At 38.1% G+C, this 105,699-nt stretch overlaps 1 protein-coding gene across 4 annotated transcripts; it reads right to left on the bottom strand.

Moving 5' to 3' along the window:
* Window positions 1–17,560: 17,560 nt before the first annotated feature.
* On the bottom strand, window positions 17,561–80,195 carry LOC111153935 (zinc finger and BTB domain containing 44). Of its 4 annotated transcripts, none has more exons than XM_022513263.1 (6): window positions 80,113–80,195; window positions 42,222–43,295; window positions 25,202–25,286; window positions 23,914–24,077; window positions 21,700–22,000; window positions 17,561–19,506 (listed from the first exon to the last, which is right to left on the bottom strand). In XM_022513263.1, the coding sequence occupies exons 2-6, from the start codon at window positions 43,237–43,239 to the stop codon at window positions 19,224–19,226; spliced, it is 1,851 nt and encodes a 616-aa protein (XP_022368971.1). In that variant the 5' UTR covers window positions 43,240–43,295; window positions 80,113–80,195; the 3' UTR covers window positions 17,561–19,223. The 4 variants fall into 4 exon arrangements, with proteins under 4 accessions (XP_022368971.1, XP_022368974.1, XP_022368973.1 ...); XM_022513266.1 differs by having other exon boundaries at window positions 21,917–22,000; XM_022513265.1 differs by lacking the exon at window positions 17,561–19,506 and adding an exon at window positions 21,014–21,116 and having other exon boundaries at window positions 21,917–22,000.
* Between the last annotated feature and the right edge of the window lie 25,504 nt (window positions 80,196–105,699).

Raw genomic sequence — 105,699 nt, 5'->3', positions numbered from 1 at the left:
CCACCCAGCTCGTGGCCAGCAGGGGCCTGGTCTGGCTCCCCTTGAGGATGAGCCCTTCTCAGCGGGTGGCAGAGACAGGACGTGAGAGGGAGCTGCCGTGGGATATCAGAAAAGCAGGAGTGAGCTGGTCCAGTCACTGGCTGAACGTCCAGGGGAGGCCTCGGTCTAGATTTATTATCTCTTCCCTGTCCCCCCCCCCAAGGAAAGCCCCTGAAGAAAGAGCAGCTTTGACTCTCAGAGGAGCGCCTGTCCATCACACTAACTGCTGTAGTGCTCAGATAGAGCCCCAGTGGTGACCTATTTTGATAAAAAAAATCCTCTCACTCTTAGGATTTCAACTGGTTTCGTTCTCCTTTTTCTCTTTCCCTCCTTTTTTTCTCGAAAGAGGTGTATACTCCCAAGTTCCATTGTCCCGGGTCTGTAGCTTGGAGACCGTGTATTTATTGTATCCCTTCACCTCCGATTGTTTCCTAAAAAGTCCCTATCCAGAGCTGTTTCCAGGCGTCGGCGGAGGCCATTCCATGGTCTGTCCGTTCCATCGTCGCAGGCTCTTCCAACAGGAGGAGGCATGTGTGTATTTTCCTGGGATGTAAACTAACTTTCCCTGCCCCTTGGCTCTCCGTGCCTCCCTTCCACTGCACGCGTCCCTCACCTTGGAGGTCATCACTGTTTCCCTGCCCACACCCTTGTGATCAAGAATAACTCCATCTCTGTGCCAGACCCCTCCTCTGGAACTTCATATGGACTTGCTTAACTCAAAAAGGAAATTCTTAGCCTGTGCTCTTTTTCCAGAGAGCTGCGAGAACACAGTGGGTGTGCGTGTGGTGGGGGTGGGGTACTGGGAGAGGAAGTCTGGGGGCAGAGGAGGACAAGGTCCAGTAGAGGAGGGTAGAGAAGTTCTCTTCGCACAGAGTATGTTCAGAGAACACTTTCCAGAACAAATGGCGTGAATTTCATAATATACTGTCCAAATGCCTATGAGGACTACAGAAATGTACAGAAACAGACTAGAAAAACTTGCTATCTTTGAAACTTCTGACTTGCAAAAAGTGGTAACAAGCTTACTTATATAAGCCAGCCAGAGGGAAGGGTGGAGAAAGACGTCATTCATTAATTCAACAAGTTTTCGCAGGGGACCACTCTGCCATTTGTGATGGGGAAAGGGCGATTGGTGTAGGAGCGGGGGCCACCTTGGGCTCCTCAGCCCTGGCCTAGGCAGACACTTGGGAAGCCCGTCTTGAAGCCTGTCCAGAGCCTGCGGGGAGTTCGCATTCCTAGCAGGCGTGAGGTCACAGGGTCTGGCTCCCTGCCTGGGCAGGGGAAATGTGTCTACGCCTGGGGCCTTTCCAGTGTGTGCCAGGACCTTCAGTTGCTCAGTGGGAATTATTTCCTGGGATAACCAGGGCCTGAGGGGCCTTCAGAACTGGGAGAATACCACCAGTCAGGGTCACAGTTGGAAAGAACCTTGAAGGTCATCTAGGACATAGGCACCAAGTTCCTCAGTCTGTTAGGCATCCAACTCTTGATTTTGGCTCAGGTCATGATGGGCTCCATGCTGAGCATGGAGCCCGCTGAAGATTCTCTTTCTCCCTCTGCCCCTCCCCCACTTGCTCTGGTGCTTGCTCTCTCTCAGTATAAATAAATAAGTTAAAAAAAAAAAAAAGTCATCTAGGCCAGTCTGCAACAGAGCAGAGACAGGAACTTGCTGTCCCTCCACCTGTCTTTGTGCACCTGTCCTGCCAAATGGTGTTACAAGCTATCTTGATGTCTGTTTCTTCCCCTCACCCTTCCCCTCACCCTTCCCCCCACCCCCCACTGGACCAGATGTGAGAGCTTGTCTGCTCCAACAATATATAAGAAGTGTCAGTAACGGGGCACCTGGGTGGCTCAGTGGTTAAAGCCTCTGCCTTCGGCTCAGGTCATGATCTCAGGGTCCTGGGATCGAGCCCCGCATCGGGCTCTCTGCTCAGCAGGGAGCCTGCTCTTCCCCCTCTTTCTCTGCCTGCCTCTCTGCCTGTTTGTGATCTCTGTCTCTATCAAATAAATAAATAAAATTTAAAAAAAAAGTGTCAGTAACAACCATCAGTGTGTGCTGGGTGTCCATACAGATGACTTCATGCACCCTCATCACCGTCTTCTGAAGTATATTTTCTCATTCCGCTCATTACACGAGGGGAAACTGAGGCCCGGAGGCGCACTGTATCCTGCTCAAGGTTCTTCAGTGTTGGAAGAGGAAGGATGCAAACTCGACTGCTGGCCTCCTAAGCCTGTGCTTAATTAATCCTGCACTGCCTTCTAGAAGCAAGGTACTCTCCACCCAAAGCTTTGCGATGCTGGGTCCAAGGACCCCCCTTGCCAGGTAATAAACTCACCGGCTTAGGAACCACATGGAAAAGGCTAAAAGGAACTTTCTCTAGCTGGACTCTGAAATGACTTTTTCAGCATTTCAAATCTTTCCCGTTCCCATTTCCCTTCAGCCCCTGGGCATTTCCCTTTCTCAGGGCCCAGACCATCTGCCTTTTCTTATTCTTCTGCCTGGGGCCAGTGTGGACTGGAGGGAGAAAACATTTTCTTGAGGCCTGGGCAGCAGAACTCAGTGTTCTGACCTGTGGCTCAGAAGGGTCCTCCTCTGCCCCTCATCTTGCTCCGCTAGGCCATGCATTTCTGCTGAATGCTGGTTGCCTTTGGGGGAAGCTTAAGGGCAGCAGAAGCCCAAAGTGATGGGACCTGAGGGAATATAGCAACCAGGGCTGTAAAGACAATTCCGTTTTGTTCTAGTTCAAAGGCTTTTGAGAAATAAAAAAAATAGTTGACAGTTTGGACTGTGGCACTGGGTATTTATTTTAGACAAAAAGCTTTTTAAATTTGGTTTAAAAATATTTTGTTGAGTTTAGCTTAAGGGCAAAGAGATTATTTTGAACCCAGGCTCTGGGGCTTATTTTGGTAAGAGCAGTAGGGGGCGCTCACACACCACGTTTCCTACGACGAGTCGCGGAAGAAGCTGGAGCAGAGGTCCTGAAGGAAGTTTTGGGCAGTTCACCTCTCCCCACAGCGTCCCTCCCGTCCAATTTATGACGAGTCTTGGCGAAGCGTAGATGTAGAACTCCTGCGTCCCCATGTGTGGAAACACCGGGTTTGGACACCGCCGTGAAGGCGCTTTCCAGTGGCTTCGCTGCCTTTTCTCCTCCTGACCCCTCACCCCCAGGTGTGAACACCCGCAGGCAGTGGCCCCCTGCCAGCTGTGTCCCCGCACACCGCGGGAGAACTCACTGTACTTGGCAGACGCTGGCAGGCACTTTTAAGTCCCACAAGTATTTCCCGAGGTCCTGAACTGGATGGCCTCTCTGTACGCGGTGCAAGCCTCATTTGTGTGACCTTGGACTGTGTGAAGTGTTGGAATCATGCAGGAGTCCTTGGCAGATTCCTAGGCCGGAGCAGGTTTATGGGAGGCCAGAGGAATTTGGGATCATGGTCACCGCTCGGGGAACTGAGCATTTTCTTTTCTCTCTTCTTGGAGCTCCAAGCAGCTCCCCAGATCACCTTTCCAGAGCACGGATTTCATCCCATTTTAATGTATCTGGAAACGTTTCACATCTCTAAAGTTTTTTTTTTTTTTTTCCTCCACGGTTGAATAATTTTAACCCCTTCAGGCTTCCCTCGATACTTTCTAGCTTTGCAGTTATGTTCACATCAGGGAAGATGATGAATAGTTCAGGATTAGGTGTTTCTTCATTATTGAAGGTGAAAATGACAGGGGTAGGAAGTGTGTTGAGGTTTGATAATACACTTTAAAAAAAATTAACTGCAACCTGACAGAATGCCATTAAAAAAAATTTTTTTTTTTTTTCATTTGACAGAGAGAACGCACACAAGCTTGGGAAGGGGCAGAGGAAGAGGGAGAAGCAGACTCCCCCGCAGAGCAGGAGCCTGATGTGGGGCTCCATCCCAGGACCCAGGGATCATGACCTGTGCCGAAGGCAGCCGCTTATCTGACTGAGCCACCCAGGTACCCTCAGAATGCCATTTTTATGGACCCATTTCCATGGTATGTACATTCATACCTCATTTATTCAATCAAAGTGTAATTACTGACTTCTTACTCTGTGCCAGTCCTGTTCTAGGCACCGGGTGTGCACATGATGATTCTGAGTACCTCAGGAGAAAGGCAGGGCTTAGGGAAGTGAAGTGACTTGCTCACATGCTGTACTCAGAATTTCCTGACTCTGCACACAGCACTGTCCCGTCTGTGCCCTTGTCTGTCACAGGAGGGAAGAGAAGAACCTTAGAAAGGTGGGAGCAGAACTGAATGTTCCGTAAAAACTTTATCAATGCCCAGCTACTCACAGATAAGTTTTTGGCTTTGGAAAGGTAAGCATATTTTATGTTACCACATGTTCCTGTCACCCTAGATTAACATTATCTGGGACTGAGTCTGAATTGGATTCAGCCTTGACCTCCCTAGATACTTTGCATTCTTCTTGGGACCAGTGATCTTCTCTGTTGTCCTTATTCATGGGACTGCATTATAACTTCTGGGAAGCAAGGATCAAATAGTCATGTCTAAACCGAGAACAACTTACTTAATATACTTAAAGATGGCCTGTTGTAATGGTGTGTGGGGAGAACCAGGGAGAAGGCCAGCCAGTGTCCCAAGGTTTAGGAACTCCGGCGCTGAGTGTTGTGCTGCTGGCTGGGGCGTCTGGTTCCCACTGGAGGCTGGGGTTGCTGGGCAGCACTGAGCTGCTGGGTTTTCTTTTGCTCCTGGCTCTGCTCATCCTCTCCACCCCCACTCCCAACCTACACTTCATGGTGGGAGAAGAGCTGGAAAATCCACTGATGCACATTAAGAGCTGGGATAAACCAGGGACTGTGAGTGAGAGAGTCCGGGTGGGAACGGATTCAGCTGGGGGAAAAGCCCATACCTGGTGTCTGCAAACAGAGGCAAGAAGGGGCTAGATTTTGTTTGGCTCTGGGATGGTGGTGTTGCTGACAGGTGGCCTGTGAGAAGGGGAATGTCAGGCTCAGTTGGGAGCACACTCGTCTTTATTGAACATGAGAGGGCTTTCTGCCCCAAATGCTCCAGCGGGGAGGCTCAGGCTCAAGGGAGCTGTCCTGGGGAGGGGGCATTGGAGGGGGCAGGACTGACGTTACAGAAGCATTCCAGTGACATAGAGAGGAGCTACAGTAGTACCCACTGACTGTAACAGAGGCCCCCCTTTCCTTTCACCCCTCCTTTCTAGTGAGTGCGTGTGTATGTTTGGGGGCACTTACAACGCGCAAGGCACAGTTGGAACTAACTTCCCCAGAGTGAACCTGGGCTGCTCTCTTTCTTCTGGGACTGCACGGGAATCCCTACTGTCACAGTACCTGGGAGGCTGTGATGCTGTGGGACTGAAGTTCTGGATAGAAACGATGCACAAATGTACCAGGTACTAGTGGGTGATCAGTGCTTAGATTTTCTAGGCATATGTACATTTCCCTGTGTCGACCTCATCCTTTTCACAATTCTTCCCTGCTGCAGCTCTTTGAAAGGCACCTAATAAAATCTTCCATGGCAGTGGTGCCTAGCTCTTCACCCGTCAGATAGTTCTTGAGGAAGCGAGTCTAAGAAAAGCCACTTGATGTTTGCAGGATGAAGGAAGAGCACATACTTGTGGAGGACATCTGCGCACACAGGAGTGTGTGTGTAGTTGGTCCTCCTACAGGAAAGGATGTGTCCGCCTATTTGACACAGAGGTCTTCTATTTTAATTAATTAATTAATTAATTAATTTGACAGAGATCATAAGTAGGCAGAGAGGCAGGCAGAGAGAGAGGGGGAAGCAAGCTCCCTGCCAAGCAGAGATCCCAATGTGGGGCTCGATCCCAGGACCCTGGGGTCATGACCCAAGCCGAAGGCAGAGGCTTTAAACCACTGAGCCATCCAGGCACCCCAGACACATAAGTCTTTTAAATGGCATCTTAAACTCACAAAGAATCCTCAAATTTGGATATAGAGAATGAGCTCAGCTATACCAAAAAAAAAAAAAAAAAAAAAAAAAAAGTAAGAAAAGAAAAGAAACGCTATAACCGCTGCTAGTGCCTGGCTTTAAGCTCAGTTCCTAACTCAGAGCAACCTGCTTCTTGGCTTGCTCTGAGTTTGCTCAGGAAGATGTATTTTATGTCTGGAAACGAATCTCCTTCATGCGGTTTCTGTTCCACATTTCAGTCTCTGTCATTGCCTCTTCTGCCTTGGCCTTGTCCCCCAGAGGCCTCAGAACAAACTACATGTGGGTGGGGACCCTGGCCTCCCTGCTGTCAGCATGCCAAGCTGGGACACACTCTCAGCGGCCTCGTACTTGCTCTCCCCTCCCCTCCTTAGGCCTTTGCTTACATGCCGTCGCACTTCCAATCGTCACCTGTCCACCGACACTCCACTTACCTGGTATATTGTTGGGCACCACCCACCCCTTCCCCAGTCCTTCCCCCACCAAGAACAGAAACTCCACGAGAGCATGATTGCTGTTATTCTGTTCGAGGCTGCAACTGCAGTGCCAAAAAGTGTTTGGTGTAGGAGACGTTCAGTATTTATCCACGGGAAGCAGGAAGAAGCACCAGAGGGAATGAGGATATGAGAAATGTCTCTGAACTTTCAACCCCACCGACCTGGTTCGGCAGAATCGCAGTGCTGCTACAATAACTATTATTATAGGACTATATTTGCAGGACTATTCCTAGAGGAGAGACGTCTCTCCTCAGTCTCGATCTGAGCTCAACTCTGGAACCTTGCTGAGAACTTTTCCTGATTGTTTTCCCTAGGACACAGAATTCCCACCTCAAAACTAAAGGGAGGTTGCCTAAGAATCTGATGAGGTCACGTAAGTAGTACAATAGGCCTTGGAGTACAGCAGACAACATCCCCTGTTCAAATGAGGCCTGGTCTTAAGATCACAGGCCCACTTCTCACCAAATCCCTTCCCCAACCCCTACACACACCCCTCCCTCCAGCTCCACTCCTGTTACCTTTCTTTGGGCTTCTCCCTAAACTCCTGAAGTAATTCCTAAGTGATTTCAGTTAAGTCTGCATGCTTTCCCTCTAATCTACTTTGATTGTTCTTAATCTTTTTGGAGCAAGCCTGAATAAGTCTCTCTGCCTGAAAATGTGCAATGTTTCTCTATTTCCTACCAAATTTGGTTCAACTTCTTAAGGCCTTCTCTGACTTGGGCCCAGTCTATATCATTTTCTTCCACTCTTTCCCCTCAGGGATCTTTTTCTTTTTTTTAAATTTTTTTTTTTAAAGATTTTTATTTATTTGACAGACAGAGATCACAAGTAGGCAGAGAAGCAGGCAGAGAGATAGGAGGAAGCAGGCTCCCTGCTGAGCAGAGAGTCCGATGCGGGGCTCGATCCCAGGACTCTGGGATCATGACCTGAGCCGAAGGCAGAGGCTTTAATCCACTGAGCCACCCAGGCGCCCCTTTTTAAAAAAATTTTTTTTAAAGAGCCCTCAGGGATCTTCTAATGCTTGGCAAATTAAGCTACTTTCATTCCCTGAACATTCTACCTCCCAGACTCAAATGTTAGTTCCTGGAGAGACCTCCTTCTCTTCTCACTTCTGCCTGTACCAGTCCTCGACCTCTTTTCAAGGGAGATCCAGCTTAACCGTTGCCTCCTTCCTGTTGCCTTCCCTGATCCCTCCAGCCAGGTCTCTTCCTCCTTCAAATTTGCAAAGCACATTATTTGGTGTTTCATTCAATGGCAATGTTATTTCTATTTTAGTTTTAGTTTTCTTGACTTTGTAAAGCCATTATCTCCTAAAGTCAGACTTTAGGAAGTCCCGATCTAGTGTGGGAAGCTCTGGGAAAGCTTCTTTAAGAAGTGGTATGTACAGATGGACCTGATGAGTAAACCAGACAAAGGGAGGAAAGTGACAGGCCAGTGTTTTAGAGAACAATTTGGGAAATTTTTTTTTTAAAGATTTTATTTATTTATTTGACAGAGATCACAAGTAGACAGAGAGGCAGGCAGAGAGAGAAGGGGGAAAGCAGGCTCCCTGTGAGCAGAGAGGCTGACGCGGGACTCGATCCCAGGACCCTGGGATCATGACCTGAGCCGAAAGCAGAGGCTTAACCCACTGAGCCACCCAGGCATCCCACAATTTAGGAAATTTTGATGAATGATGGCAGTTGTTCTCAGTTAATATTCATTCATAACCATATGCAGCCTTCTATTTCATACCTTCACTTAAAAATGAGTAAGATGGGGTGCCTGGCTGGCTCAGTCAGTAGAGCAAGCAACTCTTGATCTTGTGGTCATGAGTTTGAACCCCACATTGGACATAGAGATTACTTAAAAAATGAGAAAGGTTCTGATATACATGGTGAAGATGATATACATGATAAAAGTTATGCATGAGAGTTGAGTTTTTGAGTTCTACTATGTGTCAAGGAATACACAAATAAAGACAGTCCCTTAAGTCAAGAATTCAGTCAGGTTGAAGGAGACACATACTGAATAATGACAAGGCTTATAAAGTAATTGCTAATACACTTAAGTGTTGTTCTAAGCATTTTACATATAACTCATTTAATTCTCGTCCTATGTGATGAGGTAGATTTACAGGATAGTGTGATTGAGAAATGGTTTGGTGGAGCTAAACAAAATATGCTATGGGAACAGCCAGGAGGGTCCCTAACCCCAAACTGGAGATGGGTGGGAATGGGTGTTTGGACTGAGGGGTGGTTTCCAAGAGTAGGTGAAGCCTGACCTGTGTCTTGAAAATCTGATTGTAATCAGCCAGGCAAAGCAGGCTGGGGGTGGTGGAGGTGGGGTGGGGAATGGGGTAGGGGAAGAGAATCCAAGGGAGAGGGAGGCAGGCTTGAAGTAGGGCAGTGGCCTGATTAGAAAGATGACTATAGTAGTGATGCCCAAGATGGACTGGAGGCAGCCCACCTGCAGAGAGGGAAGAGCAGTTAGAAGGCTGTTTGTGTTATGAGACCAGAAACAACAAAGACTTGAACTAAGCTAGTGGCAGTAGGGATGGAAAACATTACCAGTACAGGTGGGAAAGAGAACTCCAATGGAGGTATTCACTAGGTAAGAGTACATAAAGAAAAAAATGGACCAGTCAACATCTTTAAAACAAGGTCATATGCAATTTTTTCACACTGTAAGAAAAGTTTACCTCTAATGCTCTTTTAAGAGTACTAGGTCCTGGCATTAAAGACATAAGAACACCCATCTGCAAAACTGAATTTTTATTTCCCACCAGCATTACCCTCCTCTCAAGTGTCTCCCAGATGCTAGTGCTCAAAAAGAATCACAATGCTAGAACTGGCAGGAGAACAGTTCTGGCTTCTCTTCCAATCGCTGTGTCTGGGAGAGCCCATACAGATATAGGCTCTAACAACTGAAGGCCTCTGAGGCTCCAGCCCTTTCTAGTGGCCTGGAAATTTGAGTGCATCTAATGCTTTTTCTATAATACGTAGGCAGGACACACACCACCTACGTGGACCATAGATTCGTTATTACTTTCCTTGCTTGTCTCAATGGGTTTCTGAACACCACTAAAGGAGCTGGCATTTTATTTTTAATAAATTCTACACCCAGTGTGGGACTCATACTCATAACCCTGAGGAGTCATATGCTCTATACATTGAACCAGCCAGGCTCCCAAAGTGCTAGCATTTTATAAGCTGTAAAACATACTGAAATTTTTTTACTAATCTTGTAAGGTAGACTCATTTGCATTCAATAAAAATTCTGTCCCTGCTCAAAAGTTATTATGAACACAAATCCTATCATGAACTATTGATGCTTGGATGGCCAAAGGGAGCATATCTGCTTTAGCCCCTAATTTAAAATGGTCTACAGAACAAGGACGTGGATGGAGCTAGAGTATTATGCTAAATGAAATTTCAGTCAGAGAAAGACAAATACCATGATTTAACTCATACACTGAATTTAAGAAATGAAACAGATGAACATGGTGTGGTGGTGGAAGAGAAGCAAACCTATAGAGAACACACTGAGGGCTGCTGGCAAGGACGTGGGCAGGGGTGGGTGGGTTAAATGGGTGAGGAGTGTTAAGGAGGGCACCTGTGATGAGCACTGAGTGTTTTATGTAAATGATGAACCACTAAATTCTACACCTGGAACTAATATTATACCACATGTTAACTAATTTAAAGAAAAACTTGAAAGAGGAAAAAAATGGTCTACAGGAATTTCATTTGATTTTTTTTTTTTTTTAATGTTCTAAAACAACTTTTCCAACAGAGGGTCTCTAGAAAGTAAGAATCATCAGAGGCAATTAATCTGAGGCTGGTCTTTTACTGGAGAGCGTGCTCAACTGTGCTGCTAAGCCTAACTGTTCAGGATCTCTGGTTAGAGAGACCCACTCATTCACTAAAGCAGCTCTCCAGCTGAAGGCAGTCAGCTGTGGGAAAAATTAGGCAAGAAGAGAAAGAAGGGTGTGGGATTTTGTGTGCAAGCCCTGCAAAATAATGCCGACTCTGCCCAGAGCCTCTGCGATATCCACTTACCAATCAAAGGTTAAGAAAACAACCAGCTTTCCCTTTGTCCCCAAGCGTGTTCAAACCTGAGTTCAAATCAGTTTGTTGATGAGGAATTTCTTTCTAGATTGAATATGCCTATCTTAGTTTTCCATCTGTATAAAAGTTTACCCATATAGAGGCACCTGGGTGGCTCAGTGGGTTAAGCCTCTGTCTTGGGCTGCCATGATCCCAGGGTCCTGGAATCGAGCCCCACATCGGGCTCTCTGCTCAGCAGGGAGCCTACTTCCCCCTCTCTTTCTGCCTGCTGCTCTACCTAGTCGTGATCTGTCAAATATATAAATAAATACAATTTTTAAAAAGATAAAAAATTTGTTAATTGGCTACGTTATCAGTAAGACTTCAGTCAACGGTAGACTGTTAGTAAAGTTTTTGGGGATTCAAAAGTTATAAACAGATTTTCAACTGTGTGGGGGTCGGCACCTCTAACCCCCCACATTGTTCAAGGGTCAACTGTAATTATTTTAATTTCTACATTCTACATTCATATATATCACCTGTGGCTGAGACTACTGAGAACCCAACCCAGGGGCTCCTGGGTGGCTCAGTTGGTTAAGAGCCTGAGTCTGGACTTCACCTCAGGTCATGATCTCAGGGTTGTGAGATGGAGCCCTGCACAGGGCTCCATGGTGGGTGGGTGTGGGGTCTGCTTAAAATTCTCTATCCTGGGGCGCCTGGGTGGCTCAGTGGGTTCAAAGCCTCTGCCTTCGGCTCAGGTCATGATCCCAGGGTCCTGGGATCGAGCCCCGAATCAGGCTCTCTGCTCAGCAGGGAGCCTGCTTCTCTTCCTACTTGTGATCTCTCTCTCTGTAAAATAAATAAATAAAATAAAATCTTAAAAAAAAAAAAAAAACCTGAGAGAAGACGATTTGTTTAAAAAAAAAAAATTCTCTATCCTTCTCTTAAAAAAAAACCCAAAAAACCAGGGTGTAATGAAAAGACAATACGTCTTAAAATTTACCACTCACCAAAGGAAAAGACAGTGCTTCTTAAAATTTACCCTCTTCCTCTCTAAACTTAATTCTGAAGTGCCTAGTAAGCTTGGGATCAATGAAACAATTTTTCTTTGCTGGTTACTCACTCTATATAGACCAATTATCATTAAAAGCCACATTTAGATGAATCTAAAGCTAGAAAGCCCTTCCTTTAGGCTCTCATAGGTTTACTACCTATGCAATGAGCTGTCTTCCCCCACCCCCAAGCCAAGTACTGGTTTTCTACTTTCTGGTTGTAAGGTATTACTGAAATGTTACTAACAGGTCTCTCAACAATAAAGTACAACTTCAGAAAAGATTCAGAGACACTTCTAAAGGTGCAACCCACCCTTTAGGAAGTGGCCTTGCACAAGAACCTGCTTCAACAGCTCTAAGATCTGAGGAGCTTCTCTAACTAGCTTCCTTTTTCTCTCTTTCAATCCACAGTGCTTGTGGAACCGGTGCACTTTCAGCTCTTTTCTTCCTTGCACGTGCCATCTAATGTTAAGACTCTCTGGTCTGTGTGCACTCAGTGGATGCTTATTTAAGTAATGCGTTATTCTGATGACTTTCTCATCCACTTCTCAACCAGCACCACCAGTTTCTTCCTTCCAGCCAACAATAAAAAACAACAGCAGGAAGTTTTACTCCATAAAGCATTAATAAGATATTTTAATGAGGAAAAAAAATCTTAGTATTATGTTTCTATTCAAAGACACTCAAAACTAGTTTTTCCCTGCCCATCCCTTCTAACTGCAACTTTGTGACCATGTAATAAAGGCCAGTTTAAAGATTTTTTTTAAAAAGTTTAAACCTTTTTTAAAAAGATTAAACAACCAGGCTAGCAAAAAGGTACTCAATACATACTTTCCTTATATCAAACAAGCTAATATTTCAGTACAATGTAACTATACAGAATATATACAATACACATATGTTCACAAAGCAAACACTATAGGCTCAGAACAGATTTGAAAAAACATGATATTCACATTGATTACAATAACTCTAAAAATGATTGTTAACGTTGAAACGGCACTTAGTTTACAAAAAAGTCACAAAAATATATATATATGTATATATATATATATATATGAAGTCACCAAGAACTATGGTTCCTATAAAATACTAATAGCCAGATACTAGTATATAAAATGTGAAGTTCTGACATTGTATACATTTTTAGGAAATAAAACAAAATCCAAAACCATTTTCATTATTGTTGAAAGTCAAACATGCCAAGTAACTTAGCTATGGCCACTGACACCAAGTAAAGCCATATTTAAATGAGATGACAAATGGATACAAAGCTGGTGAGCTGGGGACTGGCAGTTAAGGGAGTTGCACTGGTTCTAGGAGAGGGTAGAAGACATCAAAACACCCATCCATATACTTTTAATTCACATTTCTGCCCCAGCATTACCCTCCCCCAACGGTTTCATAAAATGCCAGTGACCAAAAAGAATCATAATGCTACAAGGTAAAAAAAAGCTTCCCCCAGACTTCTTGATGTTGGCCTATAGGAAAATATTAAGCATGCATCGGCTAAACAAAGCAGTCAGTCACCCATCTGGAAAACTGTGATGCGCAGTTTCCTCCCAGGCTGGTTGTACTAGAAAGTACTCCAGTTTTTAAATGGAGCCAGATTTGTATGTTAGCTCTGTAAAATATTGAGCTACTGTAGCAGCAAATATGAAATTACAGAAACAAAACCACAATTTTATTTAAAAATTCATTTCTGTGACATCAAAACAATTTTTTCCTTCGCATCTGTCTCCTGTAACCAGACATCAATTTCTTCTATCACTGAAGTATGGTCAATTTCAATTTCAATCTGACTTTCTCATTATGCTGCTGTGGAAAAAGACAAGTCCTAATCCTGGAAAATTTTAATTTACTCTTAAAAATGAGAATACAGGAATTTCAAAGTAAAAAAAAAAAGTCTGTTCTAAAAGTATCTCACAAATATATATATTTAAATATTAAAATAGGCTACCTAGGATTTTTATAAAATGGCTTTTGCAAAGATAGTAGAGGCACAAAGAAGCCATACACTATCTTCCAATTGGACATAAGGTGCCACAAGGGTGCCCTATGAAGAGGCAGGCAATCTCTATCTGATGCAACAGGAGGCACCAGTAACAACAGAAAAATCAAATATATTATTGGGACTTGGATCAAAACCAAATTTTGCTCTATTAAGGGCTGTTTTTTTTTCTTTTTATCTTGAAATATACGCATTAGAAGCCATCACTTTGTATAAGGAAGAAAATGAATACAGTTTATGATCTTACTCCTTCCAAATACCTGGTGGCATTCATTTCAGGCACCTGAAAGATGAAGAGCAGTGCAACTTTCAGTAATTTAATGTACTACTCTCAGTATGAGAGACCTTACATAGCATCTATCAACTTGAAAATTAAATTAATAACTGAAATAAAGCAAAGCTTTTAGAGAAAACACATTTATAATCTAATCATAGAAAAGGTTCTCTCTAGAAAACAGATGTTTCTAGGAACTGCATGAAAGGCTTCCCACCTCTAAATGAACACAGCTTCCACTTATGCCATTGGAAACATGTGTTAAAGGGAGTTGACCGGCTCCTCTTAAAGTAGGGAAGATTTATCCTTCCTTAGAAGGTGATATACTTTGGTAACCTGAACATACAATTACAGGATGATTTTTTAGCTTGTTTAACTGGATTATGAAATCTGGATATAGTTAGGCCAGCATTTGGAAAAACAAGGATAATGTAATAAAAGTCATGACACTAGCCCCTCAAACAATCAAGCAGCGATTTTGTCAATAAATCATCACAACTGAATCCAGGGCTTTAAGCTTACTTAGCAAAATCAGTCAATTTAAAATAGAAAGGCAATAATCAAAGAATTAGATTTTATAAACCAGGCACTTCAAACTGAAATTAAAATTTTCAAAGTTAAAAAAATTTTTTAAAAAAAGTTTCTGTTTTCAGTCAATGGTCTCAACTTTTAAATTCTTTGTAAACTATTATGTACACAGGAACCTTGGTATTGGTTGTAACTGGCATGGGGCCTGCACAGAGGAAGTTTGCTTAAAGTAGCATGAGCACTTTAAGGCAGTTTCGTATTTTGGATACCGCCAAACTGAGAGTCCATAACACTGCCTGACATCTCTGCAGAGACTACTTGTAAAGACCTGGAACTTCTTTTTTCTATCATAAAAATATAATCACTACAATGTAGTGGATATATCTAACTGTATTAGTTTAGTATGAGGTTAAAAAAAAAAAAGTACAACTAAGATGTCACTAAGAGTCTATATCCCATAATCTGATATAAGCTTAACTCCCCCATTAATAAATTTCAACATTTATAATCTAAGAATAAAATATCCACAAAATGTCTGTTCCTTATTTGAACCTGGAAATTCATTCAATTCCACTTCATTGTTTAAGCTTAACCATTATTGCTTTTGGCAAATTCAGCTTGCTGAGGATTTTCCACATAAAAACAGCCTATATCATCACCACATTCAGTCAAGCAAAATGACACTAAAAAAGTGGGTATATGCAAAATAAAAAATAAGTTTAAATTTTGACATTTTAGCTTAAAGCTAAAGGAGTATGCTTAGCTATAAATATTCCTCATAGATGTGTTTACTATAATAGAACTCTCCCCAATTTTGTTCCACTGCTTAAGAAAAATCTAGTTTCTATACACTCTTCTTCCAGTTACTTTAAAATCTGAATATATTATAAATAAAGTATCTTATGTCAATAACTTATAGTGAAAATCATATTTATTACCTTTTAACAACTTTGGGTTGCTTCCAAATGAAAACTTTACCAGTCACTCCCCTTGCCATTAATATTAATATCTAGAAAACTATTCTCCCTCACTTGGATGTATATTTCAGAGTTATAGCTTCACATTTTATAGATGAGTGAAAACAGGATAAGTGCCACATGAAAGCTTCTAATTCTCTTCAATTCAACAAACCTCAAACTCCTTTCTATTAAGATATTACAATTTCAGGACTGTCGATTCATCAAGCAGTAACAATGGTTTTCTCTATGTGGTACAGTACAGAGTTGCCATTACCTTATAATGTTTTTTTTTTTAGGGACTATAAAACTAAGAGACTAAAGATGATCTGAGAATCTTCAAAATAAAAGCCGCTAAACAAGATAATTGGCCTCTATCTAGTTTGAATACAAAAATAAAATAAAAGATCAAATAAAAGACTGAAAGAGTTAATACAGCTTCCAAAGGTTCCCAAGGAATCATTTATACAATGGGGAGAGTCTGGCTCAGTAGTTGGAAGGTAACAGAGCTACCAATGATACTGCATTCGATATGCTGACTAGTCCATTCCATTTGATAAAATATTTTAACAAACACGTTTTTCTGTTTGTTTTTAAAATCAAAGGGCATGTGTCATATCATGGAACCAAATTACTTAACCCAGAATGGTTGCTGAAAGGTTAAAATGTAAGACTGAATGAGGTTATTTAAACATTTTAGTACACTGTGTCTCACTGAAATCGAGAACTTTAAAAACTGGCAATGTAACTTAATGTGCAACTAATTATGTGAAACACAAATTAAGATGATTACTTGAAATTCCAAGTAAGAGAAATTCATTTAAGTGTATTTGTGGATGATAATCTCCATCTGTATCCATTTATAAAAACTTCAAATAAACCCCCCCAGTATTAATCCTTTTGTTTCTGAATTATTACAATCACTGTCATGCTAGACGCCTCCATTGTTAGAACACACCCTTAAAAATGGAAAGAACGACTAGGAGCTATAACATCCAGTATCACAGCGAGAATCTTTACTCATTTCTAAAGTGTATCTCATCTATTTGGTAGCATAAAAATGTAAAATAAATGCTTTTCTTGTATAAAATACTCGCTTTTAAAAAGGCAATTTATCCTGCATCCTAAAATTTAAGCCCTTTAAATATCACAAAGTTACCCTCTTGGGCCTTAACAAAGATAGCTACACTTAAGTATTCTAAACTGGAATTTTTTGTTTAGTTTCACTGGCAATTCCTAATGGATGGGATAATGTAACTGGCTTTCATCTCTTTGCAATGTTTTCCATATATTCTGGTAAAACTTGTATATTTGGGTATCCCTCTCTTTGATGAATTTTAAATAAACCTAAATAACACTATATACAATTATACCTTGTGGCTTAGTTTCCTAAAACAGATCCATAAGCTAAAAATCCTTAAGCTGTCTATCAAGAAAAATGTAGAGCCTCAATGAAAGAAAAAAAAGGTCTTTGTTTATATCACTTTATGTTAAATACTCGTTAGCTACCTGTATTGATAAGATTTGGGGAATAAACAAACCAAGTACACATTTTCATAGTATATTCAAATTTTTCATTAAACTTGAAAAGCTGTGCAATCTGTAATTACCAATGAAAATCTAAAGTTTCCATTTGGGAAAGAAGAGCCAGTAGTGGTAATCCTACATTTCTGAGAACACAGACCACTTTTGAGCTGCCAAAATTGTGGGCTCTTTTAATGTAGAGTTCTCAGAATAGGGGATGTGTTTTAACACTTTCAACCACACAAATCCCCGATTTTCTTTCTTTCTTTTTTTTTAAACCCTATTTCTTTCTGTTTTTTCTTCCTTCCTTCTTTTCACACCCTTAAAAAAAAAAAACAAAACTCTTAGAACTGAAGGCAACAATGATTCCTGGTCATAATTTTACCTAGTTTTTATTTTGCCAATATAAGATTTTAAAATTAACTCCAAGGCTTATCCATTGGTAGGCGTAACAATTTTCAAGAATATGTAGGACATTAAAAATAAAAATTCCTGACCTTTCTAGCTGAGACACAGCAGTACTGTTAGAAATTATCTCAGTCTGTTGCAAAAAAAGTAATTCAACCCTACTAGTAAAGAAGCATAAATGGTGGAAGCTCATCATAATTTGTGTATGTTGTTCTTCCTGAAGGTAATATACCTGCATTTGGGAGCAAAGGGGGAAAAATGTTCAAGATGGAGATAAGGAGTCAAAAACAAATTAAAGACAGCAGAATCAAGAAAAAGAGTGTTACCTGAAAAAAAAAATCTTCAATGCATTTACTTTCCCTTCTTTTACATTTGTGGGAGGAAAATCAATCACAGAATTAGCCAATTAAAAAAATGAAACAAGTAAAATCACTATAACTTAAAAATTAATTTTATTATTAAGGTCTAGCACCCGGACAAAATTCAGAACTGGTGTTTTGAATAAGAAACTGTATTTAGTTTCTTTTTCTAATTTAATCAGGTGTTCTTATAATTATTAAAGTTTGGGAATATACATAGAAAAAAGTTATTCAGAAGTTCATTGTCTATGGACTCATGAATATTTAGGATCAAGGTCAGTGATGTTTAGTGGCACTAGATGAAAAGTATACTCCAGTCTAGAATATCACATAAATTTCAACTATAAACAGGAAGTTTCATTTTTTTAGCAGCAAAAGAAGTGATATTAATTTAAGGTTTTTAGTTTTAGTCTTAACGATTCTTCCCCTCCTTGATTAATGAGTCATAGATCATTAATTTAAAGCCTCTTCTTATCTTTTACATTATTGCTTACATTGTGTAAAATCTACACTAACCCTTTTAATAAACTTGGCAATGTCTAAAAATATTTTGGAACAAAAAACAAAGTATCACTGACATAAGGAATTTTGTAAACAATCTTAATTGGGTTAAGAACGTAGCCTTAACAGAGAATTATTTTATTTTGTCCAAATCAGCACAAAAGAAACATCCCCAAGATTACATAAGCCTATATATAAAATATAGAGTATCTCCAATATTTTTCCTTTATATATCATGCCAGTATATGCAAGAGGAAGTACTGTTCATGGGGCAAGAGGAAAATGATTTAGGCAATGACCTAATTAGCCAGGCACTAACATTCAGAGACCAGGTAAACAACAATTTTAGTCAGAAAAGCAGTATTAAAAGAGTTCCTATAAAGCTGAGATTTATGTACTTCATTTCCCACTCCTGGTCATTTCATGCACAGCCTGACTACTCTCAATCATGGTTCTCCGACTTCATAGAAGAAAGATTATTTGGAGTGGTACTAAAAAAAAGTTCAGGGACTGCCTGTCCCAACACCAAATTTTTACTGTGAAAAATAATAGAAATGACAAAGCTTAAAAAAAAGAAAAAAAAAAGAGTACACTGGATTTCAGAAGCATTTACCCTAATAATTTTTAAGAAAGCTTACCGTAAATATTTCCAAAACCAACAGGCTTTACAAAATATTGTACAACATCCTGTGTATAAAGAGCAAATATCTACTCAGGCTACCTGTCAAATTATGTTCAATAATTTGTTTCTGGTGTACCCTTTCATCTCAGGAAGGTCAACAATCATCTGAATTCTTCTTTACCTCATGATCTCATTAGCCTACTTTTAATAATGGAAGAAGAAACTGATAGAGACCTTAAGTCTATTGGCTCTCCTTAAGTCTCATAGTTTCAATTATGTTTCAACATTGTGTTATTGTGCACTTACAGAAGCAATCTCTCAGTCATGAAAAATAAAACATCAGTTGCGGGGCTTACAAAGTAAAAAGGGAAATTCTTTCCCGAACTCTTTTATGTTTAAAAAATTAAATTTAATTTAAAAGTACAAGACCAAGCACAGGCACTTTCCAAAAACCAAAAATGAAGCCAAACCATGAAATTATTCAATGGTTATAGAAGACAGCTCTGATTTTGGGGGGTCATCTCTGGTTGCCTCAGTACAAACACTGGTCTTTGGCTGCTCTGGCATTTCTTCCTCTTTTTCTGCCAGCCCACCAAGAGACCCCAAGGGGAAAGTGCTTTCACAATTCTGGGTCGAGGAGACCTGCGAAATTACAGGCATTTGAACAGAGGAGTTGCTTTCAAAACTGTGTTCTCCAAGATCATACTGAACAAGGGTCTCTTCTTGCTCCTGGTTTAAGTAGTCCGGTACTAGGAAATCACTAGATAAGAGGCAAAGGATGAAAGAGGAAGTTAATTTTCAAACCAGTAATAAATTAGCCACAATAAAAAGACCTGATTTGTAAAACAAGATTGGGATTTTTCATTTCTCTAATTCTTGATTGATTATAATTCAGGATGTTCAATTTCTAAACTAAATATGAACCAAAAGTATCCATAAGAACCAACATACATCAATTCTCTCTACCACCAATAGATAAGATTATCACCTCCACTGTCATTTTAGACACCTAAACAGACTTTCTTGTTCTATGTAGAAGAGTTTCTGTATACAAATAAATGCAATTCACATGCTCACTTAAGCAAAGATCATTTGAATAACTTGTGCTTAACCTTTCTTGGATTATATACTAATTAAGAGGCATATAAACTTAGCTTTTTAAGTCCTTAAGCATAAATGGCATTATATTTGAAAATGTCATGAGACTGGTTATGTATTAGTCCTCAGGAAGTGTTAATATTGAAAATATTTAATATTCTATTAGTAGAATAATTAAATATTTAATTTTGAATATGGACAGTAAAATATACCAAAATTTTAACAATACTGGGTATTATCCCTAACTGGTTAGATCAGAAAATATTATAATTTCTTATATTTTATACTTTCCTACATTTACTAAATTTTCTACTATATGCATTTTTTGTAAAAGAATAAACATAAATCTTAGATGCTTTAATTAAATCTTTGTTAAGCTAAAAAAAAGTTCATTCTACTAGGAATGTCAATAACTAATACATTTAAGGTTATTTTATAATTTGATTGTCCAGTATTAATAAAAAATTAAAATCTGTTCATCTGCAAAACAATTTAAAATGTCCTATGTTGTATTTTCTAAAGTCTTCAGGTGTTAGATAGAGGAATGGACAGTAGAGGGCTCTGTATAGGGAAGATACAGGCAATAGGAGTGGTTAACTGAGACACTATTTTAGTTCTGAACAAACAATGTTTGATATGACATGTAGAATTTAGGTTTAGTGATAGGACAACCAGACATTCAGACATGATTAAATAACATGAACGTCGGGTTTGGTGAGAAAAACAGAATTTATGTAGCAATAATTTAGAATTTATTGAAAAACAAGATTTAAAAAATAAAGATTTATTTATTTATTTATTTATTTATTTATTTATTTATTTTTAAAGATTTTATTTATTTATTTGACAGAGAAAGAGATCACAAGTAGGCCGAGAGGCAGGCATAGAGAGAGAGGAGGGGAAGCAGGCTCCCTGCTGAGCAGAGAGCCTGATGCGGGGCTCGATCCCAGGACCCTGGGATCATGACCTGAGCCGAAGGCAGAGGCTTAACCCACTGAGCCACCCAGGTGCCCCCAAAAATAAAGATTTAAAATGTAAAGGTTTAGGAAGATTTCATTTGATAAAAAACAAAGGATTCCTACAGATGTGTATTTATGATAAAATATTAAAAAAAGGACAGAATTTTATATCTAGAGACCTTAGAAATCATCTTTAAAGCTTACATTTTATCTTTCTCTATGTTTCAAGCTTCTTCATTTGTAAAGTGACACGTTCAATCATAACAGCAGTTAGTGGTAGAGCCAGAACTAGAACCTGATTTCCTTGGATACTCTATAAATCAGAAAGGAATTCTATTACAATAAATTATTAATATTAAAAGCATGGAGCTCTAAATTGAAAAAGAAAATTTGATCTAAAGACTCATATCCATCATAGTTGCTATTGAAGTTTCTTTCTTTATTGGTAAATATATGTTCCTTTATATAGAATTTTAAAAAATGAGAAGTGGTCAAAAATTTTACGACATCCAAAGAGTCTGAAGTAATTCAGTATCACTAAGATCATCTGACATGGTAAATTTTCCAGTAAGGTCCATATTACTTTAACCCTTTGTTATTGAAAAAACAAAAACACAAAAAACAAAACAAAAAGACAAAGCAAGAGGTAGGTAAGCAGTCTACTTCTGTAGGGAAAACTTTCCAATACCAACTAGAAAAATATTTATAATTGTATAAACTTAGAAGATTCAGCAAAATTTTATCAGATCATGAGATCAGAGTATGGACAGTGGGAATTTAAAGGAATGTGACTGATTAGCTGGCAACCTGATAAAAAACACAGCAGGCTGCCCTAAAAGCAGGAAAAGAGAGTTTAGTCAGCAGTTTTCCTGGTTCGTTTTTGTTGTGCACCTCACCTGCTCTGGAAGTAGTTTGCTAGCTCTGACGCTTCATGGTTCAGACTCCTCAGGTGCACGATTAAATTTCCAGAGTTGGTGAACATGGCGCCACATGTTTTGCACTCGTAAATCCGAGGCTTGCGGATAATGTGCCGGGAAACCCTCATGTGGTGTTTATATTCCCCGAAGGAAGTGAAAGTGGCACTACATATCTGGCACCGGAAACAGCGTTTACCTTCATGCTTTAGGCGATGCATCTTTAGCGAGTAAGCCCTGGTGAACTTTTTCCCACAGCGGTCACACTGAAATGGTTTAATTCCTACAAAATCAAGCAGAACAAAATATTATCTAGAAACAAAATAAAATGAAAGGTCACAAACCTCACAAATTTCTGAATTATAATTTTGTAGCAATAGGTAATTTAAAAAGACAAAAATCAGCAAAAATGGATTCCAATTCAACATCTCAGAAAAGGTAAAGAACATCTGAAAAGTCATAGTGCTTGGAAGGAAGGGAGGAAGGAAGGAAAGAAAGAAAGAAAGAAAGAAAGAGAAATGCATTAGAGGGAGAGGTAAACTTGTTTATACTGAACTTGATTTTTGAATATTCTTCTAAATCATCTATTTTATAGATGATTTAATCACAGTATTTAAACAGAATTAAAATCTCCATAAAACATTGTTATTTCAATTTCATTAAAGTAGTATAGTTTATACTGAAAAGACGGAAAAAGGACCTACTTTTCATTCCCTACCTGGGAGAGAAATGAGAAGAAAAAAGGAAAATTCTAACATCTCTGAACATAATTAATAATGATGGTAGAACTATCACTTGGCAAATTGGGTTTCTGGGCCTTTAATGTAAACTGACAGAAAAAGATATAGAAACTAATATGTGAATTATAAAGTATATTAATTGTCTCTTCTGATTAACACAGTTTTGGCAAAAATTTTAAAAACCTTCAAAATACAATCTGTTGATTTAATAAAGTCATAGGGAATTGATGTTAGCTCAAGGACTATTAGACCTCGCCAGGGAACAGGAAAGTAAGATAAAAATACAGATGAAAACACAGTAGCAAAGATTTCTTACTCTATCAGAGGTCAGTGTTTTACCCACGAGAATTTTGTTGCCTTTATGTGATCACTGAACTAAATTTCAAATCTGTTTTATGCATCATTTATTAAAAATCTTTTGTACTAATAAATAATACAAAGCTGATTAATCAGGGTACAGAGAAATTTAGGAATGCAGAACTGAAATTAAGTTATTGTTATTAGATTAAAAAAAATACTTATTTGGAAATAATTCCAACCCTTAAAGAGAAGTTACAAGAATAGTACAAAGAACATCAATAAATACCTTTAAAAAAAAAAAAGATTTTATTTATTTATTTGACACAGAGAAAGAGATCACAAGTAACCAGAGACAGAGGCAGAGAGAGGAAGCAGGCTCCCTGCTGAGCAGAGAGCCCGTTCCGGGGCTCGATCGCAAGACTCTGAGATTATGACCTGAGCCAAAGGCAGAGGCTTAACGTTACCACTGAGCCACCCAGGTGCCCCACTAAATACCCTTTTAATTTCATTTGCTCTACCATCTGTATTTGTGCTTCTCTATTGTACATATACACACAACTAATATATCCCTTTTATTTATGTATTATACACACATAGCCCTTCAAGTTTTAATCTAAATACTTATGCCTATGGCAAATGTGCTAAGCAAATAGCTTTCTGATACTGTACCATTTAAGCAACAGAATAAGGCTTATCTGACTTCTCAGAGACATATATATATTTTTTATTAACATAGAATGTAGGGGCACCTGGGTGGCTCAGTGGGTTAAAGCCTCTGCCTTCGGCTCAGGTCATGATCTCAGGGTCCTAGGATCGAGCCCCACATTGGGCTCTCTGCTCAGCGGGGAGCCTGCTTCCTCCTCTCTCGCTACCTGCCTCTCTGCCTACTTGTGATCTCTATCAAATAAATAAATAAAAATCTTTAAAAAACAAAACAAAACAAAACAAAAACATAGAATGTAGTATTTGTTTCAGGGATACAGGTCTATGATTCATCAGTCTTACATAATTCAAAGCACTCACCATGGCACATACCTCCCCAATGTCTTAGAGACATATTTTTTAAACTCAAAAACACCTGTTTTCTATTTTTAACTGGGATTTCTAAATATGTTTCAAGTACTCATTTATGCAACAATAGGGAAGGTGACATTACCTGAGTGGATGAGCATGTGCTGTTTTAAGTTCTGAATACGGGTGAATCGTACCCCACAAGTTGGACACTGAAATGGTCTATCTGGACCATTTGGACTTGGTCGTTCTGTACTGCTGGTAGAAGGAGCAATGTAGAGTTGGTAGGGATACTGAACATTTTCCAATCTAAAAAAACAGACCAAAGAAGGCAACCAGATTCTGATTTTTAAGTTGAATAAACATTTCTGTACAACTTAAAAATGAACAGAAAAAAAATGACTTTTTGAGAGTTTAACTGTTACATTAAAAGTTTCATTTATAACAATATGAAAAACAATGTTATTGTCCAGAATGTCCGGCATCTTAAGTAACATATAAATGATTTTACCTCAGGTACCGTTAATCTCTCTAATCCTTTCCTTCCTAATATTGCTTTAATTTAGGTCTTCATCAATACACTCCCTCTCTTTATGCCCCCCACCCCCGCACCCCCATCTATCCTTCTGCTTGCTTCACAGTGATCTGATTAAATCAGCCCCTCTTTAAAATCCTGCAATGGCTCACTGTTACCTTCAAAGTCTAAACCCTTTGTGAGGCATAGGAGACTCCCTATGACCTGGGTTCTGTGTACTCTTCCAGCCTCATTTTTTCTCATATTCCCCAAATACACCATATACCAAATAGTTCCTAATATTTCTCAATGCTGTGCTTTTCTACATTTAACTAATGACAATGCTGTTTGGAGATAGGTAAGACTGGATGACCGGGATTTAGGTGGGGAGTTAGGGGTCTTGGCCATGTTAAGTCAGAAAGCCCCTTATACATTTATGTGAAAATATGAAGAAGGGAGGGACAGTTTGAAGATAATGACTTGTGAATTATGGGTATGTGGAGGAGCATTTGGCAATCGTTCTCTGTAGTAAGTTAAACAATAAATATTTTTGGCTTTGATCTCTGTTTCAACCACTCTACCTGAGCATTCACAGACAATACATGAACAAATGAGCGTGGCTTTATTCGAACACTTGATTTACAAATTAAGGTGGTGAACTGGAATTGGCCTGTGGTTCACAGTTCACCAATCCCTGATACAGATACTATTTAAAAGTAATGGGCCTGGGCTGTTTTAAATGCCAAAAAACTCTGTATAGGTGGTCTAATTCATGATGTAATGACCTCTTTACTCTGAAAAATAAAATGAGGTACCAATAAACTTCTTATATAATTAAAATTATATAGTTAAAATGTTTGGATTTACAGTTGCAAACACACCCCTTTATAAGAAAACAACATACTATGTCAGTACTAACCGATCATCATCATCTGCATGAGCATTAGTGCTAGAAGTGCTTTGAAGTGTAGGCAACCCTTCAGTGACACCTTCATCTACTGAGCCTGTGAACAGAAGGACAAAAAGATGATAGCTGTCAATACTGTGGTATAAATGAGCCAAGATATTAACTGCAATCCATATCACCAAGCCCCTAAAACACACAACATAAAGAAATCTTTAATAGAAATCGTATGTAAGACAACAGCCTTATATTACTAACTTAAATTCTTTTAGGAACAAATAATAAATTTCAGAAATAAGCAAATTCAAATATAAACTAAACAAAAATTCGCATAAAATTATATCATGTAAGGAAGCACTATTTTTACTTTTGAAGACTTTATTGTGACATACACATTGAACTTCTACATAGAATTCAAGAGACAGCTATAAAGTGAGTATGTATCTGTGCAACCTTCATGAGTCTCACTAAAATCCTGCCAGTATTCTGTAAGTCCCCATTTACCCTGCCTGGATCACCAACCCCCCCTTCCAAGTAGTAACCACTTTTCTATCTTTCATGGTCATCATTTCCTTCCCTTTTTCCTTGCCCCTCTTCCTTTTAAAAGTAATTTTATTTCCAACATGTGTACTTATAAACTATGGGTTGGCTCTTGTTGGGACACAGCCATGAACCATCTAGGGCTGCTTTTACACCAGTGGCACAGCAGAGTCATTGCAGTTGCGACAGAGACCACATGGCAGCTAAGTCTAAAATACTATCATGCCCTTTACAGAAAATTGGCCGCCCTCACCAACAACAGTATAGTTTAGTATTACTGCTTACAAACTTTATATAAATTGAATTACACTGAATGCACTCTTAAGTCTTCTTTCCTTCGATACTGTGGACCGATCCATGCTATTACAGGTGAAAGTTTACACTGTAATAGTCATAATCTAGCCATTTCACTCTTAATGTACAGTTTCAGGCTACCATGAACAATGCTGCTGTGAATATTCTTATACGTGTAACATGTGCATTTTTTATAGGGTACCTATACTTAGGAATGAAATCGCTGGTTTGGGGCACTGGGTGGCTCAGTGGGTTAAAGCCTCTGCCTTCAGCTCAGGTCATGATCTCAGGGTCCTGGGATCAAGCCTCATATTGGGCTCCCTGCTCAGCAGGCAGCCTGCTTCTCCCTCTCCTCCCACTTGTGCTGTTTCTCTCAAATAAATAAATTTAAAAATCTTAAAAAAAAAATTGCTGGGTCATTGGATATGTTTATCTTTATTAGAAAATGCTAAACTCTTCCAAAGTGATCATACTAAATTTATATCACTACTTGCAATGTAAAAGAGTTCCTTAGGAAAACTTGGTATTGTCAGATTTTGAAAATTCTGCCGATCTGGTGGGTATGTAGCAATATTTCACTGTGGCTTGATTTTATTTCCCTATTGCCAGTGAGGCTGAGCACATTTATTTACTGAACCCCCCATTTTGTGAAATGCCTGTTCGAGGCTTGTTTTGAGTCGTCTGCTTTTTATTATGAGTTTTTTCATATTTCAGTGATACATGTTATAAATATTTTTCTCACTTCTATGGCTTATCTTTGGACGACCAAAAATTTAAATTTTAATTTAACTGAATTTATAAGTATTTTCCTTCATGGCTGTGTCTTTTTTTTAAAAATCCTTGGGTGCCTGGCTGGCTCATTCGGTGGAGCATATGACTCTTGATCTCAGGGTTGTGAACTCAAGCCCCATGTTGAGTGTTGAGATTACTTAAAAATAAAATCTTGGGGCGCCTGGGTGGCTCAGTGGGTTAAGCCTCTGCCTTCGGCTCAGGTCATGATCTCAGGGTCTTGGGATCGAGCCCCGCATCAGGCTCTCTGCTCAGCAGGGAGCCTGCTTCCCCCTCTCTCTCTGCCTGCCTCTCTGCCTACTTGTGATCTCTCTCTCTCAAATAAATAAATCTTAAAAATAAAAAAAAAATAAAATCTTAAAAAAATAAAAATCCTTCCCCATGTCAGGTAATCTTATGAAACATTTGCCCTTGACATTTAGGTCTTTAATGCACCTGGAGCTGATTTTATAATCAAACACATTTCCTGAAATGTCTGTCTTTTCTTCTCTGTTCTGCAGGCCTCTAAGTGTATGGGTCTGTTTCCAGGTTCCATTAGTCCCATCTGCTTGTCTGAACTTACATCAATGCCAATCTTCAGTTCCCAGAGCTTTTTGATCAGATAGGGCAGTAAGTCTTCTCACCTTGTTCATTTGCTTCCTGAACTACTTGGCTATTCTTGGCCCTTTGAATTTCTTTATACATTTTAAAATGAGTGTGTTAAACATAAATGATAATTATCATTCTATTTCCTCTCTTCTTTCAGTTTGGAAATTATATAATCTTTCCCTATTTTTACTGGTTACTTTGGAAATCAGACACATAATTACCAAATTCTGAAATTAAAACTTTTGAACATTAAGGATCTTAGAACAGTTTAACTCCATTTTTCTACACACTTTCATTCTGCAACTTATGAATTATTGTGGTATTTTACTTCGTTTTGACAAAGTCCCACAAAATATTACTTTTATGCAAGCAATGTTTACCAATATTTGTCCATCTATTTTACCTTTCCTTTGCTCTTCATTCCTTCTTGTATATTAGACTTTCCATCAGTGCTCACTTTGCTTTTGCCTGGAGTCCATTGTTAAAAATTTTCTTTAGTGAGGATTTGTGATGATAAACTTATTTTTTATTTCTTTGAAAATATCTTTATTTCACCTTCATTCTTGAGAGGTATTTTCACTGTGTATGAAAATTGACAGTTATAATTTTCTTTTAGCACATTGAGGATATTATTCCACTGGTTTCAGAAGTCATTCTTCTGAAGGTAATGTCTTATTTGGTCTTATTTTCTGAATTTTCTCTATAATGTGCCTAGGTTTGTATTTTTATTATTTCTATTTGGGATTTGCTGGCCTCTAATCTATGGATTGGTGTTTTTCATCAATTCTAGAAAATTCTCAGCCATTTTCTCTTCTCTTCTTAGGGCTTCATCAAACCTACATTTGTATTGTCCATAACCTTTATTCTCTTCTCCGTAGTAGTTTCTGCCATTGTCCATGTGATGGTTAATTTTGTGCATCAACTTGACTGGGCTAAGGATGCTAGGACACCTGGTAAAACATTATTGCTGGGTGTGTCTGTAAGAACATTTCTGGAAAATATGAGCATTTGAATCAGCAGACTGAGTAAAGGAAACTGTCCTCACCAATGGGGTTGATGGCGAGTGTGTGTGGGTGTTTCATCCAATCTGTTGAGGCCAGAATAGAAAAGGTAGAAGGGCAAATTTGCTCTGTCTTTGCTTGAGCTGGGATATCCATCTTCTGTTCTTGGACACCAGAACTACCAGTTCTTGGGCCTCTGGACTTGAGACTTATACCATCAGCCCTCCAGTTCTCAGACCTTTGGATTTGTACTGGAATGACATCATGGGCTTTCCAGGGCCTCCAGCTGGTAGATGGTAGACTGTGGGACTTATCCTCCATAATCACGTGAGTGAATCCATCCTAAGAAATCTCCTATATACATACCTATATATATGTCCCATGTTCTGGAGATACCCTAATACAATACAGTCTCTTTCTAGGCAGCATTCAGGTGATGTCTTCCTTTCTTTTAAAGATTTATTTATTTGTCAGAGAGAGAGAGAGAGAGAAAGAACATGCGCACGCACAAGCAGGGGGAGCAGCAGGCAGAGGGAGAGGGAGGCTCTCTACTGAGCAAGGAGCCTGATGTAGGACTTGATCACGGGGATCATTACCTGAGCTGAAACGAGACACTTAACCAAATGAGTCACCCAGGCATCCCACAGGTGACTTCTTTTATCTTCTGATTCACCCATTCTCTCTCCTGCAAAATCCAATCTGCTGTCAAAATGCTAACAGTTCTTTATTTTTGGTTACTTTTTTCTTTTCTAGAAGACCTACCTATCCCCCCAACCCCCCTGCCAAACCTGCTACAACTTTTCACAGTATACTATTGTCTGTAATTCTTGTTCAGGTTTATTTCATTAAACTCGGTAAGCATATGCATTTTGTATCTGTGTGTGAAAACTATGCACCAATTTATTTCTGCTACCTGTTTTTGTTTTCCTGTTGGTTCTCTCTCTGCTGTTTCCTTGTGGGCCTCAGTTGTTTTTCACAGTGGTTACTGCCCTTAAAAATGGTTTGTAGAGACATGATTTGCTTAGCTTAGGATGGATATGCCCTCTTCCAGAGAAGCTTTACGTTTGCTTCTGCAAGGTTCCTGGAGGCCACTACCTACACCAAATTCACTGAAATTCCCTGGCTCACTTGTGCACATAATATATCAGGATCTAAATCTGCAAGAGGGCTGGTCAGTGGCCACAACTTCTCAGAGATGTGTTTTTTTACCCCTTTTCCTTCCCACTTTCTACTCTGCCCACTGCCAAAGTAGCTATTTCTACAGTCCTCTGGAGTCTGGAGGAAGGGAAGCCAATTTGGTTGTAGTGGGGAAGTCCTCTGGGGTCCCTACTCAGTGTAGAGCAAGGTCTCTAAGATTTCATAACTTTCACATGCTCTGAGCCTTAACTTCTGTTTGCCTTGCTCTTTGAGTTAATGAACCAAATCCCCTTTGTGTTCTGGCAAATGTCTTAGGAAACAACTGGTTTTAGTGCTCTGAAATCCATTTACCTCTCTGGGTTGGGCTCCCCTTACCCCAAGTTTAACTTGGCAGTTCCCCAACTATTTTTCAAATACTAAAAAAGCCCCATGTTGTTTTTAGTGGGAGGAAGATCCGCACAATCTATCCTGTTCTCATCAAAGACTGAACTTTGCCAATGTATTTATCGTATGCAAATAAGCTGTGCTTTACCAAATGAACAAATCTGAACTCAAGTTGTGTAGTCTACTGTAACAGCAAGCATGCTTTTGGTTGCAATATTTTAATGAAAGCTAAAATGAACTAACTGTAACAGTTTGAACAATACCAGATACATGTGGATATTTAATAAATATCATCTGTTATTGGAGAGTTAGTGTGAAATTTCCTTCTGATGAAAACTTAGAATCCAGTACTTCAGTTTTCCCCTTTGGAACACTTGAATTAGCTGACATTATTAAGAAATGAATACATTTTCCACTTAAGTAAAATTTTCCAAAAAAAAAATAACCTAATCGCAGTAAAGGCATCCAAACTTACTTTATTAAGTCATTTGTGCTAGAAAATTTGTGACATTCTGCCTTGACTTCTTAAGAACACTAAATATAATTGTTTCTTGATGACTCATGGCAAACATCACAAGGACACCAATTACTATATTACTATTCTAACACACTGATAGAGATTTTTGAAAGGACACAGGACTATGTGCATTTACATTCATCCCCAACTGCATCTATATTCTTTCTGCACACCTCTCTCCCACACCCAACCTCACTCTCACTGGTGTGTGTTTAGCATTTCTGTATGCCTTTTCATTTTCTCTTTCCCTTACTGTCAAAATCTGTGTATGCTTTTCCTCATATCTACTTGCCCAACTTATTCCCAATCCTTTTGATTTGTTTTTAATACAGACTGGGGGACCAGATACTGCTAATTTAAGAAAGAACTGTTCACTTGTCAACATTTCCTTCCCCATTCTCATTTTTTCCTTAAAGAAAAGGGAACTAAACACTAACATTTCAATCTGTCCTAGGATAAAAACTGGAAAAATCCCAGTATTTGGACCTGGTCACCATGGACACACAGAAATCGTCTTTATAGCAGTACTCTGCAGCTACTCAGAGTGCAGACAATATTAAAGCTTACAGGCAAAGACTTGCAAAAAAGGACTAGAGGTGTGACTAGAGCAAGTCAGAAGACTGATCTGACATTTGCTTCTCACAATCAGACCACACTTCTTCTAGGTGGGGCAGGGGTGGAGTCTTGGAGAGGTGGAAGTAAAAACCACTCTGCTTTGGACGGATTCTAGCACTGTCAAGAGTTTGCTTAAAAAGCTGGTCAAAAAAGAACTAAAATGGAGTCTAAGATACATCTAGCAGATGGCCCCCCTTAAAGAACATTCTCCTCTTGCCCGTGGTTATTAATGCACCAAAAGCTAAATATAAAAACTACTCCAAGTTAAACTAAGAGTTAAAAAGCACACTTTAAGAATTCTATCTGTACTGTGGACATTATAACACACAAATAGTGTTACATCACTTATGTAACTATTGATGAAAATCTTTTAAACTTTTTCCCGAGGTGATGGTTTTGGCAACGATAACACAAATGATCATCTGAACTGGAATTTATTTAAAACAGTTTAAGAGCAGGATACACAAACAGCATTACTCCTTGAGTTACAGTGATGCTTCTTAAATTATGAAAATGGAATTTCTTTTCTACACTATAGGGATTCTGCTTGCAGTGGCAATGAAAGCTAAGAATTCTGAACAGAATCTTCTCACCTTATGAAACAGGAAACAGATTTATAGAGACAATCAGCTTCATATGGTAAGGGTTATCTTATCAAGATAGAGTCTACTCTCTTCCATCAATTAGTAGTATATAATAGCTTCTGTAGCATCAAAGGGATTCCTGTTTTCTGCCGCTAACCATTATTTAAGTACCCAAGACATAAAAACTCTTCTGGGTGGTGAAAAATAACTCCAGTGCCATCCACTACTGAACATTTACCATGTACCAGCCACTCTTCCATGTGTTTTAAAAACATTATCTCATTTCATACTTGAGAAAGAAAAGCAGCCCCTAACATCCAGGAACCGGCCTGAACACAGACACTAAGGAGTGGGCCTGGTGTTCACAGCTAGACCCTGGTGCTTTATGTTGGACACAGATAATCTCACAGAATAACAACATCAGACCAGGTCACAATGGTCTGAGACAAAACACATAATTTTGTTTAAGCACAGCCAAACACAAGGTCATTGTGCAATTACAAGAATACCAAACATCCCCCTCTCTAGCTAATAAAAGTTACTGCTGCTATAGGCTCACATTAGTCTGCAATCCTAGATATTTGTAGATATATTTCCTAGATACACAATCACAGGGGTAGCTGGTCGGCTCAGATGGAAGAGCATGCGATTCTTATCTTGGGGGTCCTGAGTCTGAGCCTCACACTGGGTGAAGAGATTACTAAAAAAACAAACAAACAAACAAAAAAAAAAACAAAACAACAACAACAACAACAAAAAAAACATAACCATAGTTTTCCCTGCTTACTGATATCGCTAGTCCTGAGCAGACCCCATCACTTCCGTGAATCTTCCCTAAAATCACTTAACACAAGCCAAATCCTCTAATTTCATTCTAACACCCTCTTACTGAGAAGCCCTAAAGACCCCAGGGTGTGTGTTTTTCTATACTGCAAATGAGCAATAAAACCCAACTTGCTCAATTATATTTGTGCTCCTCGTAGTCTCTGGCAACCAGACACTGGCAAGAATGAAGGATCCATGGAGATTCAATCGCAATTCTTGTTCTCTTGCACTGGGCACCTTGTTAGCAGAGTGTACATCTAAAATCCCATTTGAGGCGCAACCTGCCCTTGGTGGGAGGTTAAGTTCATTACAAACTGAGCTAAAATATTTCATAGTAAAGTCCTTCAGTGGTGGGTTTGCTTTTGTTTTCCTAGAAAATCTTCTGGGAATATTTTGGTTATCTACTCAGATTTGTCACTGTTTCTTGGTCAGACTGTTTTCTAGCCTTCTAAGACCTGCTCCTATGATAGGTATGTCTAGGGTGTTGACTCCTGTCTAAAGAGGAATAGATTACAATGAAGATGGAGATAGGCCCAATTAATCCATCTGAACTGTGCCTGGAGGCTGAGTTCAGAAGATCTCTGATTGGCAAAAAGTTTTCAAAACTCTACAAGGTATGCCACAGATGAACCTTGAAGATACTACAGAAAGTGACAGCAGCCAGTCAGGAAAGACCACATATTGCATGATCCTACTTATCTGAAATATTTAGAACAGGCAAATCTATAGAGAGCATATTTGTGTTTGACTAGGATTTGGGTGGGACTAGGAGGGATTCACAGCTAAAGGTACAGGGTTTCTTTTTAGGGTGATGAAAATGTTATAAACTTTTGTGGGGATGGTTGCACAACTTTGTGAATATATTAACAACCACTAAAGTATACACTTTAAATGGGTGAATTTTATATGTGAATTATATTTCTTTTTTTTTTTTTAAGATTTTATTTATTTATTTGACACACAAAGATCACAAGTAGGCAGAGAGGCAGGCAAAGAGAGAGGAGGAAGCAGGCTCCCTGCTAAGCAGAGAGCCCGATGCGGGGCTCGATCCCAGGACTCTGGGACCATGACCTAAGCCAAAGGCAGAGGCTTTAACCCACTGAGCCATCCTGGCACCTCAATATAAGTGAGTTATATTTCAATGAAGATTTTTATTTTCAATGAGGATGTTTAAAAAAAAGAAAAAGGTGGGGCGCCTGGGTGGCTCAGTGGGTTAAGCCTCTGCCTTCGGCTCAGGTCATGATCCCAGGGTCCTGGGATCGAGCCCCGCATCGGGCTCTCTGCTTAGCAGGGAGCCTGCTTCCTCCTCTCTCTCTGCCTGCCTCTCTGCCTACTTGTGATCTCTCTCTCTCTCTCTGTCAAATAAATAAATAAATAAATAATCTTAAAAAAAAAAAGGTTTAAGGACTTTCTCAATTTTGTCTGCATCCCTAAGAACTGCTTTGCTTACTTTCACATGCTCAGAATCAGGTATTGTCTGGTCCCTGATCAGTGACAACTGGCCTTTAGCCGAGCCCTGAAATAAAAAGTTACACAAACATTCTTTTGGACCACTGCAGTTCTCACGAGTTGTCTCAATCTAAAACTGCCGCCTCTTCCAGGCCAAACATCTGCTTCCTTCATGTTTCCTCTCTGTAACACTAGCTAATACACTTATCTCTGAACTGATTTCACCAATGAAAGTTTGGAACCGCAAATGACCATTTTGGGGGGAGCTTCTGACATAAACAAGATTGTTCACTTGAGATGCATCAACACTGTGCAAAACTAGAGTGGGGATTTTAAGAGGCACTGCCACGGGTATTTCCAATGTGTAGCCTTGCTGTCACTGACACAGCCTTGGTAAGACATGGATATGGACCAAACACTGAAGTATACTTAAATATCTCCAATGAGGGGCACCTGGGTGGCTCAGTGGGTTAAAGCCTCTGCCTTCAGCTCAGGTCATGATCCCAGGGTCCTGGGATCGAGCCCCGCATCGGGCTCTCTGCTTAGCAGGGAGCCTGCTTCCTCCTCTCTCTCTGCCTGCCTCTCTGCCTACTTGTGATCTCTGTCTGTCAAATAAATAAATAAAATCTTAAAAAAAAAAAAAGACTCTCCAGTGAGCAATCAGTTTGTTCTGGTTATTGGTTATTTTTAGGGTGGCTTGAGGCTTTTTCATGCTAAAGACCTATGCTATAATGATGGGGGAAAAATTACTAGATTTTGTATTCCTGACTTGGGAAATCCCAACTTATTTCTCCAGTAATCGGACCACACATTCACTGACATTATTGCTAAGAACTCCATAAATGTTCTAGTTTACTGAGACTTTTGACTGTCCTTATCATCCACAAACATCAAGAAAAATAAAGGGAATAAATTATGTAGCCATTAAAAAAAGAAAAGAAAAAAGAAATCTTGCCATTTGCCAACAACACGGATGGACTTTAAGGGCATTATGCTATGTGAAATCAGAGAAAGACAAATACCGTATGATCTCACTTTTACCTGGAATCTAAATAAACCATGCTCAAAGATAACAGAGAGCAGGACAGCAGAAGGATGGTTGCCAGAAGTAGGGGGTTGGGAGGATGGGAAAAACAGGTAAAGGCGATCAAAAGGTACAAACTTCCAGTATGAAATAATTAAATCATGGGGATGTAATATACAGTATGGTGACTATAGTTAATATCGTGCTGCATATCGGAACGTTGCTAAGCAAGTATATCTTCAAAGTTCTCGTCAGGAGAAAAAAAAAATCTATGTATGGTAACAGATGTTAACTAAACCTACTGCTGTCATCACTTTGTAATACATGCAACTATCAAATCATTATATAATGCTGTATGTCAATTATACCTGAATAATAATAATAATCATAAAAAAAATCACTTGTCTAAATTAGGAGAGACTCAAGAGATCAAAAAAAGAGACCGAAAACTACAAATGGGATATTAAAAAAATAGAAAATAAAATACCACATTTATTATGATTTTTATATTTGAAAAAACAAACCAAAGAGAACAAATAGAATCCCCCCCACCTTTTTAAAAAGATTTAATTTATTTATTTGACAGAGAGTGAGAGAGAGTGCACAAGCAGGGGGAGCGTCAGGCAGGCAGAGAGGGAGAAGCAGGCTACCCCCTAAGCAAGGAGCCTGACGCAGGGTCCGATCATAGGATCCTGGGATCATGACCCAAGTGGAAGGCTGATGCTTAACTGACTGAGCCATCCAGACACCCCAACATATGGAATTTTAAAACAATAGTCATCAAAACACGTAAAAACCCTCAAACTTCCACAGCCCCAAGTACTGCCAAGAGTCTTGATGGCAACAAGATAAATGCTCTTTAGGACTCACAAGTTAACTCCTTAATGAGATGATAAGCTGCCTTTTACAAGTGGGAATTTTAGTTTAAATCTTAGATTCTAACTTTTTACCAGATGATATGACTGAATACAAGAGACTTGCAGCTTTATCACAAACAGATACAAGCTGCATTTTGAAAACATTCACCAAAGCTTCTGAATGATTTAAAATCTGGACTTTTGTTCTTTTGGAAAAGATGACACCAGAGAAAACTTGTTATTGACTATCATCTAGAAAGGAATTGATCAGTTTTTTTTAAAGATTTTATTTATTTGAGACAGATCACAAGCAGGCAGAGAGGCAGGCAGAGATGGGGGGAGCAGGCTCCCCGCTGAGCAGACAGCCCAATGTTGGGCTTGAGCTCAGGACCCTGAGACCATGATCTGAGCTGAAGGCAGAGGCTTTAACCCACTGAGCCACCCAGGTGCCCCTGATCAGGTATTATTAACAATTGATTTAGCAGTAAAATGTCAAGGTGCTATTCAGTAGATTCATGTTTCCCAACTCAAAATACATACAACACATTTTTTGAGGGATTCTTCAGAAGATACTGACTTTAAAAGTAGATAACTCCCTCCCAAGATAACAAAATCATATTAATTTTGATTCTTCAGTAATCTTTTCTATCCCTTTACTACTTATCTACTATCACTACTAATCTTGTTTAACAAATAATGTGATCTCTCATCTATATCCCATGTTTTCAACTCCCTAAGATCTCCTTTTGTCACTTAAGGAAAAACAATACTCTTCTAGGTTTTCTCCAGACTATAAAGACTATTTTGAATGTAACAGATCAATGAATCTATTATCCTCTATCTGATCTGGCTGACAAAAAATTAATAACTGTTCCTTTAAACATGTCAGAAGGTAGCTTCCCTTTTAATGGCCCCTTGCATCATATTTTATTTCAGCTCTGAGCCTTGAGAAAAAAATGTTCCCTGATCTGACATCATGAAAATGCTTCTGCTTAAGTCATTACAATCCTATCATCAAGGCCTATTCAATCAGAAAGACATTAATACAGGATATCCTGAATATGACAGTCTGAGCTTATTCTCTTCAGAGACACTTCAGCCTCTGCAGAAACTGTTTTAACTGATTAACAGTTTCCTCAAGGAATCTGTCCATTTTAAGGGACATAAAACTGACACACTCCTGTTGGTTTTTGAATGATACTTATATTCGCCAAACACCAACCATGAGGATACTACTTCTAAATGTGATCACAGGGTTTACAGGTGCTTGCTGCACACTAACTTACCCTGTGTATTTGCAGTAACCTGTTAGGGATTTTCAGACATTAAAACTACTACCCCCAACTGTACAACTATGTTCCTGGTGGTCTTTTGCTGGAGGGCACTAACATACTTTATAGATAGGTATTAGTATCCTTACTTTATAGTTATAGGAACTCATTGAGGTTAAATGATTTCCTCAAAGTCATACACCTATTATGTGGCAGAAACTGGTAGCAGATTCTAGATCTGACTCCAACCCCTGAACTTTTAATCATTATACTACTTTCCCATATGATCAATGTTGTAATCCTACCATTATTCTAGTTGCCAATTATCTATTCACTACTGCTACTGAGAAAACTGTCAAATTATCTCTTAATATAACTGACCCCTGTAACAATCGCTTTACTTTTGATGACAGATTTTATAGTTTAGAAAAAACTGAATTCCTTTAACATAGGAAACTGTGGATTATCTAGAGCTATTTATTTTGTCTTTGTGAAGTGCCTAAAGATAATTGAATACTTCAAGACAAATAATAAAGCCATCTCACTTACATTTTTTAAAAACTGTATCAGATATTGATGACCATCTTTTTGAGTACAAAGACCCAACCGAAAACTAGCATACTATTTTTCTCTTTTAAATTTGCTGTATTTATTGCTTCTATTTGCCCTAAACTGGGGTTGTCAGATTTTACAACCCCCCTGTTGGGCCAAATGGCAATAAAAGGGAACTTAAAAGAACAGGCAAAATCCTATCTAAGTTAACTTCATGAATTATCAAATTATTATTTTAGAATTTTGTAATAATGGGCGCCTGGGTAGCTCAGTCAGTTAAGTGTCTCCCTTCAGCTGAGGTCATGATCTCAGGGTCCTGGGATGGAGCCCCACATCAGGCTCCCAGCTCAGTGGGGAGTCTGCTTCTCCCTCTGCCTCTGCCCCTCCTTCCTGCTCAAGCTCTCTTTCTCTCAACTCAAATGAATAAAAATCTTAAAAAAATTTTTTTTAATAATGGGTTAAATATTATATTCTCAGTCCCTAGGAAAGACAAACTACCTTTTAGCTATCTTCTTTAATAAATCAGTAGTAAAATTAAGTACTCTTATGAGTATTCTTATAGATAGAATACAGAAAAAAAGTTAACATACATATTTTTCCTTTCTCCTGCCCACATTTTTTGAGTGCCTACTATACTCTAGGAATTTTGTACTGTAAAGCTTTGTTTTGTTGTATAGATTTGGAGTTAAGATAGATTAATTGAGAGTGATTAGTACATTTACTATGAAGGCAAGGAAAACAACTCCTTTGGATTATCTGATTCTGTGATATTCCTATCATAGTTATTCACATGTCAGCTTTATAACAGAATCTACATCTGACAGTATATATTGGAAGTAAATCATAGTTATATAACTGGTAGGTTTATTCTATTTAAGTCTAACTTCTCTATTTAGTCATGTTATTAAGACAGAAAGGCAAATCTCAACTGATTAGATACACCTGAGTGGTTAAAATCAGACTATTTCACATGCCTAGTTAGCAAGATATTGAGTTAGATTAATATTTGGTTTCTAAGTTCTCAGATAAAATGATTAAAATAATAATATCCACTAAATAGTTCATTATTTAGAAGGTGTTTGAGGAGTAAAGACTAGTAATTTAACAAAAAAACTTGGTCATATGAACAAATAGCTAACATTAAATACTTTATTGAATGTGTGGTCACTGAAATTCTTCAAAAGTATCCTGACCCATGTCCATCAATAGATGAGTGGTTAAAGATGCAGTGTGTACACACACATACACACACAAAGGAATACTTCTCAGCCATAAAACAGAATGAAATCCTGCCTCTGCAATAACATGGATGGATCCAGAAGGTATAATGCTAAGTGAAGTAAGTCAGTCGGAGAAAGACAAATACCATGTGATTTCACTCATAAGTGGCATTTAAAAAACAAAACAAATAAACAAAGAAAAACAAGGCAAAACCAAAAAAACAGACTCAAATACAGAGAACTGAGAACTCAAATATTGAGAACCTCCCCACAGGGGAGGTGACTGAAATGGGTGAGGGGGATAAGAGCACACTTATCATGATGAGCACTGAGTAATGTGCAGAATGTTGCATCATTATATCGTACACCTGTAACTAAAATAACACTGTGTTAATTATACTGGAATTAAAATTAAAAAAAAGAAAAAAGTGGGCGCCTGGGTGGCTCAGTGGGTTAAAGCCTCTGTCTTCGGCTCAGGTCATGATCCCAGGGTCCTGGGATCAAGCCCCGCATTGGGCTCTCTGCTCAGCACGGAGCCTGCTTCCCCCTCTCTCTCTGCCTACCTCTCTGCCTTCTTGTGATCTCTCTCTCTCTGTCAAATAAATAAATAAAATCTTAAAAAAAAAAAAAGAAAAAAGAAAAAAAGAAAAAAAAAACCACCTTGACCCAAATTCGGGTATATGATCTTTAGTTGGTGCTGTGGATAGAACTATGTCTCCCAAAAAGCTATATTCAAGTCCTAACCCCTGGTATGTAGGAATGTGACCCTATTTGGAAATATGGTCTTTGCAGATGTAATCAAGTTAGATGAGGTCATCCTGAGTAGGGCAGGCCCTGATCCAAAGACCAGTGTCCTTATAAGGTAAGGGAGATTTGTAGGCAGAAACACAGGAAGGCCACTTGAAGATGGAGGTAGAAATCAGAGGGATGCAACTACAAGATGAGGAACATCAAGGAGTATTAGTAACTGCCAGAAGCTAGGAAGAGGCAAGAAAAGAACCGTCTTCTAAAACCTAAGGGAGCATGGCCCTGCCAAACACCTTGATTTCAGACTTCTGGCCTTCTGAAAAATGAGAGAATAAACTATTGTTTTGTATCATCCAGTCTGAAAGTACACTTTGGAGTGACAACACAAAGTGGGCCAAAATTCAAGAAATCAACAAAGTTAATATGGCATTCCTGGTTCTCCAATCTAATAGAGAAATCCTCTTTCTTAATCTTTATTGGCTGTTCTTCTCTCCCTGAATATAGGTATTTCTCAAGGATCGGTCCTTTGGTTTCAGCTTATATATATATTTTCCTATTGAGGTTCAATCTGTCAGAATACAGAAAAAAAGTTACCATACTAAAGAAAAGCCCTGAACTGGTAATCTTCAGTCTTGATTTCACCAATCTTGCTTTTTCAATTGCTTTGTAGCATGACATTACGTGGTTACACCAAAGCATAATTCACACAGAATTGACCTTGCTGACTTACTCTTAAAACTAGGTTCCCATCTTCTTCCACTGATTTTCATATTACAGTAACTGAATTTAATAGACTCCTATCCATTATATAATTACCATTATTTTTTTACCATTAAGAAAAAATAACTGTAAAAGATTAACTGTTAAGATATAGCTCCTATGAAAAATTATGACTTCGAATCAGTGAATATAATAAAATATTATCCCCATTTTTCTAGTCATCTAAAGTTCTCTAACCCCTTCCATTCCCTCCATCCACATATTCAATATCACACACAGGTAGTAATGATTCTTCCTTTATAAAGTCTCTTATGCCTTTATAGTTTTACTCTAAGCATCTTCATTCATACAAAAGCAACTCTACTGTAACTAGTTTCTGAGACGGTCTCTGCCCAGAAGAACTCCCCCTGCAAACTATTACCAAATTAATTTTCCTAAATATCTTTAAGTGTCTTATTTTTATTCCCTTTAAGGTAGACTCTTTACTACCACAAGGATAACATTCAAGCTTATGTGGCCTAGCTGTGGCAAACACTGCTAGTTGCACATAGTATCCGTTCTCCTCCAATTTTGAGGCAGTTCTATATCCTACTAATAGACATAACTTCTCAGATTACCTTACAGCTAGGAAAGATCACATGACATAATCTGGCAGTTTTTTAAAAGGATTTCTGGGAATGTTTGTGCTTTCTTGATATAAGCACTGCCCCTTTCTAGAATATGAAGCTAAAGATGAAGCAAGCATTTTCTTAACTATGAAGCAATTAGCATATGAATGAAGCTGACAAACTAAGGACGGTTGATTATAAATATAGAAGGCACCTAGGCCACACTGATTACACTGTAAAGCCACCGTACCAGTCCTGGACTTCATACTTCTGAACATTTTATGTGATAAAAATAAAGCCCCATTTTGTCTAAGCCACTTCGATGGGATCTGTTAGATGTAGTTAAATGTAATACTAACTGAAACCAGTGTTTAAGACTGTTTGTGATATGGGGCGCCTGGGTGGCTCAGTGGGTTAAGCCGCTGCCTTCGGCTCGGGTCATGATCTCAGGGTCCTGGGATCGAGCCCCGCATCGGGCTCTCTGCTCAGCGGGGAGCCTGCTTCCCCCTCTCTCTCTCTGCCTGCCTCTCTGCCTGCTTGTGATCTCTGTCAAATAAATAAATAAAAAAATCTAAAAAAAAAAAAAAAGATTGTGATATGCTCTCAACTGCTCATTTTGTCTTATCTCTCATTATTTCCAATACTTGCAGGCTTCCAGGGTTTATTCACATCATTTTAAACTGAATTTGCCGCTTCCCAAACATGCAATGGTTTTCCACATCTCTGGGCTCTCATTCATTTTCAAAGAAAAGTCATTTCCTCTCGTGTGCAAACTCGTATTTACTGACAAAAATCCAGTTCAAATATATAGTGCTAACTTGCTCTGTCCTTTGTGACCCTTAACACTTTGTTCATATGTCTAGCCTAGTACTAATCACTGATTCACGCCTTCCTCAATTAGACTGTTAAACCCTGAGATTCAGGGACGATGTCTTTTTCATCATATATCCCCAATGTTTGGCACAGGGTAAGTTTTCAGCAAATATTTTGACAAAGAATAAAACACTAACTGGATTTTTAAAAACTGGTATATTCTGCATTGAAAATAATTCACAATTCATATATAACACAATCTGCCTTTGACCTGTCAGAAATTGTTCAGCTATTTTCTTTCTCAGTGCATAGCTTGTAAAAAATAGCACTAATAAGTATCTAAAAAAATCCAGTTACCATTGTTTTATTCTTTTTCATGATTCCTACAGGATCCAGCACAAAACTTGTATCTTAAAAGGTAACTTAAAAATGCTCAAATTGAAAAAAAAAATGCTCAAGTTGACTTTACAATATCATGAAAAACATAGAAGACATTATACCTATAGAGGAAGACTGTGGACTAATCAGAAGGTCTTCTTGGACTTGCTCACTTCCTGGCACTGTCTGTTGATCACTCAGTGAACTCTGAGATGCACTGACAGGCTGAGACACTTCTTCATGGACCTCCTCATCACTTAACCTTTCTACTTTGACCCGGACATCTTCTTCACTACCCAAAGGCAAGGTAGTTTTTGTGCTCTCACAAGTCACGTAATCAGTCATTCTTCGCCCCGTTTCAGATGGGCCAGGTAATTCTAAAGTCCTGGTATTTTCTGCCTGCTTAACCTTATCAGGCTGAATCCTTCGATCAATTCCGAAAGGAAAAGTCCAGGGAAAAGCTAAAGAAGAGTCAACTGGTTGATTTCTATTTTCTGAGTAGGAAGCTGAAGAATTCAATACCTGGGGAGAACTTGTTTGTGTGCTACACTTTACAGGACTTTCAGGAGACATAACAATGTAGCTTTTGCGCTTTCTCCGGGACTCTCGGCAGACAGGAATGGTTCTTTCTACCACACTGCACTCTGAAGACACCGGCGATATACTTCCATCTCGAGAAGTAAAATTGCAGCTAGAGTTGTTTTCTTGTCCAGCATCTAGACCTTTTTCTGGTTGGCTGTTGGGTGTATTCCATAAAATGCTTGACTTCATGAACTCTGAGCAGGTGCTAGCAACACTAAACATCTGCATATAGCTGGCTGCAGCTAGAACATCAATGATATTTTCTGTGTTAATTGACAGAGTGGCCGTGTAAGCATATTCTAAAAGGGGTATAAAGCCAGTCACTGTAACATGATGCAAATCCAACACATTCTTGTTCTCATCCTCTGCTTGGCCTACAAGTTTGGTGCGAAAGAAATCACTGCAAGCTGCTAGTACCACCTTATGTGCCCGGAAGATTTTGTCCTGGACACGAATAGTGATATCACAAAAATGTCCATCATTTCGCAGCATATTTAGCTTTCCAAGCATTTCCTGGCTATGGGAAGAGGAGCTATGAGTAAATGTTTTCACACCCATCTTTTCCTTCCTCTTCTACAGATGCTCTTCAAGGATGCAAATGAATCAGAAATGTCCTAAAAAATACATAAAATAAGCATTAATTGGTGGTATAGTGGTTGAAATAGAAGGTGATTTACATTATTTTCATGTGGCCACTGTGCTAAATAAACAAAGCTGAAGGATGGTAGTGAGAAAGTTCAAGGAAGGGAATATATTAAAATATACTCTCCTTACCATTCCCTCAGACTCTTACCAGTGGAGTCTGTGAGCTAATGTTTTAATGAGCTGGATAGTTTTAAATAATAATAGTTTGTATATAAGACAATTATATATTTATAATTTAGAGTGTTCTCTATGTGCCAAACACTGTTCTAACTTCACATTTGATAATTTAGTTGACTGTCCTATCAATGAGGACATTATTATTCCTGATTAACAGAAAAGGGTTAACTATTTTGCTAAAGTCAGAAGTCACTGAGTGGCAGACCCAAGGTTCAAATCCAGACAGGCTGCTCCACAGCTCCCCTCTTAACAACTTTAATGCTATATATTGCCTCTTTTAGGATATAAAGTGATTAAATATAAGGGATATTAAGACTTCAAGATTTAGAATGTGATGGGCCTGGATTCTTTCCTCAACAATTCCTCCATGATTGTTACCTGTAACAACCTGTTACCTATAAATGAAACAATGCTTAAGTAATGCTTAGCACAGTACCTGGCACTTTGTAAATGCTCAACAAATGAAACCAGTTATTTTTATTGTTTATGTTCTTAATACAATGAAACAAACTTTCTGGAAATAAATTTATAAAAAAGTGGTTAGAAATCCATCAGTTGATTGGATTTTCCCCTTAAGAAAGAAGTTAGTTTGCCCTTATCAGATTTCACATTTACTAAAAATATAAAAAACTGACATTCTCAAATAGTTTTAATATAGCACATCTAATAATGCTTCAGTTTTTTAGTACTTTCCCCCTAACTTCTCTTTATACCCTCTATGTGAAGTCAGGGAGGCTTATGCGAAATCAGGGAGACCTTTTAATAAAGATTTAAGAAAGTTAATGCTCAGAAAAGTTACATGACTAACAAATGACAACCAAAGCTATAATCTGGGTCTTTTGACTCTTAGATCACAGACTTCTCCAGTGTAAAAAAAATACAACTATGTACATTAATTATTATTATTATTTTTAAAGATTTATTTATTTGACAGCAGAGATCACAGGTAGGCAGAGAGGCAAGCAGAGAGAGAGGAGGAAGCAGGCTCCCCGCTGAGCAGAGTGCCCGATGTGGGCCTCGATCCCAGGACCCTGGGATCATGACCTGAGCCGAAGGCAGAGGCTTTAACCCACTGAGCCACCCAGGCGCCCCTGTACATTAATTATTTTATCTGTTATAACCTTTTTTTATTGTTAGTACTGAAATAAGTGTAAAACAAAGTCACTCTGGAAATTATCTCTAGATAAAAAAGATTTCAAATACTTCAAAAATACAGCTATCAATTTTAAAAGATGCTAAAAATGAATCTTTAATAGACTTGGAAAAATGTTTGGTTCTGAATATTAAATGAATGCCTAATTACTGACATATAGTGGACACTCAACAGTAGTATATATTACTATGTATTTGGTGAAAAATGTGATTAGAGTGTTTGTATCCACATCACACACATGGAGCAAGAGAACATGTAGTCTTAACCTGAGATTCATGAATTCCCAAGAGAGCCATAATCCTTCTGAAACTGTACAGAATAAAGTCTGCATCTATGTACAACAGCTTTCATCATATTCAAGGGAATCACTGGTAGGAGTGTGGGTATTTATTCTCTCTTTTTTTGCACATTAAGCAAATTTTTTTCTTTAAAAAAACCCTAGCATACTGCTACACAACTAGGGTTTCAGGTCCTCTTGGTTCAAACTCTAAAGTCATATGAACTAGGTCTACTTTTTCTTTTCCCTCAAAAAAGTCTTAAAAAACTGAAGATGGCAATCACATGACACTCGTTCCTATGGTTTCTCTTCTTTAAACTAAACATCCCTAATCCCTTTAAGAGCTCCTTAAAATCTAATTAACATCCTTGTTCTGAACCATCTCCACTTTTCAATGTTCCTTTAATACTGGTCCCCAGAACTGCATGCAAGTATGGTTAGGTATGGTAGGATTATAACTGAGCATAACTTTACTATTTTTACCTCCCTTGTTTTGGGCAGAAATATTAATAAGACTGAGTCAGGTATTCTAACAGTCAAATTATAACTGATTTTGCTCAATAGCAGATTTGCCAAATGTGAGGTACTCTATTATGTGAAGGGAGGAACATTAAGTACAAATAAAACACTGTCCTCGACCTCCCTGAGCTTACAGTCCTTATAAAAAGGCATGTTCCTAACCAAGACTACAAAAGGTGTGCAGCAGTGCTATGTGAAAGCAATGAATGAAATACTTAATTTTGAATGTACAAGGGAGAAGACGCATCACAGAGGATGGGGCCTAATGAAAGCAGAATTCTGCCAGGTGATAAGGCAGAAAGGAGTTCCAGGTTATTATGGGTTCACACATGATCTCAGTGAGTGTTCACCATCCTGATGGGCCTTCCCTGTGCAACAAATTGTTAATGTGCTACACTGTATGACATTCTAAATGTGAGCATGCACCTGCAACTAATATAACATTGCTAACTATACTGGAATTAATTTTTTTTTTTTTTTTTAAAGTAAAGGGGAGCCTGCCTTCGCCTCAGGTCATGATCCTGGGAACCTGGGATCAAGACCTGTGTCAGGCTCCCTGCTCAGTGGGGAATCTGCTTCTCCCTCTCCCTCTGTCCTTCCCTGCTGCCCCAATAATTAAATAAAATCTCTAAAAAAAAAAAAAAGTTAGCATGCAGAGGGCAGTTTCAGTTTAAACATCAAACAATCCATTTGATAAATATCCCTTTGAATGTACTATGCAGATAAAAGTGTATGTAAAAGGGGAAAAAAGAAAAACCTAAAGATTTCTAGCTGAATAAATATAAGGTCATTGAATATTCTAAAATGGGAAGACAAAATTATCAACCTGGGATAACACAACAGAAAGGATAAAAGGCATAAAGCCCTGTGCCAAGACAGCCAGGTAAGGCCACTGAAATCATTACCTTGATTGTTATCAGAGATGAGTTCAAATATACTTCATATACTCTTCCCAAAGACAAGTAACCACAATACACTAGACAGCTAAAATTGGTCTAAGCAAACCACTGTTTTAACATTGCTGATTTTTCTCATAAGAATGACATGAAAAGGAAGAAAATGGAAGGACTTTAAGTTTTTAAGTTATTAAGTTTTGCTACACCACAGTAAACTGGCTTCTTTAAAAGCCTGGCCATTAAGAGTGCTTGGTTTGATTGGGATCATGTGGTTCAGGGAGGAAACCACATGTCTTCAGAGCAAGTGATACAATCTTAATCTGGGGACCATCTGCAGGAACAAAGGTGTGAAGGCAAGGAATTAAAGAGCATTTGGAGAACATGTGCAACAGGGTCTTAAAATGAAACCATTTCAATCTTGGCTTGGGTGGAGGACTCAAACAGATACTGCTGGCCAAAAGTGAGATGCAAGGCCACCTATGCAATAAGGTAGTGGAAAATTCTTTTTCTTTCTTTCTTTTTTTTTTTTTTTTTAAGATTTTATACATTTATTTGACACAGAGAGAGCAAGCAGGGGGGAGAGGGAGAAGCAGGCCCCCTGCTGAGCAGGGAGCCTGACACAGGGCTCCATCCCAGGACCCTGGTATCATGACCTGAGCTGAGGACAGAAGCTTAACCGACTGAGCTGCCCAGGCGCCCCAGAAAACTGTTTTTCAACCTTGAGTTATACCCACCTTCAATGTTCAAAGAGTTAAATATTACAAAAGGATTTTTGCAACAGAAATCAGTGTGCTTTGAGTTCCAAACTCCATCCCACTCCCTCCCACTCTTCTGCAAGGGAAAGAGTTGAGACATGTTTGCTCTCTGTCTTAGGTCTATGGAAAATGTACTTAGGTCTATGGAAAATGTCTTAGGTCTTGGAAAAAATCGAAAGGGTTCAAGTCTAATTTAAACTCTGGCAAAGACTATGAAGTATGCTTACCACTTCCCAACAGAATATAAAAGCAATAGAGTAGAGTGACTGAGATGGGGCTCTGGAGCTAGAGTGCTGGGTCTGCATCCTTGTACTGCCTTCTAAGTTTATTAAGCTGTATGACCTTAGGCAAGTCATTAAACTGTGCCTTACTTCCCTCAACAGTAAGAAAGGGATAGCAGAACCTAACTCAGAGACTTGTGAGGATTAATTGGCCTAATAATATATGTAAAGTACTGTACTTAGTACAAAATAAATGCTATATAAAGCTGATATTGTTTTTACTAGTATCAAAGACCTTGTCCTCTTACTCAACTTTTGCCTCTCTCAATCCTGGAAGGGCCAGAAGCCATAGTTAGCAAATGAAGAGGAATAAAAGGCCAAAGGGTAGAAAAACAAAACAAAACAAAACAACAAAAAAAAGGAAGCCAAGTAAACGTCATTTTCACATTTCGTCTGCAGTACGACTGAAGGAGGAAAGGAGGGAAACCTTTAACTCTGAATTATTAGTTTTTTTAAAAAGTATTTTATTTTATTTATTTGACAGAGAGAAAGAGAGGGAACACAAGGGGGAGGGGAGGGAGAGGGAGAAGCAGGCTTCCCACAAAGCAGGGAGCCCCATGCAGGGCTTGATTCCAGGACCCTGGGATCATGACCTGAGCCGAAGGCAGATGCCTAATGACTGAGCCACCTAGGCACCCCAAGTTTATTAGTTCTTGAAAATAATGCTTTCATTTTCTGAAAGTAACCTGAAAAGTTACTAAGACTTGACTTTCAAGGAGTTGGAGGAAGAACTAACACCATAGTATACATTTAAATGGATAATGGAAGAAAAAAATAAAACGGATTATAAGAACCTTCCATAAATTCTGCTTCTTTCATGTAATGGTTACAAATCTAAGCTACAAAGCCTGATATAGATGAAGGTATGGGATGAGAGGAAGGTGAAGATTAGACTGAGAAAGGTCTTGTATACCATGTATTATATGCATTTCCTAATACATGTCTGTGGAAACTTAGTCTCATGATATACTCCATGATAAAAAATTACATGGACTAATATATTTTGGAGATACTGCAATATTCTACATTGTGGCAAAACTTAGGATGAAATTACTCTATTTGAAAAAGCCATACATAATATGGATATAGTTTAGAAGTCAGGTTATACTCAGAAAGTATAACCTGAAATTTTTATAAATTACATAATTCTATTAAACATTTCATTTTCCCCACCTGCGTAGATGAACATGTATGTGTATAGTTACAGATTTAATTTGGAGCTCATTCAAAATTCTTGAATAAAGATAAATATTACTGCATTCCAATTACTAATGTAGAATTCATGCAGTATTTAAAAGTAATAAAATGTATTTGTGTAACAGTCTGCAATTTGAACTAGTAATTCAGAAATCGTCTCCTTCCCGCTTCCACCCCCTCCCTTTTATTCTAAATCACTGATGAAATAGCATACATGGTTATGAAAACAGTAATTGCTAAATCCCATGTTGTTTTGCAGTTGGGCTGAAAAATTTTTGGCAAATAAGGTATATAGCCTAGTTATTTAAGAAAATAGTTTAAGTTAGACAATCGGGTTTTGAAAACTGACTCTTCCACTTTTAAGTGAGGCATCAAATCTCAGTCAAGTTACTTCACCCGATATGCTTGTTTGCTCATATGTAAAATAGGCATAATGGAAATCACACTTTCAAGATAGTCAGGAAGATAAATTAGCATAGTTCCAGGCATTAAGTAAGCATTCAATAAATGTTAGCTACTATTACCCTAGAAAAAGTGGAGTAAAAAGTGAAATGAATATCAAATTTCATGTCTACTCTATTTCTTATATGACACAGAATACATATTGAATATATATATTTTGGTATAGAGATTAGCTGATAATAATTATCAGAGGATTTGAGGTTAAAATGGAGTAGAGCTCTTAGCATGCAAAGATGGCTGCCTCACATGATTAAATAGTGATGAGGACTGCTAATTTGAAGGTAAACTTGATATTTAAAAAGAATTTGCATGTTTAAATAACCAGCCACATTTATAACTGGACACTAACTTTCCCAATGATCTAATAAGGTTTTAATCATGGGAAGAATGAGCTGAGATAATTTCATTTCTACTCTATATCCTAATTTAAACCAATCAAAGACAGAAAAGGCAGCTAAGGAAAGGGACATACTGCTTTTAAGATGCCTCTAAGAGGAATATCTAGGTAGAAATATATGAAGTTGCCTGTACTAGCTGTCTACCATGTAGCAGATGCTAATAGTAGGAGCTTTAGATATGTTATCACACATGAGGTAAGATGATAATAATCTGATTTTACAGAGGAAATTGATACTTGGGATATTACTTTTATCAAGGCCACTTACGTTTATGCTATGCTAAGGACCTAATGAGATTTTTTTTTTTTTTAACTGGGACCTAATGAAATCTTATTCAATAGGGATAAGTAGCCATTGGGGAGCAGTACAGTCATATCTATATTTTAAAAAGGTTATTCCAAAGGCAATATAGAGGGTAGATTTGAGGGTGACTATTACAACAGTATAAGTATATGATAAAAGCAAACTAAGTGGCACTGAGGATAGAGGAAATACATCTAAGAAATATTTAGGAGGTAAAACCACCTAGGTATGATCTACCAGGGATGGGGTCGGGGAGTAGCTAGGAGAGAAGAACAGGACTCTTAAGTTTCTAATCTGGGTGACTGAGTGGATGGTGTTTTCACAAATAAAAGAATGAAAGAGAAAGAAGGGTTTTGGTAGGGGCTGATGATGAAGAGAAAGAATATTTTGGTTTTAGGCATACTAAATTAGAAAAACTTTCAAGAGGAATATTTATATCAATTTGTATATGAAATTGCCCATTTTGATGTGGAGTTCAGGAAGAGGTCTGCATGGATTTAAATACTGGATCTTAACATAAGTCACTGATAAGTCTCATTCTGTTGATTTTGTTAGAACTAAAGACATCCAAAGAATGTACAGGGAAAAATGTGAAGGCAAGCTGTGAGAAGCTCAGGGCAGGCAGAGCAAAAAGATTTTTTTTTTTTTTTTAAGATGTTATTTATTTGAGAGAGAGAGACAGAGATAGCGAGAGGGGAGAAGAGGGAGAAGCAGGCCCCTGCTGAGCAGAGAAGTCCAACGTGGGGCTGATCCCAGGGCCCCAGGATCATGACCTGAGCTGAAGGCAGATGCCCAACTGCCTAAACCACCCAGGTGCCCCTAATTTATCTTTTGATCCTATCCATTATCTAGCATGATATATATAAAAAAAAAAAGGCTGTGAAATATGTGAATAGATAGATATACTTCATAAAATTTCTAAGTGGTATACACATATATATGTAAAGTGTCTATATATATTCGTTATCGGGGATTAAAGGTAAAGAAAGTTACAATTTGAATTTATACTCTTAAATTTGAATCAAAAGTACTAGCAGGAACTCATAATGTAATTAATCTACAGCAACGAATATCCCTAACACCCAGACTGCCTTCTAAATTCCATTTCCCACTAAAAGGAATTACGGCTCCTTACAAAAATGGCTGATTGCATTTCTGGGATAGAAAATGTCCACCTGGAACATCTTACCAGATAGCAAAGAAGCTATCAAAAATTATTAGGAATGTGTCAAAACTTCAAAACTCAAGTCAATTTGAGGAGGTTCCCAATGGCCAAAAATAAATTGAAATACTTGAAATATGTTTAAATTCATGGGCTCATCTGACCCTGTAAGCAACAACAAGCTAATTTGTCACCTTTGAGAGATGCTATTGAGACAAATAATTATCTTGAAAGCTGGTTTTAAAAACAGTTAAGAATAAGGCATTTATCCTGGCTTTCTAATATAAATGGTATTTTTTGGTAATCAAACAGACTATGAAGAAAATTTTGTCTTTATAGAAATGTTCTAGCTAATAAATGAAGTATCAAAGTAGAAGATAACCATTTTGCAGTCCCCATCCCTAAATGAAGATGTCTAGATCACCAATGGTTTATAACTTGACCGAAAAAAGGACAATAAGGCATTGCAAAAAAGACTGAACGAAATTCTAGATCCTATCAACACACTATCAATTCATAGGAAATACACAGGTGACAGGAACATGTTAAGTTACATCACTGCAATGCAAACAGCAAAATCTCTACTATGAGAAACTCTACAGGGACAAGAGGCTTTTTTTTTTTTTAAATAAAGAGCAAGGGGAAAAAAAGAGATAAGGGAGAAACTAAAATAGGGAACTTATAGATTAAAAGAATTTATGAATCAATCACACTGCAGAGGAGTTATCTTACTTGAAACAAATTAACACAAAAATAAATTTTTTTAAAAAAGATTTTATTTATTTGACAGAAACACAGGGAGAGAAGGAACACAAGCACGGGAAGTGGGAGAGGGAGAAGCAGGCTCTCTGCTGAGCAGGGAGCCCAATTCAGGCCTTGCTACCATGACCTGAGCCGAAGGCAGACGCTTAATGACTGAGCCGCCCAGGTACCCCCACAAAAATAAATTTATGAGATAACTGGAAATTTGCTTTTACTATTTGATATCAATAAATTATTTATATGTAATGACTATATATTTTATAAAAGTTTTAGATATAATTCACATCCCATATAAAGAACCCTTTCAAAAGTATACAACTAGAAGATTTTTTTTTAGTGTTCTGACATTTTGATTCTAGCCATACTAGTGGGTGTGAAGTGGTATTTCATTGTGGTTTTGATTTGCATTTCCTGGAAAACTAATGATGTGAGACATCTTTTCATGCGCTCACTGGCTATTTGTATAAGCCTTGGAGAAATGTCTATTCAAATGCTCTGTCCATTTTTTACCTGGCTTGTATGTTGTCTTCTTACTGAACTGTAGAAGTTCTTATATATTCTACATACAAGTTGCTTATCAGACATATGGTTTACAAACATTTTCTTCCATTCTGTGGGTTGTTATTTCATTTTCTTGATAGTGTCCTTTGAAGCACAGAAGTTTTTAATTTTGATGAAGTATAACCTATTTTTTCCTTTTGTTGCCATATTTAAGAATCCTTTACCAAACTCAACATCGTGAGGATTTATCCCTATATATGTTTTCTTCTACAGGTTTTTTTTTTTTTTTTTTTTAAATTTTATTTATTCTTAGAGTTCATGCAAGCAGGAGGAAGGGTAGAGGATGAGGGTGAGAGAGAGGGAGAATCTGGAGGAGTCTCCATACTTGAGTGTGGAGCCTGGAGTGGGGGCTAGATCCCATGACCCTTAGATCATGACCCCAGCTGAAATCAAGAGTTGGATGCTTACCTGACTGAGCCACCCAGGTTTTCCACAGGTTTTATAGTTTTAGTGCTTCCACAGGTTTTATAGTTTTAGTGCTTACAATTAGGTCTCTGATTTTTAGTTTTTCTTTTATATATGGTATGATGTAAAAGTTTAACCTCATTCTTTTGTATGTGGCTCTCTAGCTGTCACAGCACAATCTACTGAAAATATTCTTCTTCCCCAATGAATGATCTTGGCACCCTCATTGAAAAATTATGGGTTTTATGAAAAACCTATAAATACATTTATATGGGTTTATATCTGGATTCTCAATTCTATTCCATTGTTCTATATGTCTATCCTTATGACAGTACAATACCTTGGTCACTGCTGCTTTGTAGTCAGTTTGAAATCAAGAAGGATGAGTTCTTTGAGTTTGTTCTTTTTCAGTATTGTTTTGCTTATTCTGGGTTCTGTATAACTATAAAATATGAATTTTAGAATCAGACTGTCAATCCCTACAAAAAGTCAGCTGGGATTTTGAGAGGGATTGTGCTCAATCTGTAGATCAGTTTGGGGAGTACTGTCATCTTTACAACACTGAGTCTTCCAATACATGAACATGGGTATTTTTCTGTTTATTTAGGCCATCTTTAGTTTCTTTTGTAGTGCTAAGTTTTACACTTTCTTTGTTAAATTTCCAAGTATTATTCTTCTTGATGCTACTGTGCATGGAACTGTATTCTCAAATTTTGATGGTTCATTGTTTATAGTATTTTTTATTCTTTTAAAAAGATTTTGCTTATTTCAGAGAGAGCCAAGAAAGAGAAAAAGAGAGCATGAGTAGCATGAGGGGCAGAAAGGGAAAGAGACTCCCCACTGAGCAAGAAGCCCAGTGTGGGGCTTGATCCCAGGACTCCAGGATCATGACCTAAACCAAAGGCAGATGCTTAACTGACCGAGCCACCTAGGCATCCCCATAGTATTTACAATTTCTATTATTTCCTTTCTTCTCTTGGTTTTAGGTTGAGTTTGCTCTTTTTCCAGTGTCTTCAGGTAGAACATTGGTTATTAATTAGAGCTCTTCTTTCTTTTTTTAAAGATTTATTTTAGAGAGAGATGGGGGGAGAGAGGCAAAGGGAGAGAGGGTCTTAAACAGATTCCACACCGAGTGCAGAGCCTAATGTGGGTCTTGATCCCATGACCTGGAAATCACAACCTGAGCTGAAACCAAGAGTCCAATGCTTAACCAACTGTATTTATAGTTACACGTTTCCATCTAAGCACTGCTACTGCTGCATATAAGTTTTGGTATGTTGTATCTTCATTTTCATTTATCTCAATGTTTTCTCATTTCCTGTTTGATTTCTTCTGTGACCACTGGTTATTTAGGAGGGTACTCTTTTATTTTCACATATCTTTGAGTTTCCTAAACTTTTTCCTGCTATTACTGATGTCTAATATCATGCCTGTATGTTCTCAGAGCATACTTTGTATTATTTCAACCTTTTAAAATTTATTGGTAGGAGCTCCTGGGTGGCACAGTCGGTTAAGTGTCCAACTCTTGATTTCAGCTCAGGTCATGATCTCAGGGTTGTGAGATGGGTCCCTGTGTTAGTCGCTCAGCTCAGCACAGTGTGCTTGAGATTCTCTCCCCTCTGCCCCTCCCACTTGTGCTTTCTCTCTCTCTCAAATAAATCTTAAAAAGAATTTTTTTTATTGGTTTATGACCTACCATACTGTCTACACTACAGAAAGTTCCAGATGCTATTTGAGAATGTATCCTACACATTTTAGTCCATAAAACCCTCTCACTTGGTACAATTCTTTGGAGTTCCACTCTATCTATATAATAGATGCTGCCTAATTCATGAATTGCTAAATAAAGCCAACCAGATCTTTTCAAAATTTATGGTTGGATTTTTCCTTTAACACACTGCAGATATATAAAAAAAAAAGAGAGAATACTACGGACAACTATACACAGAATTCGATAACAAAAACAAAATGGAACAATTCCTGAGATAAACTACATACAAAATTCAACCGAGATGAAGTAGATAACCCGAACAATCTTATAACTATTACAGGCATTGAACTGACAATTAAAATCATTCTAAAGAAATCTTCAGTCCCAGATGGTTTCACTAGAGAATTCTATGAAACATATAAAGGGGTAATGCCAATCGTATAATCTCTTCCCGAGAATCAGAGAGAGAAGACTTCTTATTTTTTAAGGACAGCATTACTCTGATACCAAAGCCAAAGTTTGTAAAAACAAACAAACCCCCGAACATCTTTGTGAACACAGATGTAAACCCTAACAAAATATTAGCAAATCAATTCTAGCAATGCAAAAATAAAAAGAAAAGAATACCATAATCAAGTGGGGTTTATTTTGGGATTACAAGGCTGGTTCAGCATTAAAAAAAAAAAAAAAAAAAAAAAATCAGTCAATTTAATCCACCATATTCAGATTCTGAAGAAGAAATGCCACATGATAATTTTGATTGATGCCAAAAAAGTTTTGGAAAAAACTCAGCATCCCTTCATGATACTCTTAACAAACTAGGAATAAAAAGGAACTTCTTTAACCAGTTAGAGAGCATTACAAAAAAAACCCTATAGGTAGTAACATTCTTACCAGATAAAGATTAGATACTTTCCCCTAAGATCAGAGAAAAGGCAAGAAAAAGAACCAAAAGGGGCATGTGTGTGTGTGTGTGTGTGTGTATAACCAAAAAATAAAACTGTTCCTACCAGACATGATTATCTACACCCAAGGAATTAAGGATAAAAAAAAAAAAAAAAAAAAGCCTTCCAGAACTAATAAGTGACTGGACATAAGGTCAACATCATAAAAAAGTCAACTGTATTTTGATATAGTAGCAATAAGGAACAGGAACTCTAGTAGGCAAATCTATAGACAGAAAGTAGATTAGTGGCTGCTAAGGGCTGGGGGAAATTTGGGGTGACAGCTAAAGGGCTCAAGTTTTTTTTTTTTTTTTTTAAGATTTTATTTATTTATTTGACAGACAGAGATCACAAGTAGGCAGAGAGGCAGGCAGAGAGAGGAGGAAGCAGGCTCCCTGCCGAGCAGAAAGCCCGATGTGGGGCTCGATCCCAGGACTCTGGGATCATGACCTGAGCCAAAGGCAGAGGCTTTAATCCACTGAGCCACCCAGGCGCCCCAGGGCTCAAGTTTTTTGAGAGTAATGAAAATATTCTAAAACTGTGGTGATAAATTAGTGAATATACTGAAAAGTCACTGAACTGTACATTTTATTTATGTACATTTTATTTATTTATTTAAATATTTTATTTATTTTATGGTGACTAGCCTGTATAATATACTAATTTTAAAGCCATTATAAAATAGGGGCGCCTGGGTGGCTCAGTGGGTTAAAGCCTCTGCCTTCGGCTCAGGTCACGATCCCAGGGTCCTGGGACTGAGCCCCACATCCGAGCCCCGCATCCGGCTCTCTGCTCAGCGGGGAGCCTGCTTCCTCCCCCACTCTCTGCCTGCCTCTCTGCCTACTTGTCATCTCTGTCAAATAAATAAATAAAATCTTAAAAAAAAAAACCCATTACAAAATAGAACTAAAATGAAAAACTCAAGAGATGAGTTAAAGAGTTGAACAGGAGAATGGAGAAGACAGGGGAAAGAATCAGTAAACTTGAGGAAAAAATAAAAATTACTCAATATGGATAATAGAGAAAATAGACTAAAAATATGGAGAGAAACTCAGGGGTCTAGGAACTATAGAAAAGATCTAATATTCATATCTTCAGAGTCCTGAGAGGAGAGGAGAGAGAGGATAGGGCTGAAAAACTAACAAAAGGCTGAAAACTTCTCAAATTTGGCAAAAAACCTAAACTTAAGTATTTGCGAGGCTCAACAAACCCAAAGAAGATAAATCCAAAGATCTATGCCTAGATACATCACAATCAAACTGCTGGACGCTAAAGACAAAAGGAAAATCTTAAAAACAGCAAGAAAGAAAGGACTTTTCACTTATAAGGGGAAAACAATTAAAATAACAGAGGATTTCTCATAGAAACTCATGATCCCAGATGGAAGTGGCACAATACTTTGTAAGCATTCAAAGAAACTGCCAATCAAGAATTTTATATCTAGTGAAAAGATCCTTCAGGAATAAAGGGGAAATCAAGAAACTTGCCCATGAATGAAAACTGGAGACTCTGTTGCCAGCAGATCTACTAAAAAAGAATGGGCATATTTAATTCTTGAAATGGAAGGAAGAATGACAGAAAAAAATATCAGCACTAATCTTTCCTCTCCTCTGACTTTTCTACATTATGTTTGACATAACTGAATCAAAAATTGTAACACTGATTGATGTGGTGCTCCAAGTATGTAGAGAAAATACTTAAGACAGCTATAAACAGGGAGGGTAAAGAGACTTTAAAAGGAGGTATGCTTTCTGTACTTCATTCCGACTGGTAAAATGTTGACATCAGTACACTGTAGATGTTTATTCATGTTTAATGTAATTCCCAGGGCAAATTCAAAATAATCTATACAAAAAGAAATACTCAAAACACTGGATAAATCAAAGTGGAATTCTCAAAAAAGGTAAAAGTAATATACAGGAAGGGAGAAAAAAGAAAATGGAAACAAAAAACAGAGGTAACAAATAAAAACAAAAGATAAGATGGCAAAGTTAGGTCAGAACTTACCACCGACTATAAACAGTCCAAGTAAAACCAATTAAAACAGAGAGATGTGGCAGAGTGGATATTAAAAAAAAAAAAAATGAGTGAACTACATGCTATCCATAAGAAACTCACTTCAAATACAATGATATAGGTAGGCTGAAAGTAAAAGGATGAGAAAAATACTTCTAAAAAGTAGTCATTAGCCACATGCAGTTATCTTAATTCAAATTAAATAAAATTAATCAAATAAAATTAAATACAAACTCATTTGCTTGCCACATTTCAAGTAGCATCTGTATATCAAAAAGCAGTTTTATTGTATTGGTAATGTGCCCAGTATTAGTTTATTTAGAAAGTTTTCTAGAACTCCGTTATAACCTAAAATGCCTACATCATCTAAGTTACTTAATTAACAGCAGTAAATTAAGGTTTCTTTTTATTGTGGCAAAATAGACATAATATTTATTATTTTAGCCATTTTTAAGTGTATAGCTCAGTGGCCTTAAGTACATTAATGCTGCTGTGCAGCTATCATCACTACCCATCTCTAGAACTTTTATATCATCCCATACTGTAAGTCAGTGTTCATTAAACAATAAATCCTCATTCTCTATCCAGCTCCTGGTTACCACCCTTCTACCTTCTGGCTCCATGAATCTGACTATTCTAGGTACCTCATATAAATGGAATTATCCAATATCTGTCCTTATGTGACTGGCTTATTTTGTTTAGCATAATGTCTTTAAGGTTCATCCATGTTGTAGCAGGTATCAATTTACTTTCTTTTTAAAGGTTCCATTCCACTGTATGTTTACACATTTTATTCACCTACTGATGGACGGTTTGTTTCCATGGGTTTTAAATCTCTACTTAATTAAAGAAACTTATGTTTACTCTCAAATTCAAACAATCTCCAGGTAGAGAGGAATCCTGGAGGTCATCTAGTTCCATAGCCTTCTAATACTTAAATCATTTGATGGAAGTTATCACAACCATGAAGTTCTGGTATTTCTCCTGTATTATCCTGAGTGAGGGTGGCTACTGCTTTAAACTGTTCATATTTCTTTTTCAAAGTTGGCAATTATCATCAGTATTTTATTTATTTTAAAGATTTTATTTATTTATTTGACAGAGAGAGACCGTGAGAGAGGGAACACAAGCAGGGGGAGTGGGAGAGGAAGAAGGAGGCTTCCCACTGAGCAAGAAGCCTGATGTAGGGCTCGATCCCAAGACACTGGAATCATGACCTGAGCTGAAGGCAGATGCTAAACGACTGAACCACTCAGGTGCCCCTATCATCAGTATTTTAATTAATTTATGTAACTGTGACAAATATAACAAATGTTCACATGGTGTGATATACCTCCAGGGGCAAGGCTAGATTTTTAAAAAATATTGTGTACAATGTAGAAAATTTGCCCTTCTAATCATTTTTAAGTATACAGTTCAGTGGCATTAAATAAACCCACATATAAATGGAATCCTCACATATGTGCTACTGTGCAACCACATAAGTATTTCTAAAACTTTTTCTGTGGCAAGGCCAGATTTTTGACGACACTCAAAAGAGCTGCAGGGAATAAAGGCAAAAGGCAAATAGCAGCACAGATTTAATTTTGGGAGGATATTCTCAAACGGATTTTATGAAGTGTTTAAGAAATGAGTTCATCTATTTAAATATATTTTTAAAAATTCATTTTTATGTAAAGAAAATGAGTGTGTTCAATCTCACCTATAAAAACTAAGCTCTGACATTAAGAAATCTTGATTTTTTTCTGACCCTTTCCACAGATACTTAAAAGGCAAGCACATATGTAGATAAAATTTATAGAATTACACTGTATGTTATGTTACTGCAATTTTTTTCATTTTATCATTCTTGCTTATAGGCAATATGGATGTATAGTTCATACTTTGCTCACTTATCCTCATTAATTTGTTCATGGATACTTTATGTGGAAGACCCAAAAGACTCCACTCCAAAACTGCTACAACTCATACAGGAATTCAGTAAAGTGTCAGGATATAAATCAATGCACAGAAATCAGTTGCATTTCTATACACCAACAGCAAGACAGAAGAAAGAGAAATTAAGGAGTTGATCCCATTTACAATTCACCCCAAACCATAAGATGTCTAGCAATAAACCTAACAAAAAGGCAAAGAATCTGTACTCAGAAAACTATAAAATACTCATGAAAGAAACTGAAGAAGACACAAAGAAATGGAAAAACGTTCAATGCTGATGGACTGAAGAACAAATACTGTGAAAATGTCTATGCTACCTAAAGCAATCTACAAATTTAATGCAATCCCTATCAAAATACCATCAATTTTTTTCAAAGAAATGGAACAAATAATCCTAAAATTTATATGGAACCAGAAAAGACCCCGAATAGCCAGAGAAATGTTGAAAAAGAAAACCAAAGTTGGCGGCATCACAATTCCAGACTTCAAGCTCTATCACAAAGCTATAATCATCAAGACAGTATAGTACTGGCACAAAAACAGATACATAGATCAATGGAACAGAACAGGGAGTCCAGAAATGGACCCTCAACTCTATGGTCAACTAATCGTAGATAAAACAGGAAAGAATGTCCAATGGAAAAAAGTCTCTTCAACAAATGGTGCTGGGAAAATTGGACAGCCACATGCAGAAGAATGAAACTGGACCATTTCCTTGCACCACACACAAAAATAGACTCAAAATGCACGAAAGACCTCAATGTGAGACAGGAATCCATCAAAATCCTTGAGGATAACACAGGCAGCCACCTCTTCAACCTCAGCCGCAGCAACTTTTTCCTAGAAACACTGCCAAGGCAAGGGAAGCAAGGGCAAAAATGAACTCCTGGGACTTCAATCAAGGCCAAAAGCTTTTGCACAGCAAAGCAAAGTCAACAAAACCAAAAGACAACTACAGAATGGGAGAAGATATTCGCAAATGACATATCAGATAAAAGGCTAGTATCCAAAATCTATAAAGGACTTATCAAACTCAACACCCAAAGAACAAATAATCCAATCAAGAAATGGGCAGAAGACATGAACAGACATCTCCCCAAAGAGGACATACAAATGGCCAACAGACACATGAAAACACGCTCAACATCACTCACCGTCAGGGAAATACAAATCAAAACCACAATGAGATACCACCTCACACCAGTCAGAATGGCTAAAATTAAGAAGTCAGGAAACAATAGATGGTGGCGAGGATGTGAAGAAAGGGGAACCCTCTTACACTGTCTGTGGGAATGCAAGCTGGTGCAGCCACTCTGGAAAACAGTATGGAGTTTCCCTAAAAAGTTGAAAATAGAGCTACCCTATGACCCAGCAATCACACTACTGGGTATTTACCCTAAAAATACAAATGTAGTGATCCGAAGGGGCACGCATACCCAAACATTTATAGCAGCAATGTCCACAATAGCTAAACTATGGAAAGAACCTAGATGTCCATCAACAGATGAATGGATAAAGATGTGTGTGTGTGTGTGTGTGTGTGTGTGTGTGTAATGGAATACTATGCAGCCATCAAAAAACTGAAATTTTGCTATTTGCAATGACATGGACAGAACTAGTGGGTATTATGCTAAGTGAAATAAGTCAATCAGAGAAAGACAATTATCATATGATTTCTCTGATATTAGTAATTTGAGAGGCAGGGTAGGGAGGGAAAAAAATGAAACAAGATGGGATTGGGAGGGGGACAAACCATAAGAGACTCTTAATCTCAGGAAACAAACTGAGGGTTGCTGGAGGGTTGGAGGAGAGGGATAGAGTGGTGGGTAATGGACATTGGGGAGGGTATGTGCTATGGTGAGTGATGTGAATTGTGTAAGACTGATGATTCACAGACCTGTACCCCTGAAGCAGATATTCACGGATAAAATAAAATTGAAGTAACCATAATAATCACAAACTGGTAATTCATAATTGTCACAATTATTAATCGTACTATACCTTAGTAAAAGTTCTTTACATAAGAGCCATGGAAGCCCCATTCCTTAAGCTCCAGCTGTAACTCACAATGGACAAAAAGAGGTAACAATCACAAAACCTCTGGTAAGATCTGCTCCTTTGAGGACCCTGACTATAGTTGGTCAAGAACAGGACTTCCTATAGGAACTCTGGAGATTACTAGTCTTTGTAGATAGACTGTGGAGAAATACTGCATTTTGATATAGTGACTATTGTCTACAGAGGAACCATATGCCAGACAGAGGTTTGACTCTGGGACTGCTACTGTACATGTATTTTTTTATACTATAATATCTATAACATATATGATAATATATAATATTTATAATAACAAGTATTATTTGTGCCCCGAATGTTATCGTAGAAGTTAAAGAGATAAAAGACGGAGGAATAGATTGAAATGAGGCATTTTTTCCCCCCTCAGCTGAGAAAAAACCCTCAGAAATATAGTGAAGGGATCTGAATTTTGAAGATGAAAGGGATATTAGATTATTTGCAGTTTAAGAAGTTTTTTAGTTCAAAATACTTATCAGGTGCCAGATACCATTCTTTTTAAAATAGTCCAGAAAGACTAACAAAGTCAGTAACTTAATGGAAAATGGGGATAGGACTCAGACTACTCCATTCTTGGGAATCCACTGCTTTGTACAAAAATCACATTTAAAAGCAGGACCAGGAGCTAGAACTACTACATTATGACAAATATTCTTTCCATTGATTTGATTAATATTGTAAGAATAGTAGTGTAAGAACAGTTAATAAAATTTTTATCTTACTACTTCTAGAACTCACATTCGATCTGTTCAAATTAGTAATCAACTATCCTAAAAGTGACAAACTGCTTTTATACAACTAAAAAAACCAGAGTAGGATGGGAAAAAGTGAAGATTCCTTGTAGTAAACACCTTTCTAAATTGTCAACTGATACAAAGTCAGACAAATTCTGTAACAAAATGATGTCTGAAAAAAAAGTGCTACTGAGCCAGAATTTTGAAAGCCCAATCTTAGGTGTAGTATTTGCTGTAAAACAACCTATAGAGAAAAAGTAACTGTGAAAACCTAACGTAGCCTATTCTGATGACCCAAATGTCTCAGGAAAATATGTTTATAGTTGCAACTTTCAATCTATAAATACAAAAATCTACAATAAAGCCTTTTAAAAACACTAATTTGAATTTTTAATAAACTTACTAGCACAATGGGGTGCCTGGGTGGCTCAGTGGGTTGAGCCTCTGCCTTCGGCTCAGGTCATGGTCCCAGGGTCCTGGGATGGAGCCCCACATCAGGCTCTCTGCTCTGCGGGGAGCCTGCTTCCCTCTTTGCCTACCTCTCTGCCTACTTGTGATCTCTGTCTGTCAAATTGAAAAACAAAACAAAACAATTTACTAGCACAATTTATATATCTCACATCCTAATTCATTTTTTAAAAATATTTTAAAAAATATTTTATTTATTTATTTGAGAGTAGGGAGGAGCACAAAGGGAGAGTGGGAGGGAGAAGAAGACTCCTTGCTAAGCAGAGAACCTGATGTGGGACTTGATCCGAGGTCTCTGGGATCATGACCTGAGCTGAAGGCAGATGCCTAACCAACTGAGCCACCCAAGAGTCCTGCTAACTCAATTGCTATTGAGGTTTTTAATTATAGATATGTCAATAAATACTTTTTTTTTTAATTTTATTTATTTATTTGAGAGAGAGAGTATGAGAAGGGGGAGGGTCAGAGGGAGAAGCAGACTCCCTGCCAAGCAGGGAGCCCGATGTGGGACTCGATCCCAGGACTCCGGGATCATGACCTGAGCCGAAGGCAGTCGCTTAACCAACTGAGCCACCCAGGCGCCCTGTCAATAAATACTCTTAGTACCTCTGTCTCTTTGAACTAAAGAAGACTGTTCTAAGGATATATGATGTCTTTTCACATAGTACAGGTTAATAGTACTTTTGACATAGTACAGGTTAATTAATTAAAAGAATTATAGTTTTTCACACTGCCCAAATCCAATAACAAATTTCTCCACCTCATATATAATTAAACAAATTTCTCCACCTCATATATAATTAAGTTTTATTTACTTCACTATATTAAATTGTTACCAATTAATATATTAGATGTTGCCTGGAGACAGCATGTGTGCTAGGAAGCTTTGTAGTTCAGACAGATCTAGATCTTAATCATGGTTAAATGAGATTAAGAATATGGAAAGCACCCAATGCCGGGCACACAGTATTATTACAATATGTATAGAACTGAGTAGTAGATGAGCTAACCTTATTGACAGATCTTGGACTCTATCAACTCTGTATGAATTAATCTTAATCTCTTAATTCCATCATTCTTCCTAAACTTCAATTCTGGGCTTCTAATGACCAGCTAGAGTGCTACATAATTCCCTCTGAATGTGTCTCTCTTGTTTCAAATTTACCACTTAAAACTGAACTTAAATTTCAACTGATACCCCACTGCAAAATTTCTAATTTTGTTAATGATGGATACTTTCAATTGCCTAGTCACCCAGAGCTTAATCTAGTACTCTTTTTTTTTTTTTTTTTTATTTGACGGAGAGAGAGATCACAAGTAGGCAGAGAGGCAGGCAGAGAGAGAGGAAGGGGGAAGCAGGCTCCCTGCTGAGCAGATAGCCCAATGTGGGGCTCGATCCCAGGACTCCGGGATCATGACCTGAGCTGAAGGCAGAGGCTTTAACCCACTGAGCCACCCAGGCGCCCCTAGTACTCATTTTTGATTCACCTCCTCACCTCCTGTCAAAACCTGGAAATCTTCTCTCAGCTACTGTCCCTTCATAGATAAATTTGGAAAAATTACATATACTTTCTACTGATGAACATTTATTGATAAATCAAAGTCATACTCCAGAATGTTAAAAAAGGTCCTGCATGGCCATTTAAGTCTTTGCTCTCTCATTTCCTTTAGTTTGCTCTCTCTGCGCTTAATTTTGTGGTTGTGGATACTATTAAATTCAGCATGGTCAATAAGCATAAAAAGCAAAAGAATGCTGAAAGCATATTAATAAACAGAGGTATGTGGGGCACCTGGCTGGCTCAGTTGGTAGAGCATGTGACTCTTGATCTTGGGGTTGTAAGTTTGAGCCCCACTATACTGGGTGTAGAGGTTACTTAAAAAAATAAAATCTTTTGAAAAATTATAAACAGAGGTATATGACTATGGTGGAAATAAAATGCTGAGATAAACATATTAATGAAGAATGAGAAAGCATGCTGCCCCCATGAATGGAATACATCACTGAATAGTATGAATGATTCTGAAATACCCACAACAAATCCTGTAACATATGAAGATGCTATATCCATGTGATTAACTGATAATACTCAGCAAGTGACAAGAAAATGTAATTGGAGAAATGGAAGAACTTCTGAGTATATGGTTAAAATACCATCAGCACTAGAGGGCAAGGTTTCAAACTCTTTAGTCCCAGGATCCCCTGTACACTCTTAAAATCCACTGAGAATCCCAAATAGCTTTTGTTCATGGTTACCATATTATAAATCAGAAGTTAGATATGTAAAAAATAATTATTGATTCCTTTAAAAATAATAAGCCCATTATGTGTTGACACAACATATTTTTCTAAAAACTACATTCTCAGACCAAAAAAAGAAAAAGCAAGAGTGGCACTGATTTTGTAAATAGCTTAAAGTCTGGCTTATAATATAAGCTGAATTCTTATTTTTGCATCTGCATTCAGTCTGTTGAAAACTCCACGGAATAGTGTGAGAATAAGAATGAAAATAACAAACAGTATCTTAATACTGTTATGAAATTGTTCTGACCTTGTAAACCCTCTGAAAGGTTCTGGGGATTGCCAGGAGAGTCCCCACACCACATTAACCACTACTTTAATGTTTAATGTTAAATCAAGAGATGGTTAGAAATGTGCAGACCAGAACTTAAAGGCTAAGTGAGGTGAATCGGAGGCTTAAACTTCTCACCCAGACCGGAAAAAGATGCTTCCTTATCTTCAAATCTGCATATCAAAAGTAGTAAAATCCACGGTCACTTAAGATAATCATAAAGGAATGTCATATGTCATGTGTGTGTGGAGGGGAGGATCAGGAGGACCTGCTTCAACAAATGTGCAATGTAGACGTAATAGTTCCATGTAGGTAAAACACACTCAAGAAAAAGGCTTACCTAAGAGGAATAGAACTTGCTGAGAGCCTCAGGGGTTAGCTGATTAGAACAAGCAAAGAAACCACAAAAAACAAGCACACAAGCCTAGAATTACGTGGGCCATCTTGGAACCATAAGGAGACAGCCTACAGATGGCAAAGCAAAAAGTTGAGAACTTGATTCTTGATGATGTCACTGAATTGCTATGAATAACCAACTCTGAAGCTACCTTACTCCAGGATTTCTTGTTGGTTTTGTGTGAAATAATAAATGTCTTTAATGTTTAAGTCACATGATTCAAGATTTTCTGAAAAACAAAATGAATATTCACATACAGATGCCCCACAGGTACTTCAACAGGTCACTGAATTCATCATCATTCCTCACCTATGTACTCTTCTTCTTGAAGTTCTGTGGCCAATGATACCACCAATCCAAAGAAGCAAAAGTCATCTATAACTTCTGCAACAGACTTAAAAAGGTCACCCCCCCCCAATATATCTATGTCCTAATGCTTGGAGTTTGCAAATGTTACTTTTATGATGAAGACTTTACAGGTAGATTAAGAATCTTGGAATACGGAGATTGCCTGGAATGTTCAGGTGGTCCTAAATACAAACGTTAGCACCCTTAAGAAGTAAAAGGAACTTCTTCTCTGACACCCGTATCAGAGAAGGTGATGTGAAGATGGAGCAACAATCAGAGTGATGTGGCTACAAACCATACACTGCCTGCAGCCACCAGAAGAGAGAAGACACAAGGAATGGATTCTCCCCCAGATCCACATGGAAGCCACTCAGAAGGAGTGCCTGCCAACATCTTCATTTCAAAGCAGTGATATGGACTTTGAACCTCTGGCCTCCAAAACCCTGAGAGAATACGTTTGTTTTAAGCCATCCAGCTCATGACATTTATAACACAACAGCCACAGGAAACAAATACAATTTCTATCTTTCTCTTTTCCTCCTAACACAGCCTTGGTCTCTAAGACCTATCTCATATCCATCTTTTCCTTTCTCCATTAACCATTGCTTTGGACTACTTAAATATCCTGACTGTTCTCCCTCTCTTCAGTCTCACCAATCCTGAATTAACCCTTCACCATTATTCAGATATTCTCCATTGTTCAAATATTCTCTAAAATATAATCATATAAGTCCAGTACTTACTACTTCACACCTTATCTCAGGAAACAAACCCTATACAGTACACTTTGTTCTTTTCAGCACTTTTATATACATATAATATTGATTTCAATATATAAATCCTTGAGATAAGGTGGATTATCCTCCTCCCTTTACGCTGGTAAGGAAATTGAAGCAGAGAGAATAAGTGACTTATCTAAAGTCATAGGGCTGGTAAATAACAATTTATATCCTGATGCTAATCTTTTTGTCTCATATTCTCTCCACTCTATTACTTTTTTTTTTTTTAAGATCTTATTTATTTGACAGAGAGAGACACAGTGAGAGAGGGAACACAAGCAGAGGGAGTGGGAGAGGGAGAAGCAGGCTTCCTGGAGAGCAGGGAGCCCGATGTGGGACTGGATCCCAGGACTCTGGGGGATCATGACCTTTGCTGACGGCAAATGCTTAACGACTGAGCCATCCAGGTGCTCCATCCACTCTATTACATTTTTAAGGCTGCTGTCTTTTCCTCTCTACTCTCCAACATCAACTCTTTGCTCCAAACTGACTTTGATTTTTCTCAAAATATATCACACACATTTCCACTTCCCCTACCTCTGGTCCCTTCTTAGAATCCCCTCCTTATCAGTCTCAACAGGTCAAATACTATACTTGTTCTTCCTTCTACCCTAGATGCCAGCAATACCTCTCATTTGTATAGTACTTTTCAGATTATAATGTGTTTTCAAATATATATTCTTTGGATCTTAAAAACCTGTGAAATATATGAGGAAACCCCTTTAAAGATGAAGAAAAATAGCATCAGAGAAAATAAGTAGCCTAACAGGGGCTCCAAATCAGGAACTCTGACTTTAATTAAATCTTGTCCTAACTTTAAATTAATCAATGCTGCCCCTCCCTTCACCTAACTCCTACAGTACTTTCTGTCTTGACCCCTAATTTGGCATTTGACAGAGTACCAACTTAGGTTTTACCAGGGCTTATTCCCCAGGGACAGTTCTAATATATTAATGAAATTGATCATACCTGTGTTCTTTAAAACACATTTTGTAAGTACTTGGGATATACCTGATGTACAATAAATTCCATATAAAGTGTACAAGTTGACTAGTTTTGACATATACATCATCACAATCAAGATAAAACTTCTGTGATCCCTAGAAGTTTCTTTGTGTCTTTTTGCAATTTTTCCTTCCTATTCCTCTGTAGCAACTAATTATTTGCTTTTCATTTTAAATTAGCTGCATTTTCCAGAACTTTATATAACAGAATTATACAATACAGACTTTATTACTTATCTGGGTTCTTTCACTGGATAAAATTATTTTGAGATTCATCCACATTGTTGGGCTCAAGAATTTTTATTCCTTTTACTGCTGAGTACTATTCTATTGTATAGATATATTAGAATCTGTTTTTCATTTAACTGTTGACAGACTTTTGAGTTATTTCCAGTTTGAGGCTATTACAAGTAAAACTGCTATGAACATTTATGCAAAGTCTTCATTTGGATACACCTGGAGGTGTATCATCATTTCTGCTTCTATACCATTTACCTATTATATTCTTACTAGAAACACTGGTTATTATAGTGCAGTGATTCTCACTGGGCATCCCTTTATGGCCACAAAAGAACCACTGCTCTACCTCAGTAGTTTATGTATAACAGGCAATCAACTGTTTGTAGATCTTGTGGTCTTACGGACCCACATGCTACATGAGAGGCTGAGGCTATGTGTATTCTGTGTATATTCTCCCTAACACAGAGAGGGCACATAAAAAATGCTGAATAAATTAGAGTTTAACATATACGACATGCAAAGTTTAAGAACAGATGAGCCATAAAACAAACAAAAAGAAACCAGAAGAGCCATAACTCAAGTTAAAAATTTCATGCTAGCCATCAAAAGAAATGAAATCTTGCCATTTGCAACAACGTGGATGGAACTAGAGGGTATTATGCTTACCGAAATAAGTCAATTGGAGAAAGACAACTATCATATGATCTCCCTGATATGAGGAAGTAGAGCTGCAACGTGGTGGGTCTGGGGGGTAGGAAAGAATAAATGAAACAAGATGGGATCAGGAGGGACACAAACCATAAGAGACTCTTAATGTCATAAAAACAAACTGAGGGTGGCGGGGGGTGGGTGGTGTTGGGGGAGAGTGGTTGGGTTATGGACATTAGGGAGGATATATGCTATGGTGAGTGCTGTGAAGTGTGTAAACCTCGCAATTCACAGACCTATACCCCTGGGGCTAATAATACATTATATGTTTATAAAAAAAATTTCATGCTAAAACTATACATAAAATGTATGTAAGTGAACTAGTGAAAATTGCAACTCAATTACTTCTCTCTCTAGAAAGTTATTAAGTTAAAATGTTTTTCACTATCATTAAGAATTAATTTTTTACAAGTATTACAGTACCACAATTTTAAATTTTGTTCTAAAGCAAAAATAAATACCTGTATTCTTCTATGAAAGGAAGTATACTTTTTAGAATAGATTCACACTGAGTACTCATATTTGAGAACACACTTTTACTTTCTCTGAACAGTAATAAAAGTGTATGTGATCTTTAATTTGACAATGGTTTATTTCCCACGGGTCTTCCTTAAGTGTTTATTAAGTTTTCAGGAAGAATTTCAGATGGATCACTGCATCTGAGCTATAAAAAAAAATCATTTAACTTTTACAACTAGTCATTTTTTAATCAAAGATTTTAATTACTTCAGAGTTTAAGAAAGAGACTGAGATTTACCAGGATTTAATAAATCAGTTAAACCAGTAACTGAACTATTAGAATTTCCTCTCATTGCTTGTAGCCAGACTCATGCTGATTGTTAATATTTACATTAAGGGAAGATTAGTTAAAATATATTGAGTAATTCACCAGGTGTCTTTATCTCACTCTGGGCTCATGATTCTGAGAAAGGGATTTAAAAATCCAGTTATAAATGAGGAAATCAAAGGTACAATTAACTTGCCCTTTGTCCTATAAATAAATAATAAAATCAGGATTTGAACAGAAGTCTATTTGACTATAAAATTCAAATTCATAGTCCCTTCCTCCTATCCCATCATGTTGCCATTCATAAGGATTCAATCACAGTATGTAAGGAATATCAGCTGTTAATATCAATTCATTATTTTTAGAAAGCAAGCTTAAAGAAAGGACAGATCTTATTCGCTCTTTGGGATCCTTACATGAGAAAGTTAAATTCAAGTCCGTTTTAGCTAATTAGCATTTAAAGAGATTTCTTTTCTTCCCTAAAGAGTTTTTAAGCACTCACATCAAGTACTCAAGATTTCCAGCGTGTTTCCTTTAGAAACACAACTACAGTGACTTTACCCAACAGGCCTTCACATTGCTGCCAACTTTAAATGTGTCTTATTATGGATTGTACTGTATTCCCCCCCCAATATGATTAATATAATCCCCAGTACCTGAAAATGTTATTTGATTTGGAAACAGGCTCTTTACAAAGGTAATCAAGTTAAAATGAGGTAACTGGGGGTGCACCTGGGTGGCTCAGTTGGTTAAGCGTCAGCCTTCAGCTCTTGTCCTGATCCCGGGTCCTGGGATCAAGCCACACAGTGGACTCAACTTCTTCTTCTCCCTCTGGCCCTCTCCCCTGCTCATTCTCTCTCTTTCAAATAAATAAATAAAATCTTTTTAAAAAAATGAGGTAATTATGATGTCCTTACATAAAGGGGATATTTGAATGAAGACAGACACACAGGGAGAACATCAAGTAAAGCCTGGAGACCTACTGCCAGAAGTCATGGCACTAATAGAAGCAAAGAGAACGGCATAGGATAGTCCTCATAGGTTCCTTCCCTCAGAAGGAACCAACCCTGCCAACAATTTGATTCTGGACTTGATTTAACTACACTGAATTTTAATGGGCTCAACATTTCAACTAAAAGGCAGAATAGGAATAAAAAAGCAAGCCCAACTGTATGCTCTTTTTAAGAAATAAATAAGAGGACACAGGTATGTTAGAAGATTTACCATGCAAACAATGAAGACAGGTGGGCTGAGTTCCCTATTTTTATTATCAGACAGACTTCAAGACAAAAATATTATTGGAGACAGAAGTGTATAACAGTAAGAAATGTGTGCGCACCTAATAACAATGCTTTAAAATATAAGCAGTAAACACTGACAGAGTTAAGGAGAAAGACAAATACACAATAATACTTGGAACTTTTAATATCCCTCTCAATAACTGACAGAACTAGCTCCTACTCCAAAGTCACTAAAGACATAAAAGATCTGAATAATACCATCAACCACCTTGACCTGATATTTACAGAGCAGAATACATACTCTTTTCAAGTACAACACAGTATGCTCATCAAGACAGATATGCTGGACCATTAGCACAAATCTTAACAAATTTTAAATGAATGAATGCACACAATGTTCTCTCAAAGGAAAAAAAAAAAAAAAGAAAATGTTCTTTCACCATACATAAACACATACAATTAGAAATCAATGAGTTATCAAGAAAACCCCAAATATTTGGAAACAAAATATTGAAATAATTCACATGTTGACTGAAGGAATCGATAAAGGAAACTGGAAAGTATTTTTAACTGAATAATAATTAAAATACATCATTAACATTTGTGGGATGTTGCTAAAGCATTGCTTGGGGTAATATTTATAGTTTTCAATACATATATTAGAAAAGAATGTCTAAAAATCAGTGGCCTATAATCACACACCTACCACCTCCTACCCACCAGAATGGTTCTTATTAAATAAAATAAAACCCAACAAAACACACAAAAAGTAGCAAGTGTTGGTGAGGATGTGGAAGAAAAAAATCCTTGGGCACTGTTGGTGAGAGTATTAAGTATAGCCACTGTGGAACACAGTATGGGGGTTCCTAAAACACTTAAAAAATAGAGGGGCATTTGTGTGGCTCAGTTGTTATGCATCTGCCTTTGGCTCAGGTCATGATCCCAGGGTCCTGGGATGGAGGCCCGCATCAGGCTCCCTGGCTTGGCTGGAAGCACTCCCCCTGCTTGTGTGTTCCCTCCTTGGTTGTGTCTCTCCCTGTCAAATAAATAAATAAAATCTTAAAAAAAAAACCTTAATAGAATATCATATTATCCAGCAATTCTACTTCTGAGTATATACCCTAAAGAAATGAAAGCAGGCACATGAACATTTTTTGTGCACAAATATCCATGGAACCATTATTCACAATAGCCAAAAGGTAGAGGTACTCCAAGTGTCCATCAACGGAAGATAAAGGAAATATGGTATACACATACAATGGAATATTATTTAGTCTTAAAAATGAAGGAAATCTGATACACACTACAATATGAATAAATCCTAAGGATAACTATGCTAAATGATATAAACCAGTCACAAAAGGACATTGTCTAATACCAATATGAGGTTTAGAGAGTAGTCAAATTCACAGAAAAAAAAGTAGAAGGGGTGCCAGGGGCTTGGGAAGGGAGGAGAATGGGGGTTACTGTTTAATGGGTACAGAGTTATAGTTTTGCAAGATGAAGAGTTCTAGAGATGAATGGCAGTGATGGTTGCATTAAGAGCGTGAATGTATTTTATGCCATCGAACTGTACACTTAAAATAGTTAAGGTAAGAAGTCTTTAAAGCTGTATTTCACTATAATTAAAAAAAAAAAAAAATCAATGGCCTAGTGTTCTACTTTAAGAAGCTAGAAAGAGTGCAAAGCAAGCTCAAAACAAACAGAAGGAAATGAAGCACAGACACAAAGTGAGTAGGAAACAGACCCAGAACAAATTAAAGCCCAAATGGTCCTTTAAAGAGAATCATTAGCTAGGATCCAAAATTGATAAACTTTTAGCTAAAATGATCAAGGAAAGCAAGAGGAGGAAAAAGACGGTGGGAGGCAGCAAAAAGAAAATCTGGAAAAAAGTTATTCTGAAGGACCAGGAAGGTAGAATGTTCCAGAAACCAAGAGTGCAGAGTATTTCAAGGAGTGGTTGTCAGTGTCAAATGCTGCTGATAGGTCAAATAAGATATAAACCAGTCTAGGGACGCCTGGGTGGCTCAGTTGGTTGAGCAGCTGCCTTCGGCTCAGGTCATGATCCCGGCGTCCTGGGATCGAGTCCCACATCGGGCTCCTTGCTCCGCGGGGAGCCTGCTTCTCCCTCTGCCTCTGCTACCACTCTCCCTGCCTGTGCTCTCTCTCTGACAAATAAATAAATAAAATCTTAAAAAAAAAAAAAGATATAAACCAGTCTATTTGATTTAGCCACAAGGAATACTGATGATCTTATAACAGCACATAGTAGAGTCAGACTGCAACAAAGAAAAAGAGTATACAGATATGAGGAAGTGAAAACTGTAAGTAAAGACAATTCAATCTGAAGAAGTCTGTTTCTAAAGATAGAGCAAGGGAGTTAGTTGGAGGGAAATAAGGGCTCAAGGGAGGATACCGGTATTTTTATAGAATGGGAGAAACTAGAGAATGTTTCCTCCCCAGATATATTGTTTTTATTATAGTAAAATATAGAATGTTTTGACAGTGGTTGGAAAGACTCAGAGAAGAAGGAAAAGTTAAAGACAGAGGAAACAGCGATAATAGACAGCACAAGGTCCCAGCATAGGGAGAAACTAGATTCAGTGCATGAGTAAAAAAAATTAGCCTTAAACAGAAGGAGACCCAGTGATAGGAAAAAAGAGAAAAGGAAAGGTGCAGTTACAGTTAAGTATAATTTATAGGTGGGTGGTGACAAGTAGTGAGAGTTGTCTGATATCTTTGGCTTTTATGTTATTTCTCTTTGAAACTACAGGTAGAGGAAGACTGCTGAGAAGAGAAGAGATAAAAGTAGAATTTTGAGGAAAATGAAACATGAGAAAAATGTAGAGAAAAAACCCCATAATGATGGCTAGGAGGTACTGAAGACCCAAATAAAATTGGGAGATCACAAATTTGTAGTGGCAATAACCTACGGCTTTTTAGTTTTATCTCAATAAACTGCCAAAAAATAATCTATGGCTTTGAACTAGTTTTTTCTTTTTTTAAAGAACAATAATCTTAATACTTAATACTTATATAGTACTCAATATACACCAAGCATTGTTCTAAGTATTTTTACATATTAAATAATTTAATTTTCACACAATCCTGGGATAGGTATCACTTTGGTATCTTCATTTTACCGGTAAGGAAAACGAAGCACAAATAAGTTAAGGAAACTGGCCCAAAACCACATACAGTAAGTTTAAGAGTCAAGATATGAACCCAGTGTGTGCTTTTAACACTATGCTGTGCTAGCTCTCAAAGTGAAGCTAAGTAAACCTAACTGAAGGAAGAAGAAGAAACGAGGAAGAAACAATAAAAAAACAAAGAGAGGCAGTAATTCCTGTAAATAGAAATAATTCTCATACAGGTATGGTTTGTATAGTTTTATAAGGCATGGAAAAGGCATCAAAAATAAAGCAACTGTGCTCATCAAGTAAAAGAAAGCTACAAAAAAGGAAATGAGCAGTGTTGGAAGATCCAAAGCTGAAAGGAGAAGCAAAGAGACCAAAAAAAAAAAAAAAAAAAAAAAAAGGGGAAAAAAAAAAAACAAAAAAAAAAAAAAAAAAAAGGGGGGGGGGGAAATAGAGGTAGTCAAAATGTAAAAAGGAGAAAAAAATAAAAGTAGAAGAAAGAAACTATACAACACCCTCCCTCCCCAGTAAACAACAGCAGTAAGAGAAAAATGAAGCAAAACAAGTATGCTTAAGCCCTGGAAACTCTAACATTTTATTTTATTTTTGTTTAGACCAAAAATTTCTCAATTTTATGAGAGCACAAGTACAATATTTAATAGAGACTAGTACTAAATATGCTTGCTTTTGCTTGCTAAAAGTAGGTGAGGATCAGACACGTAGGTCAAGATCTGAATTAAGAGGAAATAATTTAAAAATAATTATCTAAAGTTGTTTCAGAAGTCAGATGGGTAGAAGTTCTACAAAATCTTGATTCCAGAGATTCAAAGTCTTGGGTCATATGCTACCCAAGATATCTGTAGTTATGCTGAATGCACCAAAAACAATCGAAACCAAATAAATACCAAATTCCCTCAACATATAGAAATACATATATTTTAACTGCTGTAGGATAGCAATACAGAACTGACATTATAAACTGATCACTTATAAAACATTTTCAAGTTTTTAAAGCTATACCAAACAATTACTAATAGAAGAACACTCAATGTGGAAACAAGGATGATTCTGTTTCTCCAAGAGTGAGACAGTAATAAGTTTCATCTATCAGTGTTCACTATTCTAAGACAGAATTATCAATACAACTCAAGTGATTTACTCCAAAATCAGTTACGTAAAAATGTGCTAGCTAAGGTCACCCTTGGCACTAAAAATGTTAGCGAAGAAATTAATGTAGTAAGTCAATATGCCCTTCAAGCAGGAGTATAATATAAATCTAAGGTATACAAGCATTATTTTAGATTCTATGACTAAGAATCTAGAGACTTCCAGCTCACTGTCTAAAATGGGGCAATGCATTTCCAATATAAAGAACAAAGAAAACTAATGTGGCTTTCAGTCCACCAGGGGATAAGTTTCTCCCAATCATTCTTAGGTACACTGAGAACTGTTTCTTTTGTCAATGTGAGGCATTTAAAGTAAAAACAGCCCAAAAGCTTACATGAAAAGTATGCTCAACAGCAGTCTACCAAGTATCAGAACATCATAGTGGGAAAAAGTATATATACAAATTTAATATATATAATATTTATAAAGATACTAAAAACTATAGCTGGAAGGAGCCTAATTAAGAGCCTCTGAACTGATGAAGTAAACCCCTTTACAACAGTCTTTGACTGTTTCGGTGACAATTTTTATCCTTTATAGGGCTAGGAAGACTTACTAAAAATTTAAGAGAATCACTGTAGGCATAGAGGATATAGCATGTTACTGGTTTTTACAGAACTATCAATAATATTTTATAATAACAATATACTGTTAATCACTCCTGATATTTTATTATGAAAAATCTCAGATGGATCAAAATTTAAAGAATTTTACAGGTGAATATGTGCATAACCATACCTAGATTCTACCGTTAACGTTATTATACTTGTTTTATCACGTATCTGTCCATCCACCAATTCATCTTGACTTTTGATGCTTATTTATTCACTTATGCAAAGTTTTATCCATTTATTGAGAGATTATGTAGGGACAGGAATGGGGGGTGGGGAGAGGGAGACAGAGAATCCCACGCAGACTCTGCCAAGCGCAAAGCTAGAAGTGGGGCTCAATCACATGCTCCCGAGATCATGACCTGGGGTGAAATCAAGAGCCACCCAGGCGCCCTGATGCTCTACTATTTAAATGCCTATTAAAATGGTATCTAAATGCAGTTTCTGAAGCAAAGTCTGATACACTAAGGATGTGTAATAGATATGATAAGCACTTGCGGCACTTGGGGCTTTTGGCATACAATCTTCAGTGTTGCTACGGGACAAACATCAGTCACGTACTTCCTTTAATTCACGGTCAATGAAATATATTTTACTACCCATTATATTTAGCTATGAGGTATACTAAAGTATCTTGCTAATTCTGAAAGTATAATGCTAATTCTGAAGACAGACTTAAGTGTGAAAGCTGGATTACAGTTTCCTTACTCGCAAAGTAAGATATTAGCAGTCATATCAAAGAGTTAATGTGAAATTTAAATGAAATGCTAAATGAAATTTAAATGAAATAAAATGTTTAGTACAATGCTGACTTTCTGAAAGCGTTCAACAAATGTTAGCAATTATTGTTAGTATATTTTCCCCTTCATTCTATCACAACTGGTTCTACCTGTCAGGTGGTTATACATACTTATGCAATTGTTTGTGACATTTCCCCCCTTACTTTATGTGTTCTAATATTAGGAAATCTCTTTACTGAGATTGAGGACAGAATAAGTGAATGGGTCCAAAGCACAGGCATTCTCCATTTTCCCACTCCACTCCCTGAAGGAAATTGATGTTCACTCTGTTACCCAAAGCAGTGATCGCATACAAAGAGGAAAACACACGGGGCGCATCTTTTTCTTTTTATAGTACCTGGGTGGTAGGTGATTGAGATAAACTAACTGTCCTCTGCCCACTTTAGACAACCACTGCTCCCTCCTAAACTCTTATTTGAACACATAATTATAATTTCTATCAAATTTTGCCCAATCCAAACAAAACATGTTGTTGTCACTGATCACATGTCCGAATGCCTTTTATATCCACAGACTGTATGTCAAGTTTTTTTGTGGCATACAAGTAGATGGATTCATAAAACTTCCACCATATCCATATCTCTTTAAAGACTTGATTTTCAAGTAAAGCGTGCAGAAGCTTGAAATATATTTTTCTGCTCACCTTCAAGGATTAGTTTTAATTCTTTCTCTTTGCCAGAGGAATCAGAATCTAATTGCAAAATTTAAAATTACTCCTACATCACTTCAAGGAAGTAACATACTGCTAAGCCTTCTGCAGTTAAAACATATGAGAATATATTAGATACTAAAGGGTCTACTTCATCTTAAAAATTAATTTGGGTGAGGCTTCTTTAACCATACTTTTAAAAACAGTTGTCTTTTGAACTATGTATTGAACCATATATTTGACATATTCAAAAATAAAGAAAACCCCCAAATAATAAAACAAATGAACTGTATCAAATTGGTAGCTTAAATAAACAAAAGTATTTCAAGTGAATTCTGAAGACCATAAATACTCTGATTATATACCCTTCATATTATGCACCAAGATTTTCATTTAAGAGACAAATATAAAATCAAAGAAGTTAAGGAAAAGTCTGCTATGTTAAATTTGAACTGGATATATCACTACAAACAAATAAATTATTCAACAAATAAGCAAAAAACCATTTTTTAGTTCTTTCCTCTGAAAGGGTCTCGAAGCAATGACACTCCAGCAGCAATGAATAGGAATATATCCACATCCTGATCTTGGTTTCTATATACCCTTTCTCATCAAACAGAACCAAGACTCCTTAGATAAACAGCCCATTCCAGATCTAGAACAAAGAAAGTAACAAGGTAAGCGTTGGGTATCTTATGCCTGAAAGCACTCCAAGAATGCTCCAATGGCAATCAGGAGTGTTTAAAAAAAAAGGACACAGGAGCCAGGTTGAAAAGGTTCCTATTATCCAAATCTGGGACAATCTGATCAAAAAGAAAAATGACTGTTATTTTAAAAAAATGAATAAATACACTAAAAACCATGAGTCCAAAGTGTATCCCGCAAAAAAAAAAAAAAAAAAGAAAGAAAGAAAGAAAGAAAGAAAGAAAAAAATCTCATTTGCAACCACTGGGGTAACTATTTCTCCAATCCTTTCTCTGAATACTGATAACCAAGGGGAAGGAATTAAGCACTTACTGCACATTTGTAGGAGGAACTTTAGTTTACCCCTAGCTAATGAAGGAAATCTTTTTTACATTTTAATCTCCATAAAACTGATTTAATCAAGAGCCACCAAGAGTGTTAAAATCACTAAGCAAAAGGTGGCCAGAAACAGGATATTTGCTTGGTGTCAAGTATTACCCCAAGATGACGTACAAATCACAAACAGCAAACCACACCCTTATAACAGATTTGGCAGTCACCACTTTAGTGGTCATTTGGCATCACTAATAGTATAGCAATCTGACATTATATACCAGTTTATGAAACAGTATGAAGTACATAGTATCCCCTATTCTTGCCAAAGGAAGTTTTACATCTAGCTAATTGAGGTTTTTCTTTAGATCTAACTTCCAGTAACAGAAAATTCAAGGGGTTGGGGAATAAGTTAAATGCCACTAAGAAGAAACAGACAAATCTAGAATGCGGGAGCATTCTGTAAGACAACTGGTTTGGTCAATTACGTGTTAGAAAAAAAGGAGATGGGTATTATTCTTTTTAAAAGGGGACTAAAGGCATAATCATCAAATGCAATACATTAATCTTGACTGAATACAGAAAAGGACAGATTTCTCAAGGAGATTTTAGAATAAAGAGGAAATCTGCATATGGATTGTTAATTTAGAAAGGTGTTGATAACGATGTTCGGGATAAGTAGGAGAATGTCCTTTATTTTTAGGAAATGCATGCTCAAATAGTTGATGGTCCTGATGTATGCAACTTATTTTCAAATGGTCACACACACAGAGACACTGAAAGGGAGAAGTGAGGATGGAACAATAAATGTTACTCACTGAATCTGCACAGTGGAGTATTCACTATTTCTTTCTCAATTTCATTAAGATAAATTTTTCATAATAAAGTTGAAAAAGTATTCCTGTACTGAGAGGCAAAGCAGAAATATACTTACATTGCGATTATATCTGGGTACAATTTTCACTTCTAGCTGTGTTATTTGTCTCATCTATATAAAATTCAAGTAATAGTATCTAAATCATTAGGTTGTTCTGAGGATTAAATAAGATCACATATGTAAAATGCCTGTAGTGCACAAAATAAGTAAATCTGGTTTCCATAATTAATGAATGTTATCTTCCTAAAATACAAGACTACAGGAAAACATTTCTTTCATTATTTTCACATTGCGTGATAAGGAAACTACATTAGGTACAATTAAATATTATTAATCCACTGGAAGCCAATGTGAAGTAATGAGGGAAATGAAGATTTATATAATAGTTTTTCTAATCCAATAATTCTAACTGAAAGCCTAGGCAAAAGGAAATCACGAAAATTTTACCAAGCCAAACTATTTGCCATCCTATCAAATTGTTTATGTGCTTATGGTGTTAGTCTGTATCTGAAAAAACCTGTAAGAAAATAAGTGGAAGAGAATTTTTTCCTGACCTCAACAGATTTATTTACATGTTGAAAAAAACTTAAGTTTTTGTCTTCATTTCTGTAAGTTCCAATAAAGTACACAATTACTAATCTTTATTCTAAATTCTGGTTAAGATTCATAGAACTCACAGGATGCGATTTCCTTTCATCAGTTCTAATGTACTTGTCATTTCACTTGCAGGTAACCCCTTTTTTTCTGGCTAGGCCAGCAGAAAATGACTAGATGCAGAGTGATCCTCAGGTAGCGAAGAAAAAGAGGTGTTTGTTATTATTTTTTAAGAGTGCCATCCTTTTCTTTCCAGTACCAGAGAAAAAGCAGCAGGGGAGACGGGGGTGGGGGGAGGTGGGGGGGACAGGTCTCCGGTTCGACCAGGTGAGAAGAGGTAACACCTCTGCCTTCTTTGGGTTAGGGTGTTGGGCAAATGGGCATGCAAATGATGGGGAGCATCTGGACGATCGGGGAGATTTCCAACTGGGGGGCCGAAGGCTAGTCTCCTCCTTGAAGGATTAAATGCCACTGAGGGGACCCTATGGGGTGTCTCCCGGAGCGGATTGGGTGACAAGATCAGGCTTTCCTTTCCGTCCAGCGCCAGATGGGGGACGCGTGGTGTCAGCCCCTGGGCGGACGCACCCCGAGGGCACTGGCGGCGAGGAGTGGCTGGTTATTGCCCCCTCTGGGGCCAAACGGCCCGCTCGCCCCCCTCTCCCCATTACCTGAGGGCGGCGGTGCAGGGGCCCGGAGGCCTGGTGCTCCTCCTCCTCCTCCTCCCCGCCAGGCTGAGGCGGCGAGGTGGCGGCGGCGGCGGCGGCGGCGACAGCCCGGGGGGAGGGGGCGGAGCGCGCGGCTCGCTGCCTCTCTCCTCCCCGGGGAGGCTGAGGGGACCCTATCTCGGGCCGCCGCGCCTAGGCCCGTGGACAGCCTGTGGCTGGGGCATGGCGGCACAACCAGCAGCGTGCCTGGGAGGTGGGAGAGGGCGAAGCGGCAGGAGGGAAGCACCCGAGGCTCTCGGAGGGGCCTGAGGGGAGGAGCGAGGGGGCCCGGAGAGCCGCGCGCTTGCGGCCGTTGGGGGCGGTTGGCCGAAGGTAGGCGGCGGTTTGGGGAGCGCGGCGACGGCTCGCGTTTTCTCGATGGGGCGGGGTGGGGAAGGGGAAGGGGAGTGAGGGGAGGGGAGGGGGAGGTTGGGAGGGAGCCGCCGCCGCGCGCGTGCGGGCCGGCGCCGCGGCCGTTGCCGCTCCGCTCACTCCAGCCTGTTTGGGGGCACTTTGTTTGTGTCCCACAGTGCTCTGCGCGGGCGGCCGGGCTGGGGAAGGGGAGGGAAAGTGGGCGGGACAGAACGAGCTCGGGGGCGGGGCGCCAGCGGGGTTGGGAGGGGGGGTGGGGTGGCGAAAACGCGGTTAATGCGCAAGCGCAGAAGAGGCTGCTCCTGGTCCTTGGGACTTGAACTGTGGGAGGTTAGTTGTCCTTACACACCCGTGGATTTTGATACCGTCTGTGTGCGTTTGTGTATGTGCACACGTGCGGATTTACATTCATATGCGGCAGAAGTACTGCCCAGTTTGGCCTTCCTCTAGCCTCTTCTCAGCCAGCTCCCCACCTATACTGACAGAAGCATTTCTGAGCATGGTTCACGCTTATTGCATTTTTTTCCCCCTTTCAACTGAAAACGAAAGAAACTCCTCGTTTCTCAAGTGGTTTCTGTTAGCCGGGACGAAACCGGAACACCCAGCCCCTTTCTCTCAGTGAGGGAGGTGGGCCGGTAGTCCGCCCATTTTTCACACTGGGAAACTGAGGCCTGCGAAGATGTGTGGCCAAACACGTGAGGGATGCGATCGCTTTTTTGTAAACAACCGGCCCGCAGCCGGTATCCCCAATTTTGAATCGCCTTTTGAACTGGCATTTTTTTCAATGCCCTAAGATTGTTCTAGCATTGCCCTGGGCGATCTGGCAGGAAGTGCGGTTCTGAAATGACTGGAGAAATCAACACCCAAATCGATCTCATTCCCCCCAACACGGGGGCACGTATATATGCCTATTCTTTCCACGACCTCGAATCTCATTTTATTACACCATCACTTTCCTGGGCCTTACCGAGGGGGGAGCGTATGGAGCACCCTGAAGTGACAGGTACTGTCTCGGGGATTTTAGAGTTCTTGGTCAACTGCAGAATCTTTTAAAATGTTAAAACTTCCAGAGCTCTAAGCCTTTTCCCCACACCTGGCGGGATTGAGACCCGGGCCGTGGGAGAGGCACTCACCGCAGGCGGAAGAACGCCCCAGGTGCGTGGAGGCGACCAGGGTGCCAGCCTGGAGGCCCAGAGCGTCTCAGGCTGTCTGCTTTGAGTACTTTGTTTTCCCACGCCTTCAGCTTTTAAACCGAAAGTCTTCTCTCCCAAGGGCTTTTTGTGCAAGGTGAGTTGACGTCCTGCTTCAAGTGGAGTGGATTTTTTTCCCTGAAACATTTGGCAACATCTAACATTAACCCCTTCCCTAATCCCTTTGATGAGCGGCCAAGCATCCTGGCACCCTAATTCTAACAACTGAACTCGACTTTAGAAATAAAGGCAATAAAAACGACATCTAATTTTACAGTCCTTTGCAGTTCCAACAAATTCCCAAGTATTTAGAATGTTTAATCCTCACGGCAACTATACTGTATAGGTCTTACTGTTATTCCCACCATGATTTTTATTATTTCCATTTCAGAGATGGGGAGAGTCAGAACGATGTGAATTAGGCCCAGAAAGTTTTGTGGTGAGATCTGCAGAAGGGGAAGAAGAAGAAGGCGGAAGGCTTACCTTAGGAGAGGGGTGGTGGTGACAGAGCGAGGCTCTGGAAAGAGCAGGTTTTGAACCCCTGGTTTGGGTGTGTGTTAGACTGTGAGCACGACATTACAACTGGAGAAGAATCAGGGTGGGAATAAAGTAGTCAAACAAGCGGCACCTGGGTGACTCAGTGGGTTAAGCCTCTGCCTTCAGCTCAGGTCATGATCTCAGGGTCCTGGGATCAACACCCCCCCCCCCCCCCCCCCCCATGGGCTCTCTGCTCAGCAGGGAGCCTGCTTCTCTCTCTCTCTCTCTGCCTGCCTACTTGTGATCTCTCTCTGTCAAATGAATAAATAAAATCTTTTTTAAAAAGTCAAACAAACCCCATCTACCTCTCTTAGGGCATTTGGTAAGGCAGTTAATAAAAGACTTTAGGTAAATCTTTACTGTTTCTTTTTTTTTTTTTTTTAAGATTTTATTTATTTATTTGAAACAGAGAGAGAGAGATCACAAGTATGCAGAGAGGCAGGCATAGAGAGAGAGAGGAGAAAGCAGGCTCCCCGCTGAACAGAGAGCCCAATGCGGGCCTCGATCCCAGGACCCTGAGATCATGACATGAGCTGAAGGCAGAGGCTTAACCCACTGAGCCACCCAGGCACCCCAAATCTTTACTGTTTCTTAAGGGTACCTGATAGCAGCTGTTTCGGAGGTGAGAGACACACAAAAGTCTTTCCTTGTTATTTGTTCTTCTTGCCTCTCCTTTTCCCTCCCTTTTGGCTTTTCAATTCTACATTTAAAAACTCCATCATCCTCTCACCCCACCTTCACCCCAGGCCTGGAGGATCAGTTAACCAACAAATGGCAGGCTGTTGGGCCCTAAGGGCCCAGTGCTGGGTATTTGGAGAGGGCGTGAGAAAAAAAAAAATACAGAGATTAATTTTGTAGGAGCCCTCTCTGTGTTTTGGCTTTGGGCAGGGTCAGTTTCTGTGGCTACTGCAGCCTCCCACCTTTTTCTTTCTGGGCCAGAAGAGACTTGCCTTAGGGTTGGTGGAGTCAGTAGGCCTTTCTTTGACACTAAGTGAAATAATACTGCTGTGGGATCTTATGAAACCAGAATCCTTCACATAGGTGAAACAAACAAATGGAGACCTCCTGAGGAACTTTAATTATTAACTGGGTATAGATGGTTCTGAGGAATTCAGGCTCCAGCAAATGGCTCATTTCTGCCAGGACGTGTTTTGGGGACCAGATTCCGGCGCAAATGGCAGTTTCCTGTAGTAGACCTTTAGAACTGAATGGAAATTTAGTTGTTTAGTCCACAACTTCTCTAGTCTGACTTGAATAATTTCAGTGGAGGAGAGCTCATTACTGCACAAATCATCTTTGCTAACTCTTATTAGATCATCCCAACTATATGAAAAATAACTAATCTTGCCCTCATCCCAAAATTTGCACCTATTCTATTTCCATCTCACTATCCACTCAGTTGAGCAAGTCATCTTATCTATGTCACTCTATTACATCTCCGTTCTAATCTGTCAGCAAGTCTTGAATTTGTCCAAACCTGTTGCCACCGTCCTAATCTAAGATACTAATAGTTCATGCCTGGAGAATTATAATATCACTCTTCTGGTTTCTCAAATACACTCTTTTCTTCCTTTCATTCTCTACCTGGTAGCCAGAATGGTAACGCGTAGTGATCATATTGCACAACAACTGGCTTCCTATTGTTCTTAGGATAAAGTCCCAAACTTTCAGTGTGGCTTTTATAACACTGTACAGTCTCGGTTCATTCAAGATGGTCAGCTTCATCTGTCATTACCCTCTATCAAGAAACAAGCCGGTCACAGAATTTTTTTTCACATCTCCTAAAATGCCATACTCTTTCTTCCAATGCACACATTCTTCCCTCTGTGTAGAAATAGTTTATTCCTTAGCCAATTCCCCTCAATATTCAGATCTCACTTATATATGAACTTTACTGAGATGTATTTCACATGCCATACATTTTGCCCACTTGAAGTATATAGATCAGTGGGTTTTAGTAAATTTACAGTGTTGTAGAACCATCACCACAATCACTTTTTGAACATTCTCCTTACCCCCAAAAGAAACTCGTACTTATTAGCAGTAACTCCCCTTTCTCCCACAACTCCGCTAACCCTAGGCAAACACTACTTTATTTTCTGGCTCTACAGATTTGCCGATTCTGGACATTCCATATAAATGGAATTCAGATCTCTCCTTGACCACCACTCATTCAAGGCCACCTCCCCTGGTTCCCTAGATTACATCAGATCCCATGTATATATTCCCAGAGTGCCCTGTTGTCTAACACTCTTCTAATTACCACTGTAATTCTAATGACTCTTGTCATTCAACACTAATCCCAGAGCCTAGGACAGTGTCTAGCACATAATTGGTATTTGATACACATTTAACGGACAAATAAATCAATAATAAAATCAATGCGAAGGCCAATTTTATCAGCTAGTAGAAACAGCAGCTTCCCATGACCTGTGATGTCAGGGGAAAAGCTAGCTTGTGCTTCAGTAAACATCCCCATTCCTCCACAGGATGCCAGAATATCCAACACCAGAGTTCATCCTTTCGACTTTTCAAGATTCTTCAGGTCTTTAAGATTGAAATACAACTCCTTTTCAGAAAAGGAATTGGTGTTTTAATTTCTTTTCAATTCAAGGAAGTAGGTAATGATTTAATCTCAGGGATTTAATCTTAATCCTTGTGTCTGCTCTCAGCCCCATATCTCCACCAGATACACTACTATTTTTTTCTTCCTCATATGATTCACAGCCAAACTTCTCAAAACTATTATCTACACTCAACTGTTCTTCATTTTTAAATCTTCTTCGTCACTTTTCAACACCTCTAATTTGAATTTCCCTTTCGTCCACTAATATCTTCTTAAAGTCACCAATTATTTTGATGTTGCTAATCCAAATGGTATTCACCATCATTTTACTGGCTGGAGCAGTATTTGGTCTTGTTGAGCACTCTCTTCCTTGTCTTCACTGATATTCTCATGTCTGTCCAGGTTGAGAACTAGCTTCCTAGCCAGTGGTTCCCAAAATGTGGTACTCAGGCCTACATACAGTATTAGCATCACCTGTCAAATTGTTAGAAATGCAAATTCTTAAATCATACCTAGACCTATGAATCAGATGCTTTGGGGTTAGGGCCCAGCCATCTGTGTTTGAGTGAACTCTCCAGGTATTTTGGATCTATGCTCAAGTCTGGGAACCAATGCCCAGGCAATCCCATCCACTCACATAAACTCTGAACTATTGATTCTTAAATGTATACCACTAGCCCAGATCTTTCTACCCAGTTCCCGGTCTGCCTAACTGCTTACTAGTTCTACTTTGCTTGGTTGGTTCAGAGACACCTCAGACTTAACATGTCCAAATATGCTTGGTTTGTTTTTTTTTCAAGATTTTTTATTTGTTTGTTTGTCAGACAGAGAGAGAGAGCGCACATGTAGGGGGAGAGTCAGGCGGAGCAGGCAGAGGGAGAAGCAGGCTCCCAGCCAAGCAAGAAGCCCCATGTGGGACTCAATCCCAGGGCTCTGGGATCATGACCTGAGCCAAAGGCAGTGGATTAACCAACTGAGCCACCCAGGCGTCCCATGTCCAAATATGTAATAGCCTTTGGTAAACATAGTTCTTGCTCATTGTTTTCTAAGGCCCTGAAAGGTACCACTTCAGATCTACACTCAAATCAGAAATCCAGCATCATCCCCGACTCTTCCATCATATTCATCCTTACCAAATAACAATATATTATTAATTTATGTCAATTTTGCTTTCCAAATTAAAGAAAAAAAATTTACCATGGAGAATTTCACACATATAAAACACAGAAAGAAGGGTTGAAAAATATTAAATTATGTGATTGTGTACCTATTATCCAAGGCACCACATCCAACCAATGACCAATACTGCCTCATCCATATCCTCTGTCATATTTCCCTCTCCATATTATTTTGAAGCAAAGCATAGTTATTGTATGCTTTTCTATGTAAATATTTTAGTCTTAAAATATTTAAAAGAGATAGTCTTAAAAAATGCCACAATGCTATTATCATAATTTAAAAATAGCAATGATTTTATAATATAAAATATTTACATTTCTAATAGACTCATAAATGCTACTGTATATGTAGATTTACAGTTTGCTTCAGAGTAGAACTATACTGATTTTGGTTGGTCTATCTTTTAAATACTCTGTATTTTTGTCTCTGTTTTCCCAATAATATTTTATTTTTATTTAAGGAACTAGGTTGGTTGTCCTGTAGTTTTGACCACAACCCAAATTTTGTCAGTTGCATCCCTATCGTGTATTTTAACATGTTCTCTCATCCTCTATACTTTTTGTAAATTGGTAGTAAGATCTAGAAGTTTTCTCAGATTCAAGTTTAATTTTTTTGGCAAGGTATCTTCATATGTGGCAGTATATTCTTCCATTAGGAGACACACAGTATGTGCTTATTTCCCTTTTTTTTTTAAATGTGATCTCTTTCTCTCTCTCTCTCTCTCTTTGTAATTGCTATTGAGTAATGCCTGAGCAATTCATTCATTAGGAGTTTTAAATGGTGATATAATTCCATCATTCTTCCTGTATTAGTAGCAATGTTTCTGCAGAGGGAAGGTACTGCTCTTCAGTTATTTGATTACTTAGTGATTTAGTTTATATGAGAAAGCAGGATAAATACTTGCCTTTTCCCCTTTTACGAAGTATCTCTTAACCCTGCCTACTTCTTTCATTTTCAACTACTAACAGCCTGATCAAAAATCTTTAACCTGACCTCTAAGATCTTGAATCTTTGTTATCTTACTCCTCTTATAAGGTCTTGAATAATCTGGTCCTTGCCTATTTCTGCAACCTCATTTTATGCCTCTTTCCTTTTCCTTTTCTTACTATTCCAAGCTACACTGACTTGCTTTAATTTTCTAAATCTTCAGGGTCTTTACCATTTCAGGACCTTTGCACATGACCCTTCTACCTGGAAAACTTTCTCCAACTTCCTCTTTCCATACTAACTCCCATATTGCTTTCTTAAGGAAGTTTAGACTGATATACCCATTATAATCTCTCATATCACCTTCTATTTATCTGTCATGGCACATTTCATAGTTTGTATGTGACTATTTCTTTAATATTTGCCGCCCCCACTGAACTGTAAGTTCCATGTAGGCAAGGACCATGTCTCTTTGGACACCGTATTTTTTCCCTAAGCTTAACTTAGTGCTTGGAATACAGTATGCGCACAAACGATAAAGATTGAATTTAATAACATTGAATTGAAGTCAGACTTGGGAAAAAGAAAATACTTTGTATCTATTTGTAAAGACTAAATATACCTAACATTTGCTGAGTGCAAAGTACCGCTCTAAATTCTAATATTCACCACAACCATGTGCAGTGGACATGATAATTATCTCTATTTGACAGATGCAGAAGCGGAAGAGAGGTTAAGCCATTTGCCCAAGCTCATGTAGATAGTAAATGTCAGAGTCAGGATTCAAATCTAAGCAATCTGGCCCTAGAACCCTAGATTGAGCTTAAAATCCTAATATACTATATAATCTGCAGGGAAGCACCACACAAGTGTGTACATTGGAGAGGAATTGACCTCAATTTTTTGAATCCAAATTTCAGAAAAACCAGTGAAGGGGCTTTTTGGTTTAGCTCAGATCAGGTACTTATCCCTAAACCAATCGACCTAAATCAAGGCAATGGGCACTCTGAGAACATGTAGCTTTCATGCCAGATATGTAGATGTTGAGGAGCAGTTTCTGGGAGAATGGGGCATGCCAGATAGACAGTCTCATAGTAGAGTACACACATATTTCTTCCCATATATCCAATTTCATAAATTCCCTTGTCCAACATAATGCAGTTATAGCACAAGGAACGATAGCTTGCCTTCTCCATGAGAAACTATGCAGAGGCATGACCAGCTGCTGCATTTGTGTCTGGTTCCCAGAATCAACAGAATCAAGGCTGGATATGGTTGTACACAATTTTGCCATCTATGGGCTAAATGACACACTTAATGACCCTCAAGACAGGAGAGTCACAACCTTTGCCAAGTTTCTAAACTCCACCCCTGCCATGTGAGAAATTATCTGGGGGCACTGATAGTGAGAAGTAAGGGGAAAGAGGTAAATGTTTTGGATAAGGTTCAACTGGGGTGGATGGACCATACTACCTGAATATGGGTCAGCCAGTGTTCATATTCCTTCTTTCCCCTCCTGTGTCAGCTTTCCTCACCTTTGGTGAGGTAATGAGGATCAAAATTGAGTTTAAGCAAGGGGTCCAAGAGCCTGAAGCTGCATGGAGCCAACATACACAATTGTCTCTTAGAAAGATTGCAGGGTCAGGTGTATGTAATCAATATCTGTTTCATCAACTACCCTGATGAGTAGCTATGGATTTGATTTACATTTCTGGAGTGGAGTGCAAGGGGGCCAGAATGGTATCATCTACAGATGACTGATTTCAGATGTCCTAAATCTTGAATACTTAATGTACCTCATATATATTTGGTGAATTGTGAATATTTGGTACATCTTGAGTTTTCCTTCACTTTCTAGTTCAGAACATGTTTACTTTTACATTTCTCTAACATACCCAACATGCCATTTGCTTCTGTACTCAATTTCCTCTAGCCTCCTTATTTTTTGTTTTTCTTATTTTCTTTAGTAGAATGGAAAACTATTTTTTCAAAGTTTTTACTTATTTACTTATTATAAGTAACCTCTATACCCAACATGGGGCTTGAACTCATGACTGAGATCGAGTCCCATACTCTTCTGAGTGAGGCAGTCAGGTGCCCCAGAAGTTCTTAATAACACAACAAATGCATATTACAAATTTAAAAACCAGGTAGCATTAACATTACCTTTGAAGATCTCTTAACTCTCCACAAAGCAAAATGTGTTGTATTTTCGAGCCATATTGGAGGCAGACATGCTGTCTCCCAATAAAGTCCAACACAGTGGATTTTTTTCCTCCCATTTTGGAACAGATTGCTCATTCTTCTACTGAGCACCAGAGGAAGTTGTTGGTTTCTATTTAGGGACTCTAGCCTTGCACTCAGACTGCTAGATGGCCACACCATGAGACGCCTGAGACGGAGACCCGCTGAGGAACTGACACATTCGTGTCTTCCATCTCCTGCTTCCTCTGAGCATTCACTTGCTGAGTGAAATGATCTGATGCTTCTTTCTCTCAAGCTCACTTGAATTCACATAATTACATGTGTGTATGTTGTTCTAGAGTACAAGAAATATAGAGTGATGACAGACAAGATTTCCCTAACTTAAAAACCTTTAGAAAGGAGTGAAAGCCATGTGTAGTGGTCACTGGTACAGATCTTCTCGGATATCTTGCTGGATGAGGTAAGGTAGGTCATAGGGCCAGCTGATTTCATAGGCACTCATTTGTTAACTCACCTCCTTGTTAATGGAATAAGTTCAGTATGGGTGCCCCAGGTTCTGCTAGGAGAATTTCCTATGTTTATATCCTACAGGATTATCCCTGAGAAAGAGCTTGGGGAGATTCCTCTGAAGAGGATTTGACTGTTTTAGTGGTGTACTCTCTGTTGGTGAATATATTTGGACTGCAGTTTGTCTTAATGGTTAAGCAATAACCAATAGCTTACTGTGCAAGGGTTGAGGGTTTTTTGGTTAGTACTTTTTTTTTTTTAAGAGTTTATTTATTTATTTGAGAGAGAGAGTGTGAGCGAGCCAGCAGAAGCAGAGGAGAGGGGCAGAGGGAAAGGGAGAAGCAGACTCCCTTTTGAGGAGGGAGTCTAACTCAGAGCTTCATCCTAGGACCCCGAGATCATGACCTGAGCTGAAGGCAGACAATTAACAAAATGAACCACCCAGGTGCCCCTGGTCAGTACTTTTTTTTTAGGGTTTTTTGTTTTTTTTTTAAGATTTTATTTATTTGTCAGAGAGAGAGAGAGAGACAGTACAAGCAGAGGGAGCTGTAGGCAGAGCAGGCAGAGGCAGAACAGGCAGAGGCAGAAGCCATCTCCCAGCTGAGCAACGAGCCCCATGTGGGACTTGATTCCAGGACCCTGGGATCATGACCTGAGCTGAAGGCAGCTGCTTAACTGACTGAGCCACCCAGGTGTCCCTGGTCAGTACTTCTTTAAGACTTCAGTTAACTGCCTGTTGCTTTCATTTTGGGGGAACAGTGGGTTTGTTAATAACTCCATCTAGAAGTCATTTATGGTGAGGAGTGTAAGATAATGATTTACCAAACCTGTAACAGATGGTCATCTTTAGATCAATGAAATATTGCCCAGTGGTGGGTAATACAAAAATAGAATTCCCACTGTAGCCATCTGGATGGGGTGGGGGGGGAAATGTGTTCCCAATTCCCTCAAGTGTTTTCCTAATGCAGGCTTATAATCATACTATATTTTGTTCACTAGTTTGTCTTTTATTTTCTTAGATGACTATTTCCTAACATCTCTTCTGTCAAACCCCCATTACCTTCTTTCCTACTCTCTAACTCACAATTGATAACCACCATTACAGTAATTACACAAATTTAGTGGCTTAAAACAACAAAATGCATTGTCTTTTACTTCTATGGGCCTTGACACAGGTCACGCTGGGCTAAAATCAAGGTGTAGGGGCTGTCCCTTTCTGGAAGCTCAACTTCCAGAGGCCTTTTCCAACTTTTTTTCCAACTTCCAGAGGCCACCTGCATTCCTTGGCCCCTGGTCTCCTTCTGCTATCTGCAAACTTAAAAACTCTCTGACCCTTTTCCCATTGTTACAGGTTCCCAGATCCAAACTTCTGTTTCTCTCTTCCACTTCTTTTAGTAACAGTTTTATTGAAGATCTAATTCGCGCATTTAAAGTGTACAATTCAATAGTTTTACTATAATCATGGAATTGTGCATTTTTCACCACAACCAATTACGAAGCACCAAAACACTTTTCATCACCCCCAAAAGAAATCTTATACCTTTTAGTATAAATGGAGTAATACAATATGTACTCTTCTGTGCCTGACACTTAACATGTTTTCACAGTTCATTCATGTTGTAGCATGTGTCCGTATTTATTTCATTCCCCTTTTCCACTTTTGAGGACTCTTCTAGAGATAAAATCCACTTGCTAGGAAGAAGAATTTCTGTCAGCATTAGAAGGAAAGAACAGGAATGAGAAAAACTGATGAATACCTATAAAAAAATAGACCACACCAACTTTTATTTTATTTTATTTATTTATAAATAAAATAATTTATTATATTATATAAATAATATAATAATAAATAATAAATATAAATACAAATAAATAAAAATTTTAAAAAATAATGAATAATTTATATTATATAAATAATTTATTTATAAATAATTTATTAAATTTATTTATTTATTTATTTATTTTTAATTTTCTTTGTTACTCTTTTCTGGTTGATGACAAAATTCCCGAAGGATTGATCTCAAATAGAAAAAGAGATTTAGGATTTGATTCGCCCTAGGCAAGATATATATTAGAAGTCCCTCTTACTTCAAAATGAAAACCGGTTTGGAAAGCTCCCAGGTTTATCAATAATTGGTTTATTCTCATAAGCCTTATTACATGCAAGGTTGAAAGGGCAACTGCTCCTATGGTTTGATTTTGATGTGTAGAGGAGCTGCTCCGTTCCTTCCATTGCCCTGTGTTGGATGGAGTTTACTTACTTCCACAATAGGATTCTACATTTGGACTTCATTTCCTTTCATTTAAGGCAAATTCTCCCTTCTATTTAGTGGGATCACCAATCTAGATCTGTATATCAATCATTTTTCCTGAACTCTGTAAATAAATAGCCACCTGTTCCTGCCCTTCGATCACTTCAAATGCAACATTTCCAAATAAAATGATCTGTCTTACTCTAGACCTATTTTTCCCTCTGAGTTTCTACCATTGTACTACCACTCACCAAATTTTCTAAGGTAGAAACCCGAGTCTTTCCATTGCTCATCCCTAACCAGTAACTAGTCTCCTGAGCTGTTATTGTGAACATTTTTTAGCTGTCTGCTAGTCTCCATGGCCATTCCCAGCACCTTAGTTTAGGTGCTTTGCCAGTTCTCACTTAAATGCCTGGGAAGTTGATCCCCTCTTCTCTCCATTCTCCACAGTATAGCGGGGGAGGGCCATTTGAAGACCTAGCTGACTAAAACAGCCCATGATTTCTAAAATCGTATACAATGGCTACTCATTGCCCTTATGATAAAGTATAAACTCCCATATCATGTAAGTTACCAATTTTCTGGAACTTGTCCAGCTCTCCTATTCTTCCTCTCTTTACCCAACCATCACCAGTTTCATATGTTATCATATTTTCCGAATCTGCTCATGTTCTCTTTACTGTCTGTGTCTTTTTACGTCCTGTTTCTCTTGCCTGAGAAACTCTTTTCCCCTTTCCCCTGGCTAACTCATGTATGTTGAGACACAGCTTAGTCACTAATATCCTTTGGAGAGGGTGTTCCCAGATATCCTGCTTGAGCTAGATGCTACTACCTATGTGCTTCATAAATTCCATATACTTACCAGTATCGTGGTGCTTATCACATGGCTTTGTTCATTTTATTTCAATGGCTTTCCAGGCAGATTATAACATCCTTTAAGACAGAGACAATTTTTTGTGTATCTTTGGAAGCTGAGGACCTACCATACCAGAGAGCTGACCATTGGTTAGTATTCAATAAATTTTGGTCGAATAAATGGAAGAAAATTAAATGACCCTTAATGTGTGGTTTGAGGGTTATGAAAACATGTTTCATCTTCAATATAGTTTAAAAAATTTTATTGTGTTAAAATGCATGAGACAGAAAAATTACCATTTTAACCATTTTTAAGCATACAATTCAGTGACATTAAGTACATTCAAATTGTTTTGCAACTGTTAACCACTAACCCTTTCCAGAACTCTTTTATAAGCCCAAAGAGAAACTGTATACATCAAACAGTAACTCCCCATTCCACTCTGCCCACAGTCCTTGGAAACCTTTATTCTACTTTCTGTTTCTATGATTTGCCTATTCTTGGGTAACTCATAAAAGTGGAATCATGTAATATTTGTCCTTCTGTGTCTGGGTTTTTTCACTTAGCATAATGTTTTCAAGGTTCATTCATGTTGTAGCATGTATCAGAACTTCCTTCATTTTTAAGGCTAAAAAACATTCCATTGTATGTATATGCTACATTTTGTTTATCCATCATCTGTTGATAGACACTTGTAGGGTCTCCATGTTTTGGTTATTGTGAATAATGCTGCAATGAATATTGGTGTACAGGTATCTGTTTGAGTCCCTGGCTTAAATTCCTTTGAATATATACCTAGGGGTGGAATTGCTGAATCATATGGTAGTATAGTTTACGTTTACCTTTGTGAGGGACTACCATAACTGTTTTACAAAGTGGCTGCACTTCGCATTCCCACCAGCAATGAATGAGGGTTCCAATTTCTCACATCCTCACCAACACTTATTTTTTCTTTTTCTTTTTCTCTTCTCTTCTCCTTTCCTCTCCTCTCCTCTCCTCTCCTTTCCTTTCTTTTTTTCCTTTTCTTTCCTTCCCTCCCTGCATCTCTCCCTCCCTCCCATCCTTCCTTCCTTCCTTCCTTCATAACAGTCCCCCTTTTGAGTATGAAGTAGTATCTCCTTATGGTTTCAGTTTGCATTTCCCAAATGGCTAGTGACGTCCGGCATCTTTACATGTGCTTGTTGGCCATTTGTATATCTTCTTTGAATAAATGTCTTTTGACGTCTTTTGCCCCTTTTTAGATTGGTTTGTTCATTTGTTTTTGTTGTTGTTGAGTTGTAGGCGTTCCTTATATATTCTGGATGTAAGATATATGATTGGCAAATGTTTTCTCTCTTTTGGTGAGTTACCCTTTCATTCTGTTAGTAGTATCCTTTGATTCACAAAAGTTTTTAATTTTAATGAAGTCCAATTTATCTAATTTTTATTGTTGTCTATTTTTAGTGTCTTAGCCAAGAAATCATTGCCAAATCCAATGTCATGAGCTTTTTTCTATATCGCCTTCTAAGTTTTTTTGTTTCAACTCTTATATTTAGGTCTTTGATCCAATCTGAGTTAATTTTCACATATGATGTAAGAGAAGGGTCCACCTTCATTCTTTTGCATTTGGATATCCAGCTTTCTCAGCACCATTTATGGGAAGACTGCCTTTTCTCCATTAAATAGTCTTTGCACCCTGTTGAAAATCATTTGACTATATATTGTGAGGTTTTTATTCTTGTGTCTCTATTCTATATGTTTATATTTAGGCCAGTACCACACAGTTTTGATTACTATGGCTTTATACTAAGTTTTAAAATCAAGAAGTGTAAGTCTTCCTACTTCATTTTTTCTTTTTAACATGGTTTGGCTATTTGGGGGTCCCTCGAGAGTCCATGTGAATTTTAGAATGGATTTTCCTATTTCTACAAAGATGTCATTGGGATTTTGATAGGAATATCATTGAATCTGTAAATTTCTTTTTGGTAGTCTTTGTATCTTAATAAAATTAAGTCCTCCAGTCCATAAATGTGGGATGTCTTTCCATTTATTTCTCTCAGCAACATTTTATAGTTGTAAGTGCATACTTCTTTTGCCTCCTTGGTTAAATTTATTCCTAAACATTTTATTCTTTTTGGTCCTTTTGTAAATGGAATTTCCCTTTTAGGTTGTTTGTTGCTGTTGTATAGAAATGCACCCTTTGTGAGTTGGTTTTGTATTCTGTAAATTTTCTGAATTTGTTTATTAGTTCCAACAGTTTGTGTGTGTATGTGTGTGTGTGTGTGTGTGTGTAGAATCTTTAACATTTCTTCCTATAAGATTGTATTGACAGTGAACACAGATAATTTTATCTTTTTTTCCCCAATTTGGATACATTTCCTCCCTCCTTCCCTCCCTTTTTCCCTCCCTTCTTTCTTTCTTCGATTCTTCTTCCTCTTCTCCTTTTTCTTCATCTTCATCTTCCTCCTCCTCCTCTTCTTCATTTTCCTCCCCCTCCTCTTTTTCTTCTTTATCTCCCCCCCCTGCACTTCTTCTTCTTTGTCTAGTTACTCTGGCTAGAGCTTCCAATACTATTTTGAATAGAAGTGGCAAGAAGTAGGCATCCTTGTTTTGTGTCTGATTTTAGAAGAAAGGCTTTCAGCATTGCGTATATTAGCTGTGGATTTTCCATATATGGGCTTTATCATGTTGAAGAAATTTTGTTTCTATTCCTAGTTTTTTGATTGTTTTTATCACAAAAGGGTATTGAATTTTTTTCTCCGCATCAGTTGTGTTTTCCCCTCTTCATTCTATTAGTTGGCAAGGATGTGGAGAGTTTTTGACTTCTGAATCAATACACTTACTAGTTTTAGGTCTATCCAGATTTTTCTTCCTTCATGAGTCAGTTTTGATAGGTTGTATGTTTCTAGGAGTTTGTCCACTTCATCTAGATTATCCAGCATGTTGGCATAAAATTATTCATAGTATTCTCTTATAATTATTTTTATTTCTTTAAAATCAGTAGTAATATCCCCACTTTTTTTTATTTAGTAACTTGAGTTTTCTTTTTTCATTAGCCAATTTAGCTAAAAAGTTGTCAATTTTTTTGAGCTTTTCAAAGAACCAATTTTGGTTTAGCTGATTTTCTTTTCTTTTGTATTCTCTGTTTTATTTATCCCACTCCAATCTCTATTATTTCCTTCCTTCTGCAAATGTCGGACTTCTCTCTTTTGTAGTTTCCTAAGATGTAAAGTTAGGTTATTGATCTTGATACTTTTTTTGATATGTTTTTATAGTTGTAAATTTCCCTGTTAGAACTGCTTTTGCATTAATTTCCCATTAATTTTGATATGTTGTGTTTTCATTTTCATTTTCATCAAGGTACTTTCTAATTTCACTTGCGATTTCTTCTCTAACTTATTGTTTGTTTAAGAGTGTGCTCTTTGGGACACCTGGGTGACTCAGTTGGTTAAGCGTCTGCCTTCAGCTCAGGTCATGATCCCTGCTGAGCAAGGAGCCTGCTTCTCCCTCTGCCTGCTGCTCCCCTTGCTTGTGTGCACACACTCTCTCTCTGTCTGACAAATAAATAAATAAATAAAATCTTTAAAAAACCCAAAAAACAAAAAAGTATGTTCCTTAGGAGAGCCTGGATGGTGCAGCTGGTTAGGCGTCTGATTCTTGGTTTCAGTCCAGGTCGTGATCTCAGGGTCATGAGATCAAGCCCCATGTAGGGATCTGTGCTGCGGAGCCTGGGTGGCACAGTAAAGCCATGGTAAAGCATACCATTTCAGGGTTGTGAGATCAAACCCCATGTAGGGCTCCATGCTCAGTGAAGGTCATGATTTTGGGGTCGTGAGATGAAGCCCATGTAGGGCTCTATGCTCAGTGAAGGGTCTGCTTGAGAATCTCTCTCCCTCTCACTTATGCTTACTTGCTCTCTCTCTCTCCCCCAAATAAATAAAATTTTAAAAAGAAGAGTATATTCTTTAATTTTCACATATTTTTGATTTTTTAAAATTTCCTCCTGTTTTTGATTTCTAGTTTCATTATGTTTTGATAAGAAGATGTACAATTTCAATTTTTAAAAAATTTATTAAGAATTGTTTGGAATATGGGTGCCTGGGTGGCTCAGTGGGTTAAAGCCTCTGCCTTCAGCTCAGGTGATGATCTCAGGGTCCTGGGATCAAGCCCCGCATTGGGCTCTCTGCTCAACGGGGACCCTGCTTCCCCCCCCCCCCCCCCCCGCCTTCCTCTCTGCCTACTTGTGATCTCTCTCTCTGTCAAAATAATAAAATCTTAAAAAAAAAAAAGAATTGTTTGGAATATATTATGTATATTTGTATGTATATATATGTGTATTTGGTTCTGCTGATTAGTACATATATGCTTATAGTTGTTATATCTTTTTGATGAATCAACCCTTCTTTCAAGATATAATGTCCTGGGGCACTTGGGTAGCTTTGTCAGTTAAGCATCCAACTCTTGGTTTTGGTTCAGGTTGTGATCTCAGGGTCCTGGATCAAGCCCCTCTCTGGGCTCTGTTCTCAGTGGGAGGTCTGCTTGAGATTCTCCCTCTGCTCATCCTACTCATGGACACTCTTTCTCAAATAAATAAAGTTTTAAAAAGATATAATGTCCTTATTTGTCTCTTGTAACAGTCTTTAACTTCTCTTCTACTTTGCCTGATACTATTATAGCTACCCTAGCTCTCTTTTGATTATTGTTTGCTTGGGCTATCTTCTTCCACCCTTTCACTTTCTGTCCATTTGTGTCTTTGGATCTAGTGAGCCTCTAGTAGACGGTATATAGTTGGATCATGTTTTTAAATCCGTTCTGCCAATCTCTGCCTTTTGATTGGACAGTTTAACCCATTTACATTTAAAGTAATTACTGATAAGTGATGAATCCTAAATCCTACTCCTGAAACTAATATTATACTGTATGTTATCTAACAGGCATTTAAATAAAAACTTGGAAGAAAAAAAAAGTATTGATATTAAAGAACTTACTTCTGTAATATTGCTATTTGGGTTTTTTTATGTCCTATAGCTTTTTTGTTCTTCATTTTCTCCATTAGTGCTTTCTTTTCTGTTTTCTTGACTTTTCATAGTGGCATATTTTCATTCTCTTCTTATTTCCTTTTGTATGTATTCAATAGTTATATTTTTGTGGTTATAATTATAACTACATATAACATCCTGAAGTTATAGCAGCCTAATTTGAATTGATAACAACTTAATTCAATAGCATACAAAAACTCCACTTCTGTACAGCTGTGTCCCCCTCCTCATCCAACTTTATGTTATTGATGTAACAGGTTACATTTTTACATGTCATGTGCCTGTATTAGTTCCCTAGTGCTACTCTAATGAGTCACCAAAATTGGGTGGTTTAAAGATTTTTTATTTATTCATTTGACAGACAGAGATCACAAGTAGGCAGAGAGGCAGGCAGAGACAGAGAAAGGGGGAAGCAGGCTCCCTCTAAGCAGATAACCCAATGCAAGACTTGATCCCAGGACCCTGGGACCATGACCCGAGCCAAAGGCAGAGGCTTTAACCCACTGAGCCAACCAGGCACCCCCAAATTGGGTGATTTAAAGAGGAGAAATCTGTTATCTCGCCAGAGTCTAAAAGTAATCTCTGGAGGCTAGAAGTCCAAGATCAACATGTCAACGGGATTGCTTCCTCCTGAGTCTGTGAGAGACAGTCTGTTCATGTCTCTTACCTACTTCTTGGTGCTTTCCTGACAATCTTCAATGTTCTTTGGCTTACAGAAGTATCACCCCGATCTCTGCCTTCGTCTTCATTTGGCATTCTCTCTGTGTACCAGTCTCCAAATTTCCCTTTTTTTATATCAGTCCTACTGGATTAGGGGCCCACAGTACTCCAGTGTAACCTCATCTTAAATAATTAAATCTGCAATGACTTTATACCAAAATAAGGTCATATTCTGAGGCACAGAGCTTCAGAATTTCAACATAGTAATTTGGGGGGGGGCATAATTTGACCCAAAACAGTGTTCAGTAATGTAGCTTTGTAATTATTTTATGCATTTTTTCTTAATTCTTTTATCAGAGATCTTTATTTCTTCATGTAACTTCAAGTTACTGTCTAGCATCCTTTCATTTTAATTTGAAGGACTCCCTTTAGCATTTCTTGTAAGGCATTATCTAGTGAATTGCTTCAATTTTTGTTTATCTGGGAATGTCTTCATTTCTCCTTTATTTTTCCAGGAAAGTTTTGACAGTTATAGAATTCTTGGCTGACAATGTTTATTTCTCAGCACTTTAAACATTTTATTCCATGTTCCTCTGGCCTCCAAGATTTCTTGTGAAATTCTTGTTGAAATTCTTATTGAGGATCCCTAGGACTTGATGATGGCTCACTTTTCTCTTGTTGCTTTCAAGCTTCTCTCTTTATCTTTGAACAGTTTTCTTATAATGTATCTCAGTTGGATCTTTTTGAGTTTATCCTACCTGGAATTCATTGAGCTTCTTGGACTGTAAACTTATGTATTCTTGCAGTTGTAGATTCATGTATTTCATCAAATTTGGGATGTTTTACCATTATTTCTTTAAATAATCTCTCCCCGTTTATCTTTTCTCTCCCAGGACTCACATAATGTTTATGTTGGTATGTTTCATAGTATCCCACGGGTCCATTAGATTCTGTTCTTCTGTTCCGTTTTCTTCATCCTTTTTGTTTCTGCTCCTCAGACTCCATAATTTCAATAGTCTAATTCTTGGGTTTCCTGATTTTTAAATTCTATTTGCTCAAATCTGCTGTTGGATTTCTCTAGTGAAATTTTCATTTCAATTATAATTTTCAGCTCTAGAATTTCTGTTTAGTTCCTTTTTATAATTTATGTCTCTGTTGGTATTTTCATTCTTTTGGTACAGCATTTACCTGGTTTCCATTAGTTCTTTATCCATGTTTCCCTTTAGGTCTCTGAGTATATTTAAGGTTCTCTAGTAAGTCCAATGTCTGGGCTTCCTCAGGAATTGTTTCTATGAACTTCTTTTGTTCCTTTGAATAAGCTATGTTTTTTAGTTTTGTTTTTGTTTTTTATCTATACCTAGTGATTTCTTGCCCAAAATTAGAATTTAGCTCTTATAATATGGTAACCTTTGAGATCACATTCTTCCCCTTCCCCAAGGTTTGATTTTGTGTGCATGTATTGTTGTTGTTGAAGGCTGTGGTAGTCTGTATTTTTTGAGTGTTTTCTTAACTATTTTTGCAGAGGCTAATATAATCCTTGTCTTATGTGATCACTGAGGTCTCTGTGCCTTTATTTTGATAGAGATTTCCTTGAATCCCAGGAACTTTTCCAGTGTTTGCAGGTTGGTTCTATGCTAACGCATTCCTGCAACACTTAGCTAGTCTTGGTCTGAGGCTAGCAATCAACCTGAGGGGAAAACTTAAGGTCTTCTCAGATCTTTCCTGAGCATGCATCTTTCTTGGATGTGCTTTTTGCTTCCTAAACTCTCCCATATATTAGTTTCTCCTTAATTTCTCAGTTGCACTGCAGCTTTCCTTTTGGGCCTTAGATAGACTCTTGTGTTTTCACCTGTAATCTCTTGCCCCAGAAGTCTGTGGTACTGTAGTCATGTTGCAAATTTGAGCAGTACCCACTGCTTTTCTTGTGTGATTTCTGAGTTAGATGTAACAGTGACAAACTCCTTCCATCAGTCGTTCACATATCTCCCAGACAATTTTGAACAGAGGTATAAAATAACTTACAAATAAGATCTTCTCTGCTCCTTCCAGTTTGAGGGATAGTACTGGGAACTAGGCTTCCACCACTTCAAGACCAAAACCACTGCCATGCTGGGGAGGGGCAGAGCAAGGGTGAGTAAAAATGCCACAAAACTTTCTTACTGTTTGAAGATTGTTTTCTTTTTTTGATTGGGTGTTTACTTGGCAGCTGCCAACCTTTGAGTTTTTTAGAGCTCCAGCAAGACTGGTTTAGATAATTTCTGCCTTTTAAAAATGTTTCTGAGGGAGAATGAAAGCTTAGAGCTTCCTAGCTGCCATTTTACTGATGTTTTCTTTTTCACCATAGTTTTGCCTTCACTTGGACTTTCACCAAAGGGCATTAGAGGCCTTGGCCTGAGACCTAAATGAAGGTGTATGAAATCACAAAAAAATGGTGGGAACAAAGACACTCTTAGTCACTATAAAGAAGCTTGGAATAAGAACTTGTTTGGGGAGTTAAAGTTTTATAGATGAGGAATGCACTAGGATATTGGATGACAGTTGAGAACAGATAAGCTCATGAAATGTTCTGTCCAGGTAGTAAATTGCTCAGGGAGCTGGTGCTTGCTGACAGAATGGGACAGCTGCAGTTACATGCTACAAATGGTTGGGTCTGTTTCTTGATGCAAATTAATTCCAGTTCGTGAACGGTTTTGAGCAATGCCAAAAATGATCTAGTGGAAGAATATGTGAAAATAATGAGATGGCTTGTTCTGGTGCTAAATTAGAGCCTCCTCTCAGGGCTTAGAGAACCTGTCTAATTCAGTTCATTCCTAATGGTAGCTGTCATATCAGTTTGTCCCAACCCTGACTGTGGTTCACAGCCATACCTCAGAAGTAACCTGGGAAGGTAAGCCTTTAGTAATTGTCTCCATCTTTCTATTTCCACTCTCTGTCTCTCTCTCCTGTCAATAGTACTCCTGCCTCTCCTCTCAGTCTTCTTCTTTGACTACTTATCCTCCTCTGCCTCCTATTCCTTCAGTGAAGATAATACTCCAAGGAAACCATCTGCTAAGTAAATTCATATTAAGGTGTACATAGTAAATAAGACTTGAATATAAATACTTTCAGGGGCTATTTGCATTTTAACAGAAATCTTTATTTCAAGATAAAAGAAAAAAATTCTAATTATGAAGCTGTAAGTGTTACCTGTTCCATAGGAAAGAGAATTTTTAGAGGAGCTTGTTCCAACTCAATGTTTTTCTGTTTTCTAGGTATTCACTACACCAGATAGCATGAAGAAATACCAAATTATTAAAGAGCTTTAAACCCCCCCCCCCAAATTTGTCCTCCCAATGTGAAATGAAGCTTGGGGCTGATTGAGTATAATGTCATTGAATAATGACCTTTTATATTTTTCAGTGAGAGATACCAGGGATAAAGCCAAAGCCTTGATGGTATTGAGAAGTCAAGTCAAGGAGATTTTCACCTTGCTATAGGAAAAGCTGATGAGTAATAGAACAGATCTAATTTAGAAACTGAATATTTTAGAGGATAATAAGCAGCCTTCATACCTTTATATGGCCTTTCTTCCTAGTCATCATCAAAGAATCTTCACTAGGATACAGTACACAAAGTGGGGGGCTGCCATGCTAGCAAAATGTGTACCAGGAAGTAAGAGCTAAGAGTGGGAAACACATTATCATTGTGATTGAATTTGACCTCTCCTAGGTTCTGTTTCTTCCTCTGTAATGGAGGAACAAAAATAGCTATTGAAGAGAGACAGAACTCTTTTGATTGTAAACTACAAGAAGCCATATTGAACTAAGTTAGGTTGGGAGAAAAAAGAGAATGTATAGGCTTCATTCTGGTTGTCCAAGGGGCATTGGCTTTTGGGTAAGGTTGGATCCAGAGACCTAAAGGACACCTTCAGAACTTTTTGACTCTCCATTTCTTAGTTCTGCTTGGTTTTGTTTGGATTTATCTCACATACTTTTAATTTATATGTTAGCTAAGAAGAACTAAAAAACATATCTCCCAGCTTAACAATTCTAACAGAAAATCTCATTCAGATATCAGTCCCAGAAAGATTATATTGCCTTGCTTAGGTCAGATGTTTAAACCCTAGCCTGTCGCTCTGTGGTGGGATTTTTTTGATTGGCCAGCCTAAGTCATAGGTATAACCAGTGATTTGGCTGGCCAGGATACCATAGATCACATTGCGTGAGGGAGAATTTCCTAAAGGACTCAGGAGACAGAGGGTGGGAAAATATGCTGGGGATAAAAATAATATAGCTATTATGGAGCACTTGGGTGGCTCAGTGGGTTAAACCTCTGCCTTCAGCTCAGGTCATGATCTCAGGGTCCTGGGATCGAGCCCTGCATCAGGCTTCCTGCTCTGTGGGAAACCTGTTTCTCCCTCTCCCTTGTGTTCCCTCTCTCACTGTGTCTCTCTCTGTCAAAAAAATAAATAAAATCTTAAAAAAAAATTTGGCTATTATAATTTATCAAGCTTGCCACTACAGAATCAAATGAGCAGACACAGGGAAACTGTTTATAAAATACAATCATAATTAAAACTTTTCATTCCAATGATAATAAATACTATGATTATCAAAATCAAGAAAGCGCATTGTATAAAGATGGCTTTATTATTATTTATTATTATTAAAGATGGGAAAAGATGAGCCATTCAGTATCTGGCATGGGATAACTGGATAGACCTCTGGAAAAAATGAAAGTAGAAGCCATATCTCCCATATATAACAAACAGATTAAAGCTTTAAATGTAAAAATGAAACCATAAGAGTATTAGAAGAAAACATGAGAAAACTCTTACAATCTTGGAATAGGGACGGTCTTCCAATCATTATTCAAAATTCTGAACTCATAAAGAATATGACTGATAAAACTACATCAAAAATCAAACATTTGTATGCTGAAAAACATCATTTAAGAAGAAGTCAAAAAGCAAAAACCAGGGGCACCTGGGTGGCTCAGTGGGTTAAGGCCTCTGCTTTCGGCTCAGGTCATGATCCCAGTGATCCCAGGGTCCTGGGATCGAGCCCCGCATCGGGCTCTCTGCTCAGCAGGGAGCCTGTTTCCTCCTCTCTCTCTCTGCCTGCCTCTACCTACTTGTGGTCTCTGTCTATCAAATAAATAAATAAAATCTTAAAAAAAAAAAAAAAAAAAAAAGAAAAAAGCAAAAACCAAATGTAATAAATAGCAGTATTGCATTGGAGATGGCCTGCACTGGCTCACAGGGGCTGATTATTAAATTTTCAGGAATTTTGAAAGCTGATTATCAAACTCAGCCATTATTTAAAATTAAGTCAAACAAGCTTATAATTAAACACAGAGTTTTACAAAGGTAATAAATTCTCCAAACTCATCACTTTCTAATTGTTTAACTACATTTTGCTGTCATCCTTGATCTTGAGGTCATTTGCGTCTGTTGTATCTGTACTGTGGAGATATTATATAATGGTCTGCTACTGCACATCTCTTTCCAACTCCACATTTAGAGATGACATATTGGTAGCTTGAGATTCTCTGTGGTGGGGACATTTATATCATGGAAGCTGGCAAATGCTCTAAACCAGGGTTTATTTTCCCCAAAGACCATTGCTCGACATTAACCAACACACCACTGGAAAAAACTTCTTCCAACTTATATTACAGAAAAAAGGCTAATCTCCCTATATAATGTGCTCCTGTAAGTCAAGTGTAAAAAGACGATTCACCAAGTAGAACCATAAGAAAGGTACGAAGTGTCCACTCATAGAAATAAAGAGGTGCTCTGTGTCATAAGAGAAATATGAATCAAAACATACTGAGATATTATTAACTACCTATTAAATTAGCAATAATCCAAGTTTAATAAAACTCTTTTGGAAAGTCTGTGGGGAAACAGGCATTTTTTTACATTTCTGATGAGGATAAAATTGGTATACCTGAAAGGCAATTTGGAAATGTATGTATAAAATCACTAATACATAGACTGTTTGACTTATCAGTCCTGTCTCTGGGAATTTATCCTATCATATGGTACAGGGTGTTTTTGTTTTTTAATAGCAAAAGATTGGAAACAACACAAATGTCCATCCACAGGGGCTGGTTTACTAAATTGTGGAACATTCACACAGTGGAATTGACTTGAACTGTAAAAAAAAAGTTGAAATCATTCTCGAAGTTGAGTATGGAAGAAACTACAAGTTGCATTTTCCCCCTCAGTTTTATTGAGATGTAATTGACATATAACAATGTATTTGTTTAAGATTTACAACACAGTTCTTGGATATATATCACAACAAGTTTAGTTAACATCCATTACCTCATATAGTTACAATTTTTTTTTTCTTGTGATGGGAACTTTTAAGATATTGTAAGATCTTAGCAACTTTTAAATACACAATATAGTATTGTTAACTGTAGTCATCATGCTGTAAATTACATCTCTAGAACTTGTTTACCTTATGACTGGAAGTTAGTACATTTTGACCACCTTCACCCATTTCGCTCACCCCCTCCCCCCTCCCTCTGGCAACCAGCAGTTTGTTCTCTGCTTCTAGGAATTTGCTTGTTTGCTTGCTTTTTCGGAGTCCAAATATAAATGAGATCGTATAGTATTTGTCTTTCTCTGTCTGACTCATTTCACTGAGCATAATGCCCTATGGATCCATCTATGTTGTCCAAATAGTAGGATTTCCTTCTTTTTTTACGGTTGAATAGTGTTCCATTATATGTATTTTTTCTTTATTCATTCATCGTGTTACATTATTAAGTGAAAAAATGTAAGGTTGACATCAGAATGTATAGTACATTCTCTTTTGCCTAATGAAATATAAATATAGTTGTATATGATTTGCATAAACCCTGGAAAAATAAATAAGAAACTAATAAAATGGTTATATTGGGAGGTTGTTGTGCAGAATGTGGGAACCAGATGGGTTGAAAACGGGGTGAGAACAAGACTTTGTATTATCGGGCACCTGCACGTCTACCTTTGGCTCAGGTCATGATCCTGGAGTCTATCCTGTGGGATAGATCTATCCTGTGGGATAAATCCCCACATCGAGCTCCCTGCTCCATGGAGAGCCGGTGTCTCCGTCTCCCTCTCCCTCTCCTTCCGCTGTTCCTCCTGCTTGTGCTCTCTCTCTCTCTTTCAAATAAAGAAAATCTTTTTTTAAATTTAATTTAATTTTTTTTCAGTGTTCCAAAATTCATTGTTTATGCACCACACCCAGTGCTCCATGCAATGTGTGCCCTCCTTAATACTGATCACCAGGCTCACCCAACCCCTGCC

Source organism: Enhydra lutris, unplaced genomic scaffold (genome assembly GCF_002288905.1).
Source record: "Enhydra lutris kenyoni isolate GAN:26980312 unplaced genomic scaffold, ASM228890v2 scaffoldscaffold34, whole genome shotgun sequence".
Lineage (NCBI taxonomy): Eukaryota > Metazoa > Chordata > Mammalia > Carnivora > Mustelidae > Enhydra > Enhydra lutris.
The sequence above is the reverse complement of the archived record's forward strand: the minus strand, read 5'-3'. Positions and strand labels throughout refer to the sequence as shown.

What these genes read in the sequence shown, in the direction of transcription:
- LOC111153935 (XM_022513263.1), bottom strand. Translation starts at nt 43,239, where the DNA reads ATGGGTGTGAAAACATTTACTCATAGCTCCTCTTCCCATAGCCAGGAA. An exon ending in TCCACAGTCTTCCTCTATAG is followed by an intron (nt 25,287 to 42,221) that starts GTATAATGTCTT and finishes TTCTGTTCACAG; the next exon opens with GCTCAGTAGATGAAGGTGTC. An exon ending in GCAAACTACTTCCAGAGCAG is followed by an intron (nt 19,507 to 21,699) that starts GTGAGGTGCACA and finishes CCTCTTATCTAG; the next exon opens with TGATTTCCTAGTACCGGACT.